Source organism: Perna viridis, chromosome 13 (genome assembly GCF_037379345.1).
Source record: "Perna viridis isolate PV_CMFRI_1.1 ecotype Kerala chromosome 13, ASM3737934v1, whole genome shotgun sequence".
NCBI lineage: Eukaryota > Metazoa > Mollusca > Bivalvia > Mytilida > Mytilidae > Perna > Perna viridis.
In genome coordinates, this window is record NC_142457.1 from 33,701,478 (window position 1) to 33,845,656 (window position 144,179).

The following is a 144,179-nucleotide window of genomic DNA, read 5'->3' on the forward strand; positions in this document are numbered from 1 at the left end:
TACCAGTTATGAAATACTATGAGAGTACTACTGTTCGTGGGGTACCAATTTTCGTGGTTTTTCGTGGGTAGGCCAAACCATGAAATTTGGTTCCAAAGAAAAGAAAGTTTCCGTTGAAGTGTATACTGAAAACCACAAGACCACGAATTCAAGAATCCACAAATTTGTGTTTCTTCCCTAATTCACGAAAATTTGTATCTACGAATTAAAGTTCTTTCACACTAGTGTAAAACAGTATTAATTTTCACAGCAAATATAAAAAAAAACAAAACAAAACAAAATTGTACGCGCAAAATCGACTTTTAATTCTATATAACACTAATCATCCTTTAAAAACTCGAAAATTTGTTTTTGTTTATTGTTTGTTGGGGTTTAACGTCCGAGCAGCAATATTTCAGCTATATTCAGACGATGAACATGAAATGGATGATAAAATGAACATGAAATGAAAAAAAGAAAGGATGGGTCACAAGGATGATAGGGTCGACAAATTTTGATTGCCACTGGAAAAAGGGGGGATGGGTAAGGTCGGGCAATTTAGCCTCCTGTGGCGGAGTGCAAAGCTTCCTACTCCTATCGAATACCACAGCAGGGTTCTTTAACGTGCGAGGAACGTGGCATCTTTCCAAACACGGTGCACCACTATGGTTTGCGGTCAGCTTTTCCGTATTATAGCCTGACAACCCCAGCATGTAACACGCCAGGGGTACCCCATTCCACCACCTGGGGCACACATCCCAGTTGCTCTGTGGGCAGAGCGCCTAGCCCCCGGCTAGGTTTCTGAGCACCATTTAGTCGCCTTATACGACAAGCTTAGCGCTGCTGCAGGCCTATTCTTTTAACACCCGGACCTGCACGGGGTTCGAAAATTTGATACACGTGAATATGTTCACGTGACAGAACTCGCGAAAATTAGCAACTGTCAAAATTTAAATAAATGTATATGTACGTGTATACAATAGTTTAACTTATTCATTGTTGATGGGGATAAATTTAGGACAGCTTGGAAACTTTCATTGGGAAAAACAGTCTTATCAAAATGCCAACTATATCAATTCATGAATTTCTGTAAAAGCACGAATAAAATACCTTATTTTACCAATTTGTCGCATAGAAATATACAAAACTAGCACCTTTTGTGAAGCAACCATTAAATACCAGTCCTTTCAGTGGAAGCATTTTGTGTGTCAGTCTAGTACATTTGTATTTATTTTATTCAATTTCACAATTCAACACATTTCTTCTAGTACAAACCTAACACACACACACACACACACACACACATACATACATACACAACAATAACAACAACAACAAGGTAATGACCTGTAGAATATCGTTCTGTCATGTTCAATTGTTCTTTTAACATGTTTAAATTACTTGTACATACATGCACCAACTACTAAGTGTACTTGTACCTTGAGTACAGTTGTACATGTACCTTGAGTACAGTTGTACATGTACCTTGAGTACAGTGGTACATGCTAGTAACTTGAATACAGTTGAACATGTACACATGTTCATGTATACCTATATGGTACAGTCGAACCCGTTTAAAGTGACATATAAAGGTTGTGCATGATCAAACTGAGAGATGATGCAGCCCAATAATTCATATTTTTCTATTTAATCGAAAATAACAGTATTGTTAACTTCCCTTAGATCTATGGTCAACTGTTTGTCAACCGTATATAAGCACCGTTTTGGAAGCAACGGGTTTAACCTGGTGGTACATATAACTGTTTCTTAAAATTGTTCAAATATTTGTTCGCATTGAATCATGCTTGATTTATAAATGGTCAATATAATAACGTTCGACTTCTCTTTGTTATTTATTTATTTATTTGAATTTTGTGAAATTAAATGGAATCTTAAGTCACCGAAATCTTGCCTTATATTTCCGCAATATATTAAACGAATACAGTGGCGTTTTTATCCACACTCTTTTCCTGAAAACTATATAGGTAGACAAACTATTTCAACGAACTATGTAGTACAGAATTACCTCTGCTATTTCAACGAACTATGTAACTCGTACAGAATTACCTCTGCTATTCGTGTTTATTTTTGTTCAGTCCATTGTTTTAATCAGTGTGTATATGCTGTGTTTGCCTCGCGTATAAAAAAACGTAATATTAAGTTTCTTTTGTTTGAATTACATGTATATTAAATTTAAATGTTGACGAAATTCTTCTGCGAATAAGGGACTTATCATCATTTACTTGGGGGAGGGGGGGAGACTGGTAATTTTGAAATCAAACATATAAAATTTTAATCGATCCCCCCTATATTAAACTATTTTTTAACCCCCCCCCCCAAAAAAAAAAAAAAAAAAAAAAAAAAAAATTTAAAAAAATGTGATCGCGTCTATTAAACATGCTAAGATTTTAACATTCCTTACATACGTATAAACAGAAGGAAAACGGAAAACAAGAGAAAGGTTAAGAAATAGAAGGAGAAAAGCTTGTGAGAAATTGTTAAAAAGATTAGTGTCACTTGAAACATATATCAAGTGTTGACCTCAGATTTTTTCTTTCAATTCTGAATATAGACTCCAGGTTGAAGAATTATTAACAAATGGTCTAGATTCAATTCGGCCCAGACAGGAATTGGCTGCCATTAAAAAACTATCTGCTTCTGATTTTTTTAAGCAGAAGCAGTTGAAATGTTAAAGAATTCTTACAATAAAAAAATCAAGTCTTCAATTCCAAAACTTCATACTTTGGAAGGAAATTGAATCGTCAGGAGTCGGACTCATTTGATTTAATTGAGGTTTTAGGTCCTGATGGTTATGTTGATGAATGAACTTTTACAAGTGACATATAAAATACATATATACGTTTCTGTACATGTATGTGACAATGAAATAAAATATTTAATGGTGGTAAAATATGTTATGATTTGACTGGTGTAATTCTCTGCTTAACTAAAAATGTTGACCCCGGGCCCCACCTTAAAATTCATGTGCAAAAAAAATTATCCCCCTCTTTGTATTTATAAAAAAAATCTGAACCCCCCCTTTTTCACATACAGAAAAAAAAAATATCCCCCTGCATTTTGACCAGCCCCCCCTCCCTTCCATGTAAAAAGTGATAAGTCCCCAAGTTGAAGAATGTCATACCTTTTTGTTTTTATACATAGTGTGCTGATTGTATAACACACACCAGACCTCGACAATTGAGTCAAAAAAGTAATCTGTGTTTCTGATTTATCTTTTCCGAGATGAAATAACAATGCAGGGTGGAGTCAGGATTTGAGAGAATTCTGATCCAGAAATGTATAGCGGGAATTCCAAGTATCACAGGCGCGTAGTTGCCGTTAGGCAAAAAAGCTTTTGCCTGCACTTAATTTTGCCGATTTTTTTTTTAGATAAAATACATCCAGGAGAGGCATAAATGGTGCTCTAAAACACTATCTCCGCGAACCCCCTGCCGTAATTTTGCCTACACTTCAATTTGGCCTCAGCTACGCGCATGTATCATTTGCTTTATTTAGATCACCCTCCACCACAAAACTAACAGGCCAAATTTTCCAACAAAATTAGTGGTTTCAATCACAAGAATCACTCTGGATCCGCCACTGTAGGTGCCTATGTAAATCTTGGGTTGTATTCTTTCGTATTCTTCAACCAAATTTAAGTCTATTTTTAGAATGCTTACCCAACCGGTGCACCTGCTCCTTGCTCTCAGTTTTTGGTGGAGTCCGCCAGTTGCTTGTTTGCTTTTGTTTCTTTGTACGTGTTACTTTGGTTATTTTATGTTCTTTGTTGTGTTTGTCTGTTTTCTGTATCTGATCTCTGTCCTTGGATTGTATTCTTTTGATTTCTGCTCGAATATTGGTTCCCTTGATTACTCATATAACTATATAGTTACTCCTCTCCTCAGTCCTCAACTACATGTATTCTAGCTTTTTTATTTACATGTATTTTGCAGATAAAATGGTTTGTACGTTGATAAATTCACATATGACATATAAAAAAACATTTGACGAAAATGAGTATACACCCCTTCTCAAAAATTTATTATGAATACGAATATACATGTATGTATTTTTCAATTTAAGACGTCCGCATGTGAGCAGAACAATAAACATACAATAATTTAGAAAGTATCTAAAGCATCTAAAGTACCGAAAATTAAAAGGGACTAGTTGCACTACCGGAAGTTATAAAGCTTGACATGTCGATGTTACGTCAACCATGAACTCCCCTGCGTCAGCCGACTTCTTCCACGAATTTGTATATAAGAGGCAATGGGGCAGCGTTCAGCACTGAATACCCTAGACCATGAATACTCTGTGGAGGGACGGCGGGATACGACGTTTTGAGGGTAATTTTATTTATATGTAATGACAAGGTACCTATAAAATGCCAAACGGAACGAAATCTACAAATTGCGAAACGAAACTGTAAAATTCGAAACGAAACGGAGGAAAAAAATATAATGTGAATTGTAACCATATACACATATATGTACTTGAAATAAATCTAGATGTATACGGCAATAAATATTCCAAAAGGATTAACCAAGATTAGCGTATCTATGTATATGTACATATATGTATGTAAGGATGTGCTACTCTTATTCATGTTCATAGCAGAGTGAATGGCTTCTACTTTTTTTCATATTCTAGGTGTAATCTTCTGCGTACTTTTCACATATGTATGTAGTATATGAATTTTCACTTGGTTTATATATGAAAAGTTCCTACTCATAACAAAACCTCACTTGGAAAGTCTACACTGCAATTTCTTCCTCTACTTGTTCTTCTGTTTCTCATATAGAGTGTAAATACAATGTAGCACCTGGGACACAGCCAAACACGTACATTTACAAAGATTATGATTAAGATAAAGTTACAGCTTTCTTATGAACATTGAATATAAAATATTTGAATAAGATGTGATGTTTTTCATTGGTTAATAACTGACCAATCGAAGTCATTTCATGTATTAAAAATAAAGATCACGATGAACTGCATTGAATAAATTTACCGTTAAAGCTACAAAAGAACGACCTGTGTTAATACCGAAATAGTAATTTCTAGCTGTTGACATTTTAAGATATTACCTTGTATATGGTCTTATATTATGCTGATGGCCTTTAGATTTCCTAGATGAAATGGAGTTGATTACATTTTGAAATTGTGTTTTTTTACACCAGGAACCCCTCACAGTTCACACCTAGCGAATATAGTAAGATGCACACTTCAAAGATAATTTCCCTGAGGTCATCATTAGATATATTATGAAGTTTTTTTTTTTTTTCTTTTTTTGAATGAATGAAAATATATTTATGGCTTATGATCGCAGTATTTCATGTAGCAGCCATCCATATGTCTTTTTGTAACTTCGTCCATGGCTACTTATCAACCTCAGTTGTGTATAGTCACATGCATTGACTAAAATTATTCAAAAAAATAATAAAATGTCTTCTGTTATGATTATAGATTTTGATGTTGGCTGATTAAAGTCAAATCAAAGGATGATGCAACAATAATTCAGCCTTGATGCCTCCTTTTTAAACTAGGACAACAAGCATATGTCAGGGGTTTTCCTGGCTTTAGATTATTATGGACCCACAAGATGGGCCAATGGTTCATTTTATATAGGAGCCTATGAAATATTCAGGATTTCAACACCTGTTGAGCTGCTCATAAGAAGTCGAGGTTGGGCGAAAGAGGAAAGGATAACAATGACACATTGAACAAGTCAGTTTTCATGGTGCAGATGGATACGTGGAATGTTACTCTTTACAGGTACACTCCTTAAGATGTTTAGGTTTCCTGCACATGCAATACTTAAATACACGCTAAACGCCAAACACACGATAAACGAACGCTTCTGTTGTGCATTAACACACGAGGATAAACAAATGCTTACTGTGCATTTAAACGCACAATAGAAAAACAATGAAAAATGATAATATTAACAAATAACGACAAAAGAAAAAAGAAAAGAAAATAGAATTAATAAAAATATATAAATTGATAAAAGCAAAAAATATCAAAATAACAGCTGCATCAAGGAAATAATCAAAGTACAAAAATACTTGAACTCTTTAATCATGCAATTTAAACAAATGCTGGTATTGTGGGTTCAAACAAACAATCCCAGCATGTATAACCTGGCAGCCCAGGTAATATTTTCATTCCACAAGTTTATCTCAAATACATGTATAACCCCTGGTCACCAGTGACGTCTTCTGTCTTTTGGTTGACTGAGTAGATATGACGTTATTTTATCTATCAAATTACTTAGATTACCTTTCAGTACAAATGCACAATAAATTAGTTAATTTAGATAATTTCATCTTAATTTTTTACTTTATTTCATAAGCAGCAATTTACTCATATATTGTGCATATCTGTCACTGGTGACCTGAGTCTATATTTTAGCAATCCTAGGGTCACTTATGATATTGACCAGGGAATCAGATTACCAGCATGTGGACCTAGGGTTAGGGAGGTAATCCAAATTGAAAGGATATTAGTCACTAGAACGTTTGAATGACTCCTTATATGCAAGCTTTAAAGTGATACTGATGTTAAAAGGGAAATAACTCCAAAAAAGGGTTCAACCTATATAACAAACTCAAAAGATGCAAGCCCTCAGTGACTCTGCTTTTTTGAAGTATCGATTCAATGTTTCAAGAGGGTATATTGAGGATTTTATTTTTATTATTATATAAGGTGGGAAAATATTTGACATGATATCTTCTTAATCTATTGCGAACCAAGATACCTTTAGATAAAATATTCAAATTCAAATATGAAAAATAATCTCAGTCATGACATGATACAGTACAGCTAACCAATACCTTTGCCAGTTTTATAACTACTTAACCTTTTTAGAGTTAAAAATATATTCTTTATTAGAATGTCTTATAAGACTTCAAGTTTCCCGTTTTCATTTTGTTACTTTGTTAAGCATAAAATGTACAGATCTATACAGTTTTGAACTCTGTTAGCATATAAGATTGTTCCTTCATGCAGAAGTAGGAATATTTGTATTACATTAAAATTAAGCTGGGCCTTGCAATACTCTATCATCAATATATAAGTCATCATAATGTGATATTTGGTAACCTTATTAAATATTAACATTACTGAAAATTTTGGTAAATTAAAAGCCTAGCATCTCCTACAAAACAGACAGAATAAAATTTCTTGTTAAATCTGATATATTAATTCTTTAAGTAGCACTCCAGCTAAGAATCATGCAAAATGTGATTCACAGGTAAAAAGCATACATATTTTTATTTTTGATATTTTGTTTGAATTGCCATAGTAAACAGACATTAACGTTCTGTTTATCATATAACCGTGTTCTTAAGAGATAAAAACTATAGGAATGCCCTGTAGATTTCATAATTAAGGGAGATAACTCTGTAAATGACACTCAAATACAATAGAATCTATTGGATTTTCAATGTTGATTATCTCCTAAGAGCAGGCAGATTTGAATGAATAATTACACATTTCATAGAATAGACCCATAAAACAACTTAATTACGAAAATAAAAATATGTAGCCTTTTTTGGGGTGTATCGCATATTTCAGATTTTGCATGATTCTTACAAAGACAGTCACTTAAAATATTGGCAGATGATACACAGCAGTTAGTGTAATATCATGTACAAATTTTAAGAAAGTTGAATGATGGGAAAAATTGGGGATACTCCAGGTCTACTACCTTAAGAGAATACTCAAAATTTAAGAAAAAAAACCAATTGCTGATATTTTGCTCCCAAAAATGAGTTAATATGGAGTTACTAAGGCATTCCTATATCAGGGAGAACCATGAGCTTTACAACACATGTACTGTGCTAGTCTCATTAAAATAGTAAAGGACATTAGGTTTGTAGAATGTCTTTCTGTAAGTGGTTCACAAACTCAACAATCTTTTAAGAATTTCAAAATGTTTGTCTTCATGGCTAGTTGTGTATTATGTCAATTGTTAATGAAGTTACCAGAGTCAGAACACTGATGCATGTACTGTGGAATGTTTTATTTACAGATAATATGATCAATACCATTTTCCATTCAAGCTGGGGTATGTAATGATAACTGCAGTTTTTTCAGTAGTGTTTATCTGGAGAAAAGCCTGATTACTCAGAAGTCTGTAGTCTACCACTTTTTCCAGTTGTTTCCAGGAGATTTTTTGATATTGTTTAAGGAGCTAGACATAGGATAAGGGGCACAACTCTTGCAAATTGTTGGAACATTTCTATTCTGCATTTTACATCAATCTCATGTAAGCATCTATGTAACTTGGACTGATTTCATTCTGTTTCAAATGAAAGCTCGATAGGCTTTGATGAAATTGAATATGATACATATCACTGATTTCAATAGTTATGTCCCTTATCCTAAGTCTACCTCCTTAAATGTTTTCTTAATACTATTACAGAATCCAGATGACAACACTTTAAAGAGCTTACTGAGAGCCAACATTGAAAAACCAGTTAAGATGGTTGTCTACAGTAGCTTACTGAGAGCCAACATTGAAAAACCAGTTAAGATGGTTGTCTACAGTAGCTTGCCGAGAGCCAACATTGAAAAACCAGTTAAGATGGTTGTCTACAGTAGCTAGCTGAGAGCCAACATTAAAAAACCAGTTAGGATGGAAGTCTACAGTAGCTTGCCGAGAGTCAACATTGAAAAACCAGTTAAGATGGTTGTCTACAGTAGCTTACTGAGAGCCAACATTGAAAAACCAGTTAAGATGGTTGTCTACAGTAGCTTGCCGAGAGCCAACATTGAAAAACCAGTTAAGATGGTTGTGTGTAGTAGCTTACTGTCATACTGAGAGCCAACATTGAAAAACTAGTTGATTGTTTACAGTAGCAAAACATAGTCTGTAAGAGACATCACCATCATACCAAGCTACTGTTGGTGAGGAGAAGGTCTGCTTGGTGTTAGCATTAAGTACCTTATTAGAGCTGAGTAGTGAAAGGTAATTCATGATACAATATACATAATAAGCCTTCGGAGCAATACAAAAATATCATGATATGTATCATCATTCAACATTAGCCTTACATTAACAGCAGTCATACTATATTTAGTCATTTTTTAAAGAAGCCAAATGCTTATTATCTGGATTAACATTGTGTAAGGGCATTTATGGTTTGTATAACCACTCTTTTGCACATGTCATTTATTTTCAGTTATACAGCAAAAGTAAAACAGAAAACTGAGGTAGAAAGGCAAAATCTAAGTATCACTATTCACGGCAGACTTGGAGAGGCAAAGTCTTAAGTATCACTATTCATGGCAGACTTGGAGAGGCAAAGTCTAAGTATCACTATTCATGGCATATTTGCAGAGGCAAAATCTAAGTATCACTATTCATGGCAGACTTGGAGAGGCAAAGTCTAAGTATCACTATTCATGGCAGACTTGGAGAGACAAAATCTAAGTATCATTATTAATGACAGATTATACAATACAGGTTTTGATCTGACCCATAATCCAGGGCTCACACTACTGGGTGATTCGGGCAAAATAGTTGCCCTAGGATTGCTCACTTATCCCTGAGACAACACCAAAAGCTACTAGAGTGAAGTCATTGTTGCACTCTCGCCCATTATTTGGACTGTACTCAGTCTTTTAGCGGTATTTTGACCAGCTTTATCTCTCTTCCAATAACAATTCAAAGAAGAATGGCGCCTGTTCAAGAAAAACGAATTTAAAAATCTTCAAAATCTATTGAATATTAGGTTACAAGCAAGTATTTTAATCAGCTTTTAATTTCTAACATTTAAGACCAGGTACAGAATGAACATTTTCACTCCAGGTTACGATGGATTGTAACAAAACTTTGCCGAGATATACCTTACAATATATCCTTGTCAATATTGTATGGGGATTTTTGATCTGCCAAAAACCATGGACAATGAAATTAAAAAAAAGACTATAGGGGGTCAAATTGACGATTTTTGGAAATAACTTGTAAACAAATAGGTTTAGCTAAAGTCTGACAAGGTAAGATTGATCAGCATGATGAGACTGACCTTTGCCGAAAATATTCATCTGCACCATGAAAACTGATTTGTTCAAAGTGTCATGGTTTTCCTTTCCTCTTTTGTCTATCCTGGACTTGACTTTGTATGAGCAACTCGGCGGGTATTTCTAGAAAAGCAGAGGAAGCTTACCCTACCGGTGCACCTGTTCCATGCTCCGAGTTTTTAGTGGAGTCGGAGTTGCTTATCTACTTTTGTTACTTTGTGTGTATTGTTTTTGTTACTTTATGTTCTTTGTTGTGTTTTTCTGTTTTCCATGTTTGGTCTTTGTCCCTAGATAACTTTCTTTTGATTTCCACTATAACCTTGGTTCCCTTGGTTACTCTTTGTTGTATATTTCTGTTTTCCATGTCTAGTCTTTGTGCCTGGATTACATTCTTTTGATTTCCGCTATAACTTTGGTTCCCTTGATTACTTGTTGTTGTGTTTGTCTGTTTTCCATGTCTGGTCTTTATTCTTTGATTACATTCTTTTGATTTCCGCTGGAATCTTGGTTCCCTTGAATACTCTTTCATAAAGATCTGTTGAATTTTATTGCCCTTGAAGAGTAAAACAATAACTATGAGAGATTTGTTTTATAAATGAAAACCCAATTGAAAACTAAGATGCACTCTATTGATAAAATGATTCTTGTGACAATAGTAAACAGAAGGTCAAGAGGTCAACTTTAGAACCTCTAGATTTTTTGTTATTTTCTTTTAAAAAAAAATTAACAGCTCTCATGACAATTCCAATTGTATGCACAATAAACAGATCCTTCAGTGGTGTAAATTTCAGAAAAAAAAATTCTAGACTGAATTATCTATTATTGATGCAAATTTTAGAATAATCTGTTGACTCCTTAGAGTTATGTCCCCTGAAAATGTCATTAATGACAAGGTTTTAAACCACTTTTTCCTGTTTTTGAAGCAGATTGATGATTAATGTAAATTGATGAAAAAAAATGTTTCTGGTTAAAATAAGTCAAATGTATATTGTGATATCATGTCAGTCTGTCTGTCTGTCACCCGTTAGGTTTGAAGGTAGCTTTTATATCTCAGGTTGGTTAGTCAAGTGTATATGGTGATTCCATGTCTGTCAGTCTGTTGCACTATAGTTTTGGAGGTGTTTGTTTTACCTTTGGTTAATTAGTCGAGTGTATATGGTGATTCAATGTCAGTCTGTGTGTCTGTCTGTCTGGTTTTGAGATATTTTGTATACCTCTGGTAAATTAGTCAAATGTATATAGTGATCTCGTGTCTGTCTGTCTGTAACATGTTAGGTTTGGAGGTAGTTTTTTATACCTCTGGTTAATCAGTCAAGTGTATATGGTGATTCCTTTTTGGTCAGTCTATCTGTCTGTGTGTCTGTTTGGTTTTGAGATATTTTGTATAGCTCTGGTAAATTAGTCAAATGTATATATATTGATCTCGTGTCTGTCTGTATGTCTGTAGCATGTTAGATTGGAGGTAGTTTTTTATACTTCTGGTTAATAAGTCAAGTGTATGAAGTGGTCTGGGTGTCAGTATGTCTGTCTGTTAAGACAGGTTTGGGTGTTCTTTGTTAAATATAAAAGTCATTAGTTCATTGGTTACAGATTTTATGCAAGTACAATGTTTTTATTCTTGTTCTATTTTCTGGACATTTGTCTCTCCAGTGGTGTGGAAGAATGTGTTGGACAAAATCTTAGTCTGCTTTCATCTCAATTGTTCCATGTTCATCTTGACTGTGTATATATCATCTTCCAGTACTATGTGCATGGGGCCGTTTGAGATGATGGCTGCATTTCATCATCATCCATGGATTCAGCAACTGAGGACCTGCCACAAATATTTTTTCGCCTTAATCTTCCTGAATGGATTTAGACTCTCACTGTCTACAAACCAGCCTGACTTCTTTATGTTCCAGAATGTATCTAGACCACCCTGACCCTCATGATAAACTTCTGATGTTCAAGTATCTTTTTTAAAGTAAATCGGAAGTGATAAATGCTTTCCAATGGCAAATCTGAAGGGTTTATGCTTTTTGATATAACAATTGACATTTCAATACACATGTTAAAAAAAAACTGTGCTACTTACTAACTGTTACAGTCTGTGGCATCAACATTTTACCTACTAGCCCGAATAGTCAATAGCAGTATATCTTTTTAAGAATGCAACTGAAATTCTCAGACTTTTCACTAACCCGAATCAATTTTTACTAGCCTCAGGTTTTGGGCTAACGACTAAAAGCACAGATTGAACTAATTGAGGAAAGTCACTATATTTATTTATCTATGTATGTTATTTTATATGAATTACATACTGTGAAACCTGTCTAAACCTACATCCTTCAAATTTAAATTGGCTCCTCTAAGACTTGTATAGGTTGTTGGTTTTCTAAGGTTCCAAAATCTACATTTACACTGATATAAAGATCTTTATAAAAAAGTATCTGCTTTAGACAGGTTTCACTGTATATGAAATATCTAAGTTTTGTGTTGTGCCTTTTGTTTCAAATAGTTTTTTTTTAATTATCTCCCTTAGACCACACATTTTAAGCTTCTCTCAAATTAATTCTTTTTTTCATCGGATTGTTATTGGGGGCTTCTTGCTTGTTAGAAACCAAGGTAAAGTCAAGTCCAACACAATATCCAGATGAGGCACTGACCATATTTTGCTGATGGAGGGCTAGGATAATTAGGAGATTAAAATTCAGAATCCTCCACAAAAAATGTTCTTACTCCGTCACTCTGACATTTCAATATTGTCTTTCTTATCAGCATGAGATATTGATATCTGCTGAGTTAAGGGGATGATATCATTCAAGGACTGATCACATGGGCAATATTCAAACGGTCATTAATCTGTTTATCACGTGTTTTTTGGCAGTCCTTTAAGAAAGAAAAACCATAAATGACTAGCAGATACATTGTGTGGTATATTCTTTTGACATAAAGTCAAGCTTACAACTTACTTTTATTTTCCTACTTTATAGGAAGCTGGGCATCATATGTACATGAAGAAATATGGTTACTGTCAGGGAGACTACAAAGGGAGATAAACCAAATCAAGTATGTTTCATGTTTATAAATCGTAAGCACAACTTCTCCCTTAACATCTCAATGGATTTTGATGAAACTTTATACGAAGGTTTTGCAACATATTTAGATGTGCATGAAATAAGATAGTTACTGTCAGCAGACTCCAAGGGGAGATAATCCAACTTAAGTGTTGAAATGTTAAAACCTCATAAGGGCAACTCCTCCTACACCGCTGAATTGATTTTGATGGAACTTTATAGGAAGGTAGGGCATCATATATAGATGTGCATGAAAAAATACAGTTACTGTCTGGGGACTGCAAAGGAAGAAAGTTGAACTTCCAGGTTACACATTCAACTGCATTTGAAATGGGGGTGTAATCTCTTTATGAACTTGCTGAAAGTATTTCTAGTTTATCTTTAGTTGGTGTGTGTTTTTCTACTATTATTTATAGTGTTTTATTTGTTTCTGTGTCTGTATCATGGTCTCTTTTCTACTTTACATTTAACAGATTATCTGGTATTCTCCAGTTGAGTGGTTGGTCCATGTGGGTTAAAGAGATTAGAACTGCTCCCCGCTTTTATTTATTTTGTTAATTTTGCCTTCTTAGTCCGGTATGTTTCCTGGTTTTATTGTATTATAACCAATTGTTAGGCACAGATCAGGATTAGGGGGATGTATGGCCTGGTTTGTTTTAAAAAATAAGATTATTCCATATTTCAGCCAAAATTTTTTTCTCAGTCAAACGATAAAAAAAAAACAATTCAATATTTCCATCATCCCTATTTTGATTATAATCAAATAAATATTTTAACCCTGGCTGCTGCTGAAAAAATTAATTATTTTCGCGCTTCGGCAAAAAAAGTTTGTAACTCACCATAAAGTCCGAGCCCCCTCCCCTTTTCCATAAGAGCCTTATTTCATATCAAACAAATGAAATGCCTCGCAGGGCTTAGCTTGATACTAAGCAGGGGTTAAACCATGAAGGGTTGGGTCATATTTTACACACTATTGAAGCTTGATGCAGATTTCAATTTTTCATAAAGATCTATACATTTATACTTCCTGTCCACACGAGAAATATCTACCAACCTCGACAATGACAGAACTGACAATGGAATGATACGACCGCAAACTTGTTTTAATCTATCTGGATCCACAACTGTTAGAATCTTAACATGTTTTTGTTTGTTGCCATCTGTTATTTGAATTTGTGGATCCTTTATTCATGGTGTCGATGGGGGGAGAGATCGACTGATTGATTGATTGAAAGCAGTGAATTGACTGTTTCATACTTTTCTAGTGCAAAATCTTGTTATACTAGTTAAATTGAAATGAATCTGCTTTTATATGATCTCTAACAAGGACCTCTTTACTAGATACAAGCAGGAAGACATGAACATCATCATCAGATGATACAGATGGATTGGACACATCTTAAGAAAACATCAACAAGACCACAGTAAAACAGCCCTTTTCTGGAAACTACAGTGAAAGCAACGCAGAGATAATGTGGCGTCATACCATTGTGTTGGAAATGAGCAAAGTTAGCCACTAATGGGAAAGCCTATATCAAATGGTCAAAAAGCAAACGTCAATTTGGTGTACTTGGCAGTAATTAAGAACTGGCTTGACACTTGATCCTATCTTCACACCAAACAATTCAATGTGCTTGCTCATGGAAGTACCATCTATCATTAAATCAATCACTCGTTTCCAAGAGATAAGGCAAAACAAATGTGTTTATAGTCACATCCTGAAAAAATAGGGTCAGTCGGTCGGTCAATTTTTTTTATTTCCATTTTGTACAATAATTGAGGAAATGGTTACTGATCAAGGACAAAATTTCCAGAAATTGAAATTTCCTGATAAAAAATTCAGTGTTGGCGGCAAACAAATAGGGTACAATGTATGTCGGGTTACAGTAAACACACATTTTTGTTTTGCCTTACCTTGAAACATTGTCTTATAATCCCTGTCTGTATTTTCTGCTATTTTGGGAGATGCAGAAAAGTTAAAAACAACCAATCCTTAAAAATTACCCTATGATCACTCAAAATTGCTGGCAAGGGAGGACATTACAAGTAACCCCTGCAGGCAAACACAATGAGTTTCGTAGAATATATATATATATATATATATATATATATATATATATATATATATATATATATATATATACAAGAACAACTGTACCGTAAACTGGCTTCCGAGGCCAGCTTATCTACGGTTTTCCGCAAACTGCAGTAAGCTGGCCTCCGATGGAGGCCAGCTTATCTTCGAATGTTGTTGTGAGGATAAGGAATTATGTTTGACTAATGTATTGTATACGAATGAAAAGCGCCGTGTTTATAGATTACAGAATGATTTTATTTTCAAAAATACATTCATAAATAAGAAATTTATCGCAATTTAAAGACACCTCCCCCCGCGAAAACATATATCTCTCATATCCGGTTTGCGGTCAGATTGGGTATAAGCTGGATCCTATCTTAAAATCAAGTTTTCATCTAGATATTTGCTTTATATGTTATATTTTATTGCACGAATCAACGTATGATACTTTAATCTATATATTTTAAGCATCACATACTAGATATATGTCTCAATTTTAATGTTGTAAGAGATATATATTTGTTTTGCTCGCTAAACATCCACTTTTAAAATATATGTGAACATCCGGTGTCATCTACGTCACAGAAAAATGGCGGAACAGAAAACGAAGCGGTGACCTAGATTCTAATATTGTTTTGTAGGATTTACAAATGGATTTACATCCAAACATGAAGGAAAGCAATTCTTCCGAGCTTAGATTTACACTAATAACAGTTAACAGGTTGGTACATGTATAAATTTATAAGAATCGATGAACAATATATGCAGGGAGGAGGGGATTGTAGAGATTGCGAACACGTGTTTAATTTTGTGATTTTTGTGGTAACAAATTACTACTAATATCAAGAATTTCCTGAAACCTCTTTCGGGATCCATCTATTCAAAGTATATGAATTCTGATATTAGTATAGCTTCAACAAAGAGCACCACAATTAGTAGGCACATACATGTATACATGTACATGTACATGTTATTCACTTCAATTTAAAGAATATGAATACTTATAAAATAACTGTCGTGCATGCATGTTTATACATCTATAACCACTATTAACTGAGAGTAAAACAGTTGTTTTACATACACAGTTTTGTAGTATTGAGACATACTCTCCTGATGCTTAAGATTATCCATCATTGGACTTGTTTACTATATCTTTTAATGACAATATGAAATATACAGCCAACAGAAAAAAGTTAATATCCAATATGTAACAAGAAATGGTACATAAAGTGTGGATGTATAATAAAACCACTAGTTGTATTTGTAATTCCAATAAAAAATTTCAGAGTAGACCTCGTTTACTTGCACATACAATGTATGTGTTGTATGGCTTGACACAAATAACCTGAAGAAAGAAAACATGTGATAAAGGATAAAATCATCATTTGTTTTCACTATCTGGCATGATTTGACACAAACTTGACTGAATCAAACATTTATTCTGATTTGCCAACACTCCTTCATGAATTGTATTGTTTTTTTTGAAAGCTGTTATTATTTTAATTGGAGCAGCAACTTGTTCCTTTAAAGCTTACTTTTTGTGGTACAATTTATATACATTGCAGAAGTACATAATGGGGTAATGAATAGCATGTTTTCTATTGCTAATCCTCCTTTAAAATTATCTTTCTGATATCTGATAATATTTCTTTGATACAATGTATTTGTATACCTACTACAGAGATTTCAATGATTTAAGTTCTTTGAACTGAAAAAGCAACACAGAGTACAACTAGGATATAATTTTAACAGGGGTTCAACAAACTAACTTTCTAATTTGTTTAGTTCTACATTTTTCTTATTTTGTACACAGTCTCATTCCACCTTTTTACTAGGTGTATGTTGTGTTGATCTAAATATTCTATAAATAGTTCACTTATTTGCAGTGTGTAACTGTGAGAGGTTATATTTAGATTCAAAACAAATCCTAGTTAGTTAATACATAAATAGAAGTACCTGCACATTTTTATAAACAAGACTCTGAGAACATTAAAACAGACATAAACATCACCCCCTTTCGTAAACAGAGTCAAGGGGAAATGGTGGCTGTTGTAGTAAGGCATTTTTCAGTAAAGCTTAGTCCCATCCATTGTCTGCAACTCCTTGTCAACAACTTGCAGGATTGTTATGAAACTTAACAGGATGTTGGATTACCAAATTGGGATATCCATGTTGTCATATGAATTTATGTTTAAAGTAAATTTACAGTTATGTTCTGTTATTGTGTTGTCAACAAAAACAATATTATTGAGTGGGGTGTTTTAGAAATGGCATCAAAACAGTGTGTTAAAAAATACTTCATTTATCCTCCATAATTGTGTCCAATATGAATCCTGGGTCATCATACAGGATTCAATAGGTGTTGGGTATTAGTCCCATTAAGGGCAATGTCTAGTTATATTCTGTCGTCAATCATTTTGCAATTTTGAAAATCAGAAAAATTAAAACATTAATTAAAAATTCCTTCAAACATCTTATTGTGGTATAAGTATATGACATTCCTTTATCTACTTGTGTTTTAAAATGAAATGTGCCTTATATTTATTCCTCTAGCACTTAAAATATGCTCAGTAAAGTGCAAAAAACATTTCCAGAGGTATTGAAACAATCATATTTAACAATTCAGTATATCATTTTGAAGAAAATACAAATCTGTTGTTTGGTTAAATTATTCTCATGATATTTCAATGACAAATATATGTACATGTATACATTTACATAGACTGAAATGTAGCACTTGCATGTTTGAAATAATATCTATTATCCTATTTCTGTATAACAGAATTTTTTTTTTTTCTTTTTCAGATTCCATCATATTTCCTACAAAGACTTCTTGGATTAATTGTGGTTTATTTTGTGCAAATATAGACAGAAAAGAATATGAGACTGAACTGATTTGATAGTTTCAAATTAGCCGAAGTGTGTTTCATGCATGACTGTTTTATTGTGACAAAGAATTTTGTACACAAAATCTATTGTTTATACTACATATTTTGATGTCTTATATAGAGTAATAAAGAAAAATCCACACATGATTGTACATGTTGAGTTGTACATTTATGTTGTTACATTTTGTTGATACAAACTATGGTGCTATGCTAAATTGTACATGTGCTGTTTATGGTAGTTATTTCAAAATTTAAAGAGAGATTGTGGGAAATATGTCTTTTAAAAGGAACAAGAGGAAAAACAATGCTAAATTAAACCAAAGAAATTCAATTAAAAACATTTTGTTTCTATAGATGGGGCAAAAAATGAAGTACAATCTTACACAAAGTAACACTGTTTACCTCCAATAAGCTGTTTCCCATAGGAAAGCTTCCCACCTAGTCAAAAAATGAATATCCAGTTATACCTCACTAGACTATCTATTTTTTTCTCTGTAAGAATCAATTAATTGAAACATATTTTATTTGTAATAAACAAAATGGATCAGACACAAGTAAAATAACAATCAGTAGATTAAAAATCTGTATGATTTTACTACATGTTTAAATTCAGTTGAATGAACAAATCTTAACCCCCCCCCTTACCTAAACTCTGGATCCGCCACTGTTGACTGAAAGTGCATGTGTAAATTGTTAAGTTTTTTTTTTTTTTTTTGGCATCCATGTTTTGGATTCTTCGAGTTTTATCAGGTTCTTACAAATACTTATCAATGTACGTAAAAGTTTTTACTGCCAAAAACCTTCCAGTGTGTTATTTACTATATCTTATTTCCCTAAGGTTACCCATTTAGAGGATGGGGTAGTTTTGAAAAAAGTCAAATACACGTATAACATTAATACTGCATTACATGAACAACGTGATTGCTTAGTCCTTCAAACACAATCTTAATTTCATAGGCTTTTTAATCTTAAAAATTACACGACTCAAGCTCCAGGAGAAAAAAAAAACAGTGGTTACATTCCATATCAGGCGCGTAGGTTCAAGATTCAAGGTCGTTATATAATCTTGAAAAAAAAAAACAATAACGGATAAAAACAACCAGGTCTCACGGAAGGAACACGTATAGACTCGGGTGTACTATTGTAGAACGAGCAGCACTTACCTATTTAAAAGTTCATAATGAATGGGTTGTTCATAATGATTTGCCAAATTGATGAAGATTGCAGTGATGATTTAAAAACGTAAAAGACCATTCTCTCTAATTTTTTTTTTTTTAGTAAATCGGACTTTTCCAAAATAGTTGAAGGAATAGGTTGCATAAATATTTTTTTTTTAAATCTTAAAAATCATGGAACCCGCTTTGAGATGCAACTATTTCCGAGACCACTGGAAGGTACAAGTAGTAATCAAGAGAACCAAGATTCTAGCGCAAATCAAACGAATGTTATCAAATGACAACGACTACACACACACACAGAACAGATTAGTACATACACAGCAACAAAAGTAAAATGGGTAATCCGGACTAAAAAAAGCTGGGAACATGGACCAGTTGCACCGGTAGGGTTACTGCTTTTCTAGAAACATTCGTCGAGTTGCTCATGAAAAGTCAAGTCCAGGGTAGACGAAAGAGCAAAGGAAAATTATTATACACGCTGAACAAATTGGTCGACGCTCATGTAGCAAATTGATACACCGTTATGATCCACGAGTTCATGATGACAACCATAAAACTTCTGTAGTGATGACTTCATTCGTGTAGCAACATTACACTGTTCCAGAAGCCTACAGTAATTGTAAGAAGTCTATCATAGTGCAAAAAGTCTGTGTAGTTACAGCAAGCTCTTTCATACCGTATACGCTGTGGTATGAAAACGTGTGCTGAAGGGATCAACAATTTAAAACAATACAAAATACAACATATCAGCGGGGAGGAAAATTTCTTCATTTTAGTTTTATCCTCGATCATCACTGTCACTGCTGATATTAACAAATTTAAAACAAAACATTTTCCACAAAATTATCTCACAGCATAAATTTTGACTAACTTTTATAGGTGTAAAACGCTCAAACAGCGGAAGCTTCACGGTGCTTTGCTCCCTGCCCCCTCCCAACTTGGGGCCTTTGGCGGCCCCTTATACTTCTTGACGAATTTGAGCATCCACTTCAAAGAAAGTCTAGCTACGCCCCTGCATATACAAATGTATTAAATAAAATGCTCTTGATTAGGTGATAGCACAGTGTATACTAGTAAATGAAACCGATGAAAATAATGTCTTCCTTACTTAAAAAGGTGTACAGATGACTTACTAAGAGCGTTGGTTGTAAGACGTCTATACAATCAGGAAAAAGGTACACGTAGTCTCAGTAATAAAAAGTGTCAAAACCTCTCTGAATTAGGAAAGGAGGGAAACCCTTCACAATAGTCGCTTATCACATCTTTAAGACAGAGCAAGGGCGATGGAAATGGCAAAAGGCGACAGGGAGAGAAGTGGAGGGAGACTAAAATGTATATTAAAATAATTGTGAGCAGGAAAGCAAATATTGAATGAAATCATAGTTATAAAAAAGCTTCAGTAAAGTGCTATTAAATGGCATATATACCCCATTGTTACAGCTTTAGACGGTTGTCTCAGAAAAATATTAATCCCCATACCTTATGATAACTCACGATCGAATGATTTTATGAGCAAGACTTTATTTCAGTCCGTTCAGATGCCACAATTCTGTTTAAAACCGAGCTGAAACATCTGTAGAATTAATGTAATGAAATTTCGTCAGTAGTCTAAAATATGAAACTTTCGAAGTTATATTGCCTACTGTTATTTCAAACTTTCCCCGATAATTAATCGTCCAGAAAATCACAAATAGTATTTCCTAGAAATTGAATATATATTACTTAAATGTTTCGATGCAAAAGCACTCATATTCAAAACCTTGCATGTAATATATATTCCACAGGACGTTAAACTATAACCGATCAATCATTTAAAGTATGGTGACAACCTTGGATCCAGGATTTTAGATTAGGGGCGCATAGTTTCGCCATTTTAGGTTAAATGTTTGAAATATTCTTCTAGAGTGGATAAAATGTAGATTTCTTTTGTGGTAAAATTGGCAAGAAAATTAAGTTTTCAACCTAAAACCGCCTACATCTACCACTGACAACCCATGCTCAGCAAAATTGGGGGCGGGATGTACCCCCGTCACGCCCCCGCCTGAATCCGCCCCTGATAACCATCTGTTGGAGTGACAACTATTCATACAACTTTGGGTTGATGTAGCTCCCATGCTATGAAATGAAGTGGAATTATAAGGAATATTACCCCTACAAAGAAAGAGGTTGGAACTCCGTTCCTCCAAACACCAAATCGGCACCAAGTCAGAAAATATTTTGCCAGTCAACTTCTAGCACTGCTTGAGTATGGCACCAAGTCAGAAAATAGCTTGCCAGACAACCTTAGCACTGCTTGAATAAAGAAAACATTTTCCAGACTAGCGTTCTGTGGGCTAGCATCCGGATACAAAATCCGAGTAGAAAAAAAAAACATATTTATGAATGTTTGCGTCCCGAAATGCAAAACATCGATTTGCCAATTTAACAAATGTTTATACTGCATAAAATAAATCAATCATTAAAAAGATAACACTCGAGCACAAACAGTGAAAAACAGCTTTTTTCAGTATCCCCCACTTTTACCTCATGATTTGATGTGACATTGCTGTTTCAACAAGGGTGAAGATAGGCAAGAAACAAAGTATAGGGACCATTACGGCGAGGGGTCTGAGGGTCCGGATCCAGGGCAGAGCCTTAAGAAGGAGCGAAGCTCCACGAAGGAAAATGATGTTTAGCTGTTTGAAACTGAAATATCTACTCTATTGTAGACATGATTGGTTGAACAAATATTAAGTCGGGTCTTCATGCATGTCTAGCTTGTGATATCAGTTATAAAAAGAGACACTGTGTAATGCATTTAAAAAAGAGAAATAAAATCAAGTTATGGTTGCAGACTTGTTGATGGACATGCCACCGTGATTAACAGCAGTCACGGCATTGTTCATGTCGTGATCAGTGGCGGATCCAGTGTAATAGTTTTGGGGTTTTGTTCAGGACAAAAGTGAGCAAATATCAGTTCTAGGCTTGAATCTTCTTTCTTCTGGTTATCCTCTTGAAATCCCATTTTGATCCGCTACTCTAGATATAGTTAGATTTTATTTCATGATGAAAATAATCTACCTGCTGGAAACTTGAAAAGATGGCTATCGCCTAAATTATGCACTTAACGACCGATGCCCGACAACATGTTTTGCAGAGAAACTGTTAATTCAGAGAGCTATAGTTTCTGTTGGATTTTCAGAACTTTGTTTATTTTTTGTGACTAAACTGCACTTTCAGTTATGTTGTCAGATTGGGACGCCTTCCTAATCTGTTAGAGCATCTGGCCCAGTGTCCTCACACTGCGCTCTGATTCAGTCAATGCTTCAGTCTAGTCAAAATGAGAAACTGATATTTCTAACCACGGGATTTATTAATTTTCTTATTTTAAATCGTGTATGTTTGTGTTAAATCTTGATTCTCTTTATTTTTCTCATTTTCCAAACTTAAATATTCGTTAAAAATGTATGGTAAAAAGAATCAATTGAAGCCGTCTAGCTCAGATGTAGAATATTAAGGCACCCACCACCTTTATACCGGAAAAGGGGAGGGGGGTTTGATACCTGTGACTGTTTTGAAAAAAAAATCAGTATGCGCGCTATTTGTTTTACTCAGCCAATGAGAACAGGGAATGAGAAGAGGAACAAATTTGTTTTACAAATTCTACATTAGATTGTAAAAGTCTTATCGCAGACATGTTAGTAATATTCTGGTTGGAATAAGTAATTTATGATATCTAGGTCGACACCAAAGTTCCAACGTCATCTATGAAAGCATGGCAAGCTATTTTGATTTTGTGATAACTCGTACAGTTGGAAAATCTTCAAATACTAAGGAGGGTCCGTAAATTTAATCCCCGTTTTAGCTCACCTGGACCAAAGATTACTCTCAATACTATGAAATTTCAGATTAGCTTACAACAACAAAATTATTTACTGAAATATCTTCTACATGTATGTATTTGATTCATTCATCAATTAATAGTAACTTCGTGAATGCTGATTAACACGTACTGTCTTGTCTAAAATCAGACTGATCTACTTGTAGTAGAATACATATATATGCATAGAGATTCGAACAATTATGTCTCTCAAAATTTTTGGAAATTGTATGTAAAGAACAAATTGAAATAGGACGATAACAAGAAGGTGTGTCTGTTAGTCCCCTTTATGCAAACCAGGTACTCTTCAAACATTATTGTATTAGTAAAACACCAGACGATATACTTCTGTTTATAAGAAAAGAACCTTCAAATTCTTTGACCAAACACGTATTTCCCTTTTAAATTGTCGGACTCTTGGCTTAAATTAAAAATCAATCATTTCTTTTTTTCTAGCAACTGATGTAAATTAAATGATGGCTAAATTGCGATCTTAAAAGACCAAGGTGCATGTATATTTAAATGAATGCATGCATATGTACACTGTTAATTGAATTCATGTAACTTGTCTAGCCCTAAAGGGTATATACATGTAAGCATTTCATAAAGATAATGCCCGCCAGTCATCCTGCCAAATGCTTATTTACCCTGTAGGGCTTTACAAGAAGTAACATTAATTCAATAAACCATGTACACGCATAGCTTTGGCTAACATAAACCTCATTCTCCAAATTCATTGTTTGTCTTTTAATATTGCAATTGGGCCGTTATTTGATTTATATCATTTGCTAGAAACAGCCGGGAAAACCTGTGGCTTCCAAATCGGTGCTGATCACAAATACGGTTGATAAACAATTTAAAAACAGATCTGAGGTTAGTTAACAATATTGTTATATTCGATTAAATATGAAAATTGTGAATTATTGGGCTAAATCATCTCCTAGTGAAACGGTAAATGTTAAACATCCAATAGTTTGATATATGCTGTAAGTTGATAAGACGCGTGTGTTTTTGTCTGGACATTACAATAATCTTGGTCACTTTATACTACTTTTATACTACTTTTAATATCATCGAGATAAACGAATTCTAACGGTAATTATTCATGGGGTCATTGTACCAAGTATGGTATTCGATACAAGTATATCAGTTATTAATGCAAATTAAAATTAACTGTATTTAAGAGGAAATTAGTCTTTTTGGATGAAGTCGTGTGCTGAATTACAAAATGCGTGCTCGTAACCCCCCCCCCCCCCGAATCATTGAGTTACAACTTCATTGAAATGCACTGAAAAATAATATTTCAAGGACAGATAACTCTGTCAAAAATCTATTTTTTCTAAGATTCCATATGAAATTTTCTGAGAAAATCCAATGATGCTTAGATGAAATAATGGTATTTTCAAATAGAGAAAGCATTCTTGTGTGATATTTGATTGTCAGATCGGAGGAGTTTTGACATGCCTGTTTCTGATTTTTCCCATTTTGCCTGATTCGAACAAACACTTACACTTAAGTGATCAGTTTGGGCGCATAAATGGTTAACGGATGCTTTCAATAGCTCAGTGAACTTTGAATTTTCTGACTGTGTCATAGACTTGCAGAACTTTCCTTCATTGTGTGGCACATGTAACACAATTAGCATATACATGTATTTAATGTACATGTTCGTCTTTGTTTGGTACTGAAATTTCTCATTTTGATCATTTAAACTTTATTTTAGTTTTCTTGTGTTACGACATGTAATGTTTGACTATAATTTAGAAGTCCTTAGTCTTTTCATCACAACTGAATCATATAAAAATCGTTTCTATCTTGCAATATAATGTATGAACACACGTTCAGAACCAAAACGACTTAGAAAACAGTAAACTGCATCTATAGTTCATCTACAACTACGCAAATCATAGTAAAAAAGAGTTCGATTCATGTGTTTTGCTAATTTTGAATAAAGCCATAACTTTTCACTGTTATTCATGTAGTAAAGTGATAAAAATCAACCGCATTTGCGACACATTATTGTGATCTTAACCGCTTTAGACTTCCACGCCAATCGTATCTATAAGCTACACATTATCGGCTACGGTGCTTTTATAAATTTTTGTTTATCTCTAAATTACTACAAACTTGGAATTGATAATATTTCTATGAGTAGTTTTTATAAAGGATATACGAACACAATTTTTGTGTTTAAACTTGCCCGTTGAAATACAAAACAAAATTTGTGAAAAGTTCAGATAAAAAAGGATTTTGTTAACTTTGAACTATAAATTCTCTCAATCTAGAAGAATCATTTCCAATTGAACCATTTCCAAAGAGAAAACTTTAAATGAAGAAATGGTGTAAGGCTCACCACATTTTCTTAGGATTCATTTCTGTTCTCCACATATTTATGTTCGTGAACTTGTTTATCAACCGTACTTTGCGCTCGGCGGCTGTTTACATGGGTGAACGTTAACTTTGTTTTTGCCTTTATTTTTCTGTTATCATTTTTTTCCTTTGAACGGAATGCTTTGCATATGGTCCTACACTCTTTGTCCCCCCAAAAAGCTGCACACGTTGTTTTGCATTACGCTTGTCTAACTCGTACAGGAAGTTATCGCAAATTAAAATGAGAGAGGTGTCTAATTTCTTTAACAACGTCAAATTATGAGTGGAGTGGCATCGCTGTCGGTAGAATAGTTTCATCTAGGCTGTTTTATTAATTAAACAATTAGCCGTGTTTGTCAAAATCGTCTTGATTCGTTAAAGAGATTGATTATCTTTTGAATCTACTGACGTAATTGAAAACAAAAGACGTTGAACCGCATGTACAGACTTTGTGTTTGTTTATTGTATTTTGTAAATGTTCGGAAGAATGCTGTGCGACCGAGTTCTGTATTGTTATTTTATGAAAACTAACTAGTATTTTGTGGAACAGTAACATATAAAAGTAACAGTTTTTGGGGAGTAATCAAGGGAACCAAGGTTATAGCGGTAATCAAAAGAATGTAATCCAGGGACAAAGACTGGACATGGAAAACAGACATAGACAACAAAGAACATAAAGCAACTAAAATCATACATATTAAGTAACAAAAGCAAATAAGCAACTCGATTCCACTAAAAACTGGAAGCATGGAACAGGTGCACCAGTAGGCTAAGTGTCCTTTGCTTTTCTAGAAACACCCGCCGAGTTGCTCATAAAAAGTCAAGTTCAGGGTAGACGAAAGAGGAAGGGAAAACTATGACACGTTGAACAAATCAATTTTCATTGTGAAGATGGATACTCCGTAGCGATCACCAGTTCATGAGGACGACCATAAAACCTCTGAAATAATGATTTTAATCTTGTAGCAACATAATCCTGTTTTAGAGGCCTATTTGTAAATATTCTAGCGTGATAAAAAAAACATAGGTTTTAATGCTATCTTATTCTGATAATGGTCTTGAACAGATTTTCTCCGAAAGATCTTTCGAATGTTTCAGGATCCACATTGAAATAATACCACTACGGGGTAAAAAGTGTTGTGGTAGGACTGCAGACTCTCTTTGGCAGCTGTGAGTATAGAAGTTAAAAGCTTTGAAAGATGTTTGGTAGTACATTTTGCAGATCCAGCTATGTGTCTTTGTTTGAATGGATTTTTGTGGAATTTAGGAATCCAGTACATACACGGTAAATCACAATCACCGTCCTCGGTAGAGAGACAAAAAGAAGATAGCACTGATTTATGGCTTTCCCCAATCCCGTCTTTGGAGACTGTGGTAACAGTATAGGTCTTATCATTACTATTATTTTCTACGTCTACCTCTGGTAATACTGCTGGTACGAAAACATATTTATCATGTATAGTAGACAATGTTTTTGCTACATCAAGGTCTTTGAAAACTGATGTAGCATTGGCACTCATTGGCCTACTTAACTTTCATTTGTTTCAAAATTAGAGACCTCACGGCCTTTAGTTCATGAAGTGAGGCTGTTTATCATTAAGTCAGTATAGTTTAGCCGACAGAACACCCCCTTGTCGGATGCCACGAAAAATTGACACCAATCGGATAGATGTCCTCCAAACAAGATCAGTTTACATGTACATATTGTCAAGGACTATTTTGTCCCTTATACCCTTTTTACACGACGGATGTGATTGAAAATTCGGATATTGAGTGTAAATCTGAATACATGTATGGTGACTCAGTTTGTTGACAAGTTTGGTTCAATCCGTTTGGCTGTGTTTGAGTCGATATACAGACCAGATTATAAGAAGGAAAAGAAGAGGAAACCGACCAACATATGTCAACCCAATCCGTTTAGGAAATAAAATTAACAAAATTATTTCATAACGACAGGACTATTGAAATACAAAATGTATGACAAAAAAGAATAAAGTTTCTCTGCAAATTCCTTTGAGTGTGTCAACGTTCTATTTGCACTATTGAAGATATCTTCAGTTTAGTCACAATAAATCATCCGTGTAATCTACACCGACATGTTTTCTGATACTTGTCCCTGAATTACATTCTTTTGATCCCCGCAATAACCTTGGTTCCCTTGATTACCATTGTACTTGTAATTGTCGAAAAGTGTCGGATATTAGAAAAGGATACAAGGGGTTGGTATACACTTGTGTTGAAAAATTGTGTTGAACTTTGGCAAAATAAGGCTAAAAAGGAACAAGTGCTAGCTTGAAAACGCCACTTTTTATATTTCTTGGTCAGTATCCCGCTTTTTTCAGGATTTGCCGTGAAGCACATCATATGGGTTTATTTATCGTGGTTACTATTCTTCGTTCCAACCTTTCAAATATATTAGACAGGATAATATCTTCATCTGTCAACTGAGGGAACAAATCCTCCACCCTGGTGGACTAAAAAGACACAGGCTGTCCGCGATTTTCTGTCGGTGGAGAAGTTTCGGATATTGTGACGGATTTTGCATTTGTTCTTCTATGGACGCATGTCCTGACAACTGACAACCCCCTAAAAACAAACCGACACATTAGCGCTCGGGTGACATTCTATCATATACAAATATATGTGTTATCTTTTTTTTTTATTTTGTTCTTTTTTTTCTTGTTTCTGGTGATTTTAGTTTTTGTTTAGGCGATTTTATTATTTATTTGTTCTATCCTTAAAGTTAACGGTTGACTGCTACTGCCATTAATGTTCCCTCTCTAGTATTAAAATGTAGCTACATTGAGTGTTTTCTATATTATTGTCGTATTGATTTTTTTTCGGTTAAGTGTTTGTATCGGGCACATTATGGCGAAACAACATACCAACTATTAACCACCTAATCCCAAGTTGAGTGAACGACAAACATGCAGTATATAAACCAATTCGATATACTGAAAGTTACCAAAACTTTATATCAAAGGTTAAAGTTCACAAATACAGCACAGCTTGTGGCATTACATCGAGTGGCCCTGGCCATAGTTGAAGAGAACACTATTACGGACAGATAGACAGCTCACTCCTCCATCGATAGGGAGGTATATACTTTAATAAATTCTTCTCTGTAGTATATTGATATCCTGTTATTTATCAAATCACTATAGTACTAAATCTCAAACCCCCTCTTTCCCTCTAGGCCAGTAAGCACCCCCCTTTTCGGAACATGTACAATTTAAACCAAATTCCTTATCAATTAAAATGTTATGTTGTACTGGAGCAATGGATGCAGCGCTTATGAACCACGTGATCAAACGGTGTAAATACTTTCAAAATATGACCTGCTATGTGGTTTTTAACATCTTTGTTTTGAACCACTCCTTTTAATACATTTTGTATTAACACACAATATCTTTGTGATTTTAATATTTTCGTGAAAGTGAAGTTTAGAGTATTATTTTCGTCAATAACGAAGAACAGAAGAAATTTTCAGAATGTGAGTATTATAAAATCAATATTTTCATACAAATGTATCCGAATATAAAAGGGTCGGGGGGGGGGGGGATTTGATGGCCTGGTCACCCTTCTGAAACTAAACGTACTCAGAATGCAATAGACAAGTATTCAGCATATGTACTTAGGATGATGCATATTTCTTTCCTTTTATTCTTGATGAAGAATTTTGTCATGGGTCGCATCGAAAGATGTTATACATGTAATCAATGTCGGTCACTATTGCATGCATCTTAGAAGAAGAAGATGATGATGATAACGAAGAAGCAGGAGAAGAATATCGAATGTTTCTGTTCCAATCAACGACAGTCACAAAACAGGACAATTATGATTAAGTCACTCGGGGAACGATAAATGTAATTTACCATATATTACGTACATGGGTAAATCATTAATTTCAAATCACAATATGAATTTGTACAAGTATACCCAAATACTAAAGGGCGGGCGGGGCGGGGGTAAGAAAATCAGTTTTGAAGTAACTTATTAATAGTATATATTCTATTTGTACATACTGTACAGTATTTATCAAATTGAATACTATGAATTTGTTAGTATATCAAACACACCAGTCTCGTTCCACAACTGTTAAAAAGGCGTCGATATCTAGTATTTGTGTTTTACAGCTCTGGATTTTTGACAACACCAACAAACAAAATTAAAGTGGTGTATAGGGCATAATTTGTCTGTCTGTCTGCCTGCCATAAAATATTTTACAGGAAGGCTTTGCACCATATTTAGAGATGTATGTAGTTATAAAATATATATGATAATTTATGCCAGGCCACTGTACAGATGGGGGAGTGGGTATTCTAACCTTGAGGTACTTCATTTGTAAGGTTGCTCACAGTATTTCTAGTTTTCATTTTTCTTCATAGTGTGTTCATATGCACTGTCAACTAGTAAAAAATCTAGAATAATAGTGAATATCGTTATTGTACTTTAATTTATTTTTTGAACTCTGATTGATTGATTGAATATTGTGGTTTAACATGAAATGATGACGATGAAATGAAAAAAAGTGATGGGACACAAGTGTAATACGGTCGGCAAACCTTGATTACCACAAGATAAAAGGGAGGGATGGGTAGGGTAGGGCAATTTAGCCTCCTGTGGCGGAGCACAAAGGTTCCCCCTATCGAATACCACAGCAGGGTTCTTAAACGTGCGAGGAACGCACAATAGTTAAGAGTCAAATTGTATAAATCTGTATGAAATCGTAGTTCATGGTTCTATGTAGCAAAAGGAGAAATTGGCTGCATGGGTAGATTTTTGGTGTTATATGACATGCAGTTTGTATAGAAATAGAGTCGAAATGTGACCAAAAGCATTTTCATGATAGTTAACAACCTATACCTAATTACAATCAAGTTTTCAATTTTGGATACATTCAAATTTCATGGCCAATAAGTAAAAATTAAATTATTTATTCACTTTTTAAACCCATACCATCCACAAGCAATATTTGAAGATATAGAGTAGTACTGTGTTAGTCCATGTAATCTTGTACAATTTCATATATAACAATATTGTCAAAATTTTATCCTATGTTAAACATTTAAGAATAATCCAGATCCAGAACTACATCAAGCTTGAAACTTTCCCCGGGATATCCCATCGACCTCTCTGTATCGAGCTGTGTCCAACGAAACATGCTATTCTATTGCTAAAACTAACAGCTATAGTACATGTATTTAGATGTTCGATTTAATTTATGGCCCTCTTTTGCAGCGAATTATTTTGTTACGTATCGAGCTCTGAAATAAAACTTTATTTGATCTAGTCAGGTGTTCCCAAGCACTGCCTTGAGGATATTTGATTTTGTTGGGAAGGGGTAATTAGATTTTAGGTTTATCACCAACTATTTCTTTTGCAAGTTTGGTGACTTTTAATGTACTACTTTCAAGAATACGAACGTGAAACATAAAGTTGAAGTGATTCTTCAAGGTTCTTTATCTTGGGCCACGCCCTCCACAAAAATGATAAAAAAGAAATAATACCATACGAGACAGATCTAGTGCGTGTAATACACGATCTGACACCTCATCAGTTTTCGTAGTGATTTTGGGTCAGCTAGTGCCTGAACTGTGTACATTGGAATTTATCGTGTTGATAACTGCCTTTATGTGTAAGTCGATGTTATCAAATTTTGACGCCCTTCCTTTTTGAATAGTAGCGAGATTTTATATTATAACCCCCCCTCTCCCCCCCCAAAAAAAAACAAAAACAAAAACAAAAAAAAAAAAAACACACACACACACACACACACATATATATATATATATATATATATATATATATATACATATTGAGATTTTGTATTTTCGGTGTCTCTGAAAGTCGACTGATTAAAAAAAAATTCAGTTTTTCTGTCAAAATTAGGTGTCAATACGGCGACCACTCTCAGCAAAAAGTTTAGTCTCTAAAATAGTATCTCAAGTTTTAACTTTAAGTAAAACTATATTATAGATCTTTATAGATTTGTACCACTGTTGGTCCATACCACGAGGTCCTTACACGCACCTCTAAAGATCTAACGTTTCAAAAAAGTGTCAGAATTAGAATTTTCATAAACTTTGTATTAATATTGTATTTCTTATTCTATACTACCACTTTTTAAAAAAAAGTTTCGGTCAATTTTCCAAGCATTCTATCACTTCTTCAAATCCACGAAGAGCTGTTTCAAATTTAAATGTTGTGTCCATACTGACTTGTCCCAACTGTAAAAAGTAGGCCAAGCGGCACCCTTCTTATATTTTGTTATTAAGTACTGTCCATGGGTGTATCTGGTATATTCGGTGTTTCTAAAAGTAATGAAGAGTAGATCTGAACGGCAACATCTTCTGTTAGATCTCAAGTTTGGTATCCGGATCGTAGTTTCTTTAGATTTGGTCTATGACATCACTTTAGATTGACAAAATGCACTAAATCACTCGAATAATCAATTTATTCAGCATTTTCATTTTATAAAATGTTTGTCATCAGGCGAGAGAAAGGAGGCATACCCTCTTGAAGGCCACTCCCCTAAAGCTTCGAATCTGGATCCGTCTCTACTCATTCAAATATTTAACTTGTCTTATTTATTGTGTCTGCATATTCTCAGTGATAACATGGTATGTATATATATAAGGGTCTGGAAAATCCCAACGACGTTAGAACTGTCAAAATTGCGATTTTGGTCGTTCTCTTCGCGGGACTCGAAATCGTACCGCTCTGACATCTTATGACAACACAGCCTGCACAAAGTCCAGCGCCCTAGACCACTCGGCCAGCTAGGCTATATAAAATTACAGCTTTTGCTGGCCGGGTCATTCCTCCTCGTAGGAATAACCTAGGGATGTAACTTGGTACACGATGTATTGTAATAAAAATAATATAACTAAAAAAATTCTAGTTACATATGTAAAACCCATTAATCAAATAAAAGAAAACATATGCAAGAAATGATAAATAAAGAATCAACGACAACGCAAAAGAAGTCTAAAAGCATATAAACAAATAAAAGTCTGAAAAAGGCAAGTATCACATATGAATTAACAATTCTGGATGCTTGTCTGATTAAAAGTGTATTAAGATTATTCTTCAACGCAGACAGTGATTCAACACTTCGAACGTCTAAAATGGGAAGTCATTCCATACAACGGCGGCCTCTCGATCAAATAGTCTTTCTCCGTATGTTTTCGACTTAACTACTGGCTTTACTGATCGTAGAGTTCTTGCTGGCTTTGAAACACTGAGAAGCTGGATCAATTAACTTGTCTGCCAACAATCCTTGTATAAAAATATGTATAAGGATTGTTGAATCCTTTCAAAATAATGCTGTCAATGTACCAACTAAGAGAGTATTTCTTAGTATTATTCTTAAAATTGTAACATATGATTTTTTTTATGAAGCGCTTGTATATAGACTGGCGCTTCATGATCATGCTGTAGTGATTTGAAAACATATAGTAAAATGTGTATATTGTATAACTGATACGACAATTATGTCTCTGCTTCAGTTAAAAATTTGAGATGATCGTTGTATTTTGAACAGATCGGCAAAAAATTAGTTATTATTCATTATTTAATGTATGATGTACGTGGTTTCCAATGACTTCTCGTTTTTCCCCGTATTACATTTCACTCGCGATACGAGAAAGTAAACTGAGCGATTTTTTTTTACCAGAGACAGTCACGATAATATACAACGTCTCTGACTTTATATAAACATATACAAACTTAATCCTAAATTGTTAGATTATTGGTCAATTGATAAAATATTTAAAATACCGAGTAGCGATGCGATGTTCGAATAGGTCTCTGTTCAAACGCACCGCTTTTCGTGTTGCTCAGAAAGTAGACTTAAAACGTCATGTAACGACAACACCTAAGATTTAAGACTGTTTCATTTGGAACTTTGTATTCTCTGAAGGCTTGAAGCATATCATGTTATACTATTCAAAACGCGATGTTTGAAGTGCGATCAAGATTTGTTTATTTTGAAAATTGTACATGCGGTACCGATGATTACATACTGCATGAGATTGGTGCTAGTCGTACCCGGACTAGTAAATAAGTAGCTTGATGTTGGCAACAATGCAGTAGATAGCTAGGAACGAATTTTCCTCTTAAAAGTATGTATTTTGCATGCCTTTGATACTATCTATAATACAACTTACTGACTCAAAACACAGTCTTGAACTAAGATACTTTTTATTTTGTACACACACACGTGCAACCAGGCGATACAAAATTAATTTCTTGCTCTTGAGCCACAGGGACTTGCTCGCGGTCAATAATGGGGGTTTACTATCAAAGGCAACGCCACTATCAAATATCATTCCGTGTTGCTGTTTGATGGTGGGTTGCAATTTGATAATTGACTGGGAACAAGTCCCTGTGCTTGGGCTTGGTTCTCGGGCATACCCTCAAGCACTTAGATCTATTTCAGTCAATGAAAGAGTTTACACACATAAACAAATTGATTTATCTATTTATTGATTTGTCAATAATTAATCCTTAATATCAATAATTCATTTATTAATATCAATAAATGAATTATTGATATCAAGAAATAATTTATAGATATCATTGAATGGGGAATAAATTCCACAACGGCTTGCCATACTAGGGGAGCATGTGGATAGTAAAACCCTGTCATTGATAGAACTTGTACAGTGGTGGATCCAGGAGGGGGGGGGTGGGCTTAGAAAACAAATTGTTGAAAACTTATGTTATTGTGCAAGTCATAAATATTGAAACGAATCTGTTAAATGTTCATGAAAATTAAATTAGTTTCCTTTTATTAACTAATTAATCATGATTTATAATTAGGGAATTTGAATTTTCTGCGCCTATTGGCACCACCATGATCGGTTGAGCTGTGACATCACAAAGTCGATTTGTGAAGTTAAAATAAATAGGTAATATATTATGATGTCTGAAGAAATCCTAAATTTTATGACTTTTCCCCTATAATTTTAACCAAAAATAAACAGAAGAAGAGATTGAGGCACACAATGTTATCAAATGTCAGACAACATTGACGAACTACGGTATTATGAATAGAAGACTAGAATGTCTGAGGAAAATCTAGTGGCTACTTCCAAAGAATGTTTGTGTTGCCAGTCAAATCACTTTTAGAGTATTTCTTGTTTATCATTCATGCACTGGTAAGCTTGACAAGACAACATATTTTGGTGATTAGATTAACAGGATTGTAGAAATATTCTTTGTTTACATATCATTTGCATGCAGTACTTGTATCAGTTCCAAACCAACTTAGTGACGTCATGAGCCAATTGGAAGCTATCAGTATAAAATCAATAAAGTCTGCCTATGATCTTTCTTCTGATAGGAAAGTTCTGCAAGATGGCTATCCACACGTAATTCATAGATTTCGAACTTTGCATAGCCTTGAACATTTTATAAAAATGCATTTTGCATTAAAGGTTATTTATTTTTGTTTACGTGGGTATAATTTACCATAAAAGCCTAATTTAATGTAATGGTGGTCTTTCCCTTTAAATCATGAAAAACACTCACTTCATGATACTCAATGATGATCTTGTCAAGAAATTTTTTTTTGGGCCCCCTTACCTAAAACTCTGGATTCGCCACTGACAAGTGTTTCACTGCTTCTGTTCTCAGGTCTACCAGTTTGTTAGGTTGCGGATCCAGGATTTCAGGCCAGGGGGTACAAGAGCTGTCAAGGGTCTTTAGACCTTTTGAGTGAGTTGTGGGGTTTAGGGGCAAAGCCACTAAGAGCTGTATAGATTTTTTTTCGATTCAAAATACTTCATGCATTTTTGTGGCCTTCCTTCACTTGAATTGTACCACTCCATTATACTTTTTGAAGCTGTTTTTTTTTGTTTTTTGTTTTGATTTTTTCATAAAATATTAGGTACTAGTTTTGAAATAACATTTAGAACATATGCCAGAATGATCTCAGATTACAGTTTTTAACAGGCAAAACATCAACTTCTAATTTTTGATAGAAAAAACCTGAAATATTGAGTTAGTATGACAGCAACAGGGGTTGAAAATAACTTTGTTTTAGCTAGGTAGCCCAATGGACTTTTTGATTGATAGGTAATCCTAAAAATTATCTTGTCTGTAGGTATAGTAAAATTTTAAGAGTGAATTTAGGTACATGTACATAATGTAGCATGACCAATTTTTTTCCCATTTGGTAGTATTCCAAGAATGGGGAAGTGATTCCAATCCCATGAAACAAAAGTAAGTTATCCAGCATTATAAGCCCAACAGATGTATTCTTTCTTTATGTTTATAGGACTTGGATATTTTGCCAACAAGGCACAAGGCCCAAACAAAAGAAAACTAAGAGAAAAAATAGGGTACAGATGTATGTATAGTTTAGGAAATAATTTTGTATTTTAAAAATATTTTACATTGACTTAATGGGAAAACATTCTGGAAATTAGCACATTGAGTTCCGGGAAATTAAAATACTTTTTTTTTGTGGTGGGGGAGGTGGGGGTAGTGGGTGGGGGGCTTGATCCAGGAACTAAATGACTGTGGAATTTATGAACCAATATTTACTTGCAGAATTTCCTGTCAGGATTTTTTTTGTGTATGGAATAAGCATGGTTTATTTTGATACAGCTATTCACACAAAGTCTTTTTACATTCACTTTGAGTGTGGATGCTGTTGACCATTCTTCCTTTTTATACAACTGCAAATAAATTGTGGTTGTATATTGGTATGGCGCTGTCATCATGGTTTTCATCTAAAAACATGGCTGCCGTTACTAAAAATAGAACATAGGGTCAGACAGTAGTTTTTCACATATATCTCCTAAACTGTTAGGTTTATCCAAATTCTATCAGTAATTAAAATGATCCATATTATTAGGAGTTTAGGACTACAAAAGTCTTCAGACTCCTTGTAAGAGTTATTGCCCTTAAAAGGGGAAAAATGACCTATTTATTAATAGTTTTTAGTCAATATCTTGAAAACTATGATAGGTTAAAAGACTCTTTCAATTGTTGAAAAGATCTTGTGATAAGTCCTACCAAAGACTTCTTGAGTCAAAATTGTTGGACAACTTCTTGTTTAATGTATTGCCTTTGAAAGGCAGAATTCAACAAGGTGAGGATTCAGGCTCCTGGGAGCCTCTTGTTGTGTAAAGTTTTGCATAAGTCATACTTCGCTTTTGTGGGAGCATTTATGTAGATTGATTGCTAGAATGTTGTCATTGGCAAAGCCTGCGGCTATTACGGATGTGGTAAAGTTTCTGTAAGTTCATCATTCAAGGTGCGAAAAATGCTTCACATTAAGAAACATATATAATGGAAGCTCTTTGGTGACCAAGATTGGTGACCAGAAATTAAAAAAAAATTACAGAAACACTGTGGAAAAAATGACCTGGTGATTTTTCAATTAAAAAAAAAAAAAACAACCTGGCAGGTTGAAAGATACCCATTTGCAAGAGGGAAAAGCAAGACCGATTTTTCTTTGGCCTTAGGGGCCTGAAACTAGAAATCTCATATAAATTTTCCAATAAGGTGCCATAGACTAGGATTCATTTTATGTATTGTGACTTGAGCCTAGTAAGAATAATGGGTGCAGTTAGAGGCAAGAAATCAGTATTTTTTCTGACTTGAGTCCTAAAAGGAATTGATTTTTGAAATTGAAACACAATTTTCAAAGCTGTGTCAAGTTTGAATGGTGTGTCCATACTTACCCAAATTGTTCATATTTTGACCTCTGTGGTCATATTAAGCTGTGCCCTGGAAATATTTTATTTCTCGAGAAGCATTATATCTGTCCAATTAATTAATATGATTAGATTAATATTTTTGCTATTTTCTGAACCAATTCTCTGAAAATATAACAAAAGAAATTTATTTGCATAATACAACTATCTAATGATAACTTGAGCCCTGTGCAGGTCCGGGTGTCAAAAGAAAAGGCCTGCAGCAGCTCTAAGCTTGTCGTAAAAGGTGACTAAATTATGCTCAGAAACCTAGCCAGGGGCTAGGCACTCTGCCCATAGAGCAACTGGGTTGTGGCCCCATGTGATGTAATGGGGTACCCCTGACGTGTTACATGTTAAGGTTGTCAGGCTATGATACGAAAAACCTGACCGCAAACCATAGTGGTGCACCGTGTTGGGAAAGACGCCATGTTCCTCGCAGGTTAAAGACCCTGCTGTGGTATTCGATAGGAATAGGAACCTATTGCCTGACCCTACTTACCCCTACCCTTTTCTAGTGGCAATCAAAATTTGTCGACCCTGTTATCCTTGTGTCCCATCCATTTTTTTCATTTGATCATCATCATTTCATGTTCATTTTATCATCTATTTCATGTTCATTGCCTGATTATAGCTGAAATATTGTTGCTTGGGCGTTAAACCCCAATAATCAATCAATCAATGACTTGACCCTGGTACTACATGTATATTGTTAATTATAGTTTTGCCTGTGGTTTATTTCAGTGTTACATCAAGGCAGAGACAAACTGCTTGTTTATCCATGAACTTTCACCAAATTCCTTGCATTGTTTAGTGTTCTCTTGACTATTTCATAGCTGAGGCAGTTTACATTTAAAATAACTTCATCAGTATGTATATAGTCCCAAGCTATGCCATTGCCATATGCATATATAAATGTATATTGGATATTGTGATTTGGATGTCAAGCATAACTTTCCAGATTCACTTACAGTTACTGAACTGGTCTGTGCAACAAAAATTGCAATCTGTCATCTATTACTGATCAGAAACCGATTGGTCAGGGTTCGCATCATGTGACCACAAAGCAGTCAATATATTTTGCAGATTTCATTGTTTCCTTTGTCAATTTTACACATATTTACATAATGCAACATATTTAAACATCAGTTTATACTTTTTTTATGTTTGGTTTATTTCTAACAGATCATCTGTCAATTTACATCACAAAATTGTGATCAGATCAATGTGTTTATGTACATTGTACATGTGCATACTTGTTAAGAACTAAATGTACATGTATATATAACAGCATACATACAGATTTACTGGTACAAATGCATATAGTTGTCTAAATTAATGTTCATGATGCATGTAAAGAAAAGAGTTTCTAAATTTGTAGAAAGCCAACTTATATTAAGTAACATGAAAATGTGGGAGCTTGAAGTCACAAATACATTGTACATGTACATGTACATGTACATGTATATGTAAGAACATGATTTGGTTGGTTACTTTAAGAGTCAGTATGCCTTGAACCATAGTTCTAGACATTTATTCTTCATAGGGCTCTGAAAGTATGGTTCACTAGATTAATACTAAGCAAGCTGCACAATTGTTCCTTTCTCCAACAATATTCTGTACATAAATGCTACTATTTAGCAATTTGATTTGTTAACCAGTTATATAGAAAGTTTTGTTGATTCTAGATATTAGAAAATATAAATCAAAGACTGAAGTTTTCAAACTGGCTAATCCTCAAATATTCTATGTCACAGATTTTGACTTGCTTTCAACATCTAAAAAGACACAAATGCGATGTGCTCTAAAATTGGGTGACTTTCGCTAGAATCTTGCTTCCTCTCATAAGATTACTCTTTTGTAACCGTGATGACTGAAAAGTTTCTCAATCAAAGCAACTGGTTACCAGGAAATGCGAGTAATGTTTTTGTTCCACAAGTTTCTCTCAAATTTTTAGCGATCTTTAGGTGACATGATTTTGACCAGGGAACCAGATAAGGAACCATATTAAAAAACTAGCAATGACTGTATATTGATATTGGGGCCCTGATAATGTTTATGACCTTTAATGTCAATTGTAAGGAGAGCCTGTGTCTAAGTAATATTACATTAAATTTAGTGTTAACTGATCATTTCGTCTTTTACTGTAATCTTCCCATTCTCATACAAGCAAAAATCACACGTAGAATGCCTGTATGATATTTAAGCGGTACATTTTGATCTCATATGATCTTGTATGAAGTTAGAGTTGACGATTTTACGTCACTGATCAGCTGCATAATAAAGTGTAGTTTTATATAATTAAGCAAATCCAATGCGAATGTTAACTAGTGAAGTGGAAGAAGACTTATAAAGATTTAAGAATGTTGGATGATCAAGTTTACATGTATGTACAGAAAATAGAAAATGTGAATATTTTTTGTTTTGCTCTAGATACCTTATATTTATTTTACATCATGGTATATACAAGAAATAAATATATACATCTAAACAGATAACATGTACACTATTTAGTTTTTTATACATGTCATGATTACCAAAATCCTGGAGAAAATATTCTTTGTTTTTCCCAAATTTTTATGATTACAAATACTAATGCTTGTACAAATACTTTTATTAGCTCCAACATAATTACAGTAATTATACCCCCTGTGAACATAGTTACAAAAATGTGAAACGTGATAGATTAAATATGCTTCAGCAAACAACTTCAATATCTATATACATGTACTATAATAACATTAGTCAGGTAGCTCAGAAAACTATTCAGTTTGATAAATTATCATGTCATGCTTGCAATGCATTCATGTTAAAAATAGTTTTTACTGCTAGATTAATTCTTAAATTGTGTGACTAACAGTCTATGAATAGATATATTCAGATTTTACTTGTTTTGGTTGAATGACATGGACCTATATATACCCCTGTAACAAGTGTTTGAAATGCCAATTCTTTCAGCAACAACAGTATTTGTTTTCTAAATAGAATTGTTGAACTTGTGTATGTGGTTTCATATAATCTTTTAGAAGAAGTTTGCACTTATAATTGTCAAAAGAAATTGCCTTCTTAAAACCCAGTTATGAGATCACTTGGTGGATATGAAAACATTCCCGTCAAATAAAGAAAGATTTTCAAATGACACTGCTGTACCAACTATATATGACATAGTGAAGCACTCCATAGCTTTTTAGGAAGCTAGTTAATACTTTTTTTTCTGTATATTTCCAACTTTACCATTTTTTTACACTGTTTTGTACTCAAACTTGACACAGTCTAATTTAGTAGAACAATTAGGTGAAACTTGATGGTTTCGAGTGTGGGTAGTAAAGCATTCATATGTAAATATGTGCAATACTCAAGGAAATAAAGAGGTGTAAAATAAAAGCTTTAATCTGTCCAGCTTCGACAATTTGCACATTTCTTAAGCACTATAAAATACAGGTTGAGTTCAATTGTCAGTTAAATCTAAAATGCGCTTTTTGAGCTATGTCTTTTTAAATCATATATGTATGTAAATTATACCAATGTGGCCTGGTATGTTTTAATTCCCATTAGATGCCCTTAGATTTTTGTTTTTTTTTTTTACAACAATACCAATTCTTTTCCTGACTGTTTTAATGTGCCTGATATTTTGGAGAAGACTTTTGACAGGTAAATTACAGAAGGCACTCAAAATTTTTCATGAAAATTGTTTTTTTTCATTATGTTACCATAGCTACAGATTTTTATGATAAAATATAAAAGCCTATCTATCATTTTCCTGGATCTCCATAATGTAGGAATTTAAGAGTAATCAAGGGAACCAAGATTTAGTGGAAATCAAAAGAATGTAATCTAGGGACAAAGACTAGACATGGAAAAGAGACATACACTACAAAGATCATAAAGTAACTTAAATCATACATCTAAGTAACAAATGCAAATGAGCAACTCGGACTCCACTGAAAACTGTTAGCAGGGACCAGGTGCACGGGTAGGATATGCATCCTCTGTTTTTTATAGAAACACCTGCCGAGTTGTTCATAAAAATTCAAGTCCAGGGTAGACACACAAGGAACGGAAAACTATGACCTGATTATAGGATCAGGCCAAACAATATTCTTTCTTTTGGATCAGATCAGCTCATAAGAGTGGAGGAATAGGCCAGCAAGTAAAGGAGTACAATTTGTTCCCATCGGAATGCCAACCGTTTGTTGAAAAACACGTCCATCTCCTGGATTTGCTTAGAGTGTCTCTGTATAACTTCATTGGACACAAATTGACACAAAATTGTTTGTAGTGACCTATCTATTGAGTGCAACAAAAGGCAGTTTGTCATGTATCAGCTATTAAAAATAGGAAAGAAAGAAAATGGAACGCTTATGTCCTGTTTTGGATAACAAATAGTGCTACTCTACTTGCAGACATATTCCTTCACTCTTATGAGGCTGATCTGATCCAAAAGAAGGAACATCGTTTAGCTAGATCCTTTAATCTCAGTTTTCCCTATACAGATGACATATTATTGTTCAACAATTCTAGTTTTAGAAATTTTTTACATCATATTTACACCAAAGAACTTGAGATAAATGATACTGTGAAGTCAGCCTCATATCTTGACCTGCACTTAAGAGACAAAACTATACGACAAACACAATGACTTTTCATTCCATATAGTCAGCTATACTTTCACCTGTGGCAACATCCCTTCAGCACCTGTGTATGGAATGTACGTTATGCTAGAGTGCCATAACTATGCAGACTTTTATCACACTTGACATCTGAAGCAAGGTTTTATTGCTGCAAGATGGAATTTTATCACTACTGAAGTTTTATGTTTGTCATCAAAAACTTGTGATCATTACAGTGTATCCATATGCACTGCAAAAACTGATTTGTTTAAGGTGTCATAGTTTTCCTTCCTCTTTCGCCTACCCTGGACTTGACTTTTTATGAGCAACTTGGAGGGTGTTTCTGGACAAGCGGAGGATGCTAACCTTACTGGTGCACTTAGTCCATGCTCCCAGTTTTTAGTGGAGTCCAAGTTGCTAAATTACTTTTGTTCCTTAGTATGTATTATTTTGGTTGTGTTATAATCTTTGTTGTGTATGTCTGTTTTCCATATCTGGTCTTTGTCCCTGGATTACATTCTTTTGATTTCTACTTACTCTTGGTTCCCTTGATTATTCTTGTATGTTTCGGCCATTTATTTGGATATTTCTGTTTAAACTTTTATTTTTCATTCTTCAGTATTTGTTCGCTGATATTTCAACAGTTTACACAATATCTGCAGCTATCATATCACATGCTGTCAATATCAACAAAAGTTACGGTATTTAATTTCAACATAATAACAAACAAGCCTATTGGTGATTTTTTTTTTAATGAACATATTGATATCTTGAGCATACATATACTACATTGTAATTTTTCATTTTGATTTCAGGGAAAGGAGAAGTGCAAGATTAAACAAAGTAAATAATAAAACTGTGAGTTAACTTAATTTACAATTCCTAATGATTAGTAAACAGGTCTTTTTTTTATGCAATCCACCAAGTGTTACTTTTGTTGTTATGAATTTAACTAATTTTTTGTACAATAGTTAAAGAAAGATGATTATTCAACTACTGATCCCTATGAAATTGTATTAAAAGGTTCTACACTACCAATTGTTAGAAAATTGATATTAGATTATGTCCCAAAACTTGACATGTGAAAGAATTTTCACTGTGCCTGTCTCATTAGAACACAGTTTACAGTTTTCATATTTAATATTCCAGAAACATTTTGATTTTAATGTTTGTCAAAGCTTTTACATGGGTTGAAGATGTGCATATTGTCAGGATTTTGACTTTCATATTTTTGGTATTCTTAAAGGTGAACTTTTATTGAATCAGTTTTTTCTTTTAATTCCTGTTTGCCATAGGTCAATACAAATTTAATGTGTGCATCTCCTATAATGAACAATTTGATTATTTTTTCAGGCTCACATTTTTAGCATATTGAACAGAGGAATTTATGAACACACTTTGCTTACTTTATAACTAAAAACTTATTAAGCCAATATTATTTAATTTTGCAGTGTTATATATACATACATAATGAAGATGTGCATCTTGACAAATATATGTCATGAAACTTTACCTATGGAACTTTTGTAAGTACTTGGGTAATTTGTAATCCACACTGTAGTTTTGAACATGTTTAAGTGTTTATATACCTATACATATTTTAGATACTTTGTGACAATGTGTCCATAAATAAAAAGTGGTGCATAAGTTGAGACAAAATCCTATAGGTTTTGTTTTTTTTTTCACTATCCAGGATTCCTGTCTGTATTTTATACCCCCACTCCTAAGGCGAGAGTGGAATACTGTTTTACCCTTGTCTGTGTTTCTATCCCTAACAAGTTTTTTTTCACAGTTTTCTCAGCAACTTTCTATTAGAATGCTATATTGCAGTATCCTTTTTTCAGAAAAATACCACAACTTCCTGTTCACTGATGACTTTGTTAATTTTTTTTACTTTAAATTTTGGAAGTTGAATTTTTTATTGCACTTTTACTCATCATAAAGGGGCTAGAAGTTTAATGCATTCTTTTTGTGGGTATGCCATATTGTAGGATATTTTTTTGAAAAAAATGACCACTTCCTATGCACCAAGGTTTTTAAAATTTTTTTTATTGTATCGTGATTGAAAATGGGGTTTCACGAGTGATCTAATTGATAGGTATTACACAATAAACAACAGGAATTATGAGTAAAAGAGGTGTTACTGTTATACAGTGTCATCTTACATTAATTTTTTAAAAAGTAAATTTCAAACTTGAATGAATGAGGAAAATTATTTTTTTGTAATTGGGCTATTAATTATATCAATTACAAGTAAAAAGCTCCCAGGTGACCATCTATGATTATTTAGACAGTCAGTATATTCTGTTGGAGTGTAAGGTGTTAGTCAAATTCCCAACCAGACATTTTGGCTGTCAAAATAATTATAGACAGTCTCAAGGGATTTTGATCAAGTTTTATAGGAAGGTTCGATGACATATGTAGATGTGCATAAAGAAATAGAATTAATGTCAAGAGGATTCCAAAGGGAGATAATCTAAATTAAGGGTTTTACATGATAAGTGAAACTCTTGTACTGCTCAAGGGATTTTGTAACAATATTATAGGAAGCTTGGGTATCGTATCTAGATGTGCATGAAGGAATATAGTTAGTGTTGAATGATGCCAAAAGAAGATAATCCAACAAAAGTTCATTTAAGTCCATTTGAAACGGGGGTATTCTCTTTGTAGGCTTGTTAAAAGTATTTCTAGTTAGGCACTGCAGAGATAAAAAATAGCAGTCCCCTAGTAGTCCACGGTAACGGGAATTTGAGCTACCTTACTCTTGGGTAAAATTTAGTTAAACATATAGGAAAAATAGAAAGTATTAAACAAAAGTACGGTCTGGAGACTATTGGTGTCAGAACATTTAGTGACAATATAGACATTGAAGCTGTTATTTCCGAAGAACAGAGAACATCTGTCCAAACATTTCAGTAGGTTTTTAGTGTCCAAGTGCTGACATTTCGCAAGTTTGATTGCAAATAATGAACTCACACTGGCCTTCGCCATAGTGTTTTTATGGTGATAATGGGTCTCCACATGGGAGAGCAATTTAAATACAATAAAATGCAAATTGGTGAAGGAAAACGCCGAAATTCCAGATTTTTTTTTTGGCGACGCCATAAAAAAGATGGGGTCAGGGGTCACAAACTAAGGTTGGTCGGGTTATCGGAAACACAAATTTTTTTTTAGGCCTTAGCACCCATCTAAACCTATTTCTTAACAAGTTTATATTTTTCTGTTACAGGAGCTGTTTCCTGAAAAGGAAGCAGAACATTTTATTAGAATGAAAAAAGACCGTGATGGATTAGTCGTTAAACAGATAGATGATATAATTGGTAAGTAAATATTTTGGACTCGCCTATACAAAGTTCTAAATGAGTTTATGACTTCACTTTTGGTCAATCTTTGTATGGTATGACCTTTTCTAGAGAATCCTCTCATGCGAAACCACTCTTTGAATTGTTATTCATTTTGGTCACATGATCAGCAATTTATTCTCTTTCTTTTTGAAGAATAATATCTGTATGGTATCATGTGAGATGAGGTACATGTATTAGAGTTAAAGGCTATATATTTCCCCCTACCCCATTAAAAATGGCTTACCCTATAGTAGATAATTTTTCGCAACTCACTTCTTTTGGTGTATTTTAGCTGAGTGTCTAAAAAATGCCATAATAAATTCTGCCATATATTTAACCTTGGCTAAAGTACTTAAAGCACAAACATTTTTTATTTACTTTTTGCCACAAAATCTCAAAATGTTACACCCACTGCAATAATCTGTCATGCAGTACATTGTTTTATGTTATATAGGAATCACCCCATCTGTCTGTCTGTCCATACTTCCAAAGATATCCATTATAAGTTCTTGTAACTCCTTCTAAACCCCTCATGGTATTTTGATGAAACTTTATAAATAGGTGGGGAAACAGGTGTGGATGTATATGATGGAATATAAGTACTGTCAGGCAACTCAAAAGGGAGATAATCCAAATTAAGGGTTTTATATATTAAACCTCAAAAACACAACTCCCAAATTGCACAAGGGATTTAGGTGCAGTTTTATAGGAAGGTTGGGTATCATATCTAGATGTGCATGAAGGAATATAATTACTGTTGGAGAACTCCAATGGATGATAATCCAAATTAAAGATTTTGGATGTTAAAGCCTCGTTAGCACAACTCCGCCTAAACTGCTCAAGTGATTTTGATGAAATTTTATAGCAAGGTTGGACATCATATGTAGATGTGCAAGAAGGAATCCAGTTTCTGTCTGAAGGCTCCAAATGGAGATAATTTAACTGAGGAGTTGTACATTTAACTGCATTTGAAGCAAGGGGGATTATTCACATTATTTCTAATATCATCAGGAGTAAAAGCATGTCTAGTAGCGACTTGGCTATGTCCATCATTCCTACTATCTGTGAGTTCACCCTTCTATCAGTCAAACTTTTTGGAATGTTGGCACATGTTATTAAAAAGAAACTTAACCATTTTTATGCCACCAACCACTCCATGTAGTTATACTCTTGTCCATCTGCCCATCATTCAATCATTCCGCCATTCTGTAACAAGCAGCTTTCCAGATTTATTTTCTAAAACCATTGTCATATTGAAGTCATTTTTTGTAAATAGGTGTATATTGGTATGTTGCAGATCAGGTTGTGTTTTTTTCCGGTTTGTTGATATTTGAAGGAGTTGTGCCCTTTAAATCTGAAAAATTACTGTTTGACCAGTTTTCCAGAATTTGTTTTTAAACACCTTTAGACAATGAAGTGATGTTTGTATACAGGTGTATATTGATGATTTACAGTTCCGAGTTGTATTCCTTTAAATTAGAAAAATAACTGTATGACCAGTTTTCTGGACTTTTTATCTAAACGCAGTGAGACTTTGAAGTGAATTTTTATAAACAGGTGTATGTTGATGAGTTACTGATCATGTTTAAATATTGTTCTAGTTCAATGATTTTATTTATGGTGCCTCTTGAACTTAGAAAATGTTTTCCACAAATTTATTTTTCTAAATGCCCTGAAATATTGATCAGATATTTTGTATGCAGGTTTATATTGATGAATAACACACAGAGGTTGAGTTCTGTTCTGCTTTGTTAATTTTTTATGGAGAACTGAATGTACTGCAGGTTGGGGTATTGGTGTCATGGTGACACATCTATTTTTCTTCATTTTTAGTGTCTTAAACTTAGCCATTTTTCACTTTTCCAACAGTATATGCTTTCATTAGTAGAATACTTTAAACATTTGTAACCAATAATGTAGTGTATAAATGCTTAACAAATAGATGGATGATACTTGTTTGTGTACTGACAGATATATAACTGTCACACAGGTTCAGACAATATGTAATACATTGTTCAATGTCAAAAGCACTGGATGATTTTGCTTAGGTAAAAAAATGGCTTTTGATATTTTCTATTAATTAAAGTCTTAACTGATAATTTTGGGGTTCTTTTAATGACTTGGGCTACTTTACATATAGGCAGAATGTACAAAAAAAGTACTGAAAATGAGATTTTTGAGAAGTGTTAAAAAAAATCCATGTATGTTGAATGTCAAAACAGGTAAAATTTGGTGTAATTTGATAGATTTTTCCCTTTTATAAATCATGAATTCAAGAATTAAAGAGTTTGTTACTGTTACTGTATATTGTTGTGAACCATTTCATAAAATGACTCGAAATTGTTACCTCAAAGCTTTATGAAGCTTTGATGAAGTTATCAGACTAGTACTTAAGCTCAAAAGTACACTTATTTGCATAGGACTGTGTTTAAATAGTTTATTTCTGGCTCCAAGCTTCTTTCAGTTGTTATGTTTCCCAAATGTAGTAGCTAGAGAACATATTGTTTTTGTTCTAACTTTAATCATTCTTCTTTCCCATATACTTTTGTCTATGCACTTATCAAAAACAGCCCAACTGATGGGAACCAAAGTTGGCTAAAAAATAGGACGTCATATTACTAGTCATATTGCAAGTGTTGACACCATATCCTGTATTAAACATTTACCTATAAATCACAATCCAAATTCAGATATGTAGCAAGATTAAATATTGTGTTCACATTTGCCCCAACTGTTAAATGTTTAACCTTAGTGGGTTATCCAGTGCATCAAATTTATTTGATTAAGGATTGGTTTCAGTTGGACAGAGCTAAATCTTCAAATATTAATGTGTGTTACAGGGTAAACTGGAATCAATGACAATCCAGAATCCTCCTAGGGCAAATCGGAATTCCAATTTGTCCTAGTAGAAATTGGATTCTGATTTGCATGGGTTTAAGTCCAGTACAAATCAGAATTCCAATTTCTACTAGGTCAAATTGAGATATCCTGATTTGCCCTAGGAGGATTTGGATTTCCAGATTGTCCTGACTTAAATGAGTGAACATTCGATAAAAAGTTATAATACATGTAAATAAGAAAAAACTGAAAGTGTGTTGATGTTATATAATGATAAATGTTTTAGCATTTTTTATTTAAAAAAAAGTAGTAAAGATATTTTATTGATCTCAAATTTGTTATTCCCCATGATCTGTCTTTTAATTCTTTGAATATGAGGATGATTTGATACAAAAATATGACAGGAAGAAGTTTGTCTTGTCAGGAGTTTAATATGCATTGATCTTAAAGTGTCTTGATGCTGAAAAGGGACTCAAAATGAATAAAGGAGCAAAATTCAAGCACTGGGCAATAAACAACACTAAGAAAACAACCATAAGTGAAAAGGATATGTTAACGTGTGGTAATACAGACTGTCCTGTAGTAACTAGGGATTAAATGTTCAGAGTCATGTAGGAACTAAACATTAAAACAAGTTATGGTGGAATATGTTATCCACTTATTGGCTTATTTATTGAAATCTGTTCGACATACTCTACTACAAAACCACTAAAGAAACCAGTGGCTGGAAAGCTTATTATATTCTTGTGATTAAATGTAGTTTGAATTCAGTGTTCAAACAAACTTTATAGTTTACATGTAAAATTCCAGGACAATCCAGAATCCTGACTTAAATTTCTAGTACAATTCATCTGAAATCTTCCTAGAACAATTAATTTGTTCTAGAAGAAATTGGAATTCTGATTTGTACTGGATTTAAATCAGTGTAAAGCAGAATTCCTATTTTTACTAGGAGAAATAGGAATTTTGATTTCCACCGGGAGGATTCTGCCTACTGGATTCTAATTTGCCCTGTAATACATACATGTAAAATCTGGGATAGATGTGCAGAGCAAAAACTTTGCCCTGATAAAAAAAAAATTTCAATAGAAAAGAAAATTTAACATTTTTAAAGTAAAATGGGACTTAATAAAATAAATACTTGCCATGATAAATTCTGAGTAAGTCCATCTGTGCAAGTCAAGCAGGCAGACTCCTCTATCTAAAAATATGTTACCATCATAAATTCTGATTAAATTTTAAAATTAATAAAAAACACAGAATCTAATGTAAAGCTGAATCCCATGAACCAGAAGATGCAGGAGGTAAAACAACTCTTTGAGCAGTTATCAAAGGTCTCAATGAATATAAACCCTTGGCTTTAGGATATAATGATCTTAGGTAGTGAGGAATGAAGGAATTTTCAGTTTTCAAGAAACCTGTTGATAAAACTTCCTCTAAAGGAATATTATTAAACAGTGCCCAAAATGTAGAAATAGCTCTAACATCATTGGCTTTAATGTTCAGCCAAAAAAGAGATTCTGTATTAGAAGAATTATAGGCTAATTGAATGGTCTTACAAATCCAGGTAGATATCGTTTTTGCTGATAAATCCTTAATATCTTTCTTAAAGGGAATAAATATCCTAGTACATATATTAGCTTTAGCTCTAATACTGTGGGTTCTTTTAAATAAATAAGTAAATTCTGATGGGACAAAGCAGTTTACAAGTAGAATCAATAGGCAATGAAGGTGTAACTATTGGTTGTGAACCTCTACTAGGAATCTGATTTTTGGCTAAAATAGCTGGGTCAGTTAAAAGAGTGACTAAAAATTGAACTCTGTTGAACTTTAGGCATGAATCAGAAATAGAAAGAGCATGTATTTCACTGCTTCTTCTACCTGAAGCTATTGTCAGTAGAAAACAACATTTGTATTACAAAAACTTGATATCTACTTCTCCAGCTGGTTCAAAAGGAATGGTTTTAAAAGATGATAAAACCAAACTTAAATTCCAGAAAGAAATTAAAACCTTTTGTCTAGGATTTTCAAGAGTAAAATTCTTAACCAAAAGAGAAATGTACTCATTACTACCAAAATCAGGACCACCAGGCAAGTGGATAGTTCTGGAAATAGCAGAACGATAACCTTTAATTGTTGAAGGAGACAAGTTTTTATCTTCAAAAAGATAGATAAGAAATTCAGCTAACTGCTGAACAGTAATAGTAATTTTGAGAGGATCAGTTTCTTTCTCACTACACCAGCTACTGAAGATTGTCCACTTAGCATGGTAGACAGTGTTGGTAGAGTCCCTGACTGCTTGAGAGAAATGTCTGGCTGCTCGCTCAGAAAAGCTTCTCTCCTTGAAACTATTCTAGAGAGAAGTGACGCGAAAAGATCTGGATACAGGAGACCTCCAATGAAGAGTTATTGCTTGAAACACTGATTTGAGAAGTTCCCATTCTGTATTCACTGGGGCTAGAGTTCTCGATAGAGAGTCTGCTAAGACATCGAGTTTCCCTGGAACATGACGAGCTACTAGCTGAAGCTGAAGTTGATTGCGAAGAAGGATAATTTCTTTTGCAAGAAGAAATAGCTTGAAACATTGAGTTCCCCCTAGATTTTTACGTAAGCAACAACTGTCATATTGTTGGATGCAAGAACAAGAGACTTTTTTGCAGAATAGGTTGAAATTTAGATATTTCCTGAAGAACTGCTTTCATCTCTAGAAAATTGATGTGTTCTTTCAGTAAGTTGGGGTTCCAGACCCCTGATACTGAACATCCTTCCAGATACCTCTAGATAGAGGTTGGAGGCATCTGTGAACAGAGTCTGATTCGGAATTGGAAAGACAGAAGTTCACCTTTCAAAGTATTCTCCTGAACGGTCCACCATGAAAGATGTAGAAACAATTCCTGAGGAATTATTTGAATTTGATATTTCCAGTTCTGAGAAGAGAATCGTTTAGATAAGAATGAATCTGAATGGCCTGAGAGTAAAGATGAGCTACGGCAACTTGCACAACCTTGGTGAAAACAAAAGGTGCAGTAGAGAGGCCAAACTCTGAAGTGGTAAACCTTGTTGTTCCAAACAAAACGAAGAAATTTCCTGTAAGAAGGACATATTGGAATATGGAAATAAGGGTCTGTCAAATCCTGGGAAGTAGTCCACATACCTTGAAGTATTGAAGCTCTGATAGACCGAATTATCTCCATCTTGAAATGGGGAACAATCAGATAAAGGTTGAGAATGGACAGGTGATGACCATGGTCTCATTCCTCCTGTTTTCTTTGGAACAAGGAAAATCTGAGAAGAGGAACCTGGGTCTGTTTATGAAACAGGAACTTCCTCTATTGCCTTCTTTGTCAAAAGACAATCTATCTCTGTTGATAAAAGAGATGTTTTTTTGCAGATGAATGGTGTTGGACAGTGGAATAGGAACTGGTGAAAGAGGTGGTAGTTCCTTGAATGTTAGAGTTAACCCCTTCCCCCAAATTACTGACAATATCTAACAGGTAATATCTTTCCATTTTTGTTAAACCCCCCCCCCTACTGGGATTTGAGAAAGGGGATTTTCGTAAAAATAACCCTCTGGATTGGGTTTTGTCTGTAATGTACGAGAGGGTATCTTCCTAGGTAGAAGGATTTGACCTCTTACCGCCTTTAAAATTACCTGGTTGGCAGTTAGTAAGTGATCCTTGAACTACTTTTTATCCACCTTCAGTGAAACGCCCTCAGTGAAAACCTTCCTCTCTTTTCTGTGGAAGGATAGGAAGAACCACCAGAAGAAGAACCACCTTTCTTAGAATTATTTCCAGAGAGTGAAACCTTAACATTTATTGGTGATGGAGCATGACTGTGTTGCTTCCGAATCTCCTCAAGAGGCAAACCAAAAAGTATGTCATTCAATGGAAATTTGATCAAAGAATCTTTCAGGCTGTCTGAAACTTTAGCATTATCCAGGATCTCAAACCTTTTGGATAAAGTAAAGTTAGCCAAAGATCCTATAAGTAAAAGCTGAGAAGAGCCTAGAGCTTTATCAACCTGGAATAAAAATGGTTTTACTTCAGAGGAAGAGTAACTCTTTCTGTAAGGGGGCTACAGCAGACAAATAATGTTCTACTGTACCTAGAACATGAGAAGCATTTCTCAGAAGATTTTCAGTTTTAGACCAGACAGACTGAGAAAGACACAGTCCGTCCATAGGCAAAGTTAATAGAAGAAGAAAAGACTTTATCACAAGAATGAACCAACTTACCCAAAGTGAATTGAAAATATCATATTCCCTTGATCGGAAATGATCAATAAAGGAAGTTTTACCAAAATCTCTTACCTTGGAAAAATGAAAGTCATTTGCTATGATACCTTCATTGATAATCTGAAGAGAAGTGGACATATGAATAGATTCTGGAAAACTAGTATGAGACTTAGGTAGGTCGTTAGATATACCACAAGAAGCTCAAAAGTTGAAGTGAGTCTCTTAGGTTTAGGAGGCGACTGAAAAGGCACCTTATTGACATCTCTTATAATGGAGTAGACAGAATCTCTGAGATCCTTCAAAGAAGAAGGAGTATCCTCACTTTCAGCAGTCTTGTTGGAATTGGAATGAGACCGACCAATAACAAAAGGAGCAGGATTACCAACAGAAACATTCAGAGGAACCTGGTCTCTAGTTTCATCTTCTTCACCAGAGGAAAAATTACCTTCCTGACTACCTGGGGCCACTGAGAAATGTTACATCACTATCCTCGTGTTCACTTTCAGAGTTGTGAACTGTAGGAAGTGGAGTCATAGAGGAGTTGGTGTTGGTTGGTTAGCTTTTTTCTCCAAAGCTGCGAGGCGATTGGAGAAAACAACAAACTCAGAAGTTATGGATTGACGAAAGTCATCTAAAATGTTCTTAAACCCATCGAATTAGGGAGAAGAGTTAATAACCTGATTAGTCTGATGCCTAACAGAAGAGGTACCTGCAGTTGTAGGTATAGTAACACTACTAGAAGGCACTGCTACAGAAGGAGCAGGGGTTGACAAACTAGGAGTGAAAGTTTGAGGACCAATAGGTCCAAAGTTGTTACCATAAGGCCAGAAACCTGGAAAAGCCTGACCAGGAAAACCTGGGTAAGGGTAAGCCTGAGGCCAGGGATGTCTTGACCAATACATAGGGTTATTAGCTGAGGAAGGCAAAGTAACACCACAGTAAGGTACTGGAGGCCTAGAACCTGGTAAATTTAGACCCAAAGAAACACCAGGGGAACAGGAAACTGAACCCGTGGTGTCTACTGGCCTAGATACTGTTAGAGTTACCGTATCCTACAACAGGGTCTGTGGAATAGTAGTGTTAGTCCCTGAAGTTAACCCACGTCAGTTGGTTCACTAGACACATTTGGAGTAACCACCTGACTATCGTAAGGTAATGACCAATCCAAAAAAACATCATTGCCAGTAATAAAAATATAAAGGAAAATTCCTCAATAAAAATAAATTCTAATATTACTAAATTATTATATATTATTCACAACAAAATTTAGCACATGTGTCTTCTTGCATGGGCAGAAATTAAATGATGAATAAAGGGTAGATGGCTACTATGAGGTCATCCCATTGGATAATTTTTTCAGATAGGAGATTCCGTCTCCTTGACTTGTGCATATGGACTTAATCATAATTTATGGTGGTAACATATTTATTGTAAAAAACAAATCCGATGGCAAGTTACTCAGAAAAAATGTTTTCAGAACATGGTTTGAATTAGTCTACAAAATTTCACCTCCATCATTGCAAAATGAAACACACTTAAACTAAAAAGCAGGTACAATGTACATTTAACTGTTATCTATTTACTACTGTTTATGTTTATTGTAACAGGAAAAGGTGTGTTTGCAGAAAGGTTTTTCAAGAAAGGGGAGTTTTTGTTGGAATATGACGGGGATCTTATTTCCCATAAAGAGGGAGGTCAGAGATTGGAAAAACATAGCAAGAGATTGGGTTGCTATGTTTTCTTCTTCAGGTCTGGAGGAAAAAATTATAGGTATGTGCAAGCATTTCAAATTCATGTTTTTAGCATGTTGACTACAGCAACTTTAGTAATTTTATGCATTTTCAATAACATGAGTTAGGCATTGTGAACTTAACAGAATATTTAATTTGAAAAGGTCAGCATTAAAGGGAATGAAGCTAAACATTGATTTTGAGTTAATATACAATATACACTGGATGCTAATTGCATATCCTATTTGTCTGAAAAATAATGCAATTAACAGAAATTGTCATTCCAAGGATTAATATCTGATATATTTGTAAGATTCGGAAGTACGATGAGGACGCCAAAGTGCGTTGGTTGCGCTGATCTGCAATGGTCAATGCTGAAGTATGTTGGATGTCTAACGCAAATGCGTGGAAGTGCGTTTGCATACCCAATTCAACTTCGCCATGAATTTTAAGTGCATAAGCGATACTGAAGGTAATTAAAAAAACATAAACTGTTGCTACGGTTTACCAAAGATAGCGTATACTGAAAGTCGTATGTTATGCATCATGCAAACTGTAATAGATATAATTAAAAGATTTACTCGGGACAACTTTGTTATCGTTAAAAATGTGAAAAAAAAATTTTCTTTTTTATAAATTTGATATCATGGATTTTTACCTTTAGAAACAGTAAGACATGCTTTCACCATGAATCGTGGAGCGAATTATATAGTTGACAGGTGAAATAAAAACTGCAATATACGAGTTCAAAGAGAGTATTAAAATGTCAGAGACACAACTTAAGTTCTGGTGGACCAGACTAGCACGTTTCTATTCATATTATGTACAGTCCCTTAATCCATCCAATCTAGACCTCTGTAGAATCAATTATTCTTTGATAACCTTAGCCACAGTGAATAGGATGATACACAGAGAAAAAAGTGCTGTCTAATACTACATTACATTTGTATTTGCAAATTCTACAGGTACTATCGATCATATGTGTTTTATGTAGTACATGTAGTTCATACGCTAATACAGAAGCATTCAAGCTATCCACAAACGTTCTAGAGCTAAGCTAGTCAAAATATGTTCATGTTAAAGAGTACTTGTCCTTCTAAATGAGACTACCAGTTTTTTTTTCAAATTTCCACTTGGTGTAGGAAAAAAATGAAGTAAAATTATTAATTTTGTTTTTCAAATTTCCTCAGTAGTTTGAAGTATGAACGTAGTGGCCAACACATTTCCATGTTGCTATTGGCAGTCAAAAATCATGTCTAACCATCGCAGTTCAGCGTGATCATAAACGCACTTCGGCGTACTACCATTGCACTTCAGCATGACCATCATACCTCCGCGTCCCATCGCGGTTCCGAGTCTTACACATTTTCTATGTTTAAATAGGGTATATTCTTTCCTCATATCATTTTAGAATCCATCTTTAATGTCTTGTCAAAAAAAAGATAAATTTTCTTTGTAAAACTGTTAATCGGTCTCAGTCAAAGAAGTCTGGAAAAAGTCCATGAGAAGACCATGTTTTAGTGTTCATACTGAATAGTATTTTTCAGTTTTTATCATGTGCATTAAACTGTTTATTGTTAAATATGCTTATCATTCTTCATTTAGCATAGATGCAACCTTCTCAAAACAAATGGGAAGGTTTGTCAATGATAGCATTGGTAGAGGTCAAAATGCTGTTATGAAGAAAATTGTGGTAGATGGAAGGCCCCATCTAGTTTTGTATTCAAAGAGAGACATTTGTTAAGGGGAAGAAATTAGGTATGATTATGGTGATGCGAGCCGAAACCTACCTTGGAGACAGAAGTTAAAAGGGAAGAAAATGAAAATTGTAAGTTGACTTAGTATGTTAAAATATGTTATTTTATTACGTATCATGCTCTAGGAAGTTTTTATGCAAGAGGCACCTGTTGAAAACAGAAGATCTAATTTTTCTTAGTTAATGTTAATTTTGTAAATATCATTTTTTAGGTGATGCATAATGGAAAAAAATTGTAACAGTTTTCACTGTCTAAATTGGAAGGAATGCTTAGATATATGGTATACACAGTGTATTGCTTTTGCATGATGACTTTTAACATGTTGCCTTTTTCAAGGTTGGACAGAATTCGACAAGTTGGGTTATTCTTAGCAGGAGTTTAGTTTAAAGTTTTTAGTTTAAACATATTTTATTTGCAAACAAACACATTTGGATTTGACCTGAGTTATTCAAACTCACGTGGTCTTCTCAATACATGGAATATAACACACAATAAATTGTTGAACAAATAATGACAAGTGTAGTGTACAGAAATTGATAATTTAACCTTTTACAACAGTAGGTCCAAATCAGAAAGGGGGAAAAATCATAATTGGGTGTAAAACATTAATAAATAATGAAAAATTAGAAAAATTCCAAAGATATTTAGATAATTCTAAACAGAATCTACCTGATTGCTGAATAAAATGTTGTATTGTTTTAAAGTTGTCAGCATTGCTGGTGTTATCAAGTATTGTGCTACCAGATAAAATCATAGTTATGAAAATCATAGATCTTCACCAGTATCTGGAAGATTGGCTATGGATAATCTACAGGACATTCTTGAAAGAAATGGATACTATCCTCAATATGCCAGCCACAGGTGCATTTCTGGTCAGGCACCAAACCCGCTCTGAACAGATCAGAATTGAGTGTTTTACTCATGTGACTACTTAGCAGTACATAGGGTGTTACAGCTTGTTTACATCTACTGGCCAAAAAATAAAATAAAGTATTTCAAATAAAAGCAAGAATGTTTAAGAGTAATCAAGGGAACCAAGTTTATAGCAGTAATCAAAAGAATGTAATCCAGGGACAAAGACCAGACATGGAAAACAGACATACTCAACAAAGAACATAAAGTATCTTTAAGTGCCATTACAAAGGGGGATATCAAAGAGTAAAAACTCATTGGCAAAAAAATATTTTACATGAACTGATACATGGAAAAACAAACAGACATAAAGCTAATAAACATAGAAACAAGCAGCACACTCCACCACAGACAGGAGGAACTCGGGTGTTTGTGGAGTGTAAGCAGATAATGCTTCTTGCAAGACCTCTGTTATGCTGCATGTCAATAATCATTCCCTGTAAAGAGAAAGAAATCCTAAAAATGAAATATGTTTGTCATTCTGGAAATGCTGTGGTCAATTTCACCAAAAAAAAAAAAAAAATAGTCATAAGTTATGACATCATAACTTGGGACTTATGTTGCACTTCTGACTTTTTGTGAATCGGACTGCCGATACTCCATAATAATAACATTAGGTCATGGTAACGACTGTAGAATTATTGGAGTGATAACAACATAATCACTGTGTGAGTTGCTTATGCCTTAAAAGCAAATCTTTAAAGAGGTAATAAGATTTGTAAGTCTTGTTTCAGTTTTGTTTTCCATACCAGAATTTCCTATATAGAACATATTGAAATCCGAAGACCAATCTCTATTTTATTTTTTCCTACCGAGATCTCAAAATGCTGTATTTTAATGCAAAATCTTCTATTTGTGCATCCGTGCGTCTGAAGCTTGTGGACGCAACTTCTCAGAAACGGCTGAACAGAATTTGACCAAATTTTGTAGGATTGTTTGTCACCATATGTAGTTTACCATACTTAACCGCTATTTTGATTTGACAATTTTTATGGGAGTTATGGGACTTTGTTCATTTTTCACATTCTTTTTTTGTGCATTATTTTTTGTTGTATGAAGAGATGCCAGTAGAAGGTTATATCTTTCACATAGTAGCTGAAGGTAAGTATATCATCTCTTGCTTCCAAGTTGCTTTTATATGGATGGGACCCAGTTGTTCTTGGATAAGTCAAATAATTTTGTTGTCATTGTTGTTGTTTTGGAATCCCTGCTTGTATCACCACATGGACTTATGAAAGCACATAAGTTTTGAATCTGCTATTTATACAAGTGTCAAACATTTGTAATTCAACTTTCTACAGCGGCGGGGGACATATGGCTACACGTAGCATTCTTGTCTTAACACTTTTATCATTAAGAAGTATGTATTTGTCATTCATTATTGGTATTGTTGCGTGAAAAGATTTTTTGATTTTAATACTAAACTCAACGCAATGTAAATGACAAATCTCTATGCATTTCATTGGTAGCTATAGACACATTCTCATGAAACCATGGAGTCACATGACGAGACTTACATACCCTGTAATCTCTTACAACACTAATGTAACCTCCTTATGCTGAGGATCAGAAATGCTCTTACCCATAACAGGATAGTTGACGATATAAACAAAGTTTTCATGTTAATAGATTTTTTTTTAACATTCCTCGATTGTCTATTTTGAGATGAAGGTAAAAATGTGGAACTTAGAATTTTCTATACTTTCTTTTATAACAACCTCTTTTTAGTACTAAAGGAATAGCAAAAGTAGATAACATTGGCCATCAAATTAAAATGGTTTCACAAAGTTTTAGTAATGGACAATTACACCTACCCAATAGTAGCTCTGACATGGATATCTACACAGTCTAAACTTAGTAAAGAACCACTCACTAAGTTCTTATGATCTACAATACATGATTATCATATGAATCATCTGTAATATTATTGTCATAAGTTATGTTGTAGTTTATAATTTATTATATAAATTGAGTAACAACTAACAATAGCCCTTTCTCCAACTAGAGGTTTCTTCTAAGGACTGCCTCATGGTGTGGGGATTTTCAGTTTTATTTTTAAGACCCATGGGTGACTTCAGCTGTTTTGCATTGTTGGAATGGATATTACCTCATTTCTTAATTCTGCTTTCTGATCTATATATGTTAGTAATAAACTGCACTACTCAAAACACTTTTATTCACTAAGTTATGAATACTTATGTATACTATAATATTTTATGATAAAGGAGGAGGATTTGATGAAAAAGGGAGATGACAGAATTCAGACAATATTGCAAGGTAAGGTTATAGTATAAAAATATTCAAAATAAAAAAAAATAGTGGAGTGAGGAAGACTTACACTCATTGTTTATATTTTTCTTATTGCTTTTGTTTGAATTTTTTTAACGAATAATACAAGTAAGGACCTTACTGATAAAGTTTTTTTTAAATAATTTACTTTTTATTTTAATTGATCAAATTATAAAGCCATATGATGTTGTTGATTACGTATTTTTTCCTGGTGGTGATATGGCCTGTAGTTAACTTATTGTTTCATCAAAACAAAATTTCAAGACAACATTTTTTTGATAAAATGATAGTTTGGCTTCTCTATGGTAAGCATGATAATAGCGTTAGTGTTTCTGTATTGAAACTCTCTTCAAATACCTTTAATATATTGTGTATACATTTTTTGCAGAGAGTTGTTCATTAAAAGAAGACACCTTAAAATCTAAAATTAGAGTAAGTATGAGTTGTACATTACTGTCTCATCTGCACCAGGTACGAAATTAAGGTTTTTAGGCTTTAAAGGCATTATTTCTTACCAAAAAGACAAGACAGTTCCTGTTTTTAGCTGTGTGAGATTTTCTTAGGGTCTATATATGTGTACTTTATCATGAAAAAATGGAACATTGAAATAAAGGGAAATCTTATTTTACCATTGAATGTTTGAAATTTCCACAATATTTTAATTTAATCAAGTATAAACAGTTGTTGATTACTTTATTCAGTAAGTGAACCATATTTTACACCAGGTTGTTACATAGCGTTGGCCAGACTGATTTGTCATGATCTGCTGTTCAATGTAGGTCATTTCAATTCAAAACGTTTAATTGGAAAATAACTCAATTCAAGTTAGGAAAAAATCAAACACCAGCTTTTTTTCATGCAAGTTTAGAAATCTCAGACACCATTGGGTATGATATAACAGTTCACTAACAGAGCAGAGCCTTATTAGAGAACAATTAAATCTTACGTGTGGGTGTCCTGAGATTTTGCTATCCTTTTTGTTTCCCCCAACATTATGGTTGGGAGACATATTGCGTATTGATTTTGTCTCGTTTAATCTTACTAATAGGCCTCAAGATCACAAAGTTAGTCATCACATCTTCTTTTAAACCACTCTGCTGTATATCATGACCCTTGATAGGTAGAAAGAACATTAAATAGATCTCAATACCTGATCGAAAAAGTCAGTTTGGGGATGTATGGCTGGCAGGTATTAGGCAGCCTGATGTAATAGGCAGATTGTTTTCAAGTTTAGTTGTGTTTACGAAATGAAGGCTAAATTTGTCTTTTTTTATACCACCCTTGCTTAAAAATGGATGGTATATGGTGATCACATGGTCCTTTCTGTCTGTTTTTCTGTACGTCCATCTGTCACCATTGCAAATTTTTGTGTAATTACCAGGTTATTTTGTTAATCTTTTTCAGATGGTGAAAAGCTGCAGTGTTATACTTAAAAAGTTATGTATTGAAAAGCTTAAAGGTTAGTTAACAAAATCTAATAGTCATATCTGTGAAAGTTTGCTTACTTGATGTATTTGTATGGCTGAACATATACAAATGATCTTGTTTTATATGAAAATCATATATCATATCATACAGGAAATAAATGGGAGTAGTTAAACTAAGGATCTTAGAAATTTGAGAAAATATCTTGGGATAACCAGTTTAACTCTGATTCATTTGTACCAGTAGATTTTAGACCATCTATCATTAACATGACATTAAAAAATAATTCAGTCAATTTCCTCCCTAATAATTGTAAGTTATGGATTTTATTTCTTCAAGTTTTGTGACTATATGGTGATTTCTGTTTTCTTGTATAATACTAAAACACTTCTAGCAATTGTCATGAGACTAAATGCATACTCTTCTGATTGTAATAAATTTCTTTGTAACCATTTTTTAAGGATTGGACTAACAATTGTTATTTGAAAGATTCCAAATGTAATGATATAACTTGAAATAATTAATAGCTAAAACTTCTAGGTGTCACTGACATAAATATGTGCACATTTTGTGTTTGGTAAAAGAGGTACTCTGCTGAAACCTAATACATGTATTAGTGGTCTTTTAATGGTATATTGGCATTGTTGTCCACTTTGAAAATGTTTCCTGTTTTAAGTTGCTGTCCTTGTAAGAATCATGCAAAATCTGAAAAATGTGATACAACCAAAAAAGGGTACATATTTTTATTTTTGTAATTAAGTTGTTTTATGGGTCTATACTATGAAATCTGTAATTATTCATTCAAATGTGCCTGCTCTTAGGAGATAATTGACATTGAAAATACAGTAGATTCTGTTGAGTGTCATTTACAGAGTTATCTTTCTTAATTTGAAATCTACAGTGCATTCTATACAATTTTTATCTCCTAAGAGCATGGGTTATATGTAAAACCGCATGTTTATTTCTGTTTACTATGACATTTCAAACAATATATCAAAAATAAAAATATGTAGGCTTTTTACCCATGAATCACATTTTGCGTGATCCTTAGCTGGAGTGCTACTTAAAGTCTGCATCTCTGTTGTTGTTATTCGCAAACACTTGGACGGTTCAATAAGTTGAATACTAATAATTTTATATTGATTATAAAAAGTTTTAATTTCAAGTGTAATGGTCTGTTGTTTTGCAAGTGCTAAAAAGGAACCAAAAACAAGTATGTCATAAAATTTAGTATAATAAAATTTTAGTGTATAGATGACCACACAAAGTGAAATGTTTGTTTCCGGGCAATGGCACTTGTAAACATGTGGATCTCTATGAAATTGTATCACACGATTCCATATCACAAAAGGAAGGTTTTGAGTGAGTAGTGTAGCTCATTTACTGTTTAGAAATGAAGGTTTAAGACTAATAGCTAGTACATAACAATTGACATTTTTTAGAGAAAAAGATGATCATTGGTGGAGTGTCAGGTACTTTCAGGCCACCTGAAATGGTAAGTGATAAAATTTATATAGACATATATCATAATGACCTGCTAGTTATACCAAAAGCAACAGAGCTGCGGAGAGTGTATTGTTTTAATGTATCAGTTTATTTATCGCAAGTGGTTTAATTTGTCTTTTAAGTTGAGGGCATGCTTTTGAGCTTGCACACTTAAGAGCTGTCATTTCAACCGATTTCCTGATCAATAGTCTGAGTATTAAAAAATAAAGCTTATACATTAATAATGAAAATAAAAAACACAAGAAAACAAATAAATAAGATAAATAAAATACAATACACAAAAACACACTGGTTGGTGGTCATCATCATAGAAAACTGTTAAAGCTTTATAGACAGTATCCAAAAGATCACACATGTGTTCAGTGGTTATAATGTAAGGCAGAACTATTATTTGGTAGCCTACTGGTACCTAGCTTTGTAATGAAATTGGAATCACACCATTTACATTACTGAGAACACTTCTTTGCAGATCCATATACATGCAATTAAATCTTATTTAAGCAAGAAGATGTAGTCCCTGATCTATCGGTAGAACCAGAACTACAACGAGAATCAGAACCACTTTCTGCTGACCAAACTGTATCTGTGAGTTTATTATCCTGAATACAAAACCTTTTGACTATTTTGTTAAAATAGTCAAAAATTGCCATTGATGACCTTTGATTGAATGAATGTTTCATTTGAAGAGAGTTTTCTTTTTCTGGATTATTTATTGATATACATGTACATAGTTAACTTAAATAAATTGAGAACTGAATTTTATATTAGAAGAAAAAAACTGAATAAATTGAGTGCCAACCACAAGAAATGTGCTATAATCTCTGTCAAATCTGTTAGTCTCAGTTTTTACCTGATTTCTGAATCAAAGCTACATGCATATCCTGGAAATTGGAATGGCATTTAAATAAAATTTATCATAAATTGGTATAATTTTTTTATGAATCGAAATTGGATGCAAAATATGGTATACTGCTCTGTTTTGAATTCTGCATTGCATTGTGACATTTGATACTTATGTTATGACATCAAAACATCTTAAGTCACAAAGGAAACATCATGTTTTTAGAAGAATGGAGATTAAAGCAATTTCAAGTATATCTATTCACCATTACAAACATATTAAGTGGAGAAAGATAAATAATGTCTCACTGCAGTTAATAAGGGATCTCAAGATAATTTTTACAGCGATATAATACTTTTTATAAAAAAATGTAGCTCATGGTAATTAGATTAATGCAAATAAAACTTATTTCAGCAAGGAGAAGTAAATCTTAACTCATTGGAAGAAACAGAGCCACAGTGTGGGACAGAACAACTATGTACAGACCAATGTGGATCTGTGAGTTTAAAAGTCTGAATACATAACTTATTTTTCTCAACAAAATGTTAAAATTTGGCATATAGATATCAGATATTTCGTTTAATAAATGTTTTTTTATACTACTGCAAAGGATTGTGGTTGTATAATTGTATGATGCTACAGTTGTCATTGTCAGTGCCATGGTAAGTCTGTTTTTCCTTGCTTTCTTAATCTCAGCTATATTTTGTAAATAGGAAAGTTATTTAAACACTAACATCTTGGAACAGTAAAATTGATAATAAATTAAAGTGATTTTTATTGATCTGAAAATGGATGCAAAATATTGATTACTACTCAGTACTAAATTCTGTACTACAACTATGAGTAAAGCGACATGTGATACTAATGTAAAGACATCAAAATATGTTATTATCTGTAGAAGTACAATTATAGTCAGAATGGTATACTGTTGTTGACAGTATTTTTGAATGCTTAAGTATTTAAGAAGAATTATCGGTATGTAGTGTAAAGAAATTTGAAACATCTGTTCACCATTACAAACTGTGTAGGTGGAGAACTCACTGCAGTTAATTAGGGTTCTCAAGACAATTGCTAATTTTATAAAGGAAGAATATCTTATTTTATCTAATAATAGCTTATGCTTATTGGATTCATGTAACAAAAACTTATTTCAGCGAGGAGATATGGTAGAAACAGAGCCACAGTGTGGAGGGAAACCACCGTCTCCTGACCAATGTGTATCTGTGAGTTTAATATTCTGAATACTAAACCTGTTGTTTTTGGCAAAATGCTCAAACATGGCATGCAGATATCACCTCTGGTTTAACAAATGGTTTTTATACAACTGCAAAAAATGTGTGGTTGTATAATTGTTTTATGCTATCATTGTCATGGTTCTCTTCATATTTTACTGACACTTTGTTTTTAGAAGAATATTTAACTTTAACAGTGGTCTTTTAATCTTTATTAAATTTAAGAAAAGTAAAAAGTTCCAATCTGCAAAAGGAAGGTTTCATATTGACTTTGTGGCTTATGAATCCAAACGTTTTAGAATAAGATACCAGAAAGGGACAAAAAACAAGCATTTTATGGAACTCAAATATATAACTCCACTTAAAGAACAGGAATATCTTTGTTAGTGTTCCACAATAATAATCTACATAACAATAGTCAGACTGGGATTTAATTTCGGAGTTAAGATTTGAAAATTTTAGAAACAAGGTCCCAAATAGGGGGGCGGAAACATGTATTTTCCTGATATTCAGGCAATGCAACTTGACTATTAATGAAGTGTTCTCTTTGAAACTAAATTACAATGTGCTTTACCACCAAAGGAATACTTGGATTGATTTTGGAGATTTTAAAAGACTTTAACTATTTTAGAATTAGGAGCCAAAAAAGGCCAGAAACAAGCAGTTTCAATACAGCTGGACAATTTCTTGAGTAAAAGTGAATGGATCTCAAATTAATTTTACTACAAGGTGCCATTCCACGAAAGGATTTGACTTTAACATCAGTGCCCTGTAAAGCATTTTATTGTTTATTTAAGCAGAACTATTCCTGGGAAGTTATTCATTTTCTTGTTGGTTTGTAAATACACACAGTTGACTAAAATTGAGAGCTGAATATCGAATTATTATCAAACTGAATAAATTAATTTTCAACCATAAGAAATGTGCTTTAAACTCTTTCACACTTGCAAGTCTCGGTTTTTCCAAGATTTCTTAATCTCAGCTATATTTAGAAATGGGAAAGTTTAAACACTAGCATATAAAAGACCAGCACTAACATTTTTTCATCTGCTGAAATCTGAATTATAACTGACAGTGGCTACTGGAGCCTTGTTCTTAAGTCAGATGCTTACTTTGTATAGAGATGGAATACTTTTTGTAAAAAAAAGAATTGCTCATGAAATTGGTTTCATGCAACTTAAACTTATTTCAGCAGTATGAAGTTTTCCCTGATCCATTGCTAGAACTAGAGCCACAGTGTGAGTCAGAGCCATTGTCAGCTGCCCAATGTGGATTTGTGAGTTTAATACAAAACTGTTCTTAATAGTTTACTCAAAAATGGCCTGCAGGTATCACCTCTAGTTGAATGTTTTTGTTTTTTGATGGTTTGTAAATCCACACAGTTTACTTGAAATTATGAGCTGAATGACAAATTACAGTCCATGTATGGGATAAACTTCCCACTTGGCTCATCCCCCATTCCGCATTGCCCAATCCCATATTCCCCATTGCCCCATACCCCATCCCCCATTGCCCTATACCCTATTCACTATAGCCACATTCACCATTGCTCCATCCCCTATTGCATCGACTTATTTCTCGTTGTCCAATGCCTTTCCCCATTTCGAAAAAAAAAAAAATTAAGTAAACGTTTTATCAAACACATATAATGCATTAGGATGCAGAAAGTTTTGTGCAATCAATATTGATTTTAGAATCTCAACGTCAAGTTTGAGAATTACTGAAATCATGCAATATTTACATTGTTTACATGTATCATCGCCACTCCGAGCTGCATGAGAAATAATCATGCTATATTTTTATAATTATAGATATATGTAAAAATTGTGAATGAACTTTATTCTTAAAATTATTCTTAGAAATGTTAAAATTGTCCAGATAAAGTTTATGTTGATTGTTGTTATAAGTTACATATTTCAAACCAAATTCTTGAAAATGAAATATTTTTGCAAATTAAATGATTGCATACACTTGAAATATCCTTAATAGTCTTATATCATTGTTTAAAATGTTAAAATTGTCAAAATCAGCATTATATGTGTTGCTTTGATACATTTATTTCAATCCAATTTCTCAAAAATGACATATTTCTGCAGATTGTAAGGGTGTGAACTATTTTAATTTCAATAATGGTCCCTAATTATTGTTAAAAATATTAAAACTGGCAATATTAGTATCCCTTTGGTGGATGCAACACTCATATTTCAGTCAAAAATCTTCAAAATGACATATTTTTGCAGAGTGTATGTGTGATAACACTTTTAATATACCTATTAGTCTAAAATTATTGTAAACAATGTTAAAATTGTCTATGTCATTATTATGTTGATGGCTGTGATACATATATTTCAGACCAAATTGTTGAAAATGAGATTTTTTGCAAATTAAATGAGTGTGAACACTTGAAATTACCGTTATGGTCTTATATTATTGTTTAAAACGTTAAAATTGTCAAAATAGGCATCATATGTTTGGCTGGGACATATTGATTTCATTTGAATTACCCAAAAATGACATATTTCTGCACATTGTAAGGATGCGAACAGTTTAATTTCAATAATGGTGTAAAATTCTTGTATAAAATATTAAAAATGGCAATATTATTATTCTTATAACATTTATCTGCCAATTGAAAAGGAATCAACATTTCATTGTATTTTTTAAATATTAAAATCATATGAGTGTCTCCAACACAAAATTATTTCAATATGAATTTTCAAAAATGATTTACGTTTAGATATTGTGTGAGTGCGAACATTTTCAATCTATGATGACCAGAAATTAAATTTGTACAAATGCACTTCCTGTTAATATTTTAAAAAAATGTCAATGAATAATGAGCTGTGACACCTGTAATAATTAAAAATTACTCTGAAACAATCTTGTTTAAAAACTATTTAAATTGCTGTCATAGAATTATGATAGGTACGTTGCTAGCGGTAAAAGGCAGAACAATTAGTTTGATTGACTAACCAAAATTATTCCCTCTCCCCATTCCCATTGTCCTATGCATTTACCCCGTTCCAAATGCCACATTCCCAATTGCCCCATTCCCCATTGCCCCATCCCCCATTGCCCCAGTGCCCTATTACCCATTCCCCATTCCCCATACCCCATTGCCCAATACCCCATAAAATTGCAAGTTTATCCCATACAGGCACTGTAAGTATAAAAAATCTGAATAAATTAGTGTCAAGCAGAAAAAATATTCAATAGACCCTGTCTCACCTGTAAATATTTGTTGAATCTTGGTTATATCCTACAAATTTGAATATAATTAAGATTGATGCTAATAACGTAAGATTTGTATGAATGAAGACTTTTTGCTGCCCTTATTTATTTCAACTAAATAATCATAATAAAAGCATATGATTAAGCTTGCTATTAAACCTGGTTTAAACTGCCATTTCCAATGAAAATGCCTGTATATTATTAATTTTTCATTTATATACAATATTTTGAGTAAAACTTATTCTATCGTTTAGAAATTTTAACACATTGTTCCTATGTCTGGAGAGGTTTCCATTTGACCATGCATCTTTCCAGTCAAACTTGTTGACACAAGTCCAATGAAACTGTTTGGCAAATTTACTTGAATTGTGTTGGATAGTTTGGATGGTCACCATTTGTTGTTGCCATTTACATTCATATTATGCAGCCAATTTAACAGGAGTTATGGAACATTTGAACTAAACTTGTTTTGGCCTTCGTATAGACCATAAGGCTTGTAACACATTCTTTCTGTAGGTATGTCGTATGGTAGAATCTATTTCCAGAAAAATTTGACCACAACTTCCTATTTACTGAGGACTTTGTTTATTTTCTTTGTATCGTGATTGAAAGTGGGGGTATCAATAGTGAGCCATCGCACACAGATTTCTTGTTTTTTATTTGAAATCCTTATACAAATTCCTGCCTGCATATGTCAATCATATTTCAGATATTTTATACGGGTTTTGAGTTAAGGCAAACACAATTTTCCTGATGAAAATCCCTGCCTGACCATTTCTATCAGAATAACATCTGTTGTACTAATTTCGTTACTGTATTATAGGCAAAGGTTTTTGATAAGCAGCCATTATGTTCATCTTTAGTTCAATTGAATTTCAAATTTTGCATCAGAACCAGTTATTTTGTCCATATTGAAATTTAAGTCCCTATGCGTAAGTGTGTCAAAAACTAATACTGTGTCCACATTTGCCCCAAGTGTACAGAGTACAAATTTGCTGCACTCTGTGAACTCTTCATTTTCTTATTGTTTTAAAATACTCACGAGTAAACAATTGAAAGGCATAATATGTTTCAATAAAGAAAACTTAGGTTAAGAAAAGTCAATGATTATGTACATAATCTGCATAATGTTGCACCTGTGAAATACAGTTTTTGCAAAAAGTCTTAACCTAGGCAATGTCCTGGAAATAGGAATATTTTTTTCAGTGTATCAATTGATTGCAGTCAATATTGTACATATCATTGCAAATTATTGTAAATGTTTCATAATTTGTATTTTTTTTATTGTTTAGGCTAGTGATCAAGATGATTTAACTAAGTCTTTTAAAGAGACAATGGAGTCTCATTCTGAAAAAGTATTTAGTTGTACAGCACTGCATAAAGTGACATTTGAGGAAATAGTACATGCATGTGAGTATAAGGTTCTCTGATCTTAGATAGAAATCACATCACCTATTTAGGTTAAACTTAATATTAGCATAAAAATGTAAATAACCATTTTCATCTTTGGTCATGTCAGATAACATATTATTTTCAGAGAATCAAAGCATTGGGGTTCATTTCATTGCACATTTTATACATATGAAATGTTTAATTGGACATTTAAGAGAATTTTTGCAATATATGATGTACCCACTTACACAATAAAAAAATATTAACCAATATTTGACTTTTTTACAAATGTAACTTTTTCTTCAGGTATTTTGGAAGTTTGGAAGTGGCCAAGTGTGGAGCAGAATGAGGTGCTTAACAAAGTTGACAACAGCACTTTAACTTTAAACAGTTTGCATTCCCTGAGAGAATTCTTACCAGATGAGGTAATTCTTTCTTATGAAAAGACCTATTTTAGGAAATGCAAATATTCTTTGAAATCAGGCTTAGTTATGAATGAAAATCTATCTAAAAAAATTGAGTATTTAGTTTTGGTTGTTACTCACCTGTCAATGAGTTGTCTAGGTTTCGATGCTCTGTGGTGACAGTACAATTTTGTGAGGTAAATCATAGTCTCTCATTAAACCTAAAACTTCCATGACATCTGTAAAACTATTGGGCTAGTTGTGTTAAGAGTTGTTTTTGGTATGAAGACCCTTGAGGTTTTGATGAATTGAAGAGTTGTTCTTGACTGGTTTCATTCTGGTCAGAATTATTAAATGCTAAACTTTTAATCACAACCAAAATTGAGAGCTGTATCAAGTTAATATATATTGTGTCCACAACTGTCTGTGGTGATAGCTAAGCTTTTTATCATTTATGTTGTTGAGGTTAGGAAAGTCTCATATGTTTTTAAAGGTTATTTAAATTTTATATGTGTTGATAATTGTTTTCAGATAATTGATGCTTACTTACACAAATTGGCAGCAAATGCTGATAAAACAATATTGATAAACAATAATGACTGTAATAGCTGGTAGATAATTGGTTGTTTAAGGTTTGAAAATTTAAAATGTCAGTTTTAAAGATAATTCTAGTCATTTTGCAAAAATGTTACAAAAAGAAAGACTTTTGAATATAATTATACCCCCACTATGAAGAAGAGAGGGGTATACTGTTTTAGCTCATTCAGTCATTCTGTAACCTAATTTTCAGCTTCAGCTAGTGGTCCTATACTGCACTTACCAATTTTAGTCTTGTAGGGCAACTACTTTATGTTTACTGACTTAGTCTTTGAACATAAATGATCAAATGAAAAAATTTTGTAACATTTTTCTTGGTAACAACTGATCATAGCCACTTGATATTTGGTACATTATATGCAGCCTCGGCTAAAGGTCATACACATCGCTTTCAGATTCAGGTCTTGTACTTCCTGTTTACCTACTTTGGGAAGAATACATCTTGGGGAAGGGGGAAAGGGGGGTATACTTGTGAGCAGTAGCTTGCAAATCTCTTTTTTTGGTGAAGATCCTACCTATGCTTTTTATAATGCAATTTCTCCCCTACGATGGTTTTTATGTGGGAACTAAGCATTTCTTTATCTTGCTGAAAAGTTTTCCTTTTCTTCCTGTTTGTGGACTTATGGAGTTAGTGTTTTTATTTGTTTCGTCCAGAATGGATGTTGTGGGATCAACCTAAGGCCTTATTTATGTTTTAATGTATGTTTTAAAGAGTCAATGCTTTCTGTTAACATGCAATATTGTTGATATGTTATAACAAAACACGGACTAAGTGACAATACTTTTCTGTTGTTGTCTCTTTTCTTTTATATGCTAGCATATAAAAGGTTTAGACTAGTACAACTCAATTGATCATGAAGTTTCTGCCATTGCAACAACCAATTCACTTAAATACTGAAAATGTTATATTTATTTTTATTAGATAAATTTTGATGAATATAACTACATTATTGGTGCGGTCAATGATGGTCAGAATCACTGGATTTTATTGGTATGTAGAAATTAAATATTTATTGTATGACTATGAAGCATTTGTGTCATAACCTATATTGCAATCACCTTGTTAGTCTGTCATTCTCTCAATTGCACTGTTCATATTACTTAATAGATTTCGCAGCTTTTATGAGAGAGAATGCAATGCAGCATAAAATTGCGGGAGATTTTGTGTGATGACATTATCAACATAATTTGTTATGTTATAATGTTATGTTAAAAGTAAAACAGAGGATTTTGAATATTTTTTTTCAAAACTATAAATACATGATATATACAAATGAATCAACCAAATGAATTATACATGTATTCACATAGGTGATGCTTGGTATGGCATAAAATAGATTTTGCCTTGTTCCAATGTTCATCACAGGCATGTCAATGAGTCTGGTTTTGATGGACCTGCTTCCATCTTTAAAAATACAAACAATAGTAGTAAAGCCTACCCTTGCTCCCTTCACATAAAATACTGTGAGTAGGGGTATTTAAAGCACGATATAGCATGCAACATCTTGTTTCATTTGGTTTACTCGTATTGATGTTATGCAGTAATTAGGGCCCTTACAGCAAAGTTACTAAGGGTGCATTATGTATATTGTCTTTGACAGTGCTATCTGTCTATCATTCTGTTCAGATATACTCACTACACTGATTTAAGTAGTTGTTCTTTGCATTTTGTTTTGATCAAAATAAATTGTATTTAATTAGTGAGAATAATATGTTTAATTGGGTTGACATGCCTCCCCATGAAATGTTCCTGAGCAAAGTGTCTCATTGTGTCGTACTAGTACTTAGCACTAGTTAGATTAATAAAATGTTCTTAACCTGAAATGCATGTGAGGATGTCATCTAGATTATCCTATTTTTTTCATTTTGTACAGGTAATTTGTCCAGAACAGAGGATTATTTTTTATTATGATCCATTGGGAGCATCATACCTGGAATTGCATTCCTTAATGGAGAATTGGTTGTAAGTATGCATTAATGTGATTAATAACCATATACATATCAACATTGATATAAGAATTGTACTATTGATTTATTGTTTTTTCTTGAAAAAAAATAGCCCAGACTTAAATTATTCTGAAAAAAAAAAAAAAACAAAACAAAAACAAATCACAATTTTAAAAGTTATATTAATACGCTCCAGGAGGGACCATTTATGGTTGTATTATCAACTTGAATCTGTATACTTCTGGCAAGAAAAAGCATCAATATCCAGTTTGTACCTGCATTTTTAGGAGCTGAAAAACAGCATAATGGCAGCTTCGTTTGTGTATGCTTGTATATGTTCGATTGAGAGCCAATCCAGTCTTGGAAAATATTTACTAGTTTTGATAATTAAATACAAATCAAATCATAGCTTTTCCAGGATAGGGTTGGCCATACAGTCTGCAGTACGGCGCCCAGTTGTTTATGAAAATTATGTTATCAATATTACCAATAATTCTCGGATCATGAAAATTGTGAAACGAAAATGATTGATAAAAGAAAGAATGGAAAGGAAACAATTCGATAAAATGAATCAAATCGTACTAAAAAACATAATAAAAATATTATTAAACGATACAAAACAAAACAGTAAAGCAAAACTAAATTGAATGTAAAAAAAATCTTTTAAGGCATTTTGCAAATTATAAGAATTATAATGTTTACCAGTGCCGGACAATGCAACCCAAAGATATTTTGGACCATGACAACCAATAATTCCTTATGAATACTGGACATTTTGGCCAATAGACATATCATTTATGGAAAATTATGGAAGTTGTTTTTAATCAATGTTTCTTCAGGAGCGTTACAAGGTTTCACCTTCATCATATTATTTAACAAGAATGGATATGGTGAATATGTCAAAGAGACAACAACACCACCAGTATGATAAATGTCAGCTCAAGGCCATCTATACCTCTACAATGAACAAAGTGGAAATCATCCACTTACAGGGCATGCTGCAGCTAGCCCAAACAACACTTTTTTTAAATAAACAGCATAAAAGTTGTACAATCTGTGTTCAGGATTGAATGCTTGAACAGATTCCTCCAAAATTATACAGATATAACATGATGGGGTTCAACAGAGCATTTTGAGTTTTTGTCATTAATCATTATTGTTTTATCATTGATTTTCAATCTTTTCTAATTCAGCTCTTTTATAAGAGAGATCAGATTTTCTGTTAGATGGTGAAGGCATTTGGAATGTTAGAATTCTAGACCATTCGAAACAGAGGGATAGCATATCATGTGGCGTTTATGTTCTAAAGGTATGTATCTACTCTTCAAACTTATTTTGCCAATGTTACTCTAGTTAGAAAAATGCTTTCAGTTTTGGAAATTTGTTATCTATCATAGATGCCATTTTACTGAGTAGATATTGCAATTTATAATATGTCAAAGTTTCATTTTAGAATACTCTGTAATGATAACTGTCTCTATAGATATTGCATGAACAAATGTTTGTAAAGATGATCTTTATGCTTCAGATGGCAGAAACTATCTTGGCTGATCAAGATATTGCTTTTGTTATGACAGAGGATGATATCATAATGTTCAGACTGCACATAGGTTCAGTTATCCTTAATGTTGAGGGTATTTATTAATATTTTTTATTTTCTTGAGTCAAAGTTAACACATTAACGCCTCACTGGAACAAAGTTTGGTCCAAGTAAGCTTATGCTAGTGCTTTGTATCCATTATATATTCCTTCCTTGAGTAATTGAAATAACTTCATCTCAATTAGTAGTGTTGTGAGGTGGGTATCAGCAAAAATAATTACCTTCAAACTCTTCAACTAAAAATGTTTGTTTTTCTTTGGTCATTATTTGGCAGAAACACAGAGTAATCAATCCTCTATTTATCTATTTTATTGACCTGTGAACTACAAAGTCAAGTACCCAATGAAATGTTTTATTTTCTCTAACCACAAAAATTGATACATGTAAAGACAAACTTAAATAAAATCACAGTACAATGGAATCAATTTATCTGTCTTTTTGTTTCTGTCTGTTTTGATTTCACTCTTTTGTAGTTTCATATCATATATTTGTTATAATTCAGGTTTGACAAAACTTCAACAAATATTATCAAGGCAAGGACAAATCACTATGGTGAGTGCATCATCTGTCATTTTTCTTACATTTAAAGAAAAATTATATTAAATTCCTGTTTCATGTAGACTTAGCCATTGAATTTCCATGATTTGACATCATAAATTTTCTTATTACATAGGATTGTATATTGACATGGTCTGATTTTAAAAAGTCACTTGTCATGAAAAAATAGAAAAATATAATTTGAAAACTAGAGATAACTGTTAGATATGTACATGTATCTAAGATATTCACAGCATTGTTTTCTGTTTTTGAATATGGCTGACTGCCTTAACAAAGATAAACCATGAAACTTTGCCATTCTCATTTTGGTGTCCAGGCAGTAACTTCAGTACAAGTATATGGATCTCTGACATTGTACTACAAGGTGCTATATTAAAAAAAAGAAAGCAGAGGTTTTGCTTGAACTATGTAGGAAATGGGGTAAAATTTGACCAGAAACAAGCATTTTCAGTATCTTAACAATTTCTATCACAAAGTGCCATACAGTAAAAGGTAGGCTTGGGATGATTTGGGGTTTTGATGATGTCTTTGCGTACTTCATGTTTTGTGGGTTTTAAAAAAAGAATGTGTAACAGAATTTAGTTAGAAGAGAAAGGTCTAAAGCCTGAAAAAAAGCTCTTATTCCTTTTTTTATTGGGGTCCTTCTACATATATTTCTCTTACAAACAAATTTGCTTGAGTATCCAACATTAGGACGTGTGGGGTATGTGAGCGTGCTCACTAAGGTTCTTTAATTAGATACATTGCTTGCCTTTGTCTTCTTACATACTGGGTTATTACGTATCATCTTATCTTTTAGAAAAATATGCACCAGACAATTGAACAAATGGACTTATTTTGTGAAGGCGTAACAGCAGAATCAAATGATGTATTTCCAGAAAACCAAACAGCAGAACTGAATAATGTATGTCCAGAAAACCAAACTGCAGAACTGAATGATTTATGTCCAGAAAACCAAACTGCAGAACTGAATGATTTATGTCCAGAAAACCAAACAGCAGAACTAAATACTGTCGCTTCAACAAAAAGTAAGTTACTTAAGTTATTTCAGATGGAACACAAGAATGATGATTACTTCATTTAATTATCTCTCACATAGACATTATGGTTTATTAATATGTGGTCACATAGGTAACTAACTGATCCATCACTCCTCATTCACTACTAAATATTTATTACATATTCCAGTCTTGAGTAGCTCTTATTTGGAATTTGTGCAAAATCAATTTTGATTGTCGTTGCCATTTATGAATATGATGCAGGAGACCTGTCCCTAATATCTAATACTTCTACTGGTAAATTTTGTCTGGTGACAACTGTAGTGCTTTTGAAATCTAAATTGTTTATGCAAAATATCTTTATCTTCGTAGTTTTTTACACACAGTCTCTATAGATGGGATGTGTTGTAGTATTATGGTATCAGTCTTTTTGTTGTTTGCACTTTGCACAATATCTCAAAAATGCCATCAATTTTTTTATGAACTTTGGTGAATAGTTTCTATCTATTGATGTGAGCTCCCTTATGATTTTGATAAATTTCTAATGTATTGTTTTTGAGTTATGGGACTAAAATTGTTCAAAGATGGAGTGATTTTCTGATTTCAGAATATAACTTGAAAACTCTTGCAGCAACATCAATGACACTTAATAAAAATTTATAACAGGGTTTTAAACCACAAAATAATGGTTGGAAATAATTGTGGAGGTTACAGCCCCAACCATAAGCATAAGGGCCAAAAAAGTCCAAGTCAGTGATCCCAATAAAGTTTTATATCAACATTACAAACCACAAAAGGAAGATTTGCATTGATTTTGGGGGGTTATGGTGCCAAGCATAAATTTAGAATTTAGGGACAAAAAATGGGCAAAAACTAGCATTTTGTTGAATTTACTTCTATAATTCAAGTAAAAGCATAGAAATGTCTATGATATTATTTCACAATATTCTATACCTATATGATGAGACTAAATAAATTTTGGTTGTTAAAACATGTCCATTGTAAATAAAAGAGACGCCAAAAAGGGGGCCAAGAACATGCAATTTCTTGCTTTCCAAACAATTATTTGACTGTTGATGAAATGATCACTTTGAAACTGTATCACAGAGTGCCATACCAACAAAGGTAAACTGGAATTGATTTTAGTGGTTAATCAATGATTTCTATATATCAGGGATTGGAATCTCACACAATTTTACATGGTACAATAATAAATATGTTGCGTGGGGCGATATACAGCAAGATTACCCATGACACATTTTGTTGATTCTGATAGTGCCCTGTTTAATGGCGGACAATTTTCTTTGCTTCAACATTTCATCATGATAAATTTAGGTATTCTGACCTAAATGGTTTTAAAAAAAAATATCCCACCTCAAGTTGCCTCCAGACTTTTTTATTGTTTTGTTCTGATTAATTCCTCGATATTCGAGACCTTAATCTCTTATCAAATTTTCAACCTGGTCCCACCTTCGCAGGTGTACTTCCCTCCTCATCAAAAATTCAAACTCCTTTTTCCAGACCCGATCAGTCGTCATAACATTTGTTAAAAATTTATCAGAAATAGTATGTATGAGGGTGTATACAAGGAGTTTTATAGTTGTAGCTTTCCCTGTATTTGTGATATCAACATTTATACAAGCCTTTGTTTTGACTCCTGACTGCGTAGCCCCGCCTTCGAGGGCTGTTATCCTATTCATTTAAAATTTAAACTCCTTCTTCTTCAAAATCTGATCTATCATCATAAAATTTATTTCTAATTGATCAGAAATGGTCTGATCGTGTATATAAGAAATTTTGTAGCTGTAGCCTCCCGTTCTTGCATGAAATCAACATTTTTATTTGACCAACTGTTGATATAAAAAAATTGGCGGTTGGAGTCACGCCCTCCAGAAAGTCATTCCCTCCTAAATTAAAGCTCTAACTCCTTCAAAACCCAAACAATCATCATAAAATTTCTTTCAAATTGATAGAAATAGTCTGAGGGTGTATATAAGGATGTTTATAGCTGTAGCTTCACCTGCATTTGTGATATCAATGTTTTATATGACCTAATTTTGACTGTATAGGCGGCAAGTAGCTGTGGCTAGTATAATGAAATCTTCCATGCAAGATACAAATCCTTCTATATTTAGCTCCTTGGGTTAGCACATGAATCTTTTTAAATTAGGGATGAAAAGGGCCTGAAACTAGCATTTCCTTGTGTCTTGACAATAACTTGAGTAAAAGTGAAAGGATCTCATACAAATTTTACTACGATGTGACCAACCTCAAAAGGAAAGACTGGGATTGATTTTTGGGGAAATGATATGAGCAAATTAAGAAAAAGGGCCAGAAACAAATACTGATTTCTGAATGATAACTTGAGTAAAAGGGATTGAATTGCTCTGATGTCATAAAATAAGGTTCCATAACCCCAAATGAAGGCTGGGATTGATTTTGAAGGTTTTGACTGGAACCGTTAGGGAACAAGGGGCCAAAAAGTGACCACTTGTGATTCCAGTTAAATTCTTATCCCGTGTCAAAATATTAAATCATAACGAAATTCAAATCTTCATGAGATGGTGTGTCCAAACTTAACCCAACTGTTTAGGGTTTGACCTCTGTGGTTGTATCATGCTGCACCCTGTGAAGCATTTTATTGTATATTTTGTGTCAAATACTAAATAACAGTCAAAAGTTGAGAGCTATATTCAGGTTTCAATCTTTGCAGGCATTTCTAGCTGTGCTTTGCAAAATATTTTATTTTGTATGTCCCTATATAGAAAATATGTGTATCATTAGCAATTGACAGTACATTTCATCTAGAACAAATTTCTCTGGACAAGTTTGTTGTTTTGTATAGAAAAGCTTGTGTCTGATAACATGATATAATATAACCAATTCGTTGTAAGGGGTAAATAGGAAAGCTTATAATCCAAAAGGTGACACATAACAAACAATGTATTAAATATTTCAATTATGTACACAGCACATTCAAGGGAAACTTATCTAGTTTAAAACTATAGTTTAAAATGAGGAGGTTTGTTGGAAAGAATTTTTTTATTTCACACTTCATTACTTCAAAAACAATTGCTCCCAAGAGGCCTAATTGCTTGCCCATGAATAACTAATATGTCTACATGTATTATTTTGATTAGGGTTTATTGCAGTTAGAAAAATATCAACCTTGCATTAAAGAAACAAAACATGCTTTGCTGTATCTGAAAGAGTAATCAAAGGAACCAAGATTCTAGCGGAAATCAAATGAATGTAATGCCGGGACAAATACCAGACATGGAAGTGTGCTAAAAGCATATTTGTTATAACCTATTATACTGTAATGATTTAAGTTTTAATTCTTTTGGCCTGTTTTCTTAACAAAATTTTCTGAGTATAAATAATTTAGAAGGTGATCATTAATTAATTGAGGTTTACTGTGATTGTAGGTGGTGAAAAAGACCCCAAAAGACCATGTCCCTTTTGTGGAGGCAAGATGTTTGCACGGTTAACCAGGCATATTCAAAGTGTACATAAGGATGAAGATGAGGTGATGGCAGCCATGAAACTACCTGCTAAAGATAGGAATCAAGCATTCAATCTTTTGAGAAGGAAGGGTTGTCATGCATATAATTTAGATAAACTGAAGGAAGAAAACTTTGATCCTTCTAGTTTAATGAAAGAAAGGAAGTCAAGAAAAAAATCAGCTGAAGCAGGAGAAATTAATCAAGGGGATGCCAGAGAAGTGTGTTCACTATGTAAGGGATATTTTGTCAGAAAACATTTCAGAAAACATGTCAGTATTTGCAGTGCAGCAGAAGGAAACACACATACTCCAGCAGGTATTCAGTTGGAAATTCTGAGTGATAACATAACTTTTAGTGAGGCATTTCAAAAGAATATTTTGAAGGATTTTTGGAAAGATGAAATTGGAAATTTTTGTAGGAGTGACACATATATCAAAGAGTTTGGTTACCATCTTTTCAGAATTGTTCAGGCAAATATAGATAAGTCCGACCAAAACCGCAAGACAATTATGGCTGCAATGAGAATGTTAGCAAAACTTTTCTTTCATTTTAAAGAGGAAGCTGCAAAAAATAACATAAATGTAACAACATCATTAGATATGTTCAAAGCAGATAATTTCCAAATATTTATGGATGCAGTTAATGAAATAGCCCAAAAAGAAGATGGTGGAATCAAATCAGGTACAAAAAGAAATGTTGGGCATCTAATTAAAAATGTTACGCAGCATTTACGGGGAAAGTTTATTTGGGAGAAAAAAAAAGAGCTGGTTAATGATGTTGATGATTTCAACAGTTTGTTTTCAAATTTTAAGGCAGTAATGTTTCATAGTGCTGAATACAATATAAAGAAAAATAGGCAACAGGAATTACGGTGTCCAAAAAATTTACCAGATGAGCAAGATGTGAAGAAACTCCAGACTTACACAGTGCAGAAAATGAAGAGTATTGATGACCATTATGAATTTCTTGAGAAAAGTGAATATATCCTGTTACGAAATCTTGTTGTTAGTAGATTGACACTTTATAATGCTAGAAGAGGAGGTGAACCATGTAGACTTACATATAAAGAGTGGGAAAATGCCAGAAATGATGTTTGGATAAATGAAAACCAGAAAAATTGCGTCACAAACCCAGAAGAGCAAGACCTTTTAAAAAGTCACAAACTGACATATCAGTCTGGTAAATGTGTGAACCAGACTGTGCCTATTCTGTTTCCTAAAGACACATGGAAAGCTCTAGAGAAACTGGCTGATCCAGTGATCAGGCAGGCAGCTGGTATATCACCTGATAATATTTACCTATTTCCACATATAAAAAATTCACGTTTTCATGCTTCTGGTTGGAACTGTGTGAGCCAGGGGTGTGATCAGGCAGGATTATCAAAAAAAATTAATGCAACACAAATGAGTCACTGGATGTCAACTGTTTATGCAAGGTTAGATCATCCAGACACTGAAAAAGAAGCTTTTTACAGACATATGGGACATTCTGAAGAAATCAATAAACATGTTTATCAATGTCCTTTAGGGATAGAAGAAATTACAAAAGTTGGCAGATTTCTGCGTAATATTGATCAGGGTAAGTACCCTGTCCTCAAATTCTGTTCTAAAACTACTTTTAACATTTTTGAAGCATTATCCTGTTCTTGCTAATGTTATCTGTGGATAGATATTTCATGCACTCAGCCCCCACCCCCCCCCCCCCAAAAAAAAAAAAAAAAAAAAAAAAAAACTAGATTTTTCATCAGTTAATTATTATACCCAATTCACACAGATTTTTATGGTATATAGGAATCACCCAGTCAACATTTTTTGTAAAGGCAACTCTTCCTGTAATTTAATGTAGATGTGCATGAAGGAAACATAGGACTTTGTGTCTTCAAAGGGAGATAATACAACTAAAGGTTTTTACATATGAAAGCCTTGATAGCACTAATCAAAGGGATTGTGATGAAATATTTTGGGAACATTTGCTATAATACTATATTGATACACATAAAGAATACAATTTCTGTTGGTAGACTCATCCAATGGGAGATAAGCCAACTTTTTAATAACATAACATTTAACACCCTTTGAAAATTAAATATCAAGGAATTGTATTTCTAATATGAAATCAACATTTTTTAGCATTATCAGTCAATAGCACCATTTGTTATTTACATACATGTGTTTAGGGTGTTGCGATACCATTAAAGAAGTTCATAGTTAGGGGCACAGCTAAGATACCAAGTTACAAAAAATGTGGGTTATACAAAATGGTCAGTTTTGCTTTGTTATGCTAAAAAATGATAAATTTTATAGAAATCAAAATGTTAATATTTAAACTCTTTGTAGACAACAAAACAAGAAACCACTGTAGATAGTAAGTAATGTTTCAGAAGTTTCTCTGATCTATTGTTTTTTTGTACTTCTGGTATATCAGTTTTGGAGAAAACGTAATGACAAGAAGAAAACTAATGAAATTTTTGAATAATTTGAAAAAAAAAAAAAATTCAGGCTTGGATTCAGCTATGCAAAGAGAAAAGGCATTAGTAAAAGATGATTGGCCAGGTAAGAAGTACACATATGTTAGCAATAGCTTTATGAACAAAAATTCTTTCATCTATAATTGCATTCTGTACAGATGGAAATATTGAAGTATATGTGGTCATCACTGAGCCTCTTAGCCCTTAACTGATTTTACGGGGAGACTTCCTTTTTTATACCATTTGCAACAAAGGTTTTTTTTTTTTTTTTTTTTTTTGCGGGAATTTTAGGAACTTCCCTATCCAGTATGTCAGACTGCTTGTCCCTATTTCTTGTCAGCCCATCTCTCCCAAACTGCTCAAGGGATTTTAATGAAATTTTAGAGAAATGTTTTGCAATATTCAACTTTTGCTTTTTATGTTCAGTAATGGAAATCATCCAACATTGCTTACAATATAACCCTCCACTATCTAAAGCCACATACCAAATATAACATTGATCCATTGATCAATATTGAGAGAGATTAAGGTTTATTACTCATTAAATATTACTAATGCAATGTCTGTCCACATGAGATAGTTATAGGTTTCATAATGAGCAAAAGTTGAATATCTCAAAACTGTTCTGTGGTTCTGCAATTTTTCATTATATGAAATGATGGATAATAAAAAATTTTTATTACAAAATGTTTGAATCCCACTCCCACTGGGTGGAGCAATTTTAAATGTGAGGCTTTAGATAGATATGGCAAACATAAGCAATTTTGGTTTCTGTCCATTATCAACTTCCTGTACAAGTGAAGGTATATACATTTGTACATACATACATTGCATAACAACACGTGCAACTTTATTTTTTAATGCAATCACTCACACTTTCTGTGTGTATCCTTTTAGTTAATTTGTGTACTAGATGAAGTTTCATTAGTCTAATTTGAATTTTTTGTCCTAGTTCTAAACATTGTCTCCTTGCTTTTATTTGTTACAGCTCAAAATGAGAACTCGGGGAGTACTCAAAGTGGTGATGTTGGTAATCTTGATGTTGACAATGATGATATAGATTGGAATGGTTTGTACTTAAAAGCATTTGGGTAGAAATAGTATTAATCACATCATTAACCACTTAATCATGTCTTAATAATTATTTGCCTAATTAATGGTTGTTTTGACTTTTTTTGTGCTACAAATAATCATGGTGAAAGTGTTTTTTTGTTTTTGTTTTGTTTTTTGTAGGATCAGTGAATATACAAGTTGAATAAGTTGTAAAATTATGTAACAAATTTCGGAAATGATTTATTTTGAATCTAATAATAACAATTACGGTTATTTTTTTATTACATTTTCATGACTTTTACGGGAACTTTAGACCTGCCATATTTGTCCATATTTGTATGTACACTTTATGCCATATCAGTTGAAACGGTCACTAGCTTAGTGCTTTGTATTATTTATTATGAAGGAAATGGGCATTAAGTAGGATGAGGTTAGATATGGCAATAGTTGTTTGCAATATATTAAGGTCATAGCGTTTACACATGGACAGGTACAACTTTTCATTCATTGACGATTGTTATTGTTTGTTTTCATACATGATGGCGCACGTGACAAGTGCTAAATGTAATGTGTACGTGCGTAAGTGCTTTTTACAGTAAATTACATACTTTTTCTAATATTTTTATTAAATATGAATTTGATGTTCATTCATGCTTCTAAAATGAATGAAAAACATGATTTAAGATGGGCAGTAATTTACACACACAAGCCATGGCCAATAAGTTGCATGCTGCTCATAAAGCAACTGAAAATCAACCACAGTCTCAAAGCCTTTTAAGGACATCATATTAAACTATGATTTTGTTACTGGTGATATAAGTTGTTTTTCTGTTCATGTGCAGTCTGTGTTTAAAATAAAAATGCAAGTACAAATTAGATAGAAATAATTCTTTTCACAGTCTTGTATAATGTATATAGAGTCACACCTGAGTTTCATTTACAACCATTTGACTATCAACAGCTTGCTTATTAAGATTCTGTACTGGAGATTTCAAATGCAGCCACACAATTCAGAATTATTGATTATATTTTTCAGTTTTCCAAACCAATTATTTTGGGCAAGAGTCTAGTGGGGATGGCTCCATCAGAAGTGGTACAGAATCAGGTATTATTTAGCTAAAGAATCAAAACATATGTTTGTTTGTGTACAAAAAAGATTAAAGTTTTAGTTGCTTGATATAAAGAAAAGCAGTTTAAAGATAAAATGTTTATTGGGAAACAGGTTTAGTTCCAAGCATATTTTCTTACAGAAATAGTTATTAAGTGATGCTTGTAACAGGAGTTAATTCAATTTGTTTGTGTCACTAACTACCAAAAACATTCTGAAAGAGTAATCAAGGGTACCAAGGTTCTAGTGGTAATCAAAAGAATGCAATCTAGGGACAAAGACCAGACAGACATACATGAACCTAGACCTATTCATTTTAAGTGCATGATGATCTGTGTGTATGAATCAGTTAGCAGAACAGGTTAAAATGTCTGATCTAATCAACATTCCAACTTCCCCTAGCTAGTTCTTACAATCACTCTTATATTTCCTTGATATAGTTATCTGGACACTGCTTATATAATCATCTGATCTATCGATCCGGTCGGAAGATGCAGTATCTTGTCATATGTAATCTGTCTAAACACATCTCAAACAACATCTTTAAGGACTTGGAACATTTATTAATCCTTTGCCAATTAAACAAGGTAATTTTGCATTTAACGAGGTCAACAGCAGGTAACCCCTTAGTCCAGGGTCTCTAATTATTTGTTTGTATTTATTGTGTTTAAGCATAGGGATAAACATCATTATTATTTGAACATTTGATGATATCCCTTTAAACACCATAGTCAAACGGATCATGGGGTTTGCCTAGAATTTATAAACTAATTCCTCAATTTGTTCCTCAACTTCTGTTTTGATGATTCATTTATTTTTAATTTTAGGCTTACCTTCAAAGGCCAGTAGACAAAAAGTTGAAAGAAGACAAAAATGTATGTATTTGATTGTTAATTTGCTCCCAAAAGGAGCTATGATAGCGAAATCTAAAAAAAGTTTTTATAGAATATATGGGTTTGATATACTGTGGTCCAAAAACATTCCATACTTTTGAATCCATTTTTTGAAAAATTAGATGACAACTTCCTGTATATTGAGGACTTTCTACATTTTCTTCATATCATGATTGAAAGCTGGGATAGCACAAGTGATTGAGCCATCACTCACAGATATCATGTTTGTTCCTCTACAGATGAAATGGCAAAAGTTTGTTGCAATGTTTTTCTTTTTTTTTTTTTGGTTTTGAAGATCCAAAAGAAAGTGCTTGTGAAAGTGGTGATGATTTAATGAGTGATGAAACGGGGGCTGAAAGTGATGAATTTATGAAAAAAGTGAAAGGTAAGTCATTACTTTCTTGAGCTCAAACCTTGCTTAAATGTAAAATATTGATATATTGTGTCATTTTGTAGACGGGGACATTGTCTTACAGGGGGGAATACAGTTAACTCAGGATGGAGTTGGTCTTCTTTTGGTTGAAGAACCATTATCTGATGAAATATCTTGGTTAATTATTGCCACAATTAGCATCATTTAAACTCTGTATCATTCCTTTAATTATTGTTTGATAGAATGTTTAAATCTCAGTTTTACATTTAACTACCTAAGGACGTTCATCAGGTGATTGTTGTTTAATCAGAGGAAGACTAACTCTATTCCCTGCAGTGTATTCACTGTCATAAGAGTTTTATTTTGTGGTGATGTTCTGCTCATGTTAAGGATTCTACCTTTTGTCTTTAATTTTTGCTGTTCCCTCTTTGAGGCATGGCAGAATATAGTGATTAAATGGTGGGATATCTCTCACATAAATATAAACATTACATGCACTATTACTCACCGGAGAAGTTCTTATAAACATTTTATTGTGACAAACATCAGGATACTGTCATATCACAAATCAATCAGGAAGAACTTAATATCTTACTCTTAGCTGTTGAAGATTTCTTTGTTGAGCATTTACTGTTCTTGTAAAGTTCTTGATACAACTACTTAAGAAAAATTTTTAATTAGCATAACATACTACTCAAAGTAATGGTAGTGATAAGTTTAATCAATTTTAATTCATAGTTCCGCATGGTCAGTTATAATTGAAGGATGAACTTGTAATGTCAGTTGTAGAGTTTATAATAAAGTAAAATCAGTGTGATATTGTTTTTATTTTATCTTTAGGGGTTACTTCAACGGCCAGAAGAAGTAGAGTTGGTAAAAAACGAAAATGTATGTATTTGATTTTTAGTGATTAGATTCTAATAGAGAATTATGACCCTTAGCAAATTAGATTTAAGGAATTTTTCTGTTGTTTTAAAAGGTAACACAAAATGGCCTGCTTTGTTACAGTTTGTACCTCATACACCTCTTCTTATAATTTAATTTCTAGCAGACCCTATCTCTATACATTTGGAAAATCAAATAAGCAGATCTTTCTCTTAAAAATTACAGAAAGCATGAAATTTGATTATAGACTAGTATTTAATTACAGATCTATGATTTGATAAAATGATTGTGATTTTCATAGCATACCAACTTTTCTGTAACAAAGCTACATTGTATACTAGAATTTGTAACAAATTATTTTCAAACATTACAACATCAGATTGGAATTCTTTTTTTTTTGGCAGTTTTTGATTCTATAGGATCAAAATAGCTTATCTCATCGGGCAATGCCTGGAACTTTCCTACTATCTTAGAATTCTACACAAAAGTGTATTCCTTATATAATTCTTTTTATATCATTCAATAACTCCTTATAACCGTATAATATGTTTCTGGCAACTGTTCAGCTCAATTCTATTATTTCTGCAAAATAAGATTAAAATCAACTGAAGATTTGAGGGACTCCTATTTCGCTTTGAAAGATGATTAGGAATAAAACTCAATTAGTGAATTTTATTCTTGCTGTAATGTGTCAAGAAACATTTGATGAATTAAGCATGTTTCTTTTAACACACTTACATACATTGTATATGTATCAGTCAAAATGTTTATCCTATCATTAATATTTTATTATTAATTGACAAAAAGTTGAGAGGAGTGGATTTATCCAAGTAAAATTAGTGGGAAAATTAAAATTGTAAAAAGTGTTTAGTTTTGGAAAATCTTTTGTTCATTAAGAAATTATTTTCTTCAGCTGAAATGGGTTTTATTTGAGTATAAATACAGTTAAGGAAAAATACTCAGTTAAAATAATTATTGAATGTAAACACAAATTATCTTCCGGACAGATTAAAAATTAAAAAAAGTTTTGAAAAAGGTAAATGGAACGAAATTTTATAAATTTGTGAAGTTGAACATTGCTTAACTATTGAATACATTTTATACCTCAGAAATCAGTAGTAAAGATTGTCATGTGCATTCTACAAGATAGGAAAATAGTTTTAGATAATGTGGGAAACACAAATGTATGATTACGATTTTTAATTTACATCATGTTATCTTTGAAAATTCTCACTAGAACCAAAAACCTCCAGTGCTAACAGCACTTTGATTTGAAAAAAAACTTTTCGTTCATTATTGAGTTTCTAAGCTCCTGCTAGGATTCACACATGGGAAATGGGAAATTCCAAAATTTGTTATGAAATATCGGGAGGCTCCAGTCAGAAACAGGAGAGTTAACACCTATGTAGGATACTCCATTTAATATTGATTCCTTACCCAAGTTTTGATTCATTTTAAATTATATATACTGCAGACCAAGTGGCATAAGTGATATAAGAGTACCAAAATAGGTAATGAGAAATGACTTGATTTGTCTGATGAGGGTCAACCAACCAGAAAGCTTGTTACAAATAACATTTTACAGTTTTTGTATAACTTAAATGTATAAAGAGTTAAAAGATATACTTCATCTTCAACACATAAAACAAATTAGTCTGATGTAAAAGCAAAGACCTAAATTATTTATGACAAACAGAAATTAAGGGAACAAGGAATTAAATGGTAATAAAAAAGAGCATAATCCAGGGAAATGACTAGACAATTTAAATAAACCTACACATAAAAGAACATAACTAGAAAAAAAACTAGAATAACAAGCACATAAAAAACAAAAGTGATGAGCAACCTGACTCCAATAAAGACTGGGAACAAGAATCAGGTGCACTGATTGGGTAAGTGCCCTCTGCTCGTTTACCCTCTTGAGTTGATCATAAAATTTCATGTCTAGGGTAGACAAAAGAAAACTTATTATGGCAGGGTATTCAATTCATTCCTCACCCGATGCAAATGGATACATCATAAAACTTCAAAACTTCTGTAGTGATGACTTTAATCTTCTAGCAACATAGCTCTATTCCAGAAGCCTAACTGTAAGAAGCCTAAAACCGTACAAAAGCCCACATGGTTTTGAAAAGATCTGCATAAAATAAGAAACAAGAAGTCCCATAAGCTTTGTTTTATATTTTAATCATGAGTGTTCCTATTCCATCAGTCTCTAAGGGTTGGTCAAGATATGAGTCTTGATTCCAAAATATCATTAATTCAAGTTATTTGTGGTAGATATGTGAAATATAAAACCCCCAAATCTAGATTGTTTAGAGACAAAACATCATCTGTATAGTGGAAACTGAGTCAAAATAACTTGCTAAACAATGTCCTACTTTTTGATCAGATGAGCTCTTAAGTCAGCTTCAGAGTGAAGGAATAAGTCACTGAGTAGCTGAGCACAATATGTTTCCATTTGAATGCTAAATGTCTGTTGAAAAACATTTTCACCACTCTGTACAAGTATGATGTTGACACAAACAAAATCCAGCATTTTGACACCTTATTTGGTGTATATAGAAGATAGTTTGGAATTCATTTTTTTAAAAGTATATGTATGATGGATCTCTACCAAGCACTATGTTTTTCCATCTAGGAGTTCTATCTTTCTTAGAGTAACAACAATAATGTCAGGATTTCAACTGGCAAAGAGTAATCAAGGGAACCAAGGTTATAGCGGTAATCAAAAGAATGTAATCCAGGGACAAAGACCAGACATGGAAAACAGACATACACAATGAAGAACATAATGTAACTAAAATCATACATACAAAGTAACAAAAGAAAATGAGCAACTCAGACTCCACTAAAAACTGGGAGCATAGAAAAGTAGTATAAATAATTGTAAGTTCATGTTTCGATGTTATACCGGTAATATTTTGATGATAATTTTGTATTAAGAGTTTCCAGAAATGTTTACATAAGTCAGGAAGTATGTGAGTTTTCTGTGCTGAGGGCATAGTCATGAAAATTTTTCTAAGAGGAAAATAGTAATATGCATAATCACATGTATAAGTGGTAATTTGTTCCTTTACAGGTCAAACAGCAAAAAGCCAGTAATAATTTTCTTTATTTTTGTTTTGAAGATCCTAAAGAAAGTTTTAGTGAAAGTAGTGATGATTCAGAGAGTGATGAAACAGGAGCTGAAAGTGATGAGTTGATGAAAGAAGTGAAAGGTAAGTCATCACTGTTTAAAGTCTAATAACAATTGCATCTTTAAGAAAGTGGGACATTGTTTTAATAAGATTTTTATTTTGTTGTGTTCTTCTCATGTAAAGGAACAATGCTGTTTGTCTGTCTGTATATTTTTTGTTCACACTTTACACAGAATGTCAAATACACTTAAACCAATTTCCACAAAACTACAGTGGATTGTCTTTTTATTGATTTGTGAGTTTTCTTTGAAAGGGGTTTGTTCACTTTTCAAGATATTCAGCCCAACTATTTCTTGAAAATTCAAAATTCACCCAGCAGTAATATTTGTTGCTCATAACAAACTTTGAATGTCGTCTTTCAACAAAATGATATTGTAGAAAAAGTTCTCTGTCACTTCAGTGAAAAAAGTAGCCATGTCTTATCGATGGTATGATCGTTTGGTAAGTTTTTTCCCCGATTTACCTACTTCAAACGAAAAATGTAGTATCAATGCAGCTGTCAAACATCTTTGTATCTTTATGATAAAATCGTCTCTTATATATCTACGTCCACCTTCAATATCTAATAGTTCGAGAAATGTGCTCTATTGAAATTTTTATGTTGTTTAACTTTGAGAAGCGTGTTTTGTTTATGCAAATCGGAACATTCCGTTCCGACCGTGTTTTTGTTGTTTACTTTGCCATGGAAACCGAAGAGACATCATCGTGCCAGATTACGAACTTTACAATGTTGATGTTTATGATTTCATCAAAACTGCTTACAGATCATGTACAGAAATATAATATGTAATCATCATTAGAAATGTAAGTATGCCATCTGTTCATAAACATCAGTTACCCTTATTCTTTTTATGAAGTAGTAAACCGAATAGGTGAAATATGTTTGGAAGCGGCAGCAGACGACCATATCGATTGTAAAGTCTAACATTGAAACTGGCCAAATTTACTATGCATTTAGTATGTTTTAATTCATATACAAAGAATAATAAATGTACTTTAAGATATATGACTTCAAGTTGTTGGCAGTGGCAGCAAAATTCAAGAGTGAGAAAAAACATATTTTACTGTCGGATCTCGAATTATCTTCCCGGGTTGATTTCAATATTTTAACATTTCCATGCAAACTTCTCCTTATGCAAATTGAATTTTCATGTGGGCCAAATGATTTCTTCCAATAATACGGGCCCAATTTTTTTTCTGAAATAACATCTTTTGGAAAATTAATGGTCCATGTAGCTACAATTTTTTATTTAAATGTGAAGTGCAGTTGACACATTCTTATTTTCATTATGATGACAAGCCCTTTAAATTTGTCAAAAGTATCAATTGTGACAGCACTAAATGGAAAATAAAAAATTAAGCCATTTTTTTACTGCAGCATTATACTCTGAAGTGTTTTTTACATTTAAAAAAAAGTGTTTGAAGGCATTTTTCAATGGAGTAAGGGTACATCAACAAATATAGATCAGCATTATTTTTTCTTTGAAATTTAAAGTGGCATGCCTTATTTATATTTATTCAAATTTGTAGATATATTTGTATATTATTTAGCCAACACTTCCCATTTTTTATAAGAAATCTTATAGAATATATAGGATATCTTATAAACTTTATTAGATATCTTAATAAGGAGTTAGCATATATTATACATTTTATTATATATCTTAGAAAATATACATGTATAAGAGAGTAATCAAGGGAACCAAGGTTATAGCGGTAATCAAAAGAATGTAATCCAGGGACAAAGACCAGACATGGAAAACAGACATACACAACAAAGAACATAAAGTAACTAAAATCATACATACAAAGTAACAAAAGTAAATGAGCAACTTGGACTCCACTAAAAACTGGGAGCATGGACCAGGTGCACCGGTAGGGTAAGCGTCCTCTGCTTTTCTAGAAACACCCGCCGAGTTGCTCATAAAAAGTCAAGTCCGGGGTAGACAAACGAGGAAAGGAAAACTATGACACATTGAACAAATCAGTTTTCATGGTGCCGATGGATACATCGTAGCGATCCACAAGTTTATGATGACGACCATAAAACTTCTGTAGTGATGACTTCAATCTCGTAGCAACATAACCCTGTTTCAGAAGTAAGTCTAGCGCAAGACATAAAGTTTTGAATTTAGGCAACCTCTAGCATAACGTGCAAGTTGTGTTATGAATACTCCATATGCAGGTGCTGAAGGGATGTTGCCACAGGTGAAAGGAAAGTTGACAATTCTGAATGAAAAGTCGTCACAATTGTTGTAAAGTTTAATATATCTTATATATTTAATAAGATATCTCTTTTTAAAAAAAATGATAAGATATCTCATAAAGTATATAAAATATTGTTACTTATGAAAAAATAAAAGGTATCTACTAAATTATATAAGATATCTACAAATTGTTATAAATATAATTATGACATGTCATAAATGAAAATTAGAATACTGTCATCAAATGTACATACATTAAAGTAAGTTCAGTTTAAGGTTTTGAACCATTTTATTGTTTTATTGTAAAAGCTAACAATTAAATAGTATGTGGAATATATCAGTATGTTTTCTTAAATCTTTATTTTTTTTTCAGCATCATGGTGAAGCACTACAACTGCATTTTGTGTAATGCCAGAACAAAACCTAAAAACAGAAAGAATATCAACCCTGCTGTAAAGAAGTATCTAAAGAGAAAGTTCTTTTATAACAGAAATTTCATAGGATGACAAGCTTTGCGATAAATGTTTACACAAGTATTACAAGTCTGAAAACAACATACTAGAATTAGTCAGAGAAACTACAGTTCAACCAGATGACTGATCCTGATTATGTGCCATCGAAAAAGCCAAGAATTTTAAGCTCCATTTCAAGTCCACCCTCTGTTTTATTGAATATACCAAGCACATCAAAGAGTCATGCAAGATGTTTTGTATGTAAAAGGCAAGGGTCAAAGATGTATGTTCTCTCACAAGATACTTGATTCAAAGCTTTTATTGATAGTAACATACTAATACCAGCTGGAGCAATATGTTGTGGCCCGCATTTAGATAGCCACAAAATGCTTACCTCTGAATCATTTACAAACATCAACACACAAGCCAATTCCTCAACAAACAGAACATCCATCGTCAAACTGTTAGAACACTTAAGAGGGTCATGTCTGAAGTCCAACAATAGGATCAATTTTGACAGTACTGTTAAAGAAGACTGTACAAACGTTACAGGTCTGTCACAGGAACAATTTGATGATCTTTGTTCACATATCATCATACATGTTAAAAATACTTCATCCAGAACTCCAAAGACATCTGTTGGAATATTTTTGATGAAATTGTAATGTGCCCTTTCAAATAAGCTCTTATCAACTTTATTTATAATAAGTGTATCTAGCATTCAAGGTGCTGATCACACAGTCAGGCATGCATTCATGCAATCTTTTGTATCCCTGTATTTAGGATTTGACAGTTTTACAAGATAGGATATTATTAAAAATCACACACACCCATTAGCCAAGTCTTTACTGTGTGCAGATGGGAAAAAATTCATTCTTGTTTGAGATGGGACATACATATATATCCAAATGAGCAATAACTTTTCATTCCAGAGACGATCTTTCAGTCTCCATAAGTCAAGACCACTTGTGAAACCAATGGTTGTAGTAACAACAACTGGACACTTTGTTGCAATACTTGGTCCATACCTAGCAAAAAACAATGATGCTTTGATCTTGACTCATATGCTGCAAAGAAATATCAATGACATTAAAGAATTTATAAAGGAAGACGATATTTTTGTAGTAGATCGTGGGTTTAGGGACTCTTTGTCATTGTTAGAAGATTTAGGTATCCAGACAGAAATGCCAGCATTTATGAAAAAAGGAGAAAAGCAAATGTCAGACAATGATGCCAATACAAGCAGAATGGTTACTAAGGTAATTTTGTCTTATTCTTAAAATTGTTTGTGGTACTATTTACAATTTTATAACCTGTCATAATCTGCTTTCATTGATTATTAAAAGTATACTACATAACAAAAAAATTAAGACTATCATAAGACAATCATTATAGTTATTGCATGAGCTTTGTTGAATATATAAAATTTCACAGGACTTTACTGACAGTTTAGTATACAGTAATGTTTACTTTGTGTTTACCAAAGTACATGTATGATATTGATTAGACATACAATTTATTATTAACAGGACAGAAATGAATGTAATAATCTTATGATAGTATCACATAAAATGGAATTGATTCGACTTGTAAAATGATATTTAAAAAAAAATTTAAAAAATTATTTTTTGTAATTGCAATAATTAGCACAGAGGTCAGTTGCTCAAAATCATGTAATTATAACAACTTGGTATCAATAAACATTATGCTGTCATTTTATATTTCAGATCAGATGGGTAGTTGAATCAGCCAATGCCAGGATTAAGAAGTTCAAATACCTTGATTGTGTTCTTCCAACCAGCCAAGTTCCATTTATTGGAGACTATGTCAAAATTGTTTGTGTAATTTCCAATAAGTAATTTCCACCACTGAGCAGTCCATCGAATACAGAGCAGGATGAAGAACTAGCTCAAGACATGTTCCAAAGAGCTTCTGAGGTAATATTTTGATAATGTTTGTGGATTTACTGACTTTATATCAAGTTACATTATATTTTGAATGGATAAGTGGACACATAATACAAGTATTCACTTTTTTTGTTGAAAATTGGAGCCTCATTTATGTAACAAGCGTTTCTGACTGTCAAGTAACAGTATGACCAGCAATGGTCACAATTCCCCTCCCACAATTTTGTTTACCAGTATTCAGGTTATTTATGACAATCTTATGTTGTAGGTCAATACCTTAAAGGAATATGTGAAGACAAATCATTTGGAAAGAAGGTCAGCCAATTGGGTTGCAATTGAGGAGAGTGACATCACATTTTTCATGAAGAAAAGAACAATTTCAAAGTTTAACCCTTGGGGTATACCAGCTTAAACTCTTTCCTTTCTACACTCAGGAGTATATGGATAGGGAGTCTTCCATATTTATTCATAAAGAAGAACAAAACTTGATCAGAATCAAAATTCAAAGTAGACATATTTCTGCCAAAAAATATTTAGTGTGGATAAGGTTTTCTGTAAATGATGTGCAGTCATGGTACTGCACATGTCGTGCTGGATGTCGTGTAGCTGGTGTAGTAAATTTTAGAAAATTTTCACTACTATAAAGCTTCTCTGAAAGTAATTAATAATGAAGTACTTTAAGGACAACATATTAAAATAGATGAGTCATCATTGCACTGGTTAAGAAGTAAGAAATGGTGATGTTGTCAAAAATTGATTGGTTTCCATGGAAACATTAAATAAACATTATTTTTTGTTGTAATTTTTGTTCATTTTCCATTATATACCTTTCTACTACAAAGTCTCATACAAAGTTATAAGGAAATTCAATACCAAAGATGAATAAAATGGCCAAATATGGCATTTTTATGATAAAAATGTGACTTTCCTATGATAGATTCAGTCAGTTTCCATGGAAATGCAGAATTGATATTCAGACATTTTAATAGTTTATATATATAAATTTCATCAATACCTATCCATCTGTAAAGCTTTTGTCAAAAACTGAGCTTGGGCCAAATTTGGTACTTAGTGAACCAACCCCTTTGATAAATTTCCCATTTTACTGTTTTCAATTTTTTTAGTGGTTGACCATTCATAATTTTGCATGTCTAATGTTTGATAAGAATTGCTTCAACATTTACAAAGTTGTTAGTTATAACCATATCCAGTTCTCTATGCTTCTTGATAAAAATCCTTTTCTATATCCCACTTGCAAAGTGGGGGATGTTTAGGGAAAGGGGTGTATGTCCTTTCTTCCTACCATTACTTGGGGGCATCTTTTATCTGTTACTCCTCCTACACCACTGAATGAAATTGAATAAATCTTTTACAGAATATTTTTGACATACTCCTATTTTGCACAATCTATTTTAGATTTTGATTCAAATCAATTTGAAGGTTTTACACAGCAAAACATGGACGTATTCATTTATGAATATGAGGACAAGGGGAGACCCATCTCTTATTCATCACTCCTCCTACACAATTGAATGGAATTGAATGAATTTTTTATTGAATCTTTATTTAATGTTCCCATTGTTTACTTCCTGTTTGAGTTTTTTTTTTTTTTATCAAAATCAATATAGAGATCAAAGGTGCATGTTATCAATTGGAGGAGTATCTTGTTAGGGAGCATTGCTCACAGTCTTTTTCTGTTTTTTTTTTTTTCCAGAGTCTGATATCCATGAATCATTAAATGATCACAAAACAAATAGTTAGAAGGAGTAGACCATGTTATTGTGAAAGTCTTAAATATCAAAACTAGTCTATTAAATGTTCATGAAAATTAAATTGAAACAAATTTATTTCCTTTTCTTAACTAATTAATCACGATTTAAAATTAGGCAGATTAGATAAACAGGATCGTAGAAATAGTTACGGTATATTCTTTGTTTTACGTATCATTTGCAGTACTTGTATCAGTACCAAACCAACTTTGTGATGTCATGAGCCAATCGGAATCTATCGGTTATAATCAGTAAAGTCTGCTTATGATTGTCCTTCAGAAAGAAAAGCTCTCCAAGTAGCTATTTACATATATTAAAAAAATTCGAACTTTGAATAGCCTTGAGCATTTTATAAAAGCACATTTTGCATTAAAGGTTTTTTATTGTTTACGTGGGTATGATTTATCATAAGAGCCAAACTTAATACAAAGGTGGTCTTCCCCTTTAACATAATGACATCATGCTGTTTTCATTATTCCTTGACTTTTGCAGAGCAATAGTATAAAGATCTTTATGAAATTGTAGCATAAGGTGCCATACCAGAAGGATGGTATTAATTTGTGGGGTTATGACTTAATGTTCAGGAATAAGGGACCAAAAATGGATCTGTCAATGTTAAACATTTGTATCAAGCTTAAAAGGAGTGTCCACACATGCAACTCTATGGTTCCATCAAAGTTATTGTCTGCTTACTTTGTTTAGGCTAGACACCACTAATTCTACTTCCCTTAGGCTTCTATGCTAATTTTACAATATTCAGTGGCTTCCATGGACTATGCCTGATTTTAAACCTACAGAGGACTATACATCAGACTTGGAATGCAGCACTGGTCACCAGAAGTGAAGGGTCTATAAATAGCATGAGAAATCCAAGGTTTTTTCACAAGATAGGGATATTATTTAAAAGTCATAATGGAGATTAGGATTTACATTGCAAGAAGAAAAATGCCCTTATAAAATGTGCAGAAATGTTTTCCTTTGAGAAACAGTTCAAATTTTTGAAATAACATGAGAACTTTTTCACAGCTCTATGAGGAACAGGGGGTAATTTATGTGTAGGAGTATTTTTGTGTACATTTCAAATACTCATTGTATGAATTGGTGGTGTGTAACCTAAAATTTAGGACGGTTTTCCTGAATTGTATTTGCTAAATGTTATGAAACACAAAAAGAGAAAATGAATGTTTGGTAATTGATTTTGCTTATCCTTGTACAGAGATAATATATGAAAAAAGACTTACCAGCTGTCAAAGTTCATATTGGTTTGCTTTTTGGATATGGGTAAAAACTAGTGACTGTGTATTATCTGTTATTAAGGCACACATTTTGATAGGTATTGTAATTTTCAAAACTTGTTAATTTCAGACATAATGCATAAAGAAATTTTTGGTGCAAAGAAAGGTAATGTATGCTGTTCTTGCAGACTTGTTTACTCTTAAGATTTCAGTGCAGTTTTTACAGGTTTGGCTGTAAATTATGCTCTATGCATTGTGAATTTCTCCATAATGACACAGATTGAAAGATTTTATGACTCTTTTTTCTGAAAATACAGTTAAAACTATGCTTTGTGATGAAGTAGCATAAACAGGTCTGCATCTGTAAGATTCATAGTTATTATGATTATATCCCAACTCACTGGGGGCTTTATTGCAATCTCCTTGTCCGTTCATACATCCGTATGTTACACTTTTCTGTAGCAGATATTTCTGGTTCTATAGGATAGAAATTTGAATGTTTGCTTTTGCATGATTACTTGTATTTTGCCTCTCTTTTTTAGACTGCTCACTCATCAATTTCCTGTTTACCAATCAATTTAGCAGTTTTTAAGGTTTTGCAAAATGGAAATTTTTGTAACATGTTTCTGAGCTTCTATTGGAGGGTTTGCTCAGATATTTGGTACATTTTGTATATTGCTTTTGTTAGATGAATAGAAGAATGTCTCTTTTTTATAGATTATAAGAGTGATAAATTTTAATAATTCATACTGTGAAGTAAATTCCATAATTTCAATCTTGGACAAAATGTCACAACTTTTATATCAGTCGCCAATCACAGAATTTAAAGTGCATGTTGAAAATATTGATAAATTATTAAGAAAATCTATATAATAAATAAAATAATCAATTAGTTATAGTGAATAACCAAAAATATGATCACTTGTGCCAAGACCTTTAGAGGATTTAACTCGTGCATGGAACAAGTTCGGCACACTTATTAAATCCAGGCATTCCTCTGCACTCGTGATAATATCTTGGTTATTGACTCTTTCCAATTGATTATCCTATTATTTTCAACATGCAAAAAAATTATAAAGAAAACAGCCAGCAAGCGGTAAGCAATCCCATAAATCTCATCATTGTTTGCTATATATCTGCTGTCTGTCTAAACATTGTTTGTAGATACTCATGCTAATTTAAGAATTTCAATAAGCACTCAGAAGTATGTATTTTAAACTTTTTTTATATAATTTTTCATTTATAGAAAGACGATATGTACAGTGGAGCGAGGCAGATGCAGGCATTGTGAAAATATACTTTAAAGATTATATACAAGATACATCATCTTTGGATTCAAAGGGTCGTTTGCCTGGTATGTTTTCTTTTATTGGAACACATTGCCATGTAATTCACATAATATTTTGGGAGGGTGTAATGTGTTTACATGTCTGTATGTCCACCCTTTATTGTATTGTTACGAGTGTCTCAAACTACTTAACTGAAGATCAAGTGAACCTAGTATGTTGTAGGGACACAATTTATGGTTATGCATATTTTCACACACACAGTTGAACTTCACTCATTCAAACTTAGATGGCTCGAACACCTGGGATTTCTTTAATACAATTCAAAGTACCAAAATGTTCCCGTATATAATCAATATAAATAACCTTGAATTTCTCAGATTTCAATTTCTCAAACACTCGAACTGACTAGTCAGTCCGTTCGATAATAAATCCTAAAGAATAACCCTCACTAATTCGAACTCATCAGCCATTTTGTCAGCTTGGGCATAAATAAAATGTGCAAAAAAGTGGTACCCTATCATTTATCAGTGTGATTTAAGTTAATTACAGTTAAAATTTAAGTCATCACTAATTAAGAAGTTTCGTTCTTACCAAAGTACTGATTGAAGTTTGAGAATGTTCCGAAGTCGGCATGATGAAAGCATCAAAGAAAATCAGACGAAAACAAGTTATCGACTAATGAACTTGAGTTCTGAAGGTTTTCAAAAGCAAACTTTTGAACCCTTGCACTTTAAAGTTTGAAATACACTACTGAAGCATCTTTTCATGTGAAATCCTCTTCCATCATAGAGTGCACAATTGGTCCCCATGAGAATAAAGTTTAGTAGGTATGGTCAGGATACAAAATTTCATTAATCAATTTTCTTTGACCAATTTTTGTTGTTTTTCAAATCCTGATTACTTACGAAGAATTTTTTAACAAGCAAGTTTCAAGATGGTTAAAGATATATTAAATTGTGTATAACAAATTGGTCCATATTAGGGTCCAAAGGTTCCATACTCAAACTTGCAGAACTTGTTCCATGCATGAGTTCTTGGCACGAGTGATCATATTTTAGTTATTCATGATAACCAAATAATTATCTTATTTATTATATAGATTTTCTTTTCCTTTTATTATATAGATTTTCTTATCCTTTTATTATATAGATTGTCTTCATATTTTATTGATATTTTCAACATGAATTTTAAATTTTGTGATTGATGGATTGATATAAAAGTTGTGACATTTTGGGGGGAGAAAGTTCAAGAGTGAAATTACCAAATTTATTTCACAGTGTGAATTATCAAAATTTATTACACTGGGAACATTGGATAAAACAATGCTATCTATATAATAAATTCTTATAATTACATTCTTTATTTTTTAATTTGATTTTATTTTAGATTTACATAAATAATAGATAATACACAGTGATAAAGAAGTAGTTCACTTAATTGTGGGCTTTGCATAAATAAATAACTCAAAGATGTGATTTATCAGCTTATGAAACATTTAAACATCACATGTAAAGCAGATAATCCAAGGAAATAAGCATATTTTAATGAGATGTACAATAATTGTAATTATTCATTTATATGTTTCAGGTAAAAAAGATTTATTAAAGTTTGTTGCTGCCTATCCAGATGTATTGACAGAAGTATGTGATGCTCAAATAAAGCTGAATTTGATAAAAACAAAAGTAATGAATGAAAGAAACAAGACAAGACGATTATTTCAAGTGAGAAAGCAGAAATATTGCAGTTGATTTCATGACTAACTTAAACCTGACACATCAGTGGTGTCTGTCTTTCTGTATTTTGTTGCATCAAGTTGTGTATTCCCCAGTGATTCCGTTGGTTTATTTTTTTACTTATATTCTGTGTTTATTCTTTGGTTTATTGATGGATTCATATTTTTTATAAATCAAGCTTTGTTGTAAATATCCCTTGAATGTTTCTTTTCTTTACCAAATCTGTGTCCAGTGATCGTTTTTGGTACATTGTCTATATCCAGTGTTTGGTATAGTGTTTGTATACTGTGTTTATTTGGTATGGTGTCTGTATCCAGTGTTTGGTATAGTGTCTGTATACTGTGTTTGTTTGGTATAGTGTTTGTATCCAGTGTTTGGTATAGTGTTTGTATCCAGTGTTTTGTATAGTGTCTGCATACTGTGTTTGTTTGGTATGGTGTTTGTATCCAGTGTTAGGTATAGTGTCTGTATCCAGTGTTTGGTATAGTGTTTGTATCCAGTGTTTGGTATAGTGTCTGTATCCAGTGTTTGGTATAGTGTCTGTATACTGTGTTTGGTATAGTGTTTGTATCCAGTGTTTGTTTGGTATAGTGTTTGTATCCAGTGTTTGGTATAGTGTCTGTATACTGTATTTGTTTGGTATGGTGTCTGTATCCAGTGTTTGGTATAGTGTCTGTATACTGTGTTTGTTTGGTATAGTGTCTGTATCCTGTGTTTGGTATAGTGTCTGTATCCATTGTTTGGTATAGTGTCTGTATACTGTGTTTGTTTGGTATAGTGTCTGTATACTGTGTTTGTTTGGTATGGTGTCTGTATCCAGTGTTTGGTATAGTGTTTGTATCCAGTCTTTGGTATAGTGTCTGTATCCAGTGTTTGGTATAGTGTTTGTATCCAGTGTTTGGTATAGTGTCTGTATACTGTGTTTGTTTGGTATAGTGTCTGTATACTGTGTTTGTTTGGTATGGTGTCTGTATCCAGTGTTTGGTATAGTGTCTGTATCCAGTGTTTGGTATAGTGTTTGTATCCAGTGTTTGGTATAGTGTCTGTATCCAGTGTTTGGTATAGTGTTTGTACCCAGTGTTTGGTATAGTGTTTGTATCCAGTGTTTGTTTGGTATAGTGTTTGTATCCAGTGTTTGGTATAGTGTCTGTATCCATTGTTTGGTATAGTGTCTGTATACTGTGTTTGTTTGGTATAGTGTCTGTATACTGTGTTTGTTTGGTATGGTGTCTGTATCCAGTGTTTGGTATAGTGTTTGTATCCAGTCTTTGGTATAGTGTCTGTATCCAGTGTTTGGTATAGTGTTTGTATCCAGTGTTTGGTATAGTGTCTGTATACTGTGTTTGTTTGGTATAGTGTCTGTATACTGTGTTTGTTTGGTATGGTGTCTGTATCCAGTGTTTGGTATAGTGTCTGTATCCAGTGTTTGGTATAGTGTTTGTATCCAGTGTTTGGTATAGTGTCTGTATCCAGTGTTTGGTATAGTGTTTGTACCCAGTGTTTGTGTATAGTGTCTGTATCCAGTGTTTGGTATAGTGTCTATATACTGTGTTTGTTTGGTATAGTTTTTGTATCCAGTGTTTGGTATAGTGTTTGTATCCAGTGTTTGGTATAGTGTCTGTATACTGTGTTTGTTTGGTATAGTGTTTGTATCCAGTGTTTGATATAGTGTTTGTATCCAGTGTTTTGTATAGTGTCTGTATACTGTGTTTGTTTGGTATAGTGTTTGTATCCAGTGTTTGGTATAGTGTCTGTATACTGTGTTTGTTTGGTATAGTGTTTGTATCCAGTGTTTGTGTATCCAGTGTTTGGTATAGTGTTTGTACCCAGTGTTTGGTATAGTGTCTGTATACTGTGTTTGTTTGGTATAGTGTTTGTATCCAGTGTTTTTGTATCCAGTGTTTGGTATAGTGTCTGTATCCAGTGTTTGGTATAGTGTTTGTACCCAGTGTTTGTGTATAGTGTCTGTATCCAGTGTTTGGTATAGTGTCTGTATACTGTGTTTGTTTGGTATAGTTTTTGTATCCAGTGTTTGGTATAGTGTCTGTATACTGTGTTTGTTTGGTATAGTGTTTGTATCCAGTGTTTGGTATAGTATTTGTATTCAGTGTTTTGTATAGTGTCTGTATACTGTGTTTGTTTGGTATAGTGTTTGTATCCAGTGTTTGGTATAGTGTCTGTATACTGTGTTTGTTTGGTATAGTGTTTGTATCCAGTGTTTGTGTATCCAGTGTTTGGTATAGTGTCACATATTATATATATCACATAATAATTCTAACATAGGCTAATAGTGTTCAGCATGATGAGATCTATCTGTAGTTAAATTTTTGTTTTAATCTGTTAAGCCATGTTGGCGTTGTTGCCCTCTTTAATGTCTTTTGCCATTTTTAATGTTATTTCTTCCAGAAATCTAATCTTCTCCTCAGACAGTACTTGTCCAATTGAAACCAAACTTGGTATGAATGTTCCTTGAGGTATCCTGCATAGAGCTGAAGTGGGGATAAAACATGGCTACCATTACTAAAAATAGAACATAGGGGTCAGACAGTAGTTTTTCGCATAAATTATCTCCAAAACTGTTAGGTTTAGCCAAATTCTTTCACTGAAATGATCCTTATTGTAAGGCCTAAAAAAGTCTCTAGGGATAAAAGTTGTCAGACAACTTGTAAGAGTAATTGCCCTTGAATGGTGAAAAATTACCAGGTGAGCGATTCAGACTCCTTTGAGCCTCTTGTTCTATGTATTTGGATTGAAATTATAAGAAACAAATCCCAAATTTACACTTTCACTTTACACACTGACTTTGTGAAGTTGGGGCTGAATGATCATGGTACTGCATATAATTGATTTATTTTAATCCTATTTTCATGAACATTTCACAGTTTGCTCACAGTATTTCTAGTTGTTCATGTATTAGCTGCCCCATCATGCTAACTATGTTGTAGGGTATTCTAAAAAATATGTTTCTATTACTTGCCAAATTTTATTTTCAGGAGTGGGTCCAATGTTGAAAAATACACATTAAAGATCAATGACACTGACATTGTTGCTATACCAGATGGATTGGTAATCCATACCACAGATACAGATGAGGACAAGATATGTGCTATCATTGAGGTATTAATATTTCATTTGTGTTATGCAGCAGAAATGAAGCACATTTGTCATAACTTTAAAATTAAAAATGAAAAAAATATATACATATTTAACCACTTTTTCAGGTCAAGAAATAAATCTTTTGGTTAGATGAATCACAAAAAACTTGGTGGTCATATGCCAATACATTGTAACTATATTTCACTGTACTCATTGTCATGTCTCTTTTGTCTTTGTCATACAACTTCAATAAAAGAAACATGCAGTTAGTGATGCTTTATATGATTTTTATCCCCTTGTCTTATGAGATGGAACATATTACAGTATACTGGTGTCTAGCTAAAACGTTGCTTTTAATTTTTATGAAATATTAGTGATTTGTTGTTTTTTTTTTTGTTATTCGGTGTGAGCTAGCTGCCTTTTTGAATTATATACATGTATTTGTTTTTTTATTTTTTTTTTATTTTCGAGTCATGGGACTTTATTTGTAAAAAATTTTGAATTAATGTTTTACTTCAATTAATAACCCTAAATTGTGTCAGTTATGAAGTTACAATTAATGCAATCTAGATAGCATGTTTGCAAACATATACTTGTTGATTTAGTGTTTATCTTGAGTTCCTTGATCAATTAACATTGACCACTGATTCAACATCACTTGCATTAATAGGTGAAGCGTTACAAGGAAGATGAAGACATGGATGTTGTTAGAAATTTGAGAATACAAAGAAAGCATACTATGCCCAACACATTCGATCATCATTGAAAGGTCAGCATGGAGGTCAATTCCTTTGTACTTTATCATCTTCTGCTTTTGGAAACAATGGAATCTATGGGTTTCTTGTACAAGGAACAAATGTAAGTCAAAGCATCAATAGAAATTATCAGTTGATGACCTAATACAGTTGATGTAATTGTCTTAAGTCAAAGCATCAATAGAAATTATCAGTTGATGACCTAATACAGTTGATGTAATTGTCTATCTGTCTGTTTATCCATTTGTTTATCTGTTTGTTCATCTCTCTTTTCATAGGACCTTCTTTTGTATACTTCGATCATCCTATTAGTGCAAGTTAAACATATTGACTGTTTATTCATAAGGCTTTGAAATGCCAATGTCATAGTATCACTTTAATCTATGCCCACTGCTCATGTGACCACAACTACTTTTTTCATTCATACATAGTTGCTACTACGTAAACAAATGTGTAACCTAGCTAACAGCCATTTTGTTACCAAGGTAAATGTTCAGTTGTAGCAATTGTGGTATCATTTTCACAATATAGCTCAAACTTTTTTTTCATATTCTATGCCATTTATGCATTTTAATTTTTGGATAAAATGAACCAGAGATTCCCAACTTTGGGGAGCTACCTGAGCAAGTCATGCTACTTACTACTTGTATACATTGTTATTGTATTGCAGGTGACCTTGACAACTTTTACACCAGAAAATGGATATTACGAAAATTTATGCAAAGGATTTTTGCAGAAAAAGGAGGCAGTAATAACATTCAGCAAAGAATATAACATTCTGAAGAGAGAAGATAGAAGAGACTTGGTACAAACGTTCTTAGACATGAGGAAACTACTTCATTATGTTTAGGTGACTTTGATTTTATTCTTCATATTCTTGAAACAGGGTATTATTTGAATTAAGAATAATTTTGGAATTTAGAAAATTCAAAAAATAATTTGCAAGACTAACCCTACTAAGGGGATTAATCATCCTGGCATGACTAACCCTCTTAGTAAATGTTCATCTAAAAAAATATTTTTTTGCTTATTTTCCAAATTCAAAAATAATTCCAAATGTAAATAATACCCTGTTTTGAAATCTATTTCAAAATCAGTAAATAGGTTTCAAGCAGTTATTCAGCTTAATAATATTCTATCATTGGTACAAATAATATGAAGATTCAAACTTGGGCATTGAAAGATCTTAAGTAATTGCTGTAATGAGAATTACCCACATAAATTGTTCTAAAGGATTACAGGTTTGCATATCTTTGAAATTAGTTTTAAAGATCAACATTGAGTTTAAACATTTAAGAAAAAGCAGTTCTGAATTATATGGTAAATGCAAATTTATGATTATAGTTGTTTTTACATCAAGTTACTGTGAAAGTACTTTAATTCATGGATGCCAATTTTTGTGAATTAGGGAAATAACACAAGTTTGTGGATTTGTAGTTATGAGGTTTTCATTATACACATCAATGGGAATCGCCATAGGCCATGTGAGCTATTGCCGTCACTTAGCATCCGATGTTGTTGTAAACAATTTTTCTGAACTCTTTTCCTCTGAAATACTTGACCAGTATGATCCAAACTTGGTATAATTGTTCCTTTGGGTATTCTGCATAGAACACATGTGGGAATTTTAGATCTGTCAAACAATGGCTGCTGTTACTTAAAATAGGACATGGGGTCGGACAGATGTTTTTCACATTATCTCTAAAACTGTCTGGTTTAGCAAAACTCTTTCAATTGCCAAAATGATCCTTATGATAAGGCCTACAAAAGTTTTTAATGAATCAAAGTTATCAGATGACTTTTCAGAGTTATTGTCCTTGAAAGGCTAAAAATGAAGTTTTTTTACAGTTTTTAGCCTGTATCTTGAAAACTATGATAGAACGAAGAAAACTTTTACTGCTGAAATGATCTTTTTGATGAGTCATCCAAAGTCTGTGCTCTGTCAAAGGTGTCAGAAAACTCTTTGTTAGTTATTGTCTGTGAAAGGTGAAAAATGACAGTTTTTGGCCAATATTTTGAGAACTTTAATAGATAGAAGGAAACTATGAATTGATGAAAGATCTTTGTTATTAGGCCTACAAATGTCTACATTAAAACAACTCTTTGTTAGAATTGTTGCCCTTGAATCGTGGAAAATTATTTTATAGCAGTATTTAGCCGATATCTTGAAAAATTTAGTAGATAGAAAGAAAGGATCAATAGGTGAAATAAAATTTATGATGAGGTCTACAAAAGTCTGCATTGACCCAAAGATTTTGGACAACTCTTTGTTAGAGTTATTGCCCTTGAAAGGTGAAAAATTATTTGAAAACTATAATAGATAGAAACCATCAATTGATAAAATGATCTTTATAATAAGTTTGACTACAGTCTTCTTTTTTCTTCAAATTGTTGGACAACTCCATGTTAAAGTAATTGCCTTTGAAAGGAAAAAAACAAATAACCAGGTGAGTGATTCAGACTCTTGGGAGCCTCTTGTTAGCTTACCCGACCCGTAGGTTGCAAACAATCCTCATTTTGAAGTGATCTAATAAAAAAATGTAGCTGCCGTTACTTAACAGGGTGTCAAGTCCCTGTAAATTCCTATATTTTCCTATAAATTCAAATGTCCCTATACTTTTCCATAATTCATTAAAATCCCTATAAGACCCTATATATTCCGAAAAATCTGTGATATTTTTTTTCGAAAAAATAAAAAAACACTGATATATATATTTATTGAAAAGCTGTTTCTGGGAAAGTAACTTACAGGTATGATGTTCTATCTGGTGTACTCGGGGCAGCAAAATTTAAGCCATGCTTTTTGATCGTCATATACTCATGTTAGTAGGAGGACTTTACAAAGAGATATATCGTCTTTGATTTGGCATATATTTGTTAAAAAGTTAGTAGTTAAGTCATTGAATCCTTTTGAAGAATTTAACTTTATCTTTAAGAATGACTTGTTTTAAAGATTTAGAAAAGGGAAATTTCATTAAGCCAGAACTAAGAGAGGGCAAACAGGCTAGAAATTGTTGAGCATTGATGCCAATAATTTAAAGAACTGCTTAAGTGATCAGGATGTAGTAATAGGACATAAAGTGAGACATCACATGGTAAAGTTGAGTTCTAAACAGCGGAAAAAGCAAAAGTAGGAATTGTGCATTTTACCATAGATCAGTTGAGCATGAACAGAAGAGACTGCAACTAGGTAGTGCCCTTATCATGAGTCCTAGTTGTCTCAATCCATTGAAAAAGACTGGAACAGTCAGTGAGTCTGTCAGATGTATTCAAACTAGAACCAACAATTTATCTTGTTTTGGTTACTGATGAGTTGAAATGTTATCAGCATGATACTAGTCTGCCTGTAGCAGTGGAGGAGCAAGGAATTGACCACTACTGGAAAGAAGTATTCGACTTAAAAGTGATGATGGCAAAACTAAGTACAGACTATTGGAGAATGTAATTAAAACAGCTTTTGTATTGCCACATGGAAGTGCGGATGTTGAAAGGAGTTTGTCAGTGAATACTGATGTGGTTACTGATAATAGGGCTTTGCTTTCAGAGCAAGCCATTAATTGCATACCAATGGTGAAGGATGCAGTGGCATTCTATGATCCTCAACATAAACAGCCAAGAAGCATATTTTCATAAAGGAATTGATCAAAGCTTTGAAAACTGCACTTGCTTGGTACCAAGCAAGGCTTGACTAAGAAAGAAACAAAATAGAACTGGCTTTGAAGCTGGTAAATAAGCAAAAGAATTGGAATTAACCAATGCAAAGGGGAATGGGAAAATGGAGAAAGAATAAAGAGAAAATGAGAAGAAGAACTAGCAGCTACCAAAAAAAATTGGACAAAGAGAGCTACATTTATAGAACTGTCAGAAAGAGAAACACAAGTTATGATTGATACAGATGCAGGCAATGCCCTCCTTAAAGAAGGAAAAATGAAACTAGATAATGAAGGAAAAGGACATAGATAGATCATCTCTCCAGGTTACCCAAATGACGATGAATACAGATTTAAGCAAATCAGAAAAAGCCTTAAAGGAGCCGAAAAAAAAATATCATAGACACAAAAGCATTGAAGAAGGGGGAAAGCTCAGTGTTACAAAAGGTCACTTCTCTTGAGGAAAAAGATGACCCAACGCAAGGAAAGCATGGTACAAAACATCATGAACATCATGAACACTGTCATCTATCAAGTTAAAAAAAGCAGGATGACAGGGAAAGCAGTTCTAAAAGCAAGGGAGAGAAATCAACTAAGAGAAAGAGTGAAACAACTGCAGCATTTGAAGAAGATAGAGAGAAACAAAAACATTAATGACATTTTCATGTATTCATTAGATACTGAATATTTGTTTCTTTAATTTTAATGGGATATAAAGAGTAACTTTATAATGGCTTAACATAAATTAGGAAAAATAATAAATGGGAGTAAAGGAAATGGCTGTAGGGGAGGAAAAGGCCATAATACATGTACTTAGAATAGAGAGTTAAATATACATTTGTCAGTTTGTATCAGAGATATAAGAGCTGGACACAAAACTAATCAAAGTTAAATGTCTTTTTAGTTAACAATGTATGTTGTCATATTATTCCAGTTTTTGTTAAATACCAAATTTGCTAGATTTGTAGGCTGAAAACATAGACTTTCAACACAAATCCTTCAATAAAAACCCTATATATCCCTGTAAATTTATTTAAAAATCCCTTTATTTGGCCAATAAATTGAAAAAAAAAATCCCTATAATCCTATATTTTTTAGGCCGAAAGTGGCTTGAGACCCTGTTACTAGAGATAGAACATTGGAGTCTTACCATATGTTTTTGCTAGTGTCTTTATAATGGTAATAGATAGGTGAAATCAGAGACAATTAAGGCTCTTCGTCCCAAAGAGATCTATTTTCACTGAAATGTTATGATAATTGAATTACCAATTTTGGAGTTAATGCCCTTTTTATGCTTATTTTACATATTGTTTTGCAGTTTTTGGTTATTTATTTGAAAAGTATAGCAGCTTGCTTGACATTTCAAACTGTATTAACAAAATAAAGACAAGATCCATCATTGGTGCTAGTGCTTCATTAAGAGCCCCTACCCGGTACTTTCACTCGGCTATGGTAGCGTCTGGTACCGGTAGAATAAATTAAATAAAAAAAATTCATGAGGAAAAATCTAGTAAATAGATATTTAAGATCATTCCGTCTGTAGGCTTTGTCTCCAAAATCGTGATCTCAAGTATTTATTATTGTTTATATGGGTGTCTTTGTCGAGATTCGCGTCGGAATCTAATCGGTAAAGTGCTTTAACCTACAACAATTTAACCAACAGTGTCCCTTTTTAGAAAACGTGGTGACTTTCGATGTCAAAGCAATCACTAATTTTTTTTGTGCTGGAATAAAAGCAAAACGCAGGTGAAGTTTTTATGAAAACATGTCCAAAAAATGCCTTTCGTATTTTGAATTGCCCCATACCTGTCATTTTTCCCGATATTTGTTGTGATTTGTGCAGACAACAAGTCAACACGTGAATCAAACTTTTACATAATATGATTTAAGGTTTGAAAAGAACACATCTGGCCTTTGCTGCCAAGAATATAATAAAAAAATTGGATTCGAGATTCAACACTAGTATAAATAATTATAGATAATAAGTACATTGTTATGTTAAAAAAATTCTATCTGTCTAAAAGTCAACCAGACTAAAACTGCCAGCCTTGTTCTTTTTCAAAAGCAACAAATTTCTTATCAGACTATGATTTTTAAACGACCATTTCACCATAAGCCACATGCAATTTCACTACATGTCACAGTAATACACAACAACAAAATTTTATTACGAAAATTATTTAATCAGCACTAAGAACCATTACATATTATGGAATTTCATTTAATGTTTCATTTGTTCGTATGCTTTTATTTGCATGTGTTATTGTTCAAATTTTGTAACAAGTAAATAAAAGCCTAAGAATAAAATATGACATTTATCAAAATTTCATATAAAATGGCATAGTAATAAACAATCAACAAAGTTTATCAGCATTAGTCTAGAAATGGATCTGGTGGGAATCATGGGGAGCTCCTTGATTTCAGGGTTTTGAGACTAAATCAGTTATGTATGATTCATCATATATCTTGATTTCAAATTCATACACTTTAAACAAAACTGAAGGAAATATTGCAGACTTAATCCCATATTTTCAAGTCAAAATTTAAATCTCAAAAAGGCAAACATCCAGGAGCTTTGTCCCCCGGGCCCCCACTAGGGCATTCCCATGGACCCACTGGGGACCTTAAGTGGCCCCAAGACCCCTAGTCAAGTTTATTTGGTACCTCCTACTTTCTTTAAAGTACCTCCTGCCTGAAAAATTAATGAAACCCCGGGTGCAAGCTTCAGAACAATTCTTGGATTTATGGCCTTTGAAAGGGTCATTTTTGATGATTTTGTTGAATTTTGCCAGTTACAGTGCACTCCGGGACATTTGGGTCTCTAACACTCAAGTTTTAAATCTGTGTTAGTTCGTGAAACTCCGTGTCAGTCAGATTTTATCTTGGGGTAAAATGAGTGTTACACCCATCCATCTGGGACTGTAAATTGTGGTTGTTAATTGTGTATGGAGAATCACCAACCTGGTTGGGAAATCCACCCAGCACGGTAACGTTATTCTCATTGATCTCCGCTGAAAGTATGGTCATTGGTACTAAAGTTGATCAGCAGGGTTCTTGAGGACCAGAGCTCCCATGTCATTGACCTCTAAAATTCATTGAGGATCCCTGAACATACAACAGGAGAGTCCGGAGGCTTGTGAAAATAATCCAGTCGATGAAATACATTACAATAAGGTACCCAACATGAAGTGAATGTGCCCCTATTGATTGTTGAATCCAAGCCGTCTGCACACAAAAAAATAAAGTTGAGACGATCAGCACGTGATATTACCAATTGAGAAATAAAGTGTGAAACTCTAGAAAATCGTAAAATAATTAATTTAAGTTCACTTTAATGACCAGACACACATCAGAGTCTTTGTATACAATTTTTTCAATTAGAGTTTTAAAAATAGACAACTATTAGCATGGTTTGTCAAGGTATTGTTTTAACATTGGTTGGTATCATTTAAGTCTGAAATTGTTGGGGCTACCTGAAAATTACAACAGGGGAGTCCAGGGACTTGTGAAAATTGTCAATCCAATTGCTGAATTACGATTTCTCAACATAAAGTAAAATTGCCCAAAAGAATGTTGAATCCTGTCAGCACCATGAAACACAGTTGAGACGATTAGCATGTGGTATGAACTATTGACAAAGATCATGTGATAACACAAGAAAATCAATATAATATTCATTGGCTGTTATAATTAATTGAATGTTCATCAATGGATTGTTTTAACATCTGTTATATCATTTTAGTCCGAAATCGATTGGGATCCCTGAAAAATACAATAATAATAATAATATTAATAATAATAATAAATAAAAAAAATAAAATAATATACAGTTATAAAATGGGTTGGGTGCAATAGACCAGAATATTTGTCCTAAGGTACTGAAAATGATCAAGTGTTCTATTGCACGAGGCCAACAGCAGTGCCCTTCCACGTTTTATCATATTACATACTAAGGGAGATAACTCATGTAGAAATTCACATTGATGTATCAGAAATATGAATTTTTCTGTATCAGTTTTCGTAACAAAAGAGTTATCAATATGAATAGCATGATTAAATAAATCATATCTTAGATCACTATAAATAACACAGTTCACTAGTAAATGCATCTCATCTTCCAGTATATTTGTACCAATGAAGAACATGTACAAAGTACGAATTGAATACATACATGACCAAATTTTTATCCTGAGAAACAGAAACAGAACATACATTGTTCTTACAATGAATTCCCTGTTATGCCTCATTGGATTTACAACTTTTACAATATACATACAGTCAGTGTTGGCCAGGTGGAATCTGGATGTCGTCAGTGTAACATTCAGTTTCACTTGGGTCAGACTTGAGTGTTAGAGAACCACTTTCATTCTGAGTGTGATGTATTTTTAAAAAGATAGCAGATTGATTATTATAAATTGGAAAAATGTGAAGCACAATGAGATCTATCTTTGGTGCAAATTTCAGTAAAAAATGTTGACTTTGAGTTATGGCCCCTAAAAGTGTTGTTTTTTTTGCACTTTTCATGGTTTGTTGCCTGCCTTTTAAAAAAGAAATTACTCTAAAATTACCTCACAGATTTCTTTGAAACCTTGCAGGTTACAAACGGGTTGCATTTCAGAGTATTCTGACATGACCACCATTACTAAAAATAGAACATACAATGTAGGAGTCAAAATGCAATTTTTCATAGTTTTTTTCTCCACTTTTATAAAATCATGAACATTAATGCTATTTTTAAGGTAAACATGATATCAATAATTTATTTTTAATTGCTGAAATTTGAATGATATTTGGTTTAGTTAGGAATTATGGTGTCTTGAGTTGAATGTTGATGACAAAATTTTGTTCTGGGCTGCCATTTTAGAAGTTATGACTGTTCTCCTGTTGTTTATATACTTGCTCAGATTTCAGTGATATTTGGTTTCAAAAGGAATACAAGTTGAATGGTGATAGAAATTTTGTTTTAGATGACAGTTGTTAAATTGGCTGCCAATATCCTGCTAATTGTTTTACTTTCTTTTGTTTAAACAATGTATAATTGTAATTCTAAGTTAAATGATGATAATGAAAAGGATATCATTACCTGCTGACTTGGCACAGTTTACCAGATGAGAGATTTTGGCTCTTTAGAGTCTCCAGTTGTTGGGAACCAAATTTTGTTATTTTGCTTGCCCACAATAACCACGAAAATTGGTGCCCCACGAACTGTAGTACTTTCACAGTATCTTTGAGATTATTTTAACAAAGATCAAAAACCTTTAGTGCTAACACACTTTGATTAAATTTAGTTTCCTGAATTGCACTTCTGAAACACCTGTTTTGTTAACTTCTCCCATCTTACAGTCAAAAATTGCTTATTTTTGTACTTCATTGTCAAGGATGTATTGCAGGAATGTGAATATGGCATTACATTTGTATTTGTCATGAAAAATTTAGTAGACATGTTTTATTTTTCAGATGTCATTGGCATTAAAAAACATCAGAAGAAGGTTTTGTCCAAAATTACTGGTGGAAGTCTACAAAATTAAAAGCATTTTTAACAAGTTGTAAAGAAAGTAATATCATTGGAATAGAGATACAGAATAAAGTTAGTGAAATTTATATGGATTTCCTGACACTGTCAGAGTTCTTCCCATATTTTTTTAATTGAATAGCTCTTTTGGCCTTCCTCCAAAACTATAGCACAGTGCCCATACTGCATTCTAACTTAAATTAATTACTCATAGTACAGTGCTAAGAAATCATAGTGGTGCAAAGTTCAGCGCTATAATGGCCTGGGGAGAATGCTGCAGTCACTACTAAATTCCTTCTCATCCAAATCAGTTAAGTATATTTTTTCTTTTTGTTATTCCATATCAGTGATTTATTAGGATATGTTTTGGTCAGTGACCTTAGCTTAAAATAAAACAATGATAATTTCTATATTCCATTGATTTTAGTTAATTAGATATGCTCAAATTAAATATGAAAATTCAATGAACAATAACATGCATATAGAAGGAAACTAACTTGTCAAAATCCACTGGCTGTATATTTAAAAGTGATATACAGTCACTGTTGTGTTACAAGCATAAAATGTTTTCGAAGTTGACAGGATTTCCACCACTTCAAATTTAAAAGGTTGTTCTTCCAGCTGAAAACTACTTTTCTTATAAAACGTTATCACAGTATAAAGACCATAATAGTGCACCGACTTATCAAATCTTTGATATATGAGTTCAGCAGGCCCTGAAATTTTTCCTTCGGTTCTAAGTTTCATTTGTATATCAGTTATATGTCCAGTCAGGGCACTGTTATTGTCTATATGCTGTTTTACCTGTATTCTCCCAGCTTTAAAATGAGTAGTGTTTGGTGATCTGGATGTCTTTCTGTCTATTTCTACATTTCTTAGCCTTCCAAAGTCTGGCATTTGAAAAAGTGTATTTATTTCTTAAAAATTTTCTTCTGTGCTTCATACCATATATGAACAATTTTATTGAATATTGGAATTTAAAGAACCGAAATGTTCAGGGTTACAGGGACAGGAATTAATCATTTTATATAGAACAAATACTTTAGATATTTGATCCTATGAAATTTCTTTATTCTTACTGGACTTAACTTGAATACATATAAACACGTTTGTTTATGCGGTTACTTTTTCAGTGTTGATTATAATGAATTTATTATATTTATATTTTAAATGAACCAACAGTAAAATTTTAAGATTTTTGTCAAAGCATACCATGATACATTGTAAAGAGTTGTTTTTGGTAATTTAAATTTTTAAACACATTTATAGGGCATGATTTCTATTTATACTTTTGTTGTAATTACAACACATTAATATTGTGTCATATTAGCATTAAGTATGCATATATAAGTTTTAATTGTATAATAATTATACCTCTTGTCTTAAAGAGAGGGGTACACTGTTTTATCCTTGTCCATGTTTGTGGTGCCGGTAACAATTTTTTCCACCACACTTTTCTAAGTTACTACTTATTACAGCATCTTGAACTTTTATTGTATTATTCCTGTAGTAAATGGTTGGATCAATGTTTTTAAAAATTCTAAAATAACTTTCTGTTTCTATTAAGTAAAGTCCATGCCTGCATTTTCTATCAGATTTCAGATATTTTTATAGTTTTTGAGTTGTAAGTGGTAAAAAGGACCATGCCCCAAACAATTTTATTTTTTGTCTGGTTTTGAGAATTTGTGATTGAATTATCAGTTTTGTGCAACATGATAGTGTTTAAATAATTTGTTATGTCCATAATGAATTATATGCCCCTAGGCTACATAATTATGTGTATCAAAAAAACAATATGTCCATGCTTAATCCAACTGTTCAGGGTTTGACCACTGCATTTGAACCATGCTGTGCTTGGGCAAGCTTTTTATTTTTACTGATTTCCTTCAGACTTTGATGGAAGATTAACTGTTTTTATGAGATGAATTTGTTATGCAGAAATCAATAAAGAAGACAGTTTGCCTTGGAGGTGTACTTAGTAATAAGTTAAGGATTTAGGGTTGTTTACTGCATATATATATATGAATAAACTGTATAAGTGTTTTTCTCATGGCGATTTAATTTCCTTTATATTAGCTGTCAAAGTTGGAATACAAAAAAATATTTCTGAAGATAAAACAGACTTATTCATCAATGACTTATTCATTGAACTTTACATAAAAGTTATATAATGCAAAAAAAAAAAATCTCTCAGTTTTTGAAGAAAAAAGCAAAATTTTAAATACGTGCAAAAAAAAACACTTACACAGTAAATTCTTCATTTTTGGACTGGTATCTTTCAATTTTTCGGACATGCTGAGTAGCTATAAAAGCTTGATAAGGAAGGATTTTAACAGAAATTGCTATAGGAGTATTTTTGAAGTTTGAGGATGGGGGAGAGATACAGATGTACTTTACAAAATGTAAATAATTTTGCATTGTCATTTTGTTACAAATGTAACACCTCTTTTTTATTCTGCATTTCCTTGGTGAAAAAGAAAAAAATCATTTTCCTAGAGATCTTTCAAGGGGATCATTCTTTATTTAATGACTGAAAAAAATTATATATAATTATATGCTTTTGTCATCATCCATAACATACAGCATCTGTAGACAATTCTATGTCCAGACATTTATTTAAGTATATGTGTATGCATACATTTATATTTGTAAAATTGTAACAAAAGGTGCCATACCAAAATGTACAACCAAGGAAAAGTTTATATTCGTATCAGAACTCTGAACTGTATCAATGGAGTATCCATTCTTGCCCCAATTATACAGGGATCATCTAAATTGTATGTAGTTTTGCACCCTGTGAAGCTTTTTTGAGTGAAGAATAAGACTTACCATATCCATGGATGAACCATTTTCAAACATTAACATTGAAACCAGTACTTGAAACAAGAGAATGTTATGATTCTTTCTGAAAAGAAATTACAGCTTTTTATTTGTTAAATCTTTCATTTTCAAGTATGTATTTTTAGCTCATCTGACCTATGACCATGTGAGCTGTTGCCATCACTTTGCATCTGTGATCTTCTTCAGTCATTGTTGTTAACAATTTTACAAAGCTCTTCTCCTCTAAAACCATTGAATCAATTAAACCAAACTTAATAAAGTTAAGGCCTACAATAATCTTTACTGGATTGAAGTTGTTGGATGACTCTTTGTAAGAATTATTGCCATTGAAAGGCAACAAATGGCAGTTTTTGACCAATTTCTTGCAAACTATGGTATATGAAAAATAGCCTTTATTTGATGAAATAATTTTATGATAGACCAAGTGAGCGATTCGGGCTCCTGGGAGTCTCTTGTTCAACAGTTCACTTCCATTTCAACAATTAAGCACAACATTAGGAGCAACTTGTTTTCCTGTGGTTTGATAAGTAAGTTCTGTAAATGATGAATTTTAAAATTTTTCTCCTGTTTTTAATTTTAGGTAGATTGTGTTGGATTAGATTATATGTATAATTTTTGTATTGCAGTCATTTCAATCCTTTACTACATGTGTTTAAAGATTAGAATCATGCAGAAGCTAGTCCAAAGTGATTTATTTGTAACTTTCAAACAAAATAAAGACTGACTGGTCAGAATGCTTAAGAGACAATTAAATGTCAGAAACAGTTTTTGAATTTAGAAGAACACAAGTTCACATTATGATAAGTAAAACAGTGTCTTGATAAGAAAGCATTCCTAAGGAAACCAGAACTTCTTTTGAAAGGTCTGTTAAATACAATGAGGTTATTTAAAGTATGAATTTCCAATAGGTAATGAATTATCTTCTTCTTGAGTTTTAGATGAAACTATTTTTAATGCACAGTGTTAATAAATAGATTAACTATTATAATTATATGTTTTATTTACAAATACATATACACTCGTTGAGACGTTTAGGTTTGCCGAATGCACAATACCCAAACCCACGATAAACCAACACTCCAAGCATGCATTTAAATGCACGATAGACAAAGGGGGAAAAATAATATTAACAAATAATGCAGAAAGAAAGAATAGAAAATAAAATTAATGAAATTAAATAATATTATTATTATCATTATTATTATAATATATTAATAATAGCAAAAAATGTAAAAATAACAGTTGAACCAAGGAAATAATCAGGGTACAAAAATAAAAAAAAACGCTTCTATCATGCCTTTAAATGAACGCTTTTATCATGCGTTTTTTTCTTGCACAGTGTTTAAACGAATGCAAAATGATGTGTAAATGCACGATAAACGATGGGAACGTGAACGCTTCAAGTAGTGTAGTATTCATATTTTTATGGCAAACTTTTTAATATTCATAATATATTTACAACTTCTTGTTAAAATTTAGTTTTATGTGTACATTTATGATTTTTTTATTATCTCAGCTCTCATGTTATTATCATTATTTCAAATGTGTCCTTAGGAATCGAGCTTCTTTTTTAAAGTATAAAATCACTGTGAAAAGTTTGAATGATATTGTTTCAAGATTTTATGAGTTACAAATTACACAATATAGGAAATGTCCATAAACATGAACAATTAAAAATGTAAAAAAAAAGATTTCTCAGTAATAAGGCTTACACAATTTCATTTTATTGGTAATTTTACTTTTTTGTTCACCTGTCCATAGGCCATGTGAGCTGTTGCCATCACTTCGCACGTGTTGTTTGTCGCTCATAGTCTGTCTTCCTTAACAATTATTCAAACATCTCTGAAACTACTGAATGGATTTAGATGAAACTTAACATGAATGTTCCATAGGGTATCCTACACAAACATTATGCCATTGGGTTATAGTGTTCAGTATGATGGGATCGCATTTGTGTGTCTGTGGTAAAATGTTCATAAACATCTGTTGACCATTGTTGGAGTTATTAACTTGTTTTGGCGTTTTGTTATATGTAATGTAATTTCTATATAAAATCTTATCATCCAGACTAACTAGAACTGAAGTTGACATGAATGTTCCATAGAGTATTCCGCATAGAACAGATGTTGGGATTTTTGAGCTGTCGGAAACCATGGCCGCTGTTACTAAAAATAGAATATAGGGGTCAGCAGAAATTTTTGGCATATATCTAATAAACATTTAGGTTTAGCCAAATTTTGACAGTGGTTAAAGTGTTTATCATGATTAGAATTGATGTAGTCAAATTTTCTTGTTAATTTGTTAGGCCATGTTGGAGTAATTGCCCCTTTTCAACGTTTTTTTTTTTTTAAATTCTTTTCGGACACTACTGGACCAATTAGAACCAAACTTGGTATGGATATTTTTTAAGGTACTCTGCATTATGCAATTAATGCCAATTCTGTCTGACTGTTGGAAAGAAGTATTTCCTTTCGAAATTAGTGACATAGTTGATAACAAGTTTGGTATTGATGTCAGTAGTCTTTTAAAGATAAGTTTTGAGTCAGGAGGCATTCCTTGAGGGTGAGCTTGTTATTCTCCAATACCAGATGAAATTTGTTTTACATGTATGACCAACAACAGGACAGGAAACTCACAGTAAGTTGTTCAAAGTAGGACCATCCTGTAAATCAACACTTCATCAGTGTGATGCAATGCAGGTTGCCACTAACAAGTATGAGCTATCGCCAGCCTTCATTTTCTGAAATTGAAAATATAACCATCAGTTGTGAATACAGTGGTCATGACAAAAATGTTGCAAAAATGGCCTACTACCGGTACATGCAAAAAGACAGTGATGTTAATAGTGATATATCTTAGATAGTTTATCCATCAATTAGCAATTTCAAAGGGATTGACTACTTAATATACACAGAAAGTCACAATATGAGTCAAAATAATGAAACACCAAAAGAAAGAAAACAAAGGCACATAAACCATATGCATTGTATTTAATGCAGGTGGCCACTGACTGGACTTACTATCAGAGACGTTCTATATATATTTTAAAAGCATCATAAAAGTTGTTCCAATATCAAGTGGTGATATCTATAGCCAGGATGAAAACGGACACATATACTTTATTTGGGAACATGTCATTTGAAAATGTACCAGCTATTAACCTTGCTCATTTGTGCTTAGAAGGCTGGATGAAGCAAAGTAAACAACTGTGTAAGGTAATAAAAATAATACAAGACTCCTAGGTGGTGGCTTTAGACTAAAAAGTGAGTTCAGTGTTGGTAAATATTGCCATCTTGCTTAAGGCTAAAAAAAGGCTTAAGTATTTTTTATCTGGTTTCCACGAAAAAAGCATGTGTGGAAGTGTTAAGATTTTGTTTTGTATCTATAGCATTCTTAGATTGTAAAAAATGTTGGTGAAAGTAAGTTGGTAAAAAAGTAAGATAAAAAAGTTCCATAGAATTAGGAAAAAAAGGTTTTTTAAGAAGGAATAATCAAGGCATGTACAATGTACTATCTTTAAATACACATGTATCTAAAAGATTAAAACTAGAAGCTCTAAAGAACCTGAATCGCTCACCTGTCTCGGTAAGCAACATTTCATTTTTATACGCCCAGCTAAGACAAGACATATTATGGTATAGCGTTGTCTGTCTGTCCATCGTCAACGCTACGGACAATAACTTAAAAAACACTTTCACTGACTTATATGAAACTTTGCTGAATTTTTCATATCTATTCACGTACAAGCTCCCTTTCGATTTTTAATAATTTCAGATTTTTCTTTTTTCTGTAATGAATTCTTATATTTAAAAAAGGGGGATTTTCAAGTTTTCAGACAATAACTAAAAAACACATTCGCCTACTTTTATGAAACTTTGGTGAATTGTGTATACATATTGACATAAACTCACTTCCGATTTTTATAAATTTCAGATTCTTCATTTCCATGTAATCGTGGATCGACATTAACAGTAGTCGAGTAGTTTTTTGACACCCTAATTTTGGAGAGGACTCCTTAAATATTTTCATGGAAGTCCTATGGGTAATATAAATTTTGACTTATAAGATCTAAGAACAGAACCATCATGACTGTTGTGGACTACCTATTTTACTTCTGACACAGTCGTGTTGACCACCAAACAAATGAAGTTAGTTATGAATTTTTATACTTAAAAAAGGGGGATTTTTAATTTACTTTTTTTGGGGTGAGTGGATAGGAGTTTATCATATAAATTTATTCAAAGCATAAGGACGAATTAAAAGGGCAAAGGGCGTATCATGCGCTCAAAGCGCAGCTCTTTATTGTAAAAGTGTCCATGATTTTTCTTGGATAAAAGTTCCTAATTTTTATACCCAAGAAACAATCAAATCAATTTTCATTAAATCAATTGTGTCCAGTGGCACAATAGTCCAATAAGGAAATGTTTTAAAGAAATATCGATAAAATAACCAAAAAAATTTCAAAAAGGGAAATAACTCCAATATGGCGTAGCAGACTAACACAAAAATTTGACCACAGAATGAGGTAGATCTCATCATGTTGAACACTTAAAATAATTCATGAAATCTGTTAAGCCATGCTTTGAGTTTATACCTTGAAAGGCAAAATTGACGTATTTTGTAGTTTTCTGCAAATATCTAAAAAAAAACTATGAAAGTTAGAAAGAAACTTTTAATTATTGAAATGTCCCTTACAATAAGGCCTACTTAAGTCTGCTTGGGTCAAAGTTGTTGGATGACTTCAGATTTTGGTCAGATTCAGTAAATTACAAATTTGTAAATATTTATTTTACACATGTACAGGTGGAGGGAATGAATTCTGTGTATATTTGATGTTTTGTGCTGATCTGTTATTTCAATCCTAAATTAGTTAAATTAAATTACCATTATGAATTGTTGAATTGAATTGAATAAGAATGATTTGAAAGTATTTTTTATTATGTATATTAGTTCATAATTTTATCTCAATATTTGACATGCAAGATACATTTACGTAATGTACAACTAGTCGTCATACACATTTTTTTACTTGTGCAACTGTGATATAAATACTTGATTGTTTCATCTTTTTGTTTTTACCTGAAACATCCTTATAGAGAGCAAGTGTAAACATGATTTCTTGTACATGATTTATATCAAACACTTCAATAAAATATTTATACCAACGGAACTTACTTCTTTTATGCATAAAACCGAGACAAAACACCTTTTGGTTTTGTTATTCAGGCAGGTGATAGATTATCAAAGGTTAACAGGAATCTGGTTTCTGGATTATTCATGGTTTTGTTTGATATAATTTTCTAGTACCTATCAATACTGGCAGTCAGCTATAATTGTAATACATTGTACAATAAAAGATTAAACCTATAAAAGTCTCAATTTGGTCAAAGTTGTCAGACAACTCTTTGTTAGAGTTGTTGCCCTTGAAAGGGCACTATGATAGAAAAGAAAGAAAAAAACTTTCAATTGATGAAATGATCTTAATGATAAGACCTGCAAAAGTCTATCAAGTCAAATCGTCTGATGTCTTCTTAAAAGAGACTTGCTCTTGATGGGTGAAAACATGAGAGTTTTTTTTTCGGCCAATTTCTTTAAAACTATAAAAGATAGGGAGAAAAACGTTCAATTGATAATATAATCCCTGTGATAAGGCCTACCAATTTCTTCACGGTTTAAATTTGTTGGACATTTCTTTGTTACAGTTATTGTCATCGAAAGGTGAAAAATGACACTTTTTTTTAGTTTTGAGCCCTTTACCTAGAAAACAATAATAGAAAACAAATTCAATTGATGAAGTTATGATAAGGTGTCGGACGACTCTTTGGTAGAGTTATTGCCCTTGAAATACTTTTTTAACATTTATTGTCAGTATATTGAAAACCATGATAGATAAAACTAAATTAATTGATGAAATGATTCGTTTGATAAGATCATCAAAGTTGTATGATGACTCCTTGTTACCGTTATTGCCCTTCAAGGGCAACAATTTACTAGATGAGCGACTCAGGCTCCTGAGGACCTCTTGTTGTAAAAGTCACTGTTTTACTGAAATTGTCAAAACAGTAACAATATTTTTGTGTTCACAATCCAGTACTTGTTCAATTCACGGTCAAGCTGCAATACTTGACATATTTCATTTATCTGTTCATGATAATTTCTCTCGCTTGGCAATGGTGTCTTTGGATGATATCAGCTTTTACTGGATTGTTATATTGATTGATTTTGGTTTAACGTCCTATGGCAGATATATCAGTTTAAGTATAAACGTATAAATCATCCTTTGTACTAGTCTGACAGTCTGGTTCTTTATTTTTCTTGTGTGCAGAAGCAACAGCCTGCATTAAGATATGCCACACCACTAGCCTAAGGACACATTACTTCTACTCCGGACCAACCAATCATCACTCAGTCTCCATAAATACCATGTAATGAGTGCTGAACTCTTGACTACAAGCAAATTAAGCAAATCATTACCTTCTGTATTGAAGGTAAACATAATATCATGAAACCACTCCGGTAATGCTATCAATTATTAATAACTTGAAGTTGCATGCGTTGTCCTCAACCACAATTCGTTCATATCGGACAACTTAATAAAGAATGTTCATAAGCCTTTCTATTAGTTCACTTCATTAATTCATGGTTTACTTCTCGAGGGTATCACCCTCCCCCATTTTTGGACTTGGGATTTCTGTCATTTTAAGAGTGTACTTTAGACTTAGGCAAAATGGAAACGGTAAATACGTCAAAGAGACAACAACCCAACTGGGATGAAAAGTGGACAGCTTAAGGCCAGCCATCGGTCTTCAATGAACGATAAGGAAACCCTCACACCATAGGGCAGGCTGCAGCTGGTCACAAAACAACATTATACACAGGTACACACATGCTAGTATATATACTCCAGCAACATAAAGTAAACTGAAAGTGAAAACGAAATAATACATGTATAGAGAGGCATGAAATTCCTGACTTGGGTCATGCGTAAAAATGCGGCGGTTTCAAGCACCTTTGCGGGATTACAACCCCCCCCCCTTATTAAATCTGGTCACACTCTTCTCCATATATCTAGCATGTCTAACAACTCTCTTCAAGCATAGAGTCAAAATTTTGTTGACTGAAAACGCATCTCACCATACATGTATATCAAGCCAAACCTGAAAAGGAAAGGAGCACAGTACAAGTCATCAAATGATACATGTATCTATACATGGATCGGTGTATAAAGCTACGTTTTCAATAAAAATAGCTTTAGCAAGTATCCATGTTACTTGGCTATGAGTCCTCCCAATTACATGTCATAAATTATCTTACATTAATGCTAATTATATGTTATGGAAATCAATGATATACATAATGTATATGCAAAATATTGACAATTTTTAAAGTGAAAAACTTCAACTACAGGATTTCTTTTCTTTCTATTTCATTCTGTGTTATTCAAAGACCTTTTTTGCTGAAATGACTCATATTGGTACAAGTAGTTAGAAGCAACATACATAGTTTAAATGGAACTTCACATTAAGGTGTTCCACAGGTATGACATATGTGCAAAAATGCGTTTAAATATAACAAATTGAACGAATTAAAACCTTACAGCCAACAAATTGTATTTCCGTCTGGATTATTATGACAATTAATTATGTAAGAATGCTTTCAATTAAGATACGGTGCACTTTAAGTCCTAAAATATATTATGTACATCTAGGAAACAACCGAATAGCTAATTTAATAAATCTTGAGCTATCTCTTGAGTAGATATTTTGACTGCTTACATAAAGAAAAAATGCGGGAAATTTTTCCTGTCATTTTTTCATCGTGTATTTCCAATAAACTTGACCAATCAATATTTTAAGACGGCAAACTTTACAAACACTTTTATTATTATTACTGTTTTTTATGTGCAACACCTTATACAAGTTTTGCATAATTCTTAGACAGAGAATTACTTTTAAAAATATCTGAACGCATTACAAAATTAGTAATGGAACGACTGGATATTGAATGCACAGCAAATTTTGTTAAGATTAAATATACCCCCACACTTTAGTGAAAGGACCGTCAGTCCTTCATTCCGTTATTCGTTATTCTTCCCACACCACTGGATCGAATTTAGTGAGACGATTACGTATCTTTATTACATGTTCTCATTGCGTACCTCTTATTTTAGATTTAGAATTTTGTCAGACAAATCAATTTGGGCGTTTCACATAGCAAAAGATGGATCGACTTCGTCATAAATAGGGAAAATGGAAGGGGCATTTCTTATTCGTAAATCCTCCTACGCCATAAAATGGAATTTAATGAAACTTTCGCAGAATCTTTGTTACATGTTCCCATTGCGCATGCACATCTTATTTTTGATTTTGAAACAAATTTTATGAGATATCGTACTTACGTTTTTAACACAAAATATCTCAAAATCTTATATATTTTAAAATATATCTTAAATCTACTAAATTGTACAAGATATCTAAAAATTAGAATATTAAGTAGTACTCAAAATAAGAATCATGCAAAATGTGATTCATGATTGGAAAGTGAATATTTTTATTGTTGATATTCATGTTTAAAATGTTATATGTAGCAGAAATTAACATGTGGTTTTTCATATATTCCTTGTTCTTAGGGGATAACAATTATACAAAATGTACTCCAGCATTCAAAATTAAGGGGATCTGAAATATAATAGAAACTATTGAGTTTCGATTTAATTTATCTCCCAAGAACAGACATATTAGAATCAATGATTATACATCTAATACAAAACATATAATATCTGAATTTCATTTAATGTCTGTCGAAAATATTTATCATATTCTTAAAGCTTATATATTTTGCTACATTTTGATGTATAGATACTTGAATTTAAGTTAGAGATAAATCCCAAATCTTGACAGGACGAACTATTTTCAGGGTAAACATTTTAATTTATTGACACAAAATGCCTTAATTGGATTACTAGTAACTTTCTCTAATCACCATTATCTGGCTTGTAAAATTTTCACACCTTGTTAATCTAATTAAGAAATGACTACACATTTTTAATCTTGTTATTAAGTTGTTTTGTTAGCCCATATGATAAAATGTATAATTGTTCATTCAGATGTGTGAATGTGTTCGTAGGGAATTTGTGTCAAAAATCAAATAGTTTCCATTGTATTTCAGTGTCATATACAGAGTTATCTCCCTTAATTGTGAATTCTACATTCTATGTAATCTTTATCTCCTAAGAACAAGGATTATATGAAAAGCCACATTCTGTGGTTACATTTGTTGTACAACGTTTCAAACAAATTATCAAAAATTTACAATTCGCATGATTCTTATCTGGAGTGCATACTTCTTCCAGCTTTTGTGCACCATTGCAATAATTCTCTCTCATACTCATCTATGATCTGAACACAATCAGAATAGCAGGCTTCATTTTTTAACATGATCTTTAACCAAAATATTTCAGATTTTGCTTTCATGGTTTCTTCCAATGGATGTGGGAAGTGTTTTGGAATAACAGAATCCATCCAGTTAAAACCATCCATGTACTGAGCTGTAATTCTGCCCAACAAGAACTTGATTGCTGTCTTATAAACTTTGTTTCTTCATCATTTAGGGTATATAGTTTCATAGATATCAGTTCATCTTCAATGAGGGGTTTCTTGTCGCCCAGTCCTGACAAATCTGCACGATCAGCTGTCCAGTCTGATGCAAAAAAATGGTAATCCCTATTTTTGTTGTTCATTCTTATGTCATTTGTTGTAACATAGATATCAAGATTATCACCATTAAATTTGCCATGTTTTCCAGCAGAAATCATTTTGACAATGTTATTAGAGGAATGCTCAGCAAACTGGTCCAAGATGTTACGCTTAGATTCATCTGAAAGTGTGATGTGAGTTCTCTGCAGTCGCTTCAAAAGGTACAGTTTAAATGGCAAGTAATGATAAAATTAAGTGATAAAAAGTAATTGGATAAAAATGTTATACTACACACATGTATATACATAAAACTTTGAATCAAAAGCCATTTGAGGATTATTGGTTTTATATACTAAAAAATAAAATAGAATATTTTTTCCAAATTACAGGGCCCATAAAGAGCATAAAAATTAAGTACAGTACAATGATCGAAGTAATGGAGTAGGCAATAAGAGATTACACACAAGTACTATAATATCACCATGAGCCTCAATCAGAATCATAGCTAAATATGTATAACAAAAACACATTGATATCAAATAACAGTATCAAGACCTATTCTTTTTAAGTTCTCCATAATAGACAAGTTTTCTTGCGTCTACAACTCGAAAAATTTTAAAGATTCATCTAAGTTTTCAAAGTTCTGATATACAAGTGTAAACAAGAGTTTTCAACATGTTCAAATAAAGCATATAACATATAATGAATGAATAATATTTAATATATACTGTTATCACAGATCAGCCTGGCCTGTTCGATATTGTCAATATAATGGTTTATTTGCTAAATATAATATTTTGTGTTGCTTTCATCCTTTGTATAACCTGTACACCAAAGTTCACTGACCTAGCATAAGGGGTTCATGTTGAAATAAACTTATCAGAAAACTTAACATCTAGCTTTAACATTGACCATCACTGCGGGGGTATATATGTGAAATTGGCATAAATTTGTGATGCAATGATGGCAATGAATCTAAACACCAAATATCATTGACTTGGGATATGGGGTTCATGTTTAAATGAACTTATCAGGAAACTTTATGTTAAGTGTGTGGACGCCGCAACCACTGGAAAAGCAAAACATGAGTCTCGCCTTCAGTATTTTGTCGTGGGTGAGACAAAAATTGCACCTGAAGGGAGTTGAACCCTTCACTCATAAAAACTGAGTCCTCCAAGCAAGTGCTTATTTCATATTATATATAAACACACATAGTTCAATCTTTTGATGTAATAATTTACCTTTTAAGTAGGACACTCATAAAATTACCTTATTGTCTGCATGGAATCTTATAGCTAGAGCTGTATAAATTCTTTAAACAGCAGATGCTTTTTTGTTCCTGCAGTTCAATATCATCCCATAAATGGTCCCTACTGTTGACAGCTTTGAGTCCACATCAACTTCGTCACCTACACGTACATGTAAAGCAATTTAAGATTATTTAAATCAGGAATCAGTTGCTCACACACACTAGTATAAAGGTATTTATTTGGAAAAAATTGTGGTATTGAATAGGTACACTGGTAGGGATGGTCTAGTTGGAAAAAAGTTTGCTTTAATATTATTGAAGTCACACTTACCTAGTCACGTTATTGTAACTAACACTTACCTACGGCACATAATAGTATCTCAAGTAATTCTGGGCATCTTGTCTTCATTTCTTCTACTAACTCTTTAAACCAATTTCTCTCAAATAATGTTTCTTGTTTATTATCAAAGACAATACTATGTCCAACTTTGCTCAATTGGGTGAGTTATTTTTCAATAGAGATTGAAATTTCCCTTTTATCAGATACTGATAGCAAGTTTTCCACAGACTGTTGATTTGTTAATGATAAATCCTCAATATCAATCTTTGTTGCTGTATATGAGTAATCTAAAGCCATAGTCTTTTGTGATGTACTACATGTATTTTCCGCTCTAACAGAACAGTACCCATGATCACTTAACGACTCTGCATTATCCAAAGCATGTGGACTAGCCAATACATCTTCAAACTTTTCAATACGACATGTATTTCTATTGTCAAGAACGAACAACATGTCATTAAAAAACAATTTAATCTTAGACATTTCCTCTGATTTCAGAGGGTTACTTCTTGTAAAAAGTAAAGTATCGAGTCAAAAAAGTCGAGTATCGAGTTGAAACAGTCAAGTATCGAGTCATAAAAGTCGAGCATCGAGTTAAAAATGTCGGTATCGAGTTAAAAGAGTCGAGTATCGAGTTGAATAAGTCGAGTATCGAGTCAAGAAAGTCGAGTATCGAGTAAAAAATGTCGAGTATCGAGTTAAAAAAGTCGGGTATCGGGTTTAAAAACTGCATATATATTAATACCAACTTACAGGTAATTCACGTGACAAAAGTAATTTTCAAAACGTTACATAAACAGTAAAAACGTCCATGGTAATAAACTTAAAATGTTTAAAGCGTTGTTTTTAGGTATATCTCTCTTTTTCTTTTCTTTTCTTTTCTTTTCTTTTCAGGGTCTGTACGGCCGAGTCCTAAACGCAAGACACTCCCTTTTCCTTTTTCCTCCAAGCGGTCAAAATAAATCTGTTAAAAACAACTTCATCTAACTTGAATATCAATTGGATAAAGATCTTTGGTATATTTCTTCATAATCTATTCATATTTTTCAGATCAACTTCAGGTCAGTTAAGTGAGGGATTAAATGTGGTCTTAGTGTTATAACGTGATTTTTGTTTTATTTTTCATTCAGGGTTACAGAGACCCAACTGTTTTGATGAAATAGAATATATATATATATATATATATATGTCATTTTAAAACAGGAGTTTAAACAATACTTGTATGACTCTTAAGCGACTATGTTTTTCTTTTCAATGTTTCTCCAATCAGCAATAAGCCTTGATAAAAGATATTCTAGGTTTGAACAGTCAAGCGTGAATACGACTTTTAAGGAGCTTTTATTCATTTGGATATTTCTTATTAGCTTTACAATAAGACTTTGTGGAAAAATAAAGAAGGAAAACTATCAAAAAAGTCTGCCATCAAATGTATCTGTGCAATAAGTTTTGGCACCAAACACGTGATAAGAGCTTTAGACTTAAAGACTTGCCAATTTTAATTACATTTTTTATAATCTTTCCAGAATTTTAAAAAATCACAACCCCCGGCTTTTTCGAATAATTTTTCACACGGTCACCAATTTTTAAATTCTAGACTTTTTTTCAGAATCCTGAATGCTGCATTTTCTGATGAAATGATACTTTGTACAATATTTTCACAGAAAGGATAGATATTGACAATTTTATCTTATAAAAAAATTCAAGCAATTTCTTTGAGAAAAATTGAGTGGTCCTTAACTTATGGTCAAGTGTATATTTTAGGAGTTATCAAATAATTTGAATTTTTTGTTTTCTAGGAAAATTGAACCCAAGGCAAAGTAACCTTAAATATTCGAAAACATAGACGAATTCATGAGACTCAAACATATAAAGGAGATCGATTATATCATTATGGTGCTATACTTTACTTCCTATTACACCGTGCTTTTTCTTGCATGACTAGATTTTTCCTATTTGTGAAAAATACCACGATCAAAGTATTTATTACCCATATACATTGTAAAACAATTTGTAACTCCGCAAATTTTCTAATTTCGTCTTGGATTTTCTGAATATTTTTTTCTGTTTGGACAGAACTGACTTGATTTAGGAAACACTTTACTGTTGATACGATGTCGTTTGGAACCATTTTTCGTCTTCCTCCGACAACAAAGTTGAACACCGTCACGTTTTATGTGCGTACATGTCTACTTTATACAAGGCTATTTTTACTGTTATGCTCTAGGGTATGTAAGTTTCGTCACATGATTTCATGAGAATGGGTCCTCATCTCCCATTCAAATGCATAGAGATTCGTCATTAACGCAGCTTTGAGTTCAACGTTAAAAGCAAAATATATTTTTGTGAAAAAAATACTGATAGAAAATGACAAATATCTAGTTCTACTGAATAAAAATGTTAAAAAAAGCATAGAAATAGAAATTTTTGCATAGTGATACAGCGTTTTCATTTCCCGGAAGTGAACAATAAAATGCAGACCGGCCTTCGGATTTCAATACGTTCTACATCTAAAATTCCGGAAGGAAAACTGAAACTAGAACCAGACGTACATACCCTCTTGGCACGGGACATTTCTCAGATGTTTAAATATAAAAAAAATACAAGGGAGTGTCTTTTCATATTACTTTTTATCTTGATGTTTCGTGTTTGTTTACCATAATTATATCATTTCTGTAATTGTGTTTTTTTAACTCGATACTCGACTTTTTTTACTCGATACTCGACTTGTTTTACTCGATACTCGACTTTTTTTGACTCGATACTCGACATTTTCAACTCGATACTCGACTTTATTAACTCGATACTCGACCTTTTCAACTCGATACTCGACTTTTTTAACTGATACTCGATACTTTATCAAAAGTGAATCTCTTGATTTCACAGGTGCAACTAGATTACCATTTATGCCTATTTTTCTCATCTTTTTCTATAGATTTCTATAGATACTTGACTTTTTTAACTCGATACTCGACTTTTTTGACTCGATACTCGACATTTTTGACTCAATACTCGACCTTTTCAACTCGAAACTCGACTTTTTTAACTGATACTCGATACTTTATCAAAAGTGAATCTCCTGATTTCACAGGTACAACTAGATTACCATTTATGTCTAATTTTCTCATCTTTTCTATAGAATTTACAAGTTTGTAAGCTACCGATTCTCTACAAGAAACTTTAAGAGCAGAGGGGGTGTAGTAGCTATCCTCTTTTTCCTGATACATAGATAATTAAAATTTTCATTTATATTAGAGATAGAGGGAAATGTCAGAGATGGTAAAACAAGCTAAAAACAGGTCAGATATGCATATAATGGCCAAATATGAGGGAACACTATAAAATACGCGGGTTTCGAGGAAAAATACCGAGAAACCACAAATTGTCCCCAAGTGCCTGTGTTTCAAATCCATATTATGGGCGCATCCATCTTAAAATTAACATTAAATACATCTACATAGAAGATTTCCGAAAGTAGTTCCAATGGCAGCTGACGTAATACAGACGAGGTATGAGGAGGGTACGGACTCGGCCGAAGTTGCGACGAGTGAAAATCAGATGATTACTTTGGTGTAACGGTTTATCATTCTTCAGGTATCCAATAACTTCTTCAGGGCAAAAAGCCTCTTTATCTGGTGGAATTTAGTCAGAAGGAGGAATAGATGCCCTATGCAAATCTGATTTTAGATGATAATTTACCAATCCAGTACGTCCACATAAAATTTAATAATTTTCGAAGTTTGAATGTAATAAAAATCAAGTGCTGAAAGATCTACTTTTAGTACTCCAGCAGTTCTAAAGGTTGTCTGGCAAGCTAATTTCTGACTTGGTGCTATCTAACCTTAAGCAACAAGTGCGATACTCGATTGTTAAAGACTGAACTCGCTCACCGGTGCTCAGATGTTGGTGGTCGGGGCAATTTTGACACAAAACTTGCATATTCTTATTTGCAACGACTTTGCCTCCCTTAACCCGAAGTGTTTCAAACAGTCACTATATACGGGTGTTAGAACTGGAAAAGCCGGGCAACAACCGACAGCCAATCGAAGCTCGATTCCTGGAGATTGAAGCTTATTAAGTCACTCACCGGGGCTTTACTGTTTGCAGTTGGGGCGATACTGAAATAGGGCAACAATCAACAGCCAATCGATACTCGATTCCAAGAGAATGGAATGAAGTCGCTCACCGGGGCTCTAGTGTTGGCAAACGGGGCGATTTTGACACAAAACTTGCATATTTTTATTTGCAACCACTCCCCACCCCCTTAACCCAAATTGTATCAAACAGCCACTGTTTAAGAGTTGTAGAATTAGATTAAGGCAACAATCGACAACCAACGATACTCGATTCTTAGAGATTGAACTCGCTCACCGGGGCTCAATTGTTGGTGGTCGGAGCAATTTGAGACAAGAACTTGCATATTTATATTTGCAACGACTTTTGCTCCCCTGAACCCGAAGTGTATCAATCAGCTACTATATAAAGGTTGTAGTACTGGAATAGGGCAAAAATCGACAGCCAATCGAAACTCAGTTCCTTGAGTTTAAAGTCGCTCACCGGGGCTCAAATATTGACAATCGGGGCGATTTTGACACAAAACTTGCATATTTTTGATTTATTCAACGGGTCACGGTTTTCCTTTCCTCGTTTGTCTACCCCGGACTTGACTTTTTATGAGCAACTCAGCGGGTGTTTCTAGAAAAGCAGAGGACGCTAACCCTACCAGTGCACCTGGTCCATGCTAATGGAGAAAAACTTTTTAGCTTTTTCATTGGAAAACAATATTATAATGCCGATCGGAAACTTAAAAGTAGTAGAATTTACAATCTGGCTCTTAGGGCAGGTCGTGTCATAGGAACTCGGCATTTCATTGTATCTCTATTACTGAATCAATATCTTTAGAAGGCAAATTTGACAAACACTTATCTTTATTTCTGGTCGTTATTTTTTTCTTAATGTGCCACACCCTATACACGTTTTGCTTGATTTTTAGACAGAGAAGTACTTAAAGCTCTGAACGCATTGCAAATGAGTACTGGAACGACTGGATATTGAACACACAGCAAATTAAAAATACCCCCCACTATAGTGAGAGGGCTCTCCGCCCTTCCTTTCCGGAACGCTTGAGGGTCTCTTATTCGTTTTTCTTTCCGCACCACTGTATTGAATTTAAAAGAAACTTTACGGAATCTTTATTACATGTTCCCATTGCGCATGCAACTCTTATTTTGGATTTTGATAAAAAAAAATTATAATACAAGATATATCATAAACTTTATAAGATATCTAATATATTCTAAAATAGATCTAAGGCCTACTAAATTATATAATATACCTACAAATTGGAATATTAAGTAGTACTCAAAATAAGAATCGTGCAAAATGTGATTCATGGTTGGAAAGACTACATATTTTTATTTTTGATATTTTGTTTGAAATGTTATAGTAAGTAACAATTATTAATAACATGGATTTTTATATAACCCTTGTTCTTAGGAGATAACAGTTATAAAGAATGGTCTTTATAATTCAAAATTAAGGGAGGCTAAAATACAATAGAAACTATCAAGTTTTTGATGAGAATTATCTCCTAAGAACAGACAGATTGGAATGAACGATTATACATTTCATTAAATGGACCCATTAAACAACTTAATAACAAAAAAAAAAACAAAACAAAAAAATGCGTAGCCATCACATATTACAGAATTGGCATTATTATTACAAAGACTGTTATTTGAATATAAATTCGGCATGCCATAGAAAATAAAATGTTTGTTTGTTATATCTTTTTTTTTGTTTATTGAAAAATATACAGAATGTAACCCCGTGATTCAGAAGCAACCGAATTGTCGGGTTATGTTCATCTATTGGACACAACACATATAAAACGTAAATAAAACGTTTAAAGCGATCGCGCATCGTTTTATAATCGGCAATTTGGACAGCTGATGGTCTCCGAGGACTTGTTTGCTGGAACAAAAATTCACAAATACAATGTTCTTGAAAATGAAAACAAATAAATACGAGTAAGAGTAAGAGCTATCTTGTCAGATTATTTAAAATCTTTTATTTACTGCGTAGTTTAATTAGATATATGAATTTTTATCAGTTAAAAATGATCAGATGTTTTTCTTTTTTGTTTATTTATTAAACGGGGAAGACACAATTTCAGCAATGTTTCCTAAAGAAGAAAAAAAATTAAAAAAATCTAGACGTATCATTGTTAACTGTTTTGTGAATTGAAGACAGTAACTGTACTGTAAAGGCAGGGGTATCATTGGATACCTCCCAACTAATTGTCTCGTACTTTAAAAGAGACAATTCATTTGTCATTTATCACGCCAATGAAATAAAATTAATACAAAGCTGCAAGAAAATTAGAGATTAACTTCTTGAATTCTGTATCAAATGGCAAAGCCATAAGGCAAAAACGCTCTGACTTTGGATTGTGAAAAGTTTAACTTTATAATTTTTGCATTTAAGAAATTAAGAACTTTGGAAATTCAGTACGTTAAGATTATAAAACATAAATGTTTGGCCCATTATTAGTTCCGAATTTATTAAAGATAAGAGCTATAACCAAAACTTTCCTTTTGAAAATAAAACGTTTGGTTGTTTGTGGCTCTACTATTCCTTCTTGATTACCGTCATAACATAAAAACTAATCCAAGCCAGAGCTTAGTGTTATAAATCCCTGTACCGGTATTACATGTACAACTCATAAGGGATTCACTGATACTATATTATGCAAGTAATTTTCTCACATGCTTGTTTCAGGTCCTTTTTGACCCCTACTACTATAGGAACATATGCAAAAATATTTTCATTCATGCTATGGTTTGGAAACAGAAAATTATTTTTTTTTGTCCTTTTCACCTTTACTTTCTGTATGTTTCGGGTCATAAACCCAACATCATTTAGATCCACTATGGTACAATTCTATAGAAATTCCTACACTTCAATTAAATAGTGTAACAGTCCTTACGAAACTGTTGACGATATAATCATTGTGTGTTTGTTTTGATGCACATTTTCCAGAAACCAGATGACCATTCTTAATTAGCCTTTGTTGTGGACCTAACATGAATTAATGGATAATAAGTGCATAGATGCATAAACAATTCATTATCTATCTTTCCTACCTCTTTCTATTTATTAGTAGTTATTCAAAGACTTTTGAAAATTATACGATCCGTTAAGTTAATCTAACATCTAGATGTAGCTGCTACCTCTCTCTTTTATTTGTTATGTTTGTATATATGTATAAATGGTGGATGTAATAAAACATTGAACACTTATTAACTGTTTAAAAAACTATGAGTTATGCAACACCATAGTTTTTATGGTGCCGTGTTGAGGATTTTAAAATTTTTTATTATGTAAATTTCGAACCGTAATCGAAGTGATCACCGGAGGAACATGAAACAGCTTATCTAGGAAGTACTTAGGTTAATGGCTTTAGTAGACTTTTATTTGCTACAAATGACTTACCAAAACATTGGGACTGTATTTCATGATTTAGCAAATGATGTTTCTGGGTTGACTAATTCAAAAGGTGCCCAAAGTGTCGCTCAGTTGATTCCTTCGATCGTATGATGGTGATCCAACAAAATTTAAAGACTGGATAAAAAATAAAGAGAAACATGCAATTGTGTGTAACCTACCACTTGAAAATGTTAAATTGGTTGCATTTCAAAACAGTACAGTTAGCTCCTTCCTAAAAAGATTTTTTTATTAATAATGAAGATATCACATCGCCTGCATTAAAAGCTGAATTAGCTACAATATTTGCAGAAATTACTGATAGTCATTACGCTTTTCAACAACTTTCGGAAGTTAAACAAAAACCTGATGAAACTGTTCAAATGTTTGGTGAAATATTATTAAATCTAGCTGAAGAAGCTTGTATGAATCAATCAGGTGGAATTCACATTTTATTTATTAGTAGTTAATCAAAGACATGTGATATCTATACGATACGCATTACAGTTAATAAGTTAATTAGTTATATATATATATATATATATATATATATATATATATATATATATATATATATATATATATATATATATATATATAAACTGAGAAATTGAGTTTCTATTAGAAAAGTGTAGTAGAGTGTAGTTAACAGTTAGTTGTAAAAAGACCAGTTCTAGTCTTAGATAAGTTCAGTATAAATTTACGTAACATCTAGATGTAGGTACTAGCTCTCTTCTATTTGAAATGTTTATATATATGTATAAATGATGGCTTTAATAAAACATTGAACACTTATTAACTGTTTAAAAAAGATAGAATGTAATACAGGTACAAAGACCAGACATGGAAGAGTTATTAGGGGAACCAAGGTTATAGCAGTGATCAAAAAAGAATGTTATCCAGGGATAAAGACCGGACATGGAAAACAAACATACACAAAAAGAACACAAAGTAACTAAAATCATACATACAAAGAAACAAAAGTAAATGAGCAAATCGGACTTTACTAAAACTGGGAGCATGGACCATGCGCACCGGTAGGGTAAGCGACATATGCTTTTCTAGAAACACCCAACGAGTTGCTCATAAAAAGCCGAGTCCGCGGTAGACAAAGGAGGAAAGGAAAACTATGACCCGTTGAATGAATCAGTTTTCATGGTGCAGATGGATACACCATAACGATCCACGCGTTCATGATGACGACCATAAAACTTTTGTAGTTACGACTTCAATCTTGTAGCAACATAACCATTCTCCAGAAGCCTATTTGTTAGATTTCTAGCGCGATACAAAAAAGTCTGCGTAGTTTCGGCAAGCTCTGGCATAACGTATGAGTTGTGATATGAACACTTCATACGCAGGTGCTGAGGGGATGTTGCCACAGATGAAAGGAAACTTGACAAGTCTGAATGAAAAGTCATCATGTTTGTCGTAAAGTTTGGTCAATAGTTTTCCCTCACCATCGATTTCTACGTGTAGGTCAAGATATGAGGCTGAGTTCACAGTGTCTGTAGTGTCCTTTATCTCAAGTTCTTAAGGGTAGATGCGATGTACCAAGTCCCCGAAATTAGGATTGTTTAAAGATAATACGTCATCTATACAGAGGAAACTGAGGTTAAATGATCTACCCAAACGGTATTCTTTCTTTCGGATCAGATCAGCTATAAAGTCAGCCTTATAAGAGTGAAGAAATAGGTCAGCACGTAAAGGAGCACAATTAGTTCCCATTAGAATGTCGACCGTTTGTTGAAAAACACGCCCACCACACTGGACAAATATATTGTCGATTAAAAATTCCATCATTTGGTAAACATCTTCCTCTGTATGCACTCGGCTTTCTTTTTCACCTACAAGTAGGCTAGTCAGCGGCAGTAGTAGAGTCTTCGACTCCCCCTGCACTAGGCGCATATCCAATCCCTGTGATAATAATCACTAGTACACTGCCCTACATGCCAGTGGCGTAAAGGGCAGTAAGTAAGTTCCTCTGTATATTTGGAAGACGATTTGGAATTATTTCTTACGAAGTATGAGGAATCTCTACCAAGAACTATATATTTGTATCTAGGTGTACCATCTTTTTTGGAAAAACAATGATGTATAATGTCGGAATTTTAACTGAGTATGGGGAATAGAAGTATACAGAGTTGAAAAATCATAGGTTTTAATGCTATCATGTCATATTCAGATAATAGTCTTGAACTGATTGTCTCCAAAAGATCTTCCGATTTTTTCAGGATCCACATTGAATTAATACCACTACGGGAGTAACTAGTGTTGCGGTAGGACTCTCTTTGACAGTTGTGAGTATAGAAGTTAAATGTTTTGAAAGAGGTTTGGTGGTACATTGATCCAGCTATGAAAAGGTTGTTTGTGTGGATTCTTGTGGAGTTTAGGAATCCAGTACATAGACGGTAAATCACAATCATCGTCCTTGGTAGAGAAACCAAAAGAGGATAGCACAGATTTATGGTTTACCACTATGTCTACTTCTGATAATAAACATTGGATGTAAAACGTTTTGCAGACAAAAACAATGTTGCTTTGGGCTTTGTCTGCTGGTACGACAACATATTTGTCATGTATAATAGAAGATGTTTTTGCTACAGCGGGGTCTTTGAAAACTGATGTAGCCTTGGCACTCATTGACCAACTTAAAAAATGACATTCGTTTCAAAATTAAAGAGCTCACGGCCTTTAACCACTCTGACAAAGACTAGTAGCTTAAACGTTATTTTACTTTAATAAAAAAGAAGCAACGTGTGTTACTAACAGATAAAACTGAAGACGGATCCCAGCCATCATGTGCTTAAAAATTCAATGGATTTGCAATTACAAAATGAAGGTAGGTCGGTTTATATAGCTCCGTCATTGTTTTCAAACATTTTTATTTTTAATTTCACTATTGTTTCCTACGAAAAATAGTACCGTTCTGCTATTGCCAGCATTGGTTACAGGCGTTTTCCAATTATTTCTGTACCTAAAATTGAAGAAATCAGTCTGAGAATTGAGCATTTTCATTAATTTTACACATAATATTCCATTTCACTAAGAACAGATCTTTTCACAAGTTTTCGTGATGCCTATTTCACCCCTTACAAATACCAAGCTCAAGCGAGCGAAGAATAAAACAGAGACCAATAAGCCCGATCAAGCTAGCGATCGAACAATAAGGCTGCAAACAATAAGAAAGTGCGGGAAAACTTCAATGTCTAAACACCATAGAACATAACAAACCCACAACGGACTTTGCCATTTTATTTCATATTATTATGTATCATTGGATAATTTCGTAACAAAATTTTTGACACTATTGTATTTATACACGTACTTTTAATGCATTTTAAACTGCTTTATTGAAACTGAGATTGAAAACTTTTTGTAATTAAAATAAATAAAATTCTGAATGCCTTCATAGACATAAGATATTAGTTTGCATAATAATATTATTAATTAACTAATTTTGGACCCTGGTTTAGGGCCCGATATGTAAATGTCTGGATATGACATTGATAAATCTGTCAACTTTAATTATACAACTCAATTCAGTTACATACCGACAGAATTATGTTAATTTTTTTTTTTAATCCGATCTATAAAGATAAAAAAAGAAATTACATCCCTTTTTTACAAAAACATACAAAAACAAAAAACAAATGAAATAACAACAAATAATGACCAACCATTGTTTAATTTCACTCCTCCACGAAAAAAGATTTCTATAAAAAGTAATTCGTAACAAGAAAGAACAAAATAATGTGTTGGGGGATCCTGATTGTGCGGGAACGATCCATATTGAACACCCCAGAAATTTGATGGTTAACTAACCAATATATCGAAAATTCAGCCCTAAACTGCTCGGGCGTGAACAATAAAAAAATTCCAAACATGGAATTCAAATTTGGCAAAAAAAAAAAACGTCATGTAGGGAACACCTTGAAGAGGTGTCCCCTACATGAAGTTTTTTTTTTTGCCAAATTTGAATTCCATGTTTGGGCGAACGGTTCATATGCACATCCTTGAAATTGAGTGGTGAGCTAACCGGTATAGTGACTAACGAACCCAGAATGGCCTGTAAAAGCTTTGCCGTAGGAAATGTTTTATGACACCTTGAAGAGGGGTCCCCTATCTGACGCTTTTTGCCAAATTTGAATTCCACGTTTGGGAGGACGGTTCATATGCACACCCTGGAAATTGAGTTGTGAACTAAACGGTATGGTGTCTAACTAACCCTGAATGGCCTTTAAAAGCTTTGCCGTATGAATTTTTTATGACACCTTGAAGAGGGGTCTCCTACACGACGTGCATAACAATCGTTCCCCTCGATATTTTTATGTATATTGGTTATTTATTATTTATAGAAATGTTTTTGAGGAGTGAAATTTCACAGTGACGATTAATTATTTGTTTTTATTTCGTTTATTTTTTTTCTATTTGTTTACTGTTTCTATTTTGTGTGTGTGTGTGTGTGTGTGTTTTGACAAAAGGGGGTGGAATTTATTTTAGTAAACTCATTGAGACGTTAAGGTTTCCCACACGCACAATACCCAAACGCTCTCCAAACGCACGATAAGCGGACATGCACTTCTATAGTGCGTTTAAACGAACGCTATTTTGGTGCGTTTAAACGCACGCTATTTTGGTGCGTTTAAACGAACACTCTTATGATGCGTTCAAACGAACGCTTATATCGTGTGTTTAAAAACTGATTTGTGTTATGAAATTAAAGTTTCTCAGATCTACAGATGAGGACACTAACCCAGTGTCCAAAATAAATTATATCAGTATGAAAACTACTTTCTAATGCCTATCTAGGAAGAGCTAAATAACGAATGAATTAAACTGTTCATTCTCTTATTACATGGAATATAAAACATTTAAAAAATAGTAATTAGTAGATTCGACACTCTGTCGCCTTTAGATTCAGTCAATGTTAAGTATAGAAATGGCATTCAAAATTTTATTTTAAAAGTTTTTAATCTCAATTTCAATAAAGCAGTTTGAAATGCATTTGAAGTATGTGTATAAAAATAATATAGTCAAAAATTTTATTACGAAATTATCCAAGCAATATATGTGAATGGCACAGTCCGTTGTGGGTGTGTTATGTTTTATGGTTTTTAGGTATTGAAGTTACCCGCGCTTTCTTATTGTTCGCTAGCATGATCTAGCTTATTGTTCGCTGGCTTGTTGTTCGCTAGCTTGAGCTTGGTCTTACAAATGCATAATTTTGACCGGTTTTGAATGCAAATTGTATATAAAGTAGAATCTTTTTGGGATAGGACCCATGTAGTTTCAGTGGTAGGAAATTCTGAATTATGAATAACCTGTAAATCTTAAGAAATGTAGGTAGCATATGTTTTATTTCATTGATGCATATTTACAATGAATATTTTGTATGTACACATGAGCTAGGCAGGGAAAATGAGTATTTTTAGCATATACAAATTTCATGTCAGCCTAAAACGCTGTTTCCGGGCTCATAACACATTAAAAGAGCAATCAAGCGAACCAAAATTCTAGTGGAAATAAAACAAATTAATCCAGGGAAAAGACCAGACATGGAAAATAGACAAACACAACTAAGCACATAAAATAAAAATAGTACGTTACTAGGCCAAAGTTGAAATAAGCAGTCCCATTGATCCAATGAAAATATTTTTGACTGTCTGACGAACAGATAAAGAAAATGTATGCAAGTTGTTTGAGAGTAAAGCATGGTTTGTAGTTTTGATTAAATGACAGTCACGAATTGTTGCAGTAAAATAGCAGGTACTCGGTATTTTGATATGTGACCCAAAAACGGAAATACCGAACGGCTAAAAACAGAAATCCTCTTGTTTCTTGCCTGGAAAAACAATAACAACTTACCAATTAAAAAATCTCCAAGGTCAACACATAAAATGCTGCTCGCACATTATTGTTTCGACTAAATTCAGCACAACGGTCGAAGTTCTGCTTATCTGGGAAACCTATAACAAAGAACCCAGCATATGAGTCTTCAGTAAATGCCATGTGACTGTCAGCGCAAAATGTCCACAAATTATCGAAGTCCTCTCGGCTTGGAATTAACACAATTCCAGCTGCGTGTTCGAATTCTCCGCTGTACAATCTATTGGCCATTATTATGGTAGTTTGAATAACCAGACGTGCTGAATGCAGCAATGGAATGTTATCGAAAGCCGGAAACGGAACACAATACAGGCATCGGAATGCGAAACTAAAAGGGATGGTTATATTATTTGGACTAGATGTCATTATAAATAAAGGGGGAAATAATATATCAAAACATTATTTAACTCATCGACTTAAAGGATATATAAGTGGTTTTCCACCAAGGCCAGCTTACAACAGTTTACGGATAATCGTCCGTAAGCTGGCAGCGGAGACCAGTTTATCTAAGAAAAGTTCCTGATATATTTTATATTAGAAACAGGTCTGGAAAGAATAAATAATGTGTCATGCAGCTTTGCTTGACTTCAATAATTGTCATTTGGGAGAATTAATTTAATTTGTATTTATATGCAGACGGTATGCAGGTAACTGGTTGATATATTACGTCATTTTGCATGCTCATTCGCAAACTAAATGTGAAATGTATATAACAATACTGATCTCCATTATCAAAGTTGCTTAATGTTTTCTTCGTCGTTTAAAATATGTGTTTGCAACACTTTTGTCATATAATCCCAAGTAACCTGCTATTTCTATACAACAAAGATAATTTAATCTGCCTCTCATCAAGGCCAGCTAATTACTGCAGTACGTAAGCTGGCATCAAAGGCTAATTTTAGTACATGTAGACGTTCTTCATATATGAGAATACTCCAGCAATGCTAGAGGTTGTCTGGCAAGCTATTTTCTGACTTGGTTGGAGTATGGAGGAGCGGAATTCATTCTAGGACCAAACTAAACTCTTGAAACGTGAGAAACTATTCTCACTCCTACAATGGTTTGTAAGACTTTTCTATAAAGTAGCTACAGCAAAACGATGACTTTTCTTACCATAAGTATACACCAGCAGTGCTAGAGGTTGTCTGGCAAGCTTTTTTCTGACTTGGTAGTGGGGTATGGAGGAGGAACAGAATTCCAACCTCTTTCGTTGTAGGAGTAACCATAAGCACTGGTTTTGATCTTTGAATATCTAGTATATTTTTGTACCGGAAAGTATATTTATACGATTTCACAGAAATGCCATGCCAAAGGCCAAAAATTAAAATTGCTAAGAATTGGAAAATTGTAAGTCTGTTTAGTAAAAGTATACTTAGCTGCTGAGATGTCGATGTCTTTCTGCACAAATTACTAATATGAATATCAAATTTATGTTTATAATCAATTTTAATACTCAATAGTTTCACATGATTTTCACAGAATAAATTGCAACTGAAACAATAATAGTAGCTTTTTTTTTATCTAAAGCTAATCGCCAAACTTTTAGCAGTCTCCGTAGTGTAGTTTGACACTCATGGCCCTACGTAAAAGCAGATAAATAAGGGTGAAAATTGTATCAAAATATTTGCTCAATTGAGATTCTAAAATTTCAGAAACTTTTGAAAAAAATAGATAACACACCGACATGCCTATAATTAATTACCTAAAGGACTATTTTTCTTGTATAAAGTTGTTACATGTACTTGTGCCCGTTTTGGTCTTTCTGAAAAACTCCACTCCATATAGAGCAATATTTATTAAATTTGTTGTACTGAGGTACAATTTCAGTTTTACCTTTTTTTACAATCTTAGCTGGTATGTCATGTACACCTGCATGTGGCTCTTTTATTCATTTATATAAAAAAGAATCTTATTGACACCACTTCCACCAAACTTTTTAAAATCAAAAGTTTAGTTTAGTTTGGATTTATGTTAGTTTAAGCATGTTTTAAATACTCAAAAGTTCTGTATGATAAAGGAAAGAATAAATCAAAGAAGTCTATTGGTCACAGACACTGGTTACTATGTTTGTAATAGAATAAAAAGTTGTGTAAATATCTCGATGCATATAGTATTCTAAATGACCCTTTACTGAATGCTATTCTTTACGATCTTAACTGTACATTTCATAATAATTTCACACCCCCAAGCCCATCTTCATGTTTCTTTTGTTTTATTTTAGCCTTTGAAGTCTAGGCTGAGATTTAGTGTAACTTCATCGAAGAAACTGGTAATATAAATTGTATAAATTGGCGTATTGTAGATACACGTACAATATCATATTTGATAAGAAGTAAGAATATATCTTAAAAAACAACAAACAAACAAAGTCTATCTATAATAGTGGTAGTTAGTTGTCACAAGCTTATACCATCCAGGCTTGGATAAAATCCAGATTTGGACAAGTTCATTTGATAAACACATCAAAAGGTATTATTAATGTATATTTAGAATATGTCGTTGCATCTACTAATTCGATTTGGATCGATTCATCCCGATATACCATCGGAACTCCTCTGACTTTCTTCTTGTGGGCGAGTAGTTCCGATTGCTGTGACCACCAAAAATGGCTTCGGAAGTAGAACCAAATGCGAAAAGACAAAAGACCCGCGACACGTATGAAATTTTTGAAAAATTCCTCGCAGACACGCAAAAAATGAAGCAGCTAGCAGCTAGCAGCCATATGTGAAAAGATATGCAAAGGAACTTCAATGATGAACATGCGTTTGTTGAAGATAGTAGAATGTAATGCGCGAATTTCGGAGTCCTTCAGCCGTGCTTCTTGCACAATATCTGCATACGAAGAAGCTGGCACCTTTGCAGTGGGTGACATTTTCTCTTATGGCTTAGATATTTTAGAGAAGTTCACAGATAAGGCTACACCTAAAATTCCTGTAGAGGAAGACCAGCGGATGGCTTGAACGAAATTGCTTGAATTCTTTTACCAGGGTATGTTCTGCCCATTGGCAAGACTAAATTGATTTCTTTGCAGTGTGTAGTGGGTGCCCCTGAGAAGAAATGATATTCATCCTCTATGTTCCCACTATCATATTATTTACAAATACATTTTTTTCTCTCTAATTATGTTTTTATACTGTCCCCTTTCTATTTCTAGTGCATGTGCACTCAAACGAAATTTACTGATGATAGATCTTTCTATTTTAGATTTACATAAATCAATATATGGGGGTCTTTTAGACGGAATAAATATTTTACGGAAAAATGAGTTTTTCACTCATAGCTAGTGAGCTTACTAAATTTTGCATAAACTGATCGTGTAGTCTTTGTTCGATTCTTCTGATATAAAATTGAAGGTTATTAAGTTGTAAGTTGAGATGACAGAACCCAAATTTATTTAGTATATTTTTTACATGGGACATCCACAATTTGTTGTTTTTAACTTCTCTGAATATTTTGTACACTAGTGTATCTGGGGAATTAAGGATATGGTTAAAAAATTTAATCGTATTCAATTGAACTTTTAGATGTAGAGATGTTCTGTTCAGTTCTGCTAAGCATGCAGTGTTTATAGTTTTACTATATACTCCAATGATTTCTTTTATGAATTTCAAATGTAAATGTTCATATGGGTCAGAGTCACTGAAAGTTTTTCCAGCTCCCCAGACCTCACTCCTATAATAAATAACATTTACATATATTACCAAAGTGTCAAATAACTTTTCAAGTAAATTACAAGGAACATCTATAGATACGACTTTTTTTATTTTAAACCAGGCCTTTCTTCCCTTCTCCATTAGCTTATTTTTTGATAGATTCAAATTACCATTGTAGTTAAATGTAATGCCCAGGTAGCAGTAAGATTTTACTGTTTCTAGCATATTTTTATCAATACTGAAGTGGTTGAGAAAACGTTTACCATTTGAATTGAATATTATTATTTTTGATTTTTTTTTGTGTTTACTTCGAGTTTACATGAAATGCAAAAATCATTAAAAATGTTAAGTACATTTTTCAGGCCTTTTTCTGTTTCTAACAGCAGAATAATATCATCTGCATACATCAGTGGTGTTATTTTTAAATTATGAATTAATATTGGTTCAGTGTTCCCATTTTTAAGCTGGTCAAAAATATCATTTATAAACAGATTAAAAAGGGTCGGACTGAGGACATTACCTTGATTTATTCCACAACTGGAGGGAAAATATTGACTTAAACTGTTTGGGAATTTAATTCGGCATTTTGTGTTTTGATACATTGTACATAGAATAAATATTAAAAATTTTATGCGGGACTTCATGTTTTGATAATATATAGAAGAGGCCATATCGCCAAACCATATCAAACGCCTTTTTAAAGTCTATAAAGGCGACACAGACTTCCTTTTTCTTTCTTTTGTAGTTATCTATTATTGATTTTTAAGGTAAAAATATGATCAGTAGTTCTTTATTTTGGTTTGAATCCAATTTGATTTTATCGATCAGTTTATTGGATTCAATAAATTGATGCAATCTTTCATGAATAATTTTATTAAAAAGTTTACCTAGATTAGAGATAATTGATATCCCTCTATAGTTTGATGGGTCTAATGTAACTCTTTTTTTAAATATTAAAGAATTGTAACTCTTGTTCCATATTTTAGGGAATGATCCTGTATTGAATATTAGGTTAAAGAGTTTACCGTACATAGTTTCAGTGAGACTTGTGTACCACACTTGATAATCTCATTTGAAATCAAATCAGCTCCTGCTGATTTGTCATTTTTTAGTGTCATAATTGCTTTTAATATTTCATTTGAGTCTATTCTGTTGTTGAGAGTGTTTTCATTATTGAGATTATTTTCTGCAATATTATTCTTAAGGTTTGAAATTATCATTTTATGAAATTTGTTGATTTTTGAATGACCAGATTTCATGTCCTTAAAAAAATTTATAAATTCTTCTTCTTCATTAAACTTTTCATCTTTATTGCTTTTTGATAACCTGTTTTGTTTATTTA

General features: G+C 32.9%; 2 protein-coding genes, 1 long non-coding RNA gene and 2 pseudogenes across 4 annotated transcripts in view; 4 read left to right on the plus strand and 1 right to left on the minus strand.

Annotated features, from left to right (window-relative positions):
- The first annotated feature begins 28,790 nt into the window (after window positions 1–28,790).
- LOC148600555 (uncharacterized) lies at window positions 28,791–71,553 on the plus strand (annotated as a pseudogene).
- Window positions 71,447–102,625, plus strand: LOC148600556 (uncharacterized). Of its 2 annotated transcripts, none has more exons than XM_088559776.1 (18): window positions 71,447–71,458; window positions 72,636–72,751; window positions 72,971–73,076; window positions 73,545–73,594; window positions 74,400–74,628; window positions 78,027–79,682; window positions 80,603–80,656; window positions 81,560–81,640; window positions 82,661–82,729; window positions 83,560–83,607; window positions 83,921–84,010; window positions 84,839–84,886; window positions 88,015–88,104; window positions 95,784–95,819; window positions 96,900–97,007; window positions 98,530–98,663; window positions 101,669–101,792; window positions 102,442–102,625. In XM_088559776.1, the coding sequence occupies exons 3-17, from the start codon at window positions 72,971–72,973 to the stop codon at window positions 101,684–101,686; spliced, it is 2,817 nt and encodes a 938-aa protein (XP_088415902.1). In that variant the 5' UTR covers window positions 71,447–71,458; window positions 72,636–72,751; the 3' UTR covers window positions 101,687–101,792; window positions 102,442–102,625. The 2 variants fall into 2 exon arrangements, with proteins under 2 accessions (XP_088415902.1, XP_088415903.1); XM_088559777.1 differs by having other exon boundaries at window positions 98,530–98,582.
- LOC148600557 (uncharacterized) lies at window positions 90,531–93,293 on the plus strand (annotated as a pseudogene).
- A 33,391-nt stretch (window positions 102,626–136,016) lies between the features above and the next one.
- Window positions 136,017–139,507, minus strand: LOC148600558 (uncharacterized). The gene is made up of 2 exons (XR_015917974.1): window positions 139,164–139,507; window positions 136,017–136,272 (listed from the first exon to the last, which is right to left on the minus strand). It is a non-coding gene; the product is annotated as an uncharacterized LOC148600558 (long non-coding RNA).
- A 2,261-nt stretch (window positions 139,508–141,768) lies between these two features.
- Window positions 141,769–144,179, plus strand: part of LOC148600559 (uncharacterized) — a 10,288-nt gene continuing 7,877 nt past the window's right edge. The window contains exon 1 of the mRNA XM_088558829.1: window positions 141,769–141,839. Within this exon, the coding sequence (XP_088414955.1) occupies window positions 141,812–141,839 (28 nt within the window). The 5' untranslated portion in view covers window positions 141,769–141,811. The remainder of the gene's footprint in view (window positions 141,840–144,179) is intronic.

Bases quoted from the DNA above. Each gene is read 5' to 3' on its own strand.
- LOC148600556 (XM_088559776.1), top strand. From the start codon at position 72,971: ATGGCAGAAACTATCTTGGCTGATCAAGATATTGCTTTTGTTATGACA. The intron at 82,730-83,559 runs GTATTATTTAGC...TTTTAATTTTAG, and splicing joins CAGAAGTGGTACAGAATCAG to GCTTACCTTCAAAGGCCAGT. The intron at 97,008-98,529 runs GTATGTTTTCTT...TATATGTTTCAG, and splicing joins TTCAAAGGGTCGTTTGCCTG to GTAAAAAAGATTTATTAAAG.